General features: G+C 38.2%; 4 protein-coding genes, 1 long non-coding RNA gene and 2 pseudogenes across 5 annotated transcripts; 4 read left to right on the top strand and 3 right to left on the bottom strand.

Annotated features, from left to right (window-relative positions):
- The first annotated feature begins 9,617 nt into the window (after positions 1-9,617).
- Positions 9,618-11,322, top strand: LOC126618088 (uncharacterized). The gene is made up of 2 exons (XM_050286187.1): positions 9,618-9,703; positions 10,580-11,322. The coding sequence occupies exon 2, from the start codon at positions 10,588-10,590 to the stop codon at positions 11,320-11,322; it is 735 nt and encodes a 244-aa protein (XP_050142144.1). The 5' UTR covers positions 9,618-9,703; positions 10,580-10,587.
- A 5,065-nt stretch (positions 11,323-16,387) lies between these two features.
- LOC126617593 (protein arginine N-methyltransferase 1.6-like) lies at positions 16,388-21,455 on the bottom strand. The gene is made up of 14 exons (XM_050285607.1): positions 21,034-21,455; positions 20,688-20,901; positions 20,456-20,581; positions 20,185-20,349; positions 19,983-20,101; positions 19,810-19,889; positions 19,223-19,494; positions 18,846-19,082; positions 18,581-18,654; positions 18,001-18,094; positions 17,725-17,874; positions 17,540-17,614; positions 16,873-16,969; positions 16,388-16,725 (listed from the first exon to the last, which is right to left on the bottom strand). The coding sequence occupies exons 1-14, from the start codon at positions 21,342-21,344 to the stop codon at positions 16,571-16,573; spliced, it is 2,169 nt and encodes a 722-aa protein (XP_050141564.1). The 5' UTR covers positions 21,345-21,455; the 3' UTR covers positions 16,388-16,570.
- Positions 21,456-36,528: 15,073 nt separating this feature from the next.
- On the top strand, positions 36,529-51,830 carry LOC126619656 (uncharacterized). Its single transcript, XR_007622124.1, has 3 exons — positions 36,529-36,771; positions 37,386-37,976; positions 51,657-51,830. It is a non-coding gene; the product is annotated as an uncharacterized LOC126619656 (long non-coding RNA).
- Positions 37,971-52,890, bottom strand: LOC126619654 (uncharacterized). Its single transcript, XM_050288069.1, has 2 exons — positions 52,743-52,890; positions 37,971-39,976 (listed from the first exon to the last, which is right to left on the bottom strand). Exons 1-2 carry the CDS (start codon positions 52,879-52,881, stop codon positions 39,288-39,290), a joined length of 828 nt encoding a protein of 275 aa, XP_050144026.1. The 5' UTR covers positions 52,882-52,890; the 3' UTR covers positions 37,971-39,287.
- Positions 42,065-43,898, top strand: LOC126619655 (bifunctional adenosine 5'-phosphosulfate phosphorylase/adenylylsulfatase HINT4-like). Its single transcript, XM_050288070.1, has 6 exons — positions 42,065-42,271; positions 42,476-42,522; positions 42,614-42,690; positions 42,841-42,907; positions 43,347-43,424; positions 43,533-43,898. The coding sequence occupies exons 1-6, from the start codon at positions 42,188-42,190 to the stop codon at positions 43,636-43,638; spliced, it is 459 nt and encodes a 152-aa protein (XP_050144027.1). The 5' UTR covers positions 42,065-42,187; the 3' UTR covers positions 43,639-43,898.
- Positions 52,891-77,430: 24,540 nt separating the features above from the next.
- Positions 77,431-135,491, top strand: LOC126617705 (thaumatin-like protein; annotated as a pseudogene).
- Positions 83,596-84,465, bottom strand: LOC126617706 (uncharacterized; annotated as a pseudogene).
- Positions 135,492-144,179: the final 8,688 nt, after the last annotated feature.

The raw sequence follows: 144,179 nt of genomic DNA, 5'->3' as shown, positions 1-144,179 counted from the left end.
CCGTTTCATGCACCTGACACCGTCATCAATCAATCACTTACCTTAACCCTACATGGTGCTGATCCCACTACTGTCTCCTCACAGTTTGACACTCCCACTCCAAATATCCCACATATTTCCCTTATCACCGACATCTATCCCCAACCCGTGCCCACCTCTCCTCCATTACTACATGTCCTCATCCTTCCTAAACCCCCCCCCCCCACACCTTCTCCTAACCATCTCAATGTCTCCCATCCCGACCCTGATATTCCCATCTCTTCACCACCCATTCTCCTTTCTCTCAGGCAGTCCACTCGTCCCAAACAGCCACCGATATGAACTAAAGACTACCACATGTCTAACCAAGTCACTCACTCTTCTTTGGCACCACATTATGTAAAAGGTACCCATTATACCATATCTAATTTTCTTTCCAATTCTCATTTCTCTTCTGCCCATTGCTCTTTTTTAGCTAACATCACATGTCCATATGAGCCCACCACATATTCTGAAGCTATCCTTGATATGAACTAGCAAAAAGTTATGCAAACAGAATTAGATACGTTACACCATAATCACATTTGGGACTTGGTTCCTCTTCCCGTTGGTCATAAGCCTATCGGCTTCAAATGGGTTTTCAAAAAGAAGTACAAGTCTGACTGTTTTCTTGATCATTACAAGGCTCGTGTTGTTGTAAAATGATACACACAGGTTAAGGGAGTTGATTACCAGGAAACTTTTTCACCCACTGCCAAACTCACCACTCTGCGTTGTCCATTACCATTCATGCTGCCCGCACTTAGTTCACTTACCAATTAGACATTCAGAATGCTTTTCTTCATGGCACTCTCCCTGAAGAGTTCTACATGGATCCCCCTCCGAGTCTTCACTAAAAGGGGGATAATCTTGTATGTCGGCTCAAAAAGTCTCTTTATGAACTTAAACAGGCATCTAGAACTTGGTTCACCACCTTCTCGGACAATATTCAGAAAGCCGGATATCATCAATTGAAAGCGGATTATTCTTTGTTCACCAAGGTCCGAGGTACTTCAATCTTTGTCTTTCTTATTTATGTTGATGATATACTTATCACAAGAAATAATATCCAAGAGATGGAACAACTCAAAGCATTTCTTCTCAAACGCTTATGCACAAAAGACCTTGGTGATCTAAAGTATTTTCTGGGTATTGAGTTTGCACGCTCAGAAAAGGGAATTTTTATGCCACAAAGAAAATATGCACTTGATATTCTAGAAGACTTAGGGTTACTCGGTGCATGGCCAAATCATTTTCCAATGGAACAAAACTTGGCACTTACATCCACAAATGGAGCATTGTTGAACGACCCAACTAAATACAGAAGGTTAATTGGCAGATTGATATATCTCACTGTTACTAGACCGAACATCGTTTATCCCGTTAGTACTTTGAGGCAATTTATGCACGAGCCATATAAACCGCATTGGGATGCAACTATGCGAATCCTTAGATATGTCAAGGTCTACTATTTTCTGCCAACAATAATCTAGACTTGAAAGCTTTTTGTGATTCTGACTGAGAAATATGTCGTTGTCACGCCCCGATCCCTACATACGTCCAGGATTGACATGTGACATCACCAAGTATCTGTATATCTAACAGTCCCCGCCTTCGGAATATGTACAAAGCATAATTCAAGATTTGAATTGCATAGTAGTTTTCGTATACTTTATGGCTGCATCTAACCTCCTCGTTAGACTACCTACGTATCCTAAAAAGGGATCAAGCCATTCGTAGTTCATCATTCACTACACTCCGACGTTTATCACAGAACGTTCAAGCAGAAAAGCATAGCATTCCTCAATCATTTATTAGAACTTGACAAGCATGAAATTACTAGATCCAGAGCTACATAACAAACCCACACAACATTTAAGATTTCCATTCCATCCATCATATAAATCACTATGTTTCAACATGATACCTCAATCTACAACATGTAACATATCAAAGAACCAAAGAAGCACAGTATTATTCTCAAGCCACATTGACCTACTAATTTATTCATAATAATAACAATCATATCCAACGACACTCCACAATCACACCAATTAATCAATTCCATGAATCAAAGATGCACGATATTAACTTCTAACTACGTTAATCAATCAATGAAATAACATATCATTTCATGAATTTACTTAAAGAACTCTACATAAATCCCTACTTGGATTCTAAGTAATAACATGGTAAATTTCATTTATATTCACAAGATCTATTGTGGTTAATCCTCATTCACTCAAATCTAGGGTTCCATACTAACTTATGAAAATGAGCAAAAACAAGGATTCCGAACCACTCAACGGAATCCAACTAAAATATGGCACCTACCGAAATGTTCCAAGTACCACTAATCCTCATCACCCCTGGTATGCGTATGGTCCCCTATTGTGAATATACCAAGCAGAACCATAGGCATAATCTCATCGTGCAAGCAGTGATCACTCATCGCATATATACCAAACATGATCACCCCTGAATACGTATGGTCCCCCATCATGGATATACCAAGCATGATCCCTCCTAGAATGCGTATAGTCCCTCATTGCGAATATACCAAGCAGAACCATATGCATAGTCTAATAACTTAGGCAGTGATCAACCATTGCGGATATACTAAGCATAATCACCCCTAACAATGTCATCACGGATATACCAAGCATGATCACTCCTAGAATGCGTATGGTCCCTCATCGCGAATATACCAAGCAAAACCATAAGCATAGTCTATTCGTGCAAGCGGTGATCATCCATCGCGGATATACCAAGCATGATCACCCCTAAATACATATGGTCTCCCATCGCGAATATACCAAGCATGACCATCCATGTACCTCTGCTACATGGTGTAGTTAGATCAACACACAATCCACTTACCTTTATCTCAACCTCTATGATTTACATCGTAATCACTTGCACTATCAATTCCTCATAATCACTAACTACCATGTCACACAAGCATATATGTTCTACATAACACTTCTAATAGGATTTTAGGCTCACAATGTCATAACGATTAACATACATATCATTCATATTATCAAGAACATAAATAAACACATATATAACACAATATGACGTCCCACACACGTAATCCGATGTATATACTATCTGGGATAACTCACTAACCAATATAGGCCCACTAAGCCCTACGTAGTCTCCAGTAATACAAATTTTAATATTTAAGATCAATTCGTAGCATATTGATCAAAAGTCGAGTCTCTATCAACGGTAAGGTCTGCAACCCTATACAAGTCAATCTAGAACATCCACCCATGGATTTTTGATCCGTAACTTCCCAAGGATCTCATTTATCTTCTAGAACAATATTCTAAAATTTCGGAACAATCCAACGGTCGGATCTCCACCAATTGCTAGAATTAGGTTGCTATCAACGTTTGGTTTTACAAACTTAGAAATTCAATTCGGGAAGATCCCCACTTCGGGTTCCCGATCCGTAAGTTCCTATGGTCCTCAAATATTACATACTATCACATATCAAAGCTTGGCAACAATCTAACAGTTGGATCGTCAATTGTTATAATGATCAAGTGGCGGCCTCTAGCAAAACTATATTCACAAGACGGAATTTTGTCAATCGAATGTCACTGATGAATTCGAGGTATCAAATCTAACCTAGAAAGATAGAGTTGGCCCACTGGCCATGCTCTGCCACATGTGGCAATTTCCGGCAAACGGAAACCCAATTTTTCGACGAACTCCAAAAATTACCAAAATTTATAGAATTGTAAATCTCAATAAGGGGACCAAATTTCATACCTGGGCCGAAGTTCAATTTGGCAAGTAAGTGGCCTGAATTCACCTTGATCCATCGGAAACCCTAGAAATGGATGTTCTTGATTCGACTTCTCTAGTGCTCCACCGCCTTCAAGGTTGTTTAGGGTTTGTTCCTAGCCTCTAGAGAAGTGGTTTAGTGGTGGTGGTCGGGACCTTCGGAATCGGTGTATCTCGCCAAGGCACCCACATAACCAATGGGTTTCGTTCCTCCCAAAATCGGGGCTAATCGAAGTGGGTTTTGCATGGAAATCAAAGAGGGAAGGCTAGGGAGTTGTTTCCAGGTGAGGTTCTGACCAGATTCACCAGAAAAAAGGCCTAGGAGACGTCGGGATTGCCTTGCAGGAACCGAGTCAGGTCGTGGTGTACGGGTCAAGGGAAATGGGTCTACGTTTGGTGCTTCTCACCTCTCTCATTTCCCTCCCTATTCTTTCCTACCCATTGGTCCACCTCATCCCGCCTTCTTCTCTCCCACATCCCTCCTTTTCCCGCTCTCTCCCGCTGCCATCTAGTAGCTTCCAGTATTTTCTCTTTTCTTTTTCTTTTTTTTTAACAACTAAAACGTCTATAATTTCTTCGTTTCAACTCCGATTCGCGAACAGTTTTCGCCTACGTGCTCGTAAGGTCGAGCTCTATCCAATTATACTTAGTGTGACCCCATAAGTCCACTTTTTTTAATGATTACTGACCAAAATTTGAACTTCGTAATAGTTTAATTAAAATCTAAATTTAATATAAATTCTCCTTATTACAAATACGTAGTTTGCAATAGTGAAATCAAGGAGTGGGATTTCACAGTCGTGCCATAAGAAGATCAGTTACGGGATATTGTGTTTTTCTTGGCAATTCACTCATTTCGTGGAAGTCCAAGAAGCAAGATAATGTGTCCAAGTCATCAGCTAAGGCGGGAAATACCGTGCTATGGCAAATACTTGCCTGGAAATAACTTGGATGCGTTACGTATTACAAGATTTATGAGTTCCTCATAAAACTCCCGCTTCATTGTTTTGTGTACATCTTGTCAAATCCTATTTTCACAAACATACCAAGCATATTGAGATATATTGTCATATAGTTCAAGAAAAATTACAAGCTGGTATAATTCGCACTGCGTATGTGCCTACGTTTTTCAGTTAGCTGATATATTCACAAAGGCTTTAGGGAATGATCAATTAGTGAAGCTATGAGACAAGTTGGGTGTTCGTAATCTTCACTCTCCAACTTGAGGGGGAATATTAAGAATATATTGTAATTAATGTATAATATCGTATTTGTCTAAACTAGAAAAGGCTATTCCATGTATTGCGGATCACGGCTTTATAGGATTAGAATTAGGATTTGATTTTACTATTTGTATTTTTATATATATGGGCTACATAGCCTATGTTCAATACACATAAAGTATTCAACCATATTATTCCTCCATATATTCTTCCATGTATCAATCCCACGAACTACCTAGCTCTTTCTTAATTGTAGGGGAATGTCAAAGCTTTGAAGAAAAGCGATGCACCAATAGAATCAAATGATTCATAGGTCATTGATGTTATCAGCGAATCGGGGGAACTGAAGGTTTGTTGTCTTACGAATAGTTTTTTTCTTTTAGCATCTTGAGATAATCATCAGTTTTAAGTGCTCATGAGATCTTCATCCTAGGAATGTATTTGAGATGGATGCATCGGTGAACTGAATAATTTCATCTAAAATATATACGCATTTCCAAAACTAACTCTGAAAATGAATTTTACAAAACTTAAAGGGAGGGAACCTTAGATTTGGAAACTCTGCTTTTCTTGTCGACTGTCAACCTAATGGGAAAGGAAGGGTTACGTTCTAGCTCACGAAAACAACGGAAACTCATCCTTGAGCAGCCAAAGTGCGTCTGCTTGGCATGCCATGTTTGCAGGGTCTATTGTAACCAGAAGAAATCTCGACTCTATATACTATTGTTCCTTAAAACTGCAGTAGTTTTTCGAACACTAGTGGTTGATCAATTTAATCTGGCAGCTTTATAAGAGTAGCTCCAACGAGGCTTGTAGCTCGATGGACTGCCTATCAAACAAGGCCAAAACGCCCTAGCAAGGAGGTCTAGCGTTTGGTGGCGATTGAGCCTGAGCGGGCCCAAGGGAGAGGCCATGCACGAGTAGCCGACCCGAGAGCCTGAGGTGGAGATGATGCAAGGCTGATGTCAGGGCAACGTCAGCCATGATTTAAAACATGGGTCACCGGACCCTCGAGGGAGAACACCGGAATATTTGGCAGGGATTCATCTCGACTTATAACTCCATTAAAAATTGTAATTTAAGGACAAAAATGATGCTAAAATGAAAAGGAACAAGATTCTACCACTGTGAGTAACAACCGTGGTCAAGATTGGCTGGGTTTGGTCACGAAGCTCGCCGGATTCTGGAAAAATGAAACAAAAAGCATGTACAACGAAAAGAACAAAATTTAACCATTAAGTCTTCACCCGGAATCACAACACCAACAAGAAAATCCCAAATATTCAAAGGAACAAGGAAATCTCACTTGAAACTACAAGCTAGAGCTTGAAGCTCTCGGGTCTAGGATCACTGCACTTCCCAGTGCACCGATGGTGCATGCAAGGACCCAGTTATGTTCCTAAAACATTGAAAAATAAACAAAATTCGAAAACTTGAATTTTGAGCATATCTGGTTTTTGGCGACGAAAATCCAAATTGGAGGAGACCCAGATCCAATCTAACGTAGATAAATTACAGAAAAAATTAAATCCTTGTTCATTTTCCGGAAAATTGATAAAGTGAGTGAGGGATGAAGAAAAATGAAAAAACACAAAAGTTGAGAGGAAAGAAAGCAAAGTGTGGAGGCTGCAGAAAAGAGAAGAAGAAGAAAAAATGGAAATTGTAGAGAGAGAGAGAGAGAGAGAGAGAGAGAGAGAGAGAGGTTGGAGGGAACGATGAGCTGCCAGGCGTCCAAATATACAAGTTCAAATATGAGCAGGATCACTGCACTTCCCAGTGCGCCAAGACCCAGTTATGTTGCCAGGAGTCCAAATGTACAAATTCCAAGTTCACAATATGAAGAAATGGTAGGGAATTATTGTGATGCTCTCGATGCTTTATTCGAAATTACAAATAAAATTATTTTGTATTATTTTATAAAATAAAAAATACTAATATTTTATTGTCTTTTGTTAGGGCTATTTAGTTTAGAGGTGGAGATGCAAAAAGCAGTTACGGTTTATTAAAAGGAAATACTATTTACTGGATGGATTAAATTGTGAATAGCCCTAGAAGGCCTTTGCAACTGTGGAGTTGCTCTAAATGAATAAATAAGTCTGGCATTATGGGATTTTGTAATCCCTGCCCTGGAGCATGGTCTAAAATATTCACAATATCCTGATATTTCCATCGAAATTTCCTTGTTTTTGGACTACCGATATTTCTGATATCATCGATATTTTAGACCTTGCTAAGTCACTCATGTATATTACCATGCAATGTATAAAGTGTAAAATATTGTACTAATTCATTATATATAAATGATTATGGTGTTAAACTTCTTTCATTAATTACTACATATTTTCTACACTCACAATGTTTGTCAGTTCGCTATATAATCAACTTAAATCAGTTATATCTATCATGCAATGCATTTCCTTCCAATTTTTTGTGATAAACTAATAGATAATTGACTAAATAAACATCCTGCAAAGTTTCAATAAAAATTTCGAGGTTTTTCTTACAATTTCCGTGGTTTTTATTTAATTTTTATTGATATCGATAATATCCCGATATTTCCATCGAAATTTCCGTATTTTTGAACTACCGATATTTCCGATATCATCGATATTTTATACCTTACCCTGAAGAACCTAAACGCTTTTGGCGGCGGGCGATACGAGGTATTACTACTACACGTGTGTTTGCTTTGTTTTGTTTTTAGGTCGGAATCCTCAACTACTGTTGTTGTAGGCTAAATACGAAACTATTGAACCAGGTTACGGTTCACGATCTTGACGAGCTGCAAATACCGTAGGAAGAAAAAAAATGACAAACAAGAGAACACAAAAACAACACTCGAGGAACCGTCAAACAACTCATTCGTATAAATAAATAAAATTAGATCTTGGTCTAGTGGCGTTTCTCTGCAAGAAAGCTTATTGGCTAGAATTTTTTCTGTCGTTTATCAATGAAAAATGGGACATTGAACCCCCAAACATAACAAGCACAATATGAGCAAATTAAGCATCAGTAGATCCTGTTTCATTTATTTAAATTCTATTATATTTGCGACTTTTAAACCATCTCCAAACCTGGGCTAAAAGCCAAATTACGCCCCCCCCAAACACTCTCCAACCCATGCTAAAATTTTGAGGCTAAATGCCAAATGTTATTTCTGGGCCAAATTCCCCCCAGCTTTCCCCCCGGGCTAAATGCCAAATGTTTATCGGAATTTAAATTTTTTTAGATTAAAATGTTCATAAAATTAATTTACAATAATCTACATTTTTTTTTTAAATTGATTTAAGAAAAAAATTAGCCTAAGTTCATTCTTTAATAATTCCGGGCTAAAATTTTAGGGCAGAAGGGTTGGAGCAGAAAAGATGTTTCTTGGGTAAAAGCCAAATTTTCTGGGCTAAAAATTTTGGCCTTTAGCCTAAGGATTGGAGATGGTCTTAGGATCTATCTGGAAATACAAGCGAGAAGGGAGATGAAAGTTGCAAGGGAAAAGAAAATTTATGCCTTTATATTATCAATGACTAGCATTTACCTACACGTTTTGCATATGAACACATTTTTTTAGAAAATGAGGAGAGAGAGAGAGAGAGAGAACGTGGGGGAGTGGGAGGTTTTTTTTTAAAAAAAAAAAAATTGGAGGTATTTTAACATCACTTGTAGGTGAGGCTTCAATAAAAAACAGTAAAATTTGGACCTGTAAAATTACATCATTGCTCATCATTTTTTTTGTGTGATAGAAGACCAAGTAGTATTTTCACCCTCTTTTGGTTGACAAAGAGGGTTTCATTAATTAATAGAGATACATAGTAGGGGTGGGCGCATGTTGGTTTGGGTTGATTTTGGGCCAAAACCGAAACCAAACCGACTATGTCAATTTGGCCAAAATTGTAAAGCGAAACTGACCAAGTTGGGTCTATAAAACCGATCAAGTCGGTTAACCGAATGTGGCGGGTTGGTTTGGATTGGTTCTCAGTTTGTGTGAAGACAAAAATACATAATAAATTTCTCTTCCAAAAGTTACAAAGCCTAACACCAATATGAGTGATTACTTAAAAGAAAGCACAAATGAAGCAGCCCAAGGAGAGCACCAAAGTTGCAACTGTTGCGTTCTCCAAATGATGCCCCTATTATTCTCCAAGGGAACTCTTAAACTAATCAGGTTTTGTTTCATGTGGTGGAAACACGGTAACTCATAAATAACTAACCATTTATATTACTACACATATTAGTTATGATTTAAAATTATAAAATTAAATATATGCAAGTTGATTCGGTTAACCGCACCCTCAGAATTTTGGGAACCAATTATGATTGGTGCGGTTCGGTTTATTCACCCAAAATTAGAAAACAAAAAAAAACAATAAAATAAAATAAAACCCAAACTGTTGTAAATAATGGGTATGATTGCCCACATGTGTATAGTAATGTGTATAGTAAAGTATCACATGTGTATACTATATACTCATAAGCTAAATAGTAATGTTTTGTAATTTTCCATTGAAGTAGCTCTATAAATAGAGCACTTCAATTGTGCAAAGATGAGTGAATGAGAATAAGAAAGAAAAGAGAAATATATCTAATAGCCATAATATACATTACTTCCTCTGCAACAGCTTGTGTCGGTATATTACTCTGCAACTGCTTCGTTCCTTCACCGAGTAAAGGTTATCTCTCTATAAATTTTGCCTATTTATAACACGTTATCAGCACGACTCTCTAATCATTTTCTCATTTCCTTTCACCGAAAGAAAAAAAAATGTTTCCTCTAAGGTTTTTACTGTTCTTCTTCTTCCTCTCCCTCAATTGCTGGGTATACCCTCGCGAAGAATTGTTTGCACCATGTTTACTTCTAGTTCTCCAACTAACAGTCACTTATATCTTTGATTTCTTGTTTGGTGTAGATATTGACTACTAACCCACTGATTATTTATGCAATCCAAGATTGTGCGGTTCTATCGCCTATCTTGGACTGCAGATCTAATTTTACTGCAAATTTTAAGTGGAGCGGTATAATCGCCCGCTCTATCCTGCATATTTAAATTTTCCCGTTATTTAATTTTATCGCAAATTTAGGTGGTGTGAAATAATCACCCACCCTGCTTTACATATTTAAATTTTATTGCAATTTAAATTTTATTGCAATTTTAGGTGGTGCGGTATAATCGTCCACCCTGCTTTGCATATTTAATTTTATCGCAATTTTAGGTGGTGCGGTATAATCGTCCACCCTGCTTTGCATATTTAAATTTTATCGCAATTTTAGGTGGTGCGGTATAATCATCCACCTTGCTCTACATATTTAAATTTTCCTGCTGTTTAAAGTAGTGTGGAATAATCACCCATCCTATACTTATTTCGATGAGAATGGTGCGGTACAATTGCCCTTCTCATTAATTGTGTAAATCTCGAGCCTGAAGTTTCGAGTACTTATCATTTTGGCCTGAAGATCAAAAAAATTTGTAAGAACCAGAAGTTCTAACAATATATTTCTCCAGTACACATATTACTGCAAGTTCTTACACACCTCATTTTTCTTTCAGAAAAGAAAATGGCAAACTTGGCAAAGCTTGATTTTGCTGCCCTGGACATTACTGGAAAGAATTACCTTACATGGGTACTGGATACCAAGATCCATCTGGAAGCAGCAAATCTTGGAGATACCATCAAGGAAGAGAGCAGATCATCCTCTCAAGATCGGGCAAAGGCCATGATTTTTATTCGTCGTCGTCTTGATGAGGCACTAAAGAGCGAGTACTTAACGGTTGAAGATCCGTTAGCCCTTTGGAATGCCTTGAGAAGCAGATACAATCACCAGACAACGGTGATTCTTCCAAAAGCTCGCTATGACTGGACTCACCTAAGGATCCAGGATTTCAAATCAGTGGCTGAGTACAATTCGGCGTTGTTCAGAATTACCTCTCAGATGAAACTCTGTGGGGATACTATCACTGAGGAGATATTATTGGAAAAGACTTTCAGCACATTCCACGCCTCTAACATGGTACTGCAACAACAGTATAGAGCGCGAGGCTTCACTGAAAACAACCAGCTGATATCTGTGCTCCCGGTAGCTGAACAGAACAATGAGCTTCTCATGAAAAACCATAATTCCCGACCTACTGGATCAGCACCGTTCCCAGAAGTGAATGTTGCTTCCCTTGAAAGGAATACCATATCCTCCCGTGGCAATAATTACAAACGAGGACGTGGCCACAAGCAAGGTCGGTGGAAAGGGAAAAGCAAGAACCATGGTGTCCAGTCACAACCAGGTTCCAAGGTATAATCCAGGCCCGAGTTTTAAAAATACCAATCGCCAGAAAGGAAAAGCTCATGTGAACACTCCTAGAAGTCATGAAGGAGGTTGCCATAGGTGTGATGGCAACGGACATTGGGCGCGTACTTGTCGCACCCCAAAGCATCTGGTGGAACTATATCAAGCCTCCTTCAAGGAGAAGGGTGTCGAGATCAATTTCCTTGACCAGGCTAAACCAATGGAAACCCCTGATCCAGTGACCAATTTATCAGGACAGTTAAACACAACCCACCTGGATGCTACAGACTTTATTAATGAAAGAGGGAATGAAGTTTATGGGTCCGATTGAATTATTTATGTTTAATGTACTCATGTTATTTGTACCTGTGGTTTAATGCTCGCATTTTCAATTCAATAAAAGTAGTATTCCAGTATGAATAAACTGCTTTTTCTTTACTCAGAGATCATGGATAAAAATTATGGTTATTCTCAAAACAAGATCAATGGCGGAGACTTTTGTCTTGCAGATAGCGCAACCACGCATTCAATACTTCGAGACCGAAAGTATTTCTCGAATTTGGTACTTGCAAAAGTAAAGGTAACAACAATATCAGGACCATCAGATGTAATTGAAGGCTCAGGAAAAGCCCAGATTATGTTACCAAATGGAACAATATTGTCTATAAAGAATGCATTATATGCTACTCGGTCCATTCGAAATTTGTTGAGTTTTAAAGACATACGTCTAAATGGATACCACCTTGAAACGAAAAAGTGTAGAAAATGTGGAATATTTATGCATTACCTCCAACGATACCCAGAAGCGTATATTGGAGAAGTTGCATGGTTTATCGAGTGGATTGTATTGTACATACATAAAGACAGTTGAGGCATATACTGTCATGAACCAGAAGTTCATTGATTCAAAGGTTTACATGCTTTGGCATGACCGTCTAGGTCATCCAGGATCTACCATGATGCGTAGAATCATTACCAACTCTAATGGACATCCATTACTGAGCAGACACATTAATGTCTCGAATGATAATCCTTGCAAGGCTTGTTCCCAAGGGAAGTTGGTAATTAGACCATCACAACTAAAGGTTGATGATCAATCCCCATCATTTTTGCAAAGAATTCAAGGGGATATTTGTGGACCTATTCAACCACCTTGTGGACCATTTCGATATTTTATGGTTTTGGTTAATGCATCTACCCGATGGTCACATGTTTGCCTATTGTCTACTCGAAATGTAGCTTTTGCGAGACTTCTTGCTCAGATAATTAAGTTGCGAGCACAGTTCCCAGATCATCCCATTAAGTCCATTCGACTTGATAACGCTGGTGAATTTACGTCTCAAACCTTTGATGATTATTGTATGGCACTGGGCATTAATGTTGAACACCCTGTTCCTCATGTCCATACTCAAAATGGTTTAGCAGAGGCATTTATCAAGCGGCTTCAATTAATAGCCCGCACTCTGCTCATGAAAACGAAATTGCCAGTTTCTACATGGGGACATGCCATATTACATGCTGCATCATTGGTTAGATTGAGACTCATAGCCAACCACCAATACTCATCAATACAACTCGTGTTTGGACATCAACCAAATATTTCACATTTACGAGTTTTTGGTTGTGCTGTTTATGTGCCTATTGCACCACCACAACGAACTAAAATAGGGCCTCAGCGCAGATTGGGAATTTATGTGGGTTTTGATTCACCATCTATCATTAGATATTTGGAACCTTTGACTAGTGATGTGTTTACAGCTCGTTTTGCTGATTGTCATTTTGATGAGACAGTTTTCCCGTCGTTAGGGGGAGAAAAGACCGTTCCAGAAGAACGACAAGAGCTAACATGGGTTGTTCCCACCTTATCTCATTTTGATCCAAGAAGCACTCAATGTGAAAACGAAGTGAAAAGGATCGTTCATCTTCAAGGTATTGCTAATCAAATGCCAGATGCATTTAATGATGCTTCGAAAGTGACACAGTCATATATACCGGCTGTAAACGCACCTGCAAGAATTGATGTCCCTGTTGGACAAAATAAAGTGGCAGCGAATGATTCATCCAGTGCACGCCTGAAGCGTGGTAGACCCCCAGGTTCAAAAGATTCAGCCCCTCGAAAGAGAAAGATGAGGGCCCAATTGAACCCAAATGATATCATTCAAGAAAAGGAATTGAATGATAAATCCACAATTCGTGACTCTGTACTTCCAGAAAAAGAAAATGTCTTTGATGAGACACATGTCCCTGAAGAGACAGAAGTACATGAAAGCAAAGAAATATCCATAAATTATGCATGTACTAATGAATTGTGGGATCGAAATGAAATAATCATCGATGATATGTTTGCATTTGCAATAGCCACTGAAATTATATTAAGTGATGATATTGAGCCCCGCTCTGTTGATGAATGCAAACAGAGACAAGATTGGCCTAAGTGGAAAGATGCAATCCATGCAGAATTAAAATCCTTGGAAAGACGAAGTGTTTTTGGACCAGTAGTCCAAACCCCGCCTGGTGTGAACCCCGTAGGTTATAAATGGGTATTCACAAGGAAACACAACGAGAAAAACGAGATTGCAAGATATAAAGCACGACTCGTTGCACAAGGTTTTTCACAAAGACCTGGAGTTGATTATGAAGAGACATACTCTCCTGTAATGGACACAATTACGTTCCGTTACTTAATAAGTTTGGTGATTTCAGAAAAACTTGACATGCGACTTATGGATGTCATCACCGCGTATCTATATGGAGAATTAGATACTGACATATATATGAAAGTCCCAGAAGGACTTAAGTTGCCTAAAGCAAATAACAAACCACGGGGTATGTTCTCAATCAAATTAAGGCGATCACTATATGGGCTGAAACAATCTGGGCGAATGTGGTATAATCGTCTTAGTGAGTATTTGATTAAAGAAGGATATGCCAACAATGTCATCTGCCCTTGTGTGTTCATTAAGAAATCAAATACTGGATTTGCTATAGTGGCAGTATATGTCGATGATATGAACCTAGTTGGAACCCCTGAAGAGCTCAACAAAACTGCTGAATATCTGAAAAGCGAATTTGAAATGAAAGACCTTGGGAAAACCAAATATTGTCTAGGCCTGCAGATCGAGCATTGTGTTAGTGGAATTTTGGTCCATCAATTAGCTTACATTGAAAAAATACTGAAGCGATTTGGCATGGACAAGGCTTATCCACTTAGCACCCCAATGGTCGTTCGTTCTTTGGACATTAAGAAAGATCAATTTCGTCCAAAAGAAGATGATGAACTGGTCCTTGGTCCAAAAGTACCATATTTGAGCGCAATAGGTGCTTTATTGTATTTAGCACAATGTACTAGACCAGATATAGCTTTTTCAGTTAACTTGTTAGCCAGGTACAGCTCTGCTCCAACAATTCGTCATTGGAAGGGAGTCAAAGATGTTCTACGATACCTTCGTGGGACAACAGATATGGGTCTCTTCTACTCAGACAAGCCCACAAATGAACAAATCATTGTTGGATACGCAGATGCTGGTTTTCTCTCCGATCCGCATAAAGCCCGCTCACACAATGGATATGTGTTCACTAATGGAGATACTGCAATTTCATGGCGATCAACAAAGCAAACGCTAGTTGCAACATCTTCCAATCATCGGAAATAATTGCTTTACATGAAGCAAGTCGTGAATGTTCTTGGTTAAGATCAATGATCCATCACATCCGGAATTCATGTGGTCTACCTTCAAAGACAGACACTCCAACTGTCATCCATGAAGATAATGCAGCCTGTGTCGCCCAGATGAAGGAAGGATTTATCAAAGGTGATAAGACTAAACACATATCTCCAAGATTTTTCAGCGCACATGAGCTTCAGAAGGCTAAAGTTATTGAAGTCAGACAAATTCGTTCCAATGAAAATTTAGCAGACTTGTTCACCAAATCTCTACCAAAGTGCACATTTCAGAAGTTGGTACAGGGAATCGGATTACGTCGGCTTACAGATTTGAAGAATGCGGAATCAGGGGGAGATACAATTCAGGGGGAGCATCCATGATACATGCATGTTGTACTCTTTTTCCTTCGCTTAGGATTTTTCCCACTGGGTTTTTCCTATCAAGGTTTTAACGAGGCAACCTAAGCATGCTCAACACCATCCGGGTAAAGTTGTACTCTTTTTCCTTCGCTATGGTTTTTTCCCACAGGGTTTTTCCAATGAAGGTTTTAATGAGGCAACTGATGCTGATATGTGGGCATCCAAGGGGGAGTGTTGTAAATAATGGGTATGTTTGCCCACATGTGTATAGTAATGTGTATAGTAAAGTATCACATGTGTATACTATATACTCATAAGCTAAATAGTAATGTTTTGTAATTTTCCATTGAAGTAGCTCTATAAATAGAGCACTTCAATTGTGCAAAGATGAGTGAATGAGAAGAAGAAAGAAGAGAAATATATCTAATAGCCATAATATACATTACTTCATCTGCAACAGCTTGTGTCGGTATATTACTCTGCAACTGCTTCGTTCCTTCACCGAGTAAAGGTTATCTCTCTATAAATTTTGCCTATTTATAACACAAACCAAACCATCGGTACAGTTCGAGCAGTTCTATTGGTTTTTTTATAGAATGCCCAGCCTTAGTACATACATAACACTGAGTGGTACAAAAATGAATGGTTAAAATTGAAGATAGAAGACCTAACAGATGTGAAAATTAAATCTAGTGGGTAAAACACTTGTACATGATTTTACACTAGATTCATAAGGATATCCAAACTTCAGTGTTCTATCCCCTCATATTTCCCCTTTTGTTTAGAAACCTCTGGTATACTAATCAAATTTAGGATCTTCTGATTTTATATTTAGAAAACACCCTTCAATTTTTTTTTTTTTTATTTTTTTGGAGCAATTGAATTAAAACAAAGCAAAGGAGAACCAAGAGCCAAAATTAAGAAGGTAAGCATATAAGGTGAAACTGGGGAGGGGGAAAGGGGATACAGCGAAATTTCGTCGATCTTAGTAACAGCCAGCGAAATTATAAAAATAAAAAATAAAAAGAAAGTACCACTGAACCACTCATCAGGGTGCAAAACCCTTACAAAAACTAGGATTTACACCCTCAGTCATAGAGCATGAACTCTAACAAAATCCTAAACACATTGGCAACATTGATAGCACATGAGAACACAGTACGAGAGACTGAGAGGGAGAGAACACTTATCCCGTTGATGGTTCAAATGATGTTGAGGCAGGTACCACATGACCGCCTATAAGAAATCATGTCTGATGTTGAGGTCACCGTTTGATGGATCAAACGACGCTTGAATTATTGCAGACCGACTTTCTCCCATACTCGATTCATTATTTCTAACTGCTACAGGCTTGGCCAGAAGCTTTACTCCTTGCTTCCAATATCTCTTTTCTGAATCCACATTTAACACAACATATGAGCAAAAAGTAACAAAGGCTGAAGTCATAAGTAAGCGAAGGTTGTTCAACAATGTGCAAAAAAGCAATTATAAGTAGCAAATTTCCCATTGAACCGCTTCGACAAGGAACCCAACCAGACCTGGCCCTGTAGAGAACACAAGGGAGTTCTCCGAATCCATCACCCAATCAATCCAGAGTGCAAATCCATGGCATATCCCAGGCTCCGTAAATTCAACCTGACAAGAATGCATTCCAACCACCGATTAAGCAAGACCATAGTGCGTTTTATATGTATTAATTCTCTGTCCCAATTTATCGTTACAATAAGTGATTATTATAGTGATAGATAATAAAAATACAGTCATGTAATATGCATTTATTCATTCACAATCAGAACGTCACTTCACAGAAAAGGAGGGAGGAGGCTACTGTAGTTTTTGTATCTGATGTGAATGGATTGTAAATTAATTTGTTACCAAAACTTAGGGGAAATGGTTATTTACATTATACTTTCAATAAAATATCTTTTTCTGATGTTAGAAGATAAATGTGATATTTGCCTATTAGATGGTAAAGAACACATTAACAAAGTATAGTGCAAGACTATTGTTTCTTGATCTACCAACGTCCTAGAATCAACGTTGGTGAGGCCGCTAATGTGATACATGGTTTGTGATAAATGGAGAGCGTATGTTCATTTATCATTAACAAATAGACCACCACTACTGTACTTTGCAATAAACCAACTGTAACAAAATTTCAACATGGATGACCAGAGAAAAGATTTCAAAGTGCTATTATGGTACCTGGGTTTCTCCATAAGATGGCGTTATTGGTTTTGAACAATCAAACTCCATGAGCGTAAATTCTTCACTGAGTTTCTGAAATATTTTTTAAACAGTTACCACAACATAAGTCAAAAAAGGAACTTAAATCTTACTTTCACAAAATAAAACTCCTCCACAGAAAATATACTATTCTGATTGATTACCCTAACATTTCCACACTGCCAGATGAAATAAGGCAGACAAGGAGACTCTTGCCCTGCAGGTAATTCACCACATGCTCCTAAGGTGGAATTTACAACTGAATGGTCAAAACCTTCAATCTTACTCAAGCAGCGACGACTATTCCAAAGATCCTGTCCAGAAGGCGGCATACCATAACTTATAATCATAGTGAACAGCCACGTATATGGTCAAAACAAATAAGATATAGGCCTTTTCAATTGGGAAAAGGGTGAGTAGTGGTTAAGAATAAAACTTACAGGGATAGACAAGGCACAAGTCTTTAATATCGCTTTACATGGCAGTACCAATGCATCTTCAGATAGGACAGAGTCAAGCATTGTCCGCTCATTCCTTCAAACCCAATCATAACAAGAATTATATATATTGGTTTACCAACTTCTATATATCTAAAATCAATCAACGTAGCATAACCATGGCCACCGCATATAACCTATGATAAAAAAGACAACGGTTCTCTAGACAATTATCTAATGAATATAGTATGTATGCATATACATAGTTATTGCTATCATAGACAGAAGAGTCTAAAACCAACTCCTACTTGAGTCTACATATAGTAAAAAGGTCGTACCCAGTGCACAAGGCTCCCGCTTTACGCAGGGTCTGGGAGAGGTGAATGTCGGCTAGCCTTACCCCCATTTATGGAGAGGCTGCTCCCAAGTCTCGAACCCGAGACCTACAGCTCATGGGCGAAGGCACTTGCCATCGCACCAAGTGCACCTACTTGAGTCTACATATAGTATTTCCGTAAAAAGCATAAAAATCTCATAAAGCACATAATTTGAATTACTGCAGGAACAGAAAAGAATAGTATACCAAAACCGTAGGTTTTGCCATGGAAGCATGCCATCCGTTCCATAGTAGAAAGGTTCTCCAATCAACAGATCAACCTACAAATAGGACAAAAGCCCCAAACTGCCAATTCAGTTTCTAAATTGTCAACAGAAATAAAAAATGTCATAGTACCACTAGAGGGATGAGGATGAAAAAGAATTATTATTATTGTTTGTTTTTCATTCGATCAACATATCATCACTGTACCCTGTCATACTAGTATACAAACTCACTGGGAAGAAAGTACCTTTTTCTGGTGTGCGTCATGCATGGTCAACTTTGTTTTCCTCTTATTAATAAATTCTACACGATCCATTGAAAAACCATTTGAACTAGCAACAGCTTGCAAATATCCAATACCCTTGCCTTGCAACCCCGGAAAAAATGACATCACATGTGCTGTTTTAGAAATATGTGCAACGATGAGTGTTAAGAAGATGCTATCATCTGCAACAATGCATAACGGATCAACTCTTCCCTGTAACTGTGAAGAATACCATCCATGTCAAGAATGTGAAGGGTTTTTCTTATTTATTATTATTACTTATCTTCTTTCTTCTGGGGTGGGAGGTACACGGTGGCAGACAGACAGAGAGATATAAAGAGATAGTATTTGAATCTTACAGGTTTAGTTATGGCACTAAACATGGAATGCCTCCATTCACTGTCTCCGTAAATTGCAGTTCTTTCTGGGGGTAGTGTGAGTTTGAATTCCCCATTCTTGAGGCCATACTGTAGAGTCTCATTTCTTGGCACTTGGTTCTTGAGATTATAAGAGATGCTAGTTTCTGTATGAGCAGCATGTAAACAAACCTCTTCATCCTTTGTTATGGACATACCTTCACCAGGAACAAACCAAACACACTGTTTCCAGTGGTCACACCAATCCCCATGACCTGGCCAAAAACAACAAAACCACTTTCTTCATCGCGTGACTATGAAAGAAAACAGATAGCTATCATTTCGTTTGCAGTCAAATTCTGAATAGAAGAGTAAGTTTGTCCTATATGACCTAATGTGGGTTGGTGGATAATTCGTCACTGAGAAAGGCAAAACAATCATACTATGCTATCATAATATCATATGATAAGACTTGTAGGGTGAACATACCAAGAAAACTGCATAACTTACTTTAAAGAACACTAAAGGCACTAATTATAGCACTAATATGGCATGGGTTCTTGCTCACAAAGGAATTGTCTATAACTTACTTGTGTTGGCTGGCAAACTTATCCACCTAGGGGCAGTGGAATAAAAGATTGTCCCTTCATGATCAAGCTGAAGTATCCACCTGAAATAACACACACAAACAGATACCAAAATTTTCATGACCGCCTCTTCAAGAGGAACAAAAATGCATTAACAAACCACTCAGTCCAATTACCATGAAATTACAGCATGAACTCGACCATCTTTAGTTGCCTTCACAAATAGCTCAGTCTCCCCACAACTGTCGGGCCGTTTCCAAAAATCAAATTCAAAAATTTTGAAGGGTTCGGACAGCTGGATGAATCCAAAATTTAATACGAATTAAACCATAAGTGTTTTCCCTATAAGTCTGTCCAAGAGTAATACAATGTCATTACCAGTTTCACTTCATTCTCTATCGCATTGCAGTGAAAGGCATACTGTTGCGGCTTAACACCTAGAATATCACCCAACCCAGTTGGAACTAGACAAATCCCATCAGATGCTTTCGCCTCATTGCCATGTAAATCATGAAGCTTCCACAAAAATGTGCTCTCAACAAGCTGAGGGAGGTTTCCAAAAATGGGTTATTCAAAACATTTGGTACATAAGAAACATATGGTAATCCCATCCCATCCATCATTGTAAAATCTTTGTATCTTCACATACCTGGCCGTAGGTGGTCGCCTTATACGGCACGGTTTTGGGATTTTTCACCAACAATATGTCATGAGCATGCTGTAAACTTGGAATGAGCCCTTCTCCCAACAACTCAGAATCCAGAATCTCACTAACCTACCCATTAAAAACACAGTCACAATGGTGCATACACTCTGTTCTGGAAATCAAACCACACCATTTTTCGCACAATCACAAAGTTTTGTTCCTTTTGTAAACTTACCAGTACGTCAGCACGAGAAGCGATGTCAACTCCGACTTCGAGCTCATCGGAGCGTTTGTTGATGACCTTTATTTGGTTTTCCATGTCGTTTAAGCGCACCACTTTCCTCATTAGCTTCACCATTGGAAGGTAAGACTCGCAGGCAGTCACCATACGACATGTCGTTGGGCCCATTGCCCGCGCTGCCATCATCGACAGCAACCCAGTTCCAGCACTTCGCAAACATTCAAAATTTGAACAACCAAATCAATCAAAATGCACAAAATTCAAAATTTGATTAATTAAATCAATCAAAATGTAAACTTAATTGATTAAATCAAATTTAATTGGTAATTGTGATGTTAACCCGATATCGAGAACATGGCAGGGAGCGGTGATGGTCTTGTCAATGGCTGCACGGAATGCTCTGTTTCGAGGGGAGTCGTTGAGCATGTCCAGATACGACGTTGTGGCCAGAAGGCCATTTTGGGGATTGTTGAAAGTTTGTTCCTCTGGTTCGTCTTCCTCAATGACGATCCACTCGGAGTTTCCGGTGAGCGGGTTGACTCGAAGCTGGAAGGCGCGCTGAGTCGGCTGGGAGCTCATGGGTCGGGCAAGTCGGGGTGTAGAGTGAAGGGGCAGTTTGGGAAATAAGGTTTTGGCGATTCGAGAGAGCATTAGGAAGAGGAGGAGGAGGAGGAGGAGGAGTTGAGAAACATGGCGGTGGTGAGTTCGGCGAGCGAGTCAGTGACGATGAGAGACTGAGAATAGGCTTTACTTGACAAACGTTAGAAACGTTTCAATCGCCATGTTTTAATTATTATTTTCTTCCTCACGAATCACTTGTAACTAAGACCCACTCCATCTTTGGGCTAGAACTTATATTTCTCCTTCCCCCCAACCCAACCCAACCCAACCCAACCCAAGTCCTAAAACTAACCTTAAACCTAAAACTCAACCTAGGGCCAAATACCGGTCCGTTTTTAGGCCAGAAATTGAGTGGACCTTAGCTTGCGCGAGTGCACTACGGGTTGTGAAGCCCAGATGCCAATCGAACTCGCCCAACGTGCTAGACACCAGCCCAGCGGGACCCCACCCACGTGGGCGTGTCCCTTGGCTGTCCAATCATGTCGGTAGCCATTGGGCTACTGTTCTCGATCCAACGCTGATTTTAAAAGGGTCGTTGGTTAATCCAACGGTTCACGTTCAAATTTTTTTTTTATTTATATAATTATTGAATCCAACGGTTTAGATCGAATATAATCAAATCTAACAGTAAAAAAAAGATCTAGCATTCCAAATTTAAATCCAACGGCTAAAATAATTTTAAAAAAAAAAATATTTAACTCAAAATTCACTCAAAAACTCTATAAATTCCTATGTATTTGTTCAAACATCCACATAAAACTCACTTTTCTCCTACAATTCTTCCAATTTTTCTTTCTACCATTTCTTCTCATTTCCAAATTTTTCAAGATGGCAAAAGAGCATGTTAGAGGTCATAATTGGACCTTTGAGGAAGATATTGCTTTATGTTTGGCATGGGATTTCATTAGCGAAGATGGTGTCGTCGGCACGAATCAAAATAAAAAGGTTTTGTGGGGTAAAATCGTTGATGAATTCCATGAAAACTCCAATGTCGGTCGAAGGGAAGGTGGTGGTGTTTATGATCGGTGGAAGGTTATCAACAAAGCGTGCACTTTGTGGAAGGGAAGCTTGGAGAGAGCCACGGTTGACATGCCTAGTGGAAGGAGCTTCTCAGAAATTATGAGTTTCTTTGTTGATATTTTATTTGTCATGTACATAATAGTATTTTTCAACTAATTGTTTTTACGTAGTTGATGCATAGGGTGACAAAGCAGTGGCAATTTACAAGACAAGAACTACACCAAAAAATCAAGCTTTTAAGTTGCATCATGCTTGGAACGTCCTCAAGGATTGTCTGAAGTGGGGAACCGATGCGGACCAACAATGGGGAAGATTATTTCATAATGAAGCTCCGGCCCCAAATGATTTCAATGAAGGTGTCAATGAAGGTGTCAAACAAATGACCCCAACTTCTTCTTTTGCAAGGCCCCCGAGAAGAGATAGGCAAAACGAAGCAAAGAGAAAAGGGAAGTCCCAAGATCCCATTAGTGAACAAATTGCTACCGGATTTTCAAGATTAACCGAAAGTCATAGCTCTCGGGAGGAGGAAGCAGCCCGAATGCATGTGGCTATGACGCAGCTAGGGGATAGGGAGCAAGAGAGGTTCAAAATAAATTTGATGATGGAGGACCTCAACAAATACACTCCAGAGAGGAAGAAATACTTACGTGGTAAGCAAAGGAAAATTTTGAAAATGGATGCCCGAAGAAGTATATTTCAAGATGATAATTCATCTCAAGGCTATATCCCAAGGCCACCACTAAGTCCATCACCAAATCAAGATGGTGGATATCATTATTAAGTTTATGTAGTTTATGAATTTTCGATTGTATTAAGTTTATGTAGTTTATTAATTATCGTTTTTTTTAAGTTTATGTGGTTTATTAATTGTCCTTTGTATTAAGTTTATGTGGTTTATTAAATGTCGTTTGTATTAAGTTTATGACTTATTAATTATTGTTTCATTAATCTAGATGTCTTCAATAATTATTGTACTTATTGTCAGTTGAGTCTACAGAGCACTCATTAATTATTGTACAATAGATGCCTTCAATAATTCAAATGACCTTTAATAATTTTGACAACGTACAAGTGAAAAGACTTGTCACAACAAGACAATTCAATTTATTACTAGAAAATACCAACATAGTACATGCAAAATTATTACATAACATAACACATTATTACACTTAGGATTATCCATCATCAACATTCTCCTTCTCGGCACCATATATGCTCAACCAAATCCTTGCGGAGTGTGTCATAACATTGAGAAGATTGAATTCTATTTAAACATCTCATATACTCACTGAGTGTGACCCTATCATGTTGGGTCTAGTATGTGGTTGCAGCAAGATATTCAACATCTCTTACCATAGCTCTAGCATATGTTGGTTGGTCATCATCCATCTTCGTCAAAATCTTCCTCAATTTCGACATATTCATCTTCCACAATCATGTTGTGCAAAATTATGCACGTCATCATGATTGAATGGAGGTCTTCGGTATGCCAAAGTCGTGCATGCCCTCTAACAATGGCCCATCGAGCTTGTAAGATCCCAAACATTCTCTCCACATCCTTCCTGTAAAACTCTTGTCTCTGCGAAAATAATTTATTCTTTGCATTATCGACATGAGAATAACTTTTCACAAAGGTAGATCAGCTAGGATAAATACCAGCAGTTAAGTAGTAACATAGTTCATGCCTATTACCATTTACTTTGTACCTTCATTCTGGTGCACATCCATTGACAACATCATCGAACAGAGGAGAAGACCAAAGAACGTTGATATCATTGTTTGATCCAGGAGCGTCGAAGAATGCATGTCAAATCCATGTGTCATAAGACGCCACAACCTCGAGCACAATGGTTGGCTTGTTGTGACGGCCCTTGAATTGGCCGGCCCAAGTAGTAGGACAATTCTTCCCCTCCCAATGCATACAATTGAGACTTCCTATCATGCCAGTAAAGCCTCTTTTGTCTGCCTTGCGTAGAAACCGATTCAAGTCTTCACGATTTGGCTTGCTGAGGTATGTGGCTCCATATATGGCTTTAATTGTCTTACATAAACGCTTCAGGTTCTCAATAGCAGTACTTTTCGCAAGTCGGCAATACTCTTCAATTGAGTTTGCAGAGCACCCATTAGCTAGCATCTGAAATGCATATGTGAGCTTCTGATAAAGTGATAGGCTTTGTCGGCCTACGACATCTATCTTCCTTGCAAAGTAGTGGTCATGATGGACAACTGCGTTCAAGATGCTTTCAAAAAGCTATATTCTCATCTGAAACCACCTCCGAAAATCATAAGAAGAATATCTCAAACATTCGATGAAATAATCTTTCATCATCCGGTCACGACATTCTTCTCTATCACGCTGCATAAATGAACGCCCCATGACAAAACCATGATGGCTAGATTCGGCATGGTGCTGATATTGAATAAGCGAGTTTGCAAATTCAGCTTCTTTTGCATTCATTTTTGCATCGACAGTTGCATGGTTTGCTTGGTATTGTGTCATCTGCATTGCCAAGCTACGCCTTCTTCTATCACCCATTGATGAGATATTGATGATTTTTAGGAAAGAAAAACACTTTGAAAGTTGGAAGATTGGTGAATATAGAGGATTATTGAAGGTTTGAATGTTGTGTGATGGTGTGATATTCAACTTGTGTTTATATATAGAGGATGATTGAAGGTTTTAGTTTCATATGTGTAGGTTTGTGTTTCATGTGTTTCATGTGTTTTGTATGTATGTTGGTATGTTTTTCGTGTGTGTCATGTGTTTCACATGTGTTCTATGTGTGCTTCATCTCTATCATATGTTTTGTATGTCCTTCACATGTGTATGAGCTTCACATGTGTTTAGTATGTCCTTCACATGTGTTTTGTATGTGCTTTACATGTGTTATGTGTGTCTTGTGTGTTTCATGTATTTTGTGTTTATACATCTCTATCATGATTTTCATATTTTTTTTCCATAGTGTTTCGTGAGTTTCATGTATCGATTTAGTGATTTTTCAATATTTATCGGAATTTAAATATTTTTAGATTAAAATGTTCATAAAATTAATTTACGATAGTTTACATAATTTTTTTTAAAACAAAAAAGTTAATTTAAGAAAACAATTAGGCCAAATTCATTCTTTAATAATCTGGGGTTAAAATTTTAGGTCAGAAGGGTTGGGGCAGAAAAGTTGTTTCTAGGCTAAAACCTAAATTTTATGGGCTAAAAATTTTAGGTTTTAGGCCAAGGGTTGGAGATGGTCTAAGGGGTTGTTAAAAAAAAAAATTATTATTTTCTTGACAAATAATTAATAGATATATTTAAATTTAGGGAATTATTATCAACACTCCAAAATTCTCATTATGTACTTCAAATTTTTATTTTTTTTAGTACAACTATATATTCTACACTAAGAGCACTTACACCCCTAACAAATGTGCTAGCCCAAAGTCTATTTTTCAGGCCACCACCCCCCCTCCCCCCAAAAACTCACTCCACCCCACCCAATAGGCTAACCCAAAGTGGAGGCTAGCTTTGAGCCCATCACATAATGGATTGAGTCCTACATGACTCCAGGCTGATGTCAGCTATGTAATTTTTTTTTTCTTTTCTTTTTTTTGCCGCTGGCGCGTGGGCGCGCGTTGCAGCATTAAAAAAATTGTCAAAATCTTACCGTGGGCCACGTGCCCACTTTTGGGCTGTTGGATTTAATCCTTTTTGAAATCCAATGGTCCAAATTAATTAACGTAAAATAAAAAATTAGAAAAATTGTTTAAAAGTACATAAAAAAATTAAAGGGTAAATTACATTTTACCTCTTCAGGTTTGGGGTCGATTTCAATTCCTTACAACATCTTTAAAACATTTCAATTTCATACATTTACGTATCATTTTATTTCAATTTCATACATCCGTTAGAAAATCTGTTAAGTAAATCGTTAAATGATGATGTGGCAAATATGAGATCCACATTTGTGCTGACATGGCTGCCAAATTTGTGCCACGTGGCAAAAAAAAATTTATGCATTAAAAATATTAATCATATTTATTAAAAAAAAAACCCCAATCAAGCCTATAAACCATTCCCCCCAGCTCATTGGCTTCGGATTCCTTAGGAACTCCGAAGTTAAGCGAGATTGCAGCGATAGCAATCCCAGGATGGATGACCTACTGGGAAATTCTCGTGTGAGTTCCTAGAAACAAAACCGTGAAAGCGTGGTCAGGGCCTAAAGCAGACAATATCGTGCTACGGCGGAGTCGAGATCGGGATGTGGTGGACCTCGGGTCGAGATGTGACAATTTGGTATCAAAGCCAATCCATGGCCGGAAGTGTGCCGACGAGGACATCGGACCATTAAGGAGGTGGATTGTAACATCCCACATCAACTAACGGAGAGGGAGTGGATCCTTTATACCTTATATGTACATGCCCACCTCCATTATCACTAGGCCTTTTGGGAGCTTACTGACTTCAGATTCCTTAGGAACTTCAAAGTTAAGCGAGATCGCAGCAAGAGCAATCCCAGGATAGGTGACCCATTTGGAAGTTCTCGTGTGAATTCCTAGAAACAAAACTATGAGGGCGTAGTCAGGGCCCAAGGCAGACAATATCGTGCTACAGTGGATCGAGCTCGGGATATGGTGGACCCCGGGTCGAGATGTGACATCCCCCGCAATCCCCCCCCACCACCTCCTCTTTTTCACCTCAACCCAGCAACAAGAGGCTTTGTTCCCCCACTCTATCTCTCTCCTCCTGTAATCGGATCTGATTCACAACCCTAAACCCGCACACCTCCACACCCATAAACAATGAGCAGAGCCGGAGAGAAGGAAGACTAAGACAGCAAGTGTTTCTACGAGTCCCTAGATCGCATTGTCTTGTTCAACATCGAACTCCGACAAACGAGGATGGTTTCTGGGTTGGTGGGGGAAGGAAGGTGACGGACAAACGATGATGGATGGGTTGGTGGGTCTCTAGGGAGAGAGAAGGGAGGGGAGGTGAACAGAGTGGATGAGAGGGATAAGGTGGGATAGGGTGGGGCGGAAGAGAGAGAGTGGGTCAGGGTGGGCTATGGTTTCTAGGTTTGATTGGGGTTTAATTTTAAAAAAAATTATAAATAGTTAGCATATTTTAATATTTTAAATGCATAAAAAATTATTTTTTTTGTCACGTGGCACAAATTTAGTAGTTACGTCAGCACAAATGTGGATCTCATATTTACCACGTCATCACTTAACGGTTTACTTAAGAGATTTTCTAACGGATGTATGAAATTGAAATAAAATGATAAGTAAATGATTGAAATTGAAATGTTTTTAAGATATTGTAAGGAATTGAAATCGACTCCAAACCTGAGGGGGTAAAATGTAATTTATCCAAAATTAAATGATTATATATATATATATATATATATATATATATATAAATTTTAACCAATCTTGTCACGCCACTTGTCATTTTCCGAAAGTACAATTTTTGTGAAAGATGGTTAGGTGTGTATGACAAGTGGCATGACAAGATTAGTTAAAAATTCTATTCAAAATTAAAAATAATATAAGTTTTTATTATTTTATTAAAAAAAACAAATAATATTTTAATACGAATTAACTAGATTCTTGCCCAGCTCATTTTTTAGAGGTGGAGATGCACTTGTGTGAAATCCCGTCCCCGGAATTTCACTATTCATTATGTATCTTGTAATTTAAGTTCGTATTCCACGTTTACGTTATTTTTATTACTTAATTTTAATTCCGTAAATTTTGGGAATTAAATCGAATAGTTATCGGGTTTGAATTTTTGAAATCAATCTTTATCTTTCGTTGACTTTTCGAAGTTTTAACTAGTGTTTTTAAATAGATCTCAAACCCACGAACACAGAGGCGAAAGCTGTTTGCGAGTCCGAGTTATAACGGTACAGTTACGGATGTTTGAAGTTGTGAACTATAGATTGTGGGAATTATTTAATTCCCATATGTGGGTTAAAAGTTAAGTTAGTTTAAAAAGAGGACCAAATCAGATTTTTAGAGGGGGAAAAAGGACCAATAAGGGAAGAAACAAAAAAAAGGGGGATTTTTCCCCTTCCATTTTCGTCATCCCGTGCACCCACAAACCCGACTTCAACCCGGCTGAATTTCGACCAATCTCCACCATTTTTTCAGGTCATTCTCAACCCTCCACCATCTGCAACTTATTCCACAACCTCTCATCTACCTTATTTGCTCAAATTGAAGGGTTTTTAAGGCCAAATTCGGGTAGAACTCCATCGGAGAATCCGGGGGTTCTCGACGGCGATTCGTCGTTCCGGTGAGTATCACCATTCACCATCACCCTTGATCAACTTCTCTTGGACCCAAGAACAAGACCCAATCAGTTGTAGGGACGTTGGAACACCAAGGAAGCCGAATTGAAGAACACCCACCTTAGGGTTTTCGACGGGTGCGAGCCAATCTGAGGGCCTTTCTGGCCAAATTGGACTTAGCCACATGTATAAAGTTTACACTACTTGTTGAGATCTTTATTCCTGTAAAATTTGAGAATTTTTGGAAAAAGTCGAATTTCCCAGTGTGTGACATCCGATTTATAAAATGCTGATGGTTAACATTATGTATGTATAGTCTTATTTGAAAATTATCCATTTATCATGTTGAATTTGTTGCCTTAAAGTTAGCTCGCATTAATGTAATGTTGATGATGGGGAATCGACAATTATATTGTCCCATAATATGAAATTGTTTCTCTTCATATTTGGTACAATTTTGCTAGAGTTGTTAGTATACATTTAGTCAGACGTGGTCCAGATTTTATCCTTGTGATGACAATGAATAGCCATTGTTGATGAGCATATTGATTCCATCTCATTGGTTTAGCATTATCAGACCTTTCTGCTTATATCTGAAGTTGAACGAATCCTTATATGTATGTATAAAATAATGAAGGGATGAAAATGTTTCCTTATTTACCCTATACATATATCTATGTATGCATATTCAAAGGAACTTACGTATATCCCTAGATATATATATATGCACCAACTGCCAAGGCTTTTATATACAGGTACATCTATATTTGTAAGTAGCATCTTCACTTACTTTCTCTAAGTGTTTTCATTCAAATGTTACATTTATTTTGATCATGTTAATTCAAGTTAACCAAAATAGTACTTGGATCTCATAGTGTGAATTAGTAGTTCCAAGTAATCTAATTAAGACTAGAGTCGGAAGTGATGCATTTAGTAATTGCATATACTTGAGAATAGGAGTTGATCGAGGTGATGGATGCTTGTAGTAATAATTCGAAACAATGCTTTGGAACCTAGATGGGAAATACATAAATGGATGGTGTATGTGCTCATGTTGTAAATCATAAGTGTGGAGGTAGAAGGTAAGTTATGTGTTGGTTTCATATCACCATGTAGCATTGGTACATCGATGACCCTGCTTGGTTAATCCGCGTTGGGGGGTCACTACCTACTTGGTTATCTTGACCATGCTTGACTAATCCGCGTTGGGGGTCACTAATGGTCCTGCTTGGTTAATCCGCTTTGGGGGACCATACTATATATGGATCGTGCTTGGTTAATTCGCATTGGGCGATCCTTATGGCCATGTATGCTTAGGAGTGATCATGCTTGGTTAATCCGCATTGGGTGATCACTTCCTAACAGCTGTAGGAGCGACTCTGCTTGGTTAATCCGCATTGGGGGTCACTGCCTACTTGGTTACTTTCTCATGGGTGGCTCTGCTTGGTTGATCCGCTTTGGGGGGGCCACTTGCTATTTGGTTACTTGCGTAGGCTTCGGCCGAACGACGTCTCTCTAGCTCTATTTTGAGTGTATCCGTGAATTTTGGCTTCGAGAACTTTGAGTTGATTTAGAAAAGTCGTTGGATGTCTATATGACTCCTTCGGAGTTTGCAAAGGTTTGGTATTAATTTCTTATGAATGATTTATATTCAAAGTTTATAAACTGTGATTGATGGTTGGTTTCATCATTATTATTACATACTTTGTATTATTGTCGCTCACACGAGCTTCGCAGCTTATCCGGGTTATTGGTTGCTCGATGCACCATTTCCATGATGTAGGCACTTATTTCACATGCGACAGGTCTGGGTAAATTATGAGAAACCGTTTGATATTTTGATTCCGTTAAGTAGTCAAAAATCCTTGCTCTTGCTCATTTCCATAAGGTTATCTTAGAATCCTAGATTCGAGTAAATGGGAATTACCCACGATGGATCTTGTGAATACAAATTAGAATTACCATGTTATTATCCATAACCCAAGTAGGGAATTATGTAGAGTTCTTTAATTAAATTCATGAAATGATATGTTATCTCACTGATTGATTAACGTGATTAAATATTAATATTGTGCTTCGTAATTCCTTGATATGTTACAAGTTATGGATTGAGATATAATGTTCGAAGCATAGTGATTGGTATGATGTAGTGAAATGTGATTTGACTTGTGTATTGGAAATGGTTGTGGCATGTGATTGAAATGCATATTGAATTGCTTGGGAGATGTGAGGTCTAGTAATGGACCGATAAACCATTGTGATGGGGATTTGTTACTCAATATTGTTTCGTTGAGTTGAGTCTTTCTGAATTGAGTAACTTGAATCATGTCTTGTTCTTTCGAGCCGTTGTTATGCTTCCTGGACTTCCGTTCAGTTCTGTTGAGTGGTCCGGAATTGAGTTCTGATTGGATTCCGTTGAGTGATGGTCTGGAATCCCTTCTACTCCACGATTCCGTTGAGTGACGTTCCGGAATCATATCCTGATTGGATTCCGTTGAGTGATGGTTCAGAATCCCTTTTGGTGCCTTGGTTCCGTTGGGTGGTCCAAAATTTCCTTTTTCAGAGATGTAGTCTTCGGCCGAACTGTGGCGCTCTAGCCCGCATTTCGACGTGTTGTATGTATTATTGATGATGTGATGGTTGGCATTATTGATGGATGTGTGATTATGGAATGATGTTGGTTATGGTTATGGTAATTATGATTAGACTCGTTGAACTTTATGACTAGTGAATATGATTGTGCTCCGTCGTTTGTCCCTTGTAATATTGTGCATTGTGATATATTGTTGAGACATAGCGATTTAATTGATGAATATTCGAGTGTAATGAAATGACGAACTACGAATGGCTTGATTCTTAATGAGGGTACGTAGGCAGTCTAATGAGGAGGTTAGATGCAGCCATAAAGTATACGAAAAACTACTATGCGATTCGATTCTCGAGTTGTGCTTTGTACATATCCTAGAGGCGAGGTATGTTAGATATACAAGTATTGGTGTCATCACGTGTCGATCCTGGACATATGTTGGGATGGGGCGTGACAACTTGGCCAATTACTATTCATTTGGGTGGATTAAATGGACTTTGGGCCAACTCATCATTTTTTAGGTGTGGAGTTGCTCTAAGGGGAGGGGGAGTTCGATTAAGCAACACAATGGGCAACTTAATTTGGTATTGAATTTATCATCCACGAGATTCGAACCTAAGACCTCTCACTTACAAGTGAAGAAAAATACAAGTGTGAGAATTGCAAATTAAGATTTTTGGAGTGCTGATAACAGTTCCTAAATTTATTATAGAAATTAAAAAATAAGATACAGCAATGCGCCTACACACAGACATTGGATAGATGTTAAAGACACCATACGTTAGCTTCAAGGAAAATTAATATGGGCTTACTCTATCCCTACTCATCGTTGAGCGAATACAATCCCTAATCCTCGGAATGATGTTTGCCTTGTTGGTTATGCTGACGAGGGTTATTAATCTCACCCGCACAAGGCATGTTTTCAAGAGGGTTATGTCATTACGGTTGGAGATGCTGTAATATCTTGGAGATCAACCAAATAGGACTTGGTTACTATGTCTTCCAATCACGTAGAGATTCTAGCCAAACACGAAGCATCGCGTGAATGCTTTTGGTTGAGGGGTGTGATTGATCATATAAGAACCTCATGTGCTTTATCTTCTATCATTGACATTCCAATAATGATTCAAGAAGCCAAAGTTGCATGTATCAGCCAGTTAAAGACAGTGTTGGAACCAAAGTCGTGCACATCTACAAACGAAGTTGAATTCCAATCAAGATAGCCCATGATCTCTGGCGTGGAGAGAATGGGTTTGATTGGGGTGTGATTGAATCTGAAAAGGGTTGTCTACATATGTCCGAAAAGGAGAATCAAACAACGGGTATAGGTTTAAGAAGAAATCATATGAACCATCCTTGACGAATAGCCTATGGTGGAACATTAAGGAGATGAGTTCTCCATGGACGTGTCTTCGAGCAGACAATGACGTATGGGCCTATGTTAGGCATAAAGAAAATATTTGTAGTAGTCTTGAGAGAGTCAAAGAGAAAGAGATGTGGATGTCCCCCTTGATAAATACCCAAGTTAGAGTATTTATAGGGATCTTGAAAGTCTTTATAGGGAAAGTAATCGTCACCAAATTGAGAGACTATCTATGAGAAAATCTAGGATAATTCATCAAATTGAGAGGGAATCTAGGATAAGATACCCAATCCTCTTAGAATCTTGCTTATGTTGTCTAATCCCCAAGATATCCTAATTTGACTTGAATTAGGGTTTCTTTACTTAAGAGACAAGTAATATCTTTTATAGTTAAACAGAGCCGATCCCATGACAATCTTGCCGACCTATTCATGAAGTCGATGTTGAAGCCTACCTTCAGAAGCTTTGTCATAAAATTGGTTTGTGTAAACGTTCATATTTGTATCACTCGTAGTTCTCTTGGATAGTTTTATCGAACTCAAGCGAGTATTTTGTAGTATACTCACATGACCTTACTGTACTATGTTTTCTACGACTAGTAGCATTTTTTCTTCTGGGTTTTTGCTAACCTGACGAGGTTTCGATGAGGCACATACTCTGGGCTGGTCATACCCTTGTGTATGTTAATGATCATCCTGAAGATGTGAAACATTGAAATGCGCCCCTACTATGAGACTCGTGTTAGAAATTATTTATATATGATGAGAACTTACGACAACAACCATCTTACAATTATGAAGACTGGATGCGACTACTTCTAAGTTGTGAATAGAATTATTAATTGGGAATATGATTGCATAAACTTAAAGTAGAATCCCAATAGGATTGGAGATCAAATTCTCATAGGATTTGTACTACTTGTAAGGCCAGGAGGTAAACATACAATTCGCATAACATGAGCCCTTCTTTCTCCCTCTACTGTCCCCTCTCTCTCACCCATTAATTAAATTCACAACAGGTTACAAATTTTAATTAAAATGTTTAAAAACGTTACTGTAGAATTAAATTATAATTCCTTCCAAATTTATGCTCTTTTTTTTTTTACTTTATTTATCATCATCAATGCGTTTAATTTCCCATATTAAATTGTACAATGGTCTTGAACTATACAACTAGTTTAATTTTGGTTCGTGAATTTTAATAATAGTTGCTTGAGACCTCAAATTATGTCATGTGTTGCACCTATGACCTTTTTCGTTGACGCCGCCAAATTTTTTGCTAAGTTGAGAGATAAATAAGGAATTTCAATAAAAAAAATTGAGATAAAATTGAATAAATTAGAATTCCCCACACAATTGTCAAATTGTAGGAAAATATTTGATCAAATTTAAGGCACAACAATGAATAAAAGAAAATTTGAGAAGTCTATCTCTCATCTGACATCTTGGTGTAGTCCTACATCTCATACCCTATCTTACCACAACAAGAAAAAGATTGTAGGTAGACCTTCATATTTGAAGCGCTTTCAGAATGCATTGCTTCTTTCACCAGCGCGGATCTACAGCTCTTGTTTAATTTGGATTGGGAACCTAAGAGATGAGACATAAGAGAATTTGAGTTATCATTCCTATGTTATGGGGGGCTAGATACAGGAGATGTAAAGGCTTCCCAACTAAAGCTTCATTCGCTTCTCCAGCAAAAGAGTACTATCCCTCATCCAACAACAACAACAACAACAACAACAACAAAGCCTTTTCCCACTAAGTGGGGTCGGCTATATGAATCCTAGAACGCCATTGCGCTCGGTTTTGTGTCATGTCCTCCGTTAGATCCAAGTACTCTAAGTCTTTTCTTAGAGTCTCTTCCAAAGTTTTCCTAGGTCTTCCTCTACCCCTTCGGCCCTGGACCTCTGTCCCGTAGTCACATCTTCGAACCGGAGCGTCAGTCGGCCTTCTTTGCACATGTCCAAATCACCGGAGCCGATTTTCTCTCATCTTTCCTACAATTTCGGCTACTCCTACTTTACCTCGGATATCCTCATTCCCAATCTTATCCTTTCTCGTGTGCCCACACCTCCCACGGAGCATCCTCATCTCCGCTACACCCATTTTGTGTACGTGTTGATGCTTCACCACCCAACATTCTGTGCCATACAACATCGCTGGCCTTATTGTCGTCCTATAAAATTTTCCATTGAGCTTCAGTGGCCTACGACGGTCACACAACACGCCGGATGCACTCTTTCCATCCAGCTCGTATTCTATGGTTGAGATCTCCATCTAATTCTCCGTTCTCTTGCAAGATAGATCCTAGGTAGCGAAAACGGTCGCTTTTTGTGATCTTCGCTAGATTGCTCCGGTCATTAGTGTGGATAAGTATATAAATGGATAGAGATAGGAAAGCAAACACAAGATGTACGTGGTTCACCCAGATTGGCTACGTCCACGGAATAGAAGAGTTCTCATTAATTGTGAAGGGTTTACACAAGTACATAGGTTTAAGCTCTCCTTTAGTGAGTACAAGAGAATGATTTAGTACAAATGACATTAGGAAATATTGTGGGAGACTGATCTCGTAATCACGAAACTTCTAAGTATCGGAGTGTGGTGTCGTCTTGACTTGCCTTATCTGTCTCATAGGTAGATGTGGCATCTTCTCTGGAAGTACTCTTCCTCCATCCAGGGGTGGTATCTTTAACTGGTGGAGATGCACAAGGTAATGTATCAATTTCACTTGAAGCTTACTTGTAGTTTCAGGCTTAGTCAAGCGCGATACAAACCATGTAGTAGGAGTCCCCCAAGTCGCCGAGCTAGGGGGTCTGCTGAAAGAGGTGACAGACAAGGTAAGCAATCAGAGCTCCGACTAATTGTTCACCTTCTCCCCATCTTGTAGCAGCATGAAGGATAAAGAGAAGAAAAATGAGAAGAGATGATATGAGATACTTTTGCTTTTGAAGAAGTAACTTTCCACAGGCTTATTCTTGAACTGGGTTGGAGGGTTTTCTGGTTTCCTCCAGAGTATTAAGGCCGACTGAAGAATTTGAGGGTCAAAACAAGTCCATCAAATCTAGAGTACGTTCCACCCTGCTGATATGGGATACTTTTGCTTTTGACAGAGTAATGGATGTATCGGCACGTGTGCTGTTACGCTTGTCTCCACATGCTTCCTTGTATCCTTCGCACTTGCCCTATCTGTTCCTCAAGCAAATGCGGAATCTTCCCTGGAAACATAAGATGTTGAAGATGAGTACTCGAGAGCAATGCCAGGTAAGTAATCAGGTAAGGGGTTCTAAGCAGTCAGTTCCTAGCTGGAAGCTTGATTCCAAGTGCTGACTGATTGCTCTCTTTCTCCTTGTCTTGCAGGTAAAAACAAGGCCAAAAGAAAAGACAGGGAAAAAGCATGATATGGGATACTCTTGCTTTTAACCCTAATGATATGAGATATTCTTGCTCTAGTATAGCTTGTTTGCAGAGGTATTATCGGGGGGAAAGAAAGCTGAATATTTCGAAAGGCTTCGTTGGGAGTGCCCTCTTAGATATGATGAAGGGTTGAGCATTTTTGCAGGTCTGCCTGTCCGTTGGGGATGGAGGTCGACATATATAGGAGTCTCCCTAACAACAAGTAGTAATGTTATTCCTTTACCCTGCTTGGTCATAGCACGGTAGTGGGAGCTGCCAGTTTCACATGTTTTAACTCTGTCAGAGCACTTTGAAAAGGTGGTCTGTGGTATCTGGCTCTCGAGATTCGGAGAACGATGCCTCTTCGATTTTTGAGAAAGCAATCATGCTGGGGGTCTGACTCTCGAGATTCGGAGAGCAATGTCTCTTCGATTTTTGAGGAAGTAATCATGTTGGGAGTCTGGCTCTCGAGATTCGGAGGGCGGTGCCTCTTCGATTTTGGAGCAAGCAATCTTGTTGGGAGTGTTGTCTCGAATGTGAGTAAAGGTTGGGCATGTTTGCTAGTCTACCTTGCCACGAAGCACAAAGGTTGACACACAGGGACTTTCCAATTATCCAGCAATGGTACTGTTCCTTTACCCTCTCTTCGATTTTGAGAAAGTAGTCATGTTGGGAGTCTGGCTCTCGAGATTCGGATGACGGTGCCTCTTCGATTTTGGAGCAAGCAATCTTGTTGGGAGTGTTTTCTCGAATGTGAGTAAAGGTTTGGCATGTTTGCTAGTCTACCTTGCCACGAAGCACAGAGGTTGACACACAGGGACTTTCCAATTATCCGGCAGTGGTACTGTTCCTTTACCCTTGTGGGTAATAATATGGTAGCTAGACCTTCAAAATTTATGTGTCTAAACTTTTGTTAGTGCTGTTTCTTTGCTATTCTTTTACCTTTCTTAGTCAGAGCGATGTAGTGGGAGCTGCAAGCTTCACGTGCTCAACTTTGGCAGAGAACTTTGGCAAAGTTATCTGTGGTACCCATGAGCTATTGTTGCGTGTGGGAAGTGGGTGATTGAACAATAAGATTCATGTGCTTTCTACTTCACCAGAAGTCTTCGACAGAATGCCCATAATTTCTGCAAAGCTGAGTGTGCGTGTGACAGGTGCTGACAAGGCTAGAAAAGTAGGTGCCTCTTCGATTTCTGAGATCGGCCCTCGTGGTCTCTAAGCAGCCCAGCTTTTGAGAAAGCGAGCGCCTCTTCGATGGATTCGGAGAACGATGCCTCATCGATTTTTGAGAAAGCAATCATGTTGGGGGTGTAGCGTGCCTCTTCGATTTTGGAGCAAGCAATCTTGTTGGGAGTGTTTTCTCGAATGTGAGTAAAGGTTGGACATGTTTGCTAGTCTACCTTGCCACGAAGCACAGAGGTTGACACACAGGGACTTTCCAATTATCCAGCAATGGTACTGTTCCTTTACCCTCTCTTCGATTTTTAAGAAAGTAGTCATGTTGGGAGTCTGGCTCTCGAGATTCGGAGAACGGTGCCTCTTCGATTTTTGGAGCAAGCAATCTTATTGGGAGTGTTTTCTCGAATGTGAGTAAAGGTTGGGCATGTTTGCTAGTCTACCTTGCCACGAAGCACAGAGGTTGACACACAGGGACTTTCCAATTATCCAGCAGTGGTACTGTTCCTTTACCCTTATGGGTAATAATATGGTAGCTAGACCTTCAAAATTTATGGGTCTAAACTTTGTTAGTGCTGTTTCTTTGCTATTCTTTTACCCTTCTTGGTCAGAGCGATGTAGTGGGAGCTGCAAGCTTCATGTGCTCAACTTTGGCAGAGAATTTTGGCAAAGTTATCTGTGGTACCCATGAGCTATTGTTGCATGTGGGAAGTGGGTGATTGAACAGTAAGATTCATGTGTTTTCTACTTCCCCAGAAGTCTTTGACAGAATGCCCATAATTTCTGCAAAGCTGAGTGTGCGTGTGACAGGTGCTGACAAGGCTGGAAAAGTAGGTGCCTCTTCGATTTCTGAGAGCGGCCCTCGTGGTTTCTGGGGAGCCCAGCTTTTGAGAAAGCGAGCGCATCTTCGATTTCTGAGATCGGCATTCGTGGTCTTTGAGCAGCCCAACTTTTGAGAAAGCAAACGCCTCTTCGATTTCTGAGATCAACCCTCGTGATCTCTAAGCAGCCCAGCTTTTGAGAAAGCAAACGCCTCTTCGATTTCTGAGCAAGCGCCTCTTCGATTTCTAAAGCTCCGTCGAGTGCAGATTTTTATAGGGACTGGCATTAAGTTCCAAAGCACACTTGAATCTCCACCAGTAGAAGCTTCATTCTTGCACTTCTAAGATCTTGATTTGTCCGACCTCTTCTCTCTTCAACACCTTTGAAAATGTCTGGCCCCTCCGACCGTCGTTTTGACTTGAACCTTGTTGAAGAGGCAGCCCCGCCTTCTCCAGACAACATATGGCGCCCATCCTTCTTCTCCCCTACTGGTCCTCTTACCGTTGGGGATTCCGTGATGAAGAATGATATGACTGCTGCGGTGGTGGCCAGGAACCTTCTCACTCCCAAAGATAACAGACTACTTTCCAAACGGTCTGATGAGTTAGCTGTTACGGATTCGCTGGCTCTCAGTGTTCAGTGTGCAGGTTCTGTGTCTAATATGGCCCAACGCCTATTTGCTCGAACCCGCCAAGTTGAATCATTGGCGGCTGAAGTTATGAGTCTCAAACAGGAGATTAGAGGGCTCAAGCATGAGAATAAACAGTTGCACCGGCTCGCACATGACTATGCTACAAACATGAAGAGGAAGCTTGACCAGATGAAGGAAACTGATGGTCAGGTTTTACTTGATCATCAGAGATTTGTGGGTTTGTTCCAAAGGCATTTATTGCCTTCGTCTTCTGGGGCTGTACCGCGTAATGAAGCTCCAAATGATCAACCTCTGATGCCTCCTCCTTCTAGGGTTCTGTCCAGTACTGAGGCTCCAAATGATCCCCCTCCGGTGCCTTCTCTTTCTGGGGCTCTACCGACTGCTGAGACTTCTCCTAAGCAACCTTTGTGAAGGCTCCATCTTGTGTGTTTATTTTGACTCATGTATATGTACATATTTGTAGCTTATCGGGGATATCAATAATTAAGCTTTCCTTCATTTCAACGTATTGTGTTAAATACACCAAAGCCTTCTTCGCTAAGTTCTTTGAATTTTCTTTTGTTGAAGCTTGTATGTTGAAGCTTTCAGAGTGGGGCATGTAGGTTGGGGTAGTGTTCCCTTAATTTCCCGAGTGAGGAAAACTTCTCGGTTGGAGACTAGAAAAATCCGAGTCACTGAGTGGGATCGGCTATATGAATCTTAGAACGCCATTGTGCTCGATCCTGTGTCATGTCCTTCGTTAGATCCAAGTACTCTAAGTCTTTTCTTAGAGTCTCTTCCAAAGTTTTCCTAGGTCTTCCTCTACCCCTTCGGCCCTGAACCTCTGTCCCATAGTCGCTTCTTCTAATCGGAGCGTCAGTAGGCCTTCTTTGCACATGTCCAAACCACCGTAACCGATTTTCTCTCATCTTTCCTTCAATTTCGGCTACTCCTACTTTACCCCGGATATCCTCATTCCTAATCTTATCCTTTCTCGTGTGCCCACACATCCAACGAAGCATCCTCATCTCCGCTACACCCATTTTGTGTACGTGTTGATGTTTCACCGCCCAACATTCTGTGCCATACAGCATCGCCGGCCTTATTGCCGTCCTATAAAATTTTCCCTTGAGCTTCAGTGGCATACGGCGGTCACACAACACGCCGGATGCACTCTTCCACTTCATCCATCCAGCTTGTATTCTATGGTTGAGATCTCCATCTAATTCTCCGTTCTTTTGCAAGATAGATCCTAGGTAACGAAAACGGTCGCTTTTTGGTATTTCTTGATCTCCGATCCTCACCCCTAACTCGTTTTGGCCTCCATTTGCACTGAACTTGCACTCCATATATTCTGTCTTTGATCGGCTTAGGCGAAGACCTTTGGATTCCAACACTTCTCTCCAAAGGTTAAGCTTTGCATTTACCCCTTCCTGAGTTTCATCTATCAACACTATATCGTCTGCGAAAAGCATACACCAAGGAATATCATCTTGAATATGTCCTGTTAACTCATCCATTACCAACGCAAAAAGGTAAGGACTTAAGGATGAGCCTTGATGTAATCCTACAGATATGGGAAAGCTTTCGGTTTGTCCTTCATGAGTTCTTACGGCAGTCTTTGCTCTTTCATACATATCCTTTATAGCTTGGATATATGCTACTTGTACTCCTTTCTTCTCTAAAATCCTTCAAAGAATGTCTCTTGGGACCCTATCATACGTTTTTTTCCAAATCTATAAAGACCATGTGTAAATCCTTTTTCCCATCTCTATATCTTTCCATCAATCTTCGTAAGAGATAGATTACCTCCATGGTTGAGCGCCCTGGCATGAACCCGAATTGGTTGTCCGAAACCCGTGTCTCTTGCCTCAATCTATGCTCAATGACTCTCTCCTAGAGCTTCATTGTATGACTCATTAGCTTAATACCCCTATAGTTCATGCAATTTTGTACGTCGCCCTTATTCTTGTAGATAGGCACCAAAGTGCTCGTTCGCCACTCATTTGGCATCTTCTTCGTTTTCAAAATCCTATTGAAAAGGTCAGTGAGCCATGTTATACCTGTCTCTCCCAAAAGTTTCCACACTTCGATTGGTATATCGTCTGGGCCTATTGCTTTTTTATGCTTCATCTTCTTCAAAGCTACAATCACTTCTTCCTTCCGGATTCGACGATAAAAAGAGTAGTTTCTACACTCTTCTGAGTTACTCAACTCCCCTAAAGAAGCACTCATTTCATGTCCTTCATTGAAAAGATTATGAAAATAACCTCTCCATCTGTCTTTAACCGCGTTCTCTGTAGCAAGAACCTTTCCATCCTCATCCCGAAGAATAAAAATAGAGGTCTGCCTTGGCATTTGACTTCCCAAAGTAAGTAGGCGAACAACTTTATGCTTTCTATTTAGAAGAAATTCCAATGGCTCCCCCAGAGCTTTAAACAGTAATTCAAATTGTGATAGTGATCGTTGTAGTGCTGGTGTTGGTGATGGTGATGGTGATGATGATGTTGGTGAGGGGTTGGTGATGGTGGGGAAGATGGTGGTTGCAATGGTGGTCGTAGTGGTGAAGAAGTTGGTGGTGCAATAGGTGGCAGTGGCAATTATGATGGGGGACACTATTGGTGGTGGCATTGACTTCGTAGGTGGTGGTGGAGGAGTCGGAAAAGGTAGATGATGTCATTTAGAAAAAATCAATGAGTTTATCATATGAAATAAAAATATTTATTAAAGTTTATATTATGCTTCTACTCAAACAGCTTTAAAAAGCAATTTAAATGCTGTTTTTAAACATGTGGTCAAATATCTTAATGGATAGGGTAATGTGTTTTCACTCATGTATCCTGATTCAAAACTCTCCATCCTCTAAATTATTGTAATAATTTCAAATCCTCTCATCTCCTTTTAATAATAAAAGTTACTATCTTATTAAGCATCATACGTGAGATATTAGGGATGACAAAGCAAACCGTTAAACCCAATAACTGTGGATAACTGTTCGAATGAGACGGATTTGGAGATGAAAATTATGGTATATTTTGGATAGGGGAAAACCCAAAAATATTATTCGGTTATGGTATTAACTATGGTTATATGAGTCTCCAATTTATATCTGTTCCCGAATCCGATATATAACAACTCATATATAATATAATATAATATAATATAGTATTGTGTTATAATATATATATATATATATATATATATTCTCTGAACTCATTACCTAGAGAATTACAAAAGTTGCATTTTGTGGAAAGTTCACAAGTTTTGAATCAAAACCAATGTGAATTCAATGGTGCTTATAGGAGAGATCAAAAAGATCATCCAACATCATCAGTGTCTTAAATTCAATGGTTCTTTTCGTAATTTTAAAGATGATTATATCATTTTCGTTTTTAAACTGAACCGTCGCTATGAGATACCATCTCAAATACCACAGATACCTTCGAAAAAAAGGTTTATCGGGCAGAACAGAGAAAGCGTCATCCTTATACAAAAATAATAGTTAAGAAAATGCTGGCAACAAAACAAATCACGGATAGAGCTCCAAACGCGTCTGACTCCCATCAACTCTGCTCGCGGCTTAGGGTCGCCGATGGCGGCAGTAGCAGCCGCAGCTTCACCGTGCATCTTCTGCCAGATCGCCGGAAAATCCACCTCGACCACTCTCCTCCACACTGTCTGCTCTCTGTCTCTCTCTCTCTCTCTCCCTCTCTCTCTCTCCACCCATTTATTTTTCCTTTCCACTTTAGTTTGGTTGCTCAGAATGTTGACCTTTCAATTGGGTTTTATCCCCTTCCCATTTTCTCAGCAACCAAACGCTGCTTGTCGTAATTATCTTGATGCTGTAGTTCAGTAATTGGTCAACTGGTTTTTCCTGCAGGATGAAAAGGTCGTTGCTTTTCAAGACATCAACCCTGCCGCTGTAAGGTACTGATAGAATGTAATTTCCCAATTTTTATGCATGAATTTTACCATGTTAATTGAATTTTAAGTCGAATTCCAATCTAATCCTGTGTAGGCATTACTTGGTTATTCCTGTGGATCACATTCCAACTGTTAAGGATCTTCAGAGGAGACCTGAAGACTACTCTTTGGGTAATCTAATCTGAATTTGTTGGTATCTTTAGATCAAAATCATATCTGATTGAACCAATGTGTGACTTTTCTTGCTATTTCTTAATTTTTCGCCTTTTGTTGTTGATATGTTTCGTGCTTATGTTCTCCATTTTTTTCATTGTTATACAGTAAGTCACATGTTAGAAGTGGGGAAAACGCTAATACAACGAGATGCACCGCAATGCCATCAGTACAGGTATTGCCTTGCGATTTAAGTTTTTTCTTAGTATTATTTTCGGGTTTGTATTTGCGTGCACAAACAGATTGATCTTGAGAAGCTACTTCATGTAAATCTGTGCTAAGATTTGTATCACGTCATTATGCTATCCCCAAAGAATTCAGAACAATCGGTTGGTTTAATAAAATCCTTATATGCTGTCTAAACAGATTGCTTAATGCAGAAATGAGCTGGTGAAGAATGTGACTTTTAATTAATTCTCTAATTTGGTGTATCCCTGACCAACTAGGCCGCTTTACACCATCTTTGGAAGAGGGTCTTTCTGTAAATGAGTTTGTGAGATTGCTTATGAATCCTTAAATGAAAATGATTGGATCAAAATAATAGGATTTCATGATTCAAACGATTTCAAATATGAAAGAGTTTTGATTATGATTTTAGACTTTCCTTTTGACAGATTTGGATTTCATCAGCCTCCATTCAACTCCGTTAACCATCTTCACCTACATTGTTTTGCACTACCCTACACACCCAGGCAAGCTATTTGGGGTTTTCATACTTGTTTTGTACCTCGGAGATTTCTCTTACATGATTATATCCTGCTTGTTCATTGAACTGACATACCTAATAATACTTGGAACAGATGGAAGTGTATAAAGTATTTGTCTGTGGGATCAATTGGATTTGTTGAAGCTGAAAAGCTGTTGGGCAAGATCATGCCTTTGCCACCAGTTATTTCAAAAGTTTGATGCTTGTTGTGATTAGTAGTTGAAACTTGAACACGACTGCATTGGCTTTCCGTAATAAGCGAGTCAACTTTGTAACACAACTGAGAAAAGGTATAGATTATCTTTCAGCATTCTGATGAATTATGTATTGTCGGTTCTTGTTATTCTTATAGTCTGCATTTCCTCAGTGATGCTTTTGTTTCAATTTTTGGGTGCTTTGTACAAATTACTCTACATGCTCATAAGAAATACTAAGATTTAGAAAGATCCAGCAGCAGCAATTTCTGGTGTATAAGCTTAGTTGGTAGTCTCCTTAGCAAACATCATACTGCATTTGCTTATCGGTTTTTAAGAGATAGGTCTTTTGAGCGATAAGATCTCTACTTGGTGGGATAAACGAGCTCGTGAAGTTGAACATGGGCAGGGTTTGCCTGCATTTTTAGCGTAAAAACGCCTTTTTCGAAGCATTTCGTCAGACGCATTTCTTCAAACAGAACGTGTGAAGGCATAAGAGGAAAATTAAGACGTACAAGTTACAACCCTTCTCATACATTAACTAATAATTAAGAGAATAATTTGCAACTAATACTCTCAAAGAAGAAGGCTACTTGAATGGATGAAAAACCTCTGTGTTGATTTGTAAATCTCAATTTTCTTTTTAGAGTTACAATGTGTGTTCTTCACAATTTGAAAATTTTAAGACTTATACTACTTTTAATTTCAATGGAAATTATTTGGAAATTAAATTCAGTAAGTATGGAACTACCCACCCTTTTGGTGTAATTTTATATTGGTCCTAATAACCCATTAAAACTTTTGAAATAATTAGCTAACGTTTTGAAAAAAGGAAATTTGCTAATTTACCAATGTTAAGTGATGGCGTTAGCATTAAGTGACGATTTCACTGACATTAAATTATGATGTGGACAAATAATGAAATTGGTTATCACTAACATGTCATTTATGGAGCTCTGTATTCTCAAATGGACCCTTTTATCCAAGTTAAACTCTAAATTTGCTTAGTTGAAAGCGGTTGGTTTAGGGATTAGAGCTTGAGATATGATCTGAGAGTGAAAACCCATCGATCCTACTTCATGTCGTAACTGACACTTAGTGACTAATCTAATTTATAAAAAGTAGGTAATTGTTTGGAATTTGAAAGGTTGAAGCGATCGTTTAGAATCATCCCTTTCCAAAGAAGGCAATTCCCTTAGCTTTCGACTCACTCATAAGTCTTGCTTATGATACCATGCTTTAAATTGCAGCTGTTTGCACTCAAAATATACCTATTTTTATTTCTTTGGGCAATTTGGGTAAAATATGGCATTTGGAGGATTAATGAGCAAGAAGACTAACTTGGAAGATATTTAGCTATCAAGTGGGATAGGTTGGCACTACAATATTGTTTCTCCAATATGTTTGGGTGGTGGAGATTTGCACGCCTTCAAGTAGATTGGAAAAGCATGCAAATATTCTTGCAGGAGGCATGTGAAAGAAGACAGCTTGCTTCTTTTTATTATTAATTTATTATATGTGGTGGAGATATGTGGCGGAGATTCAAACTTGCTTATTCTAAATATTTCACAATACAAGTTGCCCAAGCTTCTTTCGGGCAAGTACAAAAACCTCAGTAGGGGGTTTCCTCCAGACCTCTATAAAAAGGAGCAGATGCACAAGGTTTATGGAGACTCAAACAAACAAACAAAAGCACAAACTCTGCTCAAAACCAGATTTGCCAAAAGCCTTCTTTTATCTAGTTTATTAGCTCTGCTGCTCACTTGCGGTATCGATCTCATTTGTAGCTTTTATGTACTCATTTCCAGTCATATAAATTACAAGCAATCTGCAATATTAGTCACTTTCCTCTGTCATTTATATTTCCAAGCAACCTTGTCATTTACATATTTCCAAGCAACCTTATTCTTCAAAAAAATAAGTAAAGTCCTTATTTTTAAGGTAAACAAAGAACCTCAATTTGAGTAACTCCCACTCAATGGCACAATCTCTTGATTTGAAGTCGAAATGCGCAACCTCAATCATTCAAATCCCGTCTACTAGCGGCATATAGTAGTGGCACGCCCGCACCCACCAATCTCATATGTGAAGTAAATCCCCGGCTTGCCCGCAAGGCTCCATGGCGGATTTAGGGAGCGAACAGCAGCACACCTAGAATCAATATCGGATCATCACCATGGCGTTGGCACTCTTAAAACTTCTTTTTTCTCCTCGTTGCCCTCTTTATTTTATGGTACTTCTCTTGGGCATCATGACTACTGATTGTGGAGACATTACTCGACCACAGGCCGTTAGATTAGGGCACACAAATTCATCTTTTAGCTTGTCATATACTCATCTTAAGTTTTAGATTTCAAATTAAATAAATCAAGCGCAATCGACAAACAAGATTTAACAGTGTGTGTCAGAAGTTAAAAATGGTGTGTATTTGTCATTTATCATTTTCCACCTTGAACTTGAACATAATTTAAAAGTCGACCTTCGTTTCCTCCTTTTACAGTTTAACATATTTTAAATTTAGTGAGTTATCTAATCTAATTCAATACCAGGCATCAAACGTGGAGTTCACATCTTCTGCATGTGGTCTTTTTGCGTATTTATCTCATTTGTTGACACCTGACCATTCGTTTAATCCTCACTTAATAGTGTTAACTCTTCAACTTATCTTATCAATAAAATAAAATAAAAACTAAAAATGAATTAAGCTAAAAAGACACGTATCACTCAAATAAATAAAACACATAGAAATCACACAAGGTTTTTAGTGCAGAAAATTTAATCTCTCAAACGTGACCAAAATGTAGTCTTCATATAAGATAGGAACTCACAAGTCACAATTCAGTTTGGTAATGGTAATGTTAATATTTGTATTCTAAGCATGAGTTTCTGTGCATTGACCATGACTTAGCATTGAATAACTAGTAGAAGCTTAATTAGCTGCCCTACTGGTTTGAAAGCAAAAAAGTTTAATTAATTAATTAATAAAGATGTTAAAGCAAAGTAAGGAGGATGGATGGATGGATGGATGGATGGAAGGAAGGAAAGTAAAACCGGCAGCCATGAACCAGCCTCTTCTCCTGAGAATTAGGGTCAAAGCCAATGCACAAAAATAAGGGCCGCCTAGAGCCACATGACAAATGTTGCCGACATTGTTCTATCTTTTTCTCACTATAGTACTCATTATTTGTAAGTGATCATTTACTACAGTAATAGAAATGTACTGAGATTTTGCATAACGGTGTAGGTTCAAACCTCTTGACTAATCTAATCTTACAAAATTTATCGTTTAAAAAAAAAAACCCCACTATTTATTTCTTTTGGTCACATTTTCCTTTCCATTGTATGGGAGAGTTTTCACCTTCTCTTCCTAAATATATTTTTGTTTGACAATGAAAATTGGTTTCTACACATTTATTTTTTCAATCAAAAAGCAAATAATAAATACATGTGCAGAAAGATTTACATAACTCATAATTTCCTATGTATTTATTATTATTCAAAATTCCATCAAACTTCAAAGTTCAAAATTTAATACACTTACCCCAACATCAATAGCTTCAAATTCCATAAAATTAAATTCAACATTCTTATCTTAGTTATTAGCCAATAAGAATATTAAACATTTAACATAAAACAATACAAAAATGAATATATAATTGGTCAAAGTGGTGAATCTAGAAATCCTACAATTATTTTGATATGTCAGAACGCCGAAATCCTCATACCCAACAACAGCAAGCTTACCTAAAACTTGGAGGGGCGCAAAACAGAAAACGTGAGTAGGCAAAAACAAATGTTTTACAAAATCATTTCATTTATCTAACATTTCTAACCCCTCGCTGTAAAACATGTATAATTTTTCCCAGAATTAGAATATAAGCATATACATAAATATATATGTAAATATATCAATTCAAATCTTCTCATATTCGTAATCATAAGTATGCCATGCCAAGATATAACAGAGTAAATAATTCAGGTGAAAATAACTTAATAGAAATATAACATATTAGCCGGAACCCCTGTGGTAGTCTGTACGGCTGAATTCATAGCTCAAAGTCAATCTAACCGAAATCACTACAATGACCGATACGACACTATATTGCACATGAGTCGGAACCAAATGAAAAGGTCTATATGACAATACTAGGTGTAATATAATTATGCTCAATACTACTCTCACATAATAGAGAGGATCCCTTTCCACCTAATCCACCTAGTCTGGAATCCGGGCCGTTCAAATTTGATCCAACGGCTACAAACAAAGAACCCCTTTAAAATGATCATAACTGTAGCTGTTTGATCAAATTTGAACACCCCGGATCTCAGACTAGATATATTAAGTGAAAAGGAATCCGGAGAGAATCCTTTTCCCCCCACACAAACCCTAATTTTGCTAAGAACTAAAGAGGGGTACGTGTAAACCAACACAAATCCTATCTTCCTTTAATTATGTGACGATAAAAAACACTATCATTGCACGAGTCTAATTTCTGAGTGAGAGCTACTCTTACTAGGGGTAGACAAACGGGTATAGGAACCGCAAGTCAAGATGGGTAATCAAGGTTCAGGATGGGTACGGATCGGTTTCAATTTTTTGTAAGAGAAACGAGGCGGGGCGGGCCGGTTCCAGATGTATAGAAAAACGAGGCCCCAAACTGACCCGTTTGTAATTGCTCGACTCTATCACTTGAGTCCTCGAACTCTATTCTCTCCCGTTGTCTCGTGTGCGTCATCCCCTCCTTCAGTCATCTCGTCCACCAACCCGACATCACCGTCATCGCAAGTCTGGGCCCTGGCGACCACAACGACGACTCAGCAACCTCGATCGTCCTCCTCGAGTCCTCGACGACATCCCAGACTTCAAATCCAGAAAAGCAGAAAAGTAGAAAACGAAAAAAAAAAGAAAAAAAAGCAGAAAACGATCCAAATCGATCCAACAGAAAAGCAAAAAACGATCCAACAGAAAAGCAGAAAAAAAAAACACCGGTCTTTATCATTCATTCTTCAAATCCAAAAAACCCAATTGAAAATAAAACCCAAATAGATCCAGTTCTCCCATAAGATCTTAGAAATTAGACAACAACAACAACAAAGCCTTTTCCCACTAAGTGGGGTCGGCTATATGAATCCTAGAACGCCATTGCGCTCGGTTTTGTGTCATGTCCTCCGTTAGATCCAAGTACTCTAAGTCTTTTCTTAGAGTCTCTTCCAAAGTTTTCCTAGGTCTTCCTCTACCCCTTCGGCCCTGAACCTCTGTCCAGTAGTCACATCTTCGAACCGGAGCGTCAGTAGGCCTTCTTTGCACATGTCCAAATCACCGGAACCGATTTTCTCTCATCTTTCCTTCAATTTCAGCTACTCCTACTTTACCTCGGATATCCTCATTCCCAATCTTATCCTTTCTCGTGTGCCCACACATCCCATGAAGCATCCTCATTTCCGCCACACCCATTTTGTGTACGTGTTGATGCTTCACCGCCTAACATTCTGTGACATACAACATCGCTGGCCTTATTGCCGTCCTATAAAATTTTCCCTTCAGCTTCAGTGACCTACGACGGTCACACAACACGCCGGATGCACTCTTACACTTCATCCATCCAGCTTGTATTCTATGGTTGAGATCTTCATCTAATTCTCCGTTCTCTTGCACGATAGATCCTAGGTAGCGAAAACGGTCGTTTTTTGTGATCTTCGCTAGATTGCTTCGGTCATTAGTGTGGATAAGTATATAAATGGATAGAGATAGGAAAGCAAACACCAGATTGGCTACGTCCACGGAATAGAGGAGTTCTCATTAATTGTGAAGGGTTTACACAAGTACATAGGTTCAAGCTCTCATTTAGTGAGTACAAGTGAATGATTTAGTACAAATGACATTAGGAAATATTGTGGTAGAATGATCTCGTAATCACGAAACTTCTAAGTATCGGAGTGTGGTATCGTCTTGACGTGCCTTATCTGTCTCATAGGTAGATGTGGCATCTTCTCTGGAAGTACTCTTCCTCCATCCAGGGGTGGTATCTTTAACTGGTGGAGATGCACAGGGTAATGTATCAATTTCACTTGAAGCTTACTTGTAGTTTCAGGCTTGGTCAAGCGCGATACAAACCATGTAGTAGGAGTCCCCCAAGTCGCTGAGCTAGGGGATCTGTTGAAAGAGGTGACAGACAAGGTAAGCAATCAGAGCTCCGGCTGATTGTTCACATTCTCCCTATCTTGCAGGCAACATGAAGGATAAAGAGAAGAAAATGAGAAGAGATGATATGGGATACTTTTGCTTTTGAAGAAGTAACTTTCCACAGGCTTATTCTTGAACTGAGCTGGAGGGTTTTCTGGTTTCCTCCAGAGTATAAGGCCGACTGAAGAATTTGAGGGTCAAAACAAGTCCATCAAATCTAGAGTACGTTCGACCCTGCTGATATGGGATACTTTTTCTTTGACAGAGTAATGGATGTATCGGCATGTGTGCTGTTACGCTTGTCTCCACATGCTTCCTTGTATCCTTCTCCCTTGCCTTATTTGTTCCTCAGGCAGATGCGGTATCTTCCCTGGAAGCATAAGATGTTGAAGATGAGTACTCGAGAGCAATGTCAGGTAAGTAATCAGGTAAGGGGTTCCAGGCAGTCAGTTCCTGGCTGGAAGCTTGATTCCAAGTGCTGACTGATTGCTCTTTTTCTCCTTGTCTTGCAGGTAAGAACATGCCAAAAGAAAAGACAGGGAAAAAGCATGATATGGGATACTCTTGCTTTTAACCCTGATGATATGAGATATTCTTGCTCTAGTATAGCTTGTTTGCAGAGGTATTATCGGGGGGAAAGAAAGCTGAATATTTCGAAAGGCTTCGTTGGGAGTGCCCTCTCAGATATGAGGAAGGGTTGAGCATTTTTGCAGGTCTGCCTGTCCGTTGGGGATGGAGGTCGACATATATAGGAGTCTCCTTAACAACAAGTAGTAATGTTATTCCTTTACCCTACTTGGTCATAGCACGGTAGTGGGAGCTGCCAGCTTCACATGTTTTAACTATGTCAGAGCACTTTGAAAAAGTGGTCTGTGGTATCTGGAAAGCTGATGTTGCGTGTGAAGATTACAGACAGCTTTATCAAGGAGATCCGGCTCTTGAAGTTGGGAAAATGTTGCCTTTTCGGTTTTCAAACAAGCAATCCTATCGGGGATCTGGTTTTCGAAATTCGGAGAACGATGCCTCTTCGATTTTTGAGAAAGCAATCATGCTGGGGGTCTGGCTCTCGAGATTCGGAGAGCGGTGTCTCTTCGATTTTTGAGAAAGTAATCATGTTGGGAGTCTGGCTCTCGAGATTCGGAGGGCGGTGCCTCTTCGATTTTGGAGCAAGCAATCTTGTTGGGAGTGTTTTCTTGAATGTGAGTAAAGGTTGGGCATGTTTGCTAGTCTACCTTGCCACGAAGCACAGAGGTTGACACACAGGGACTTTCCAATTATCCAGCAATGGTACTATTCCTTTACCCTCTCTTCGATTTTTGAGAAAGTAGTCATGTTGGGAGTCTGGCTCTCGAGATTCGGAGGACAGTGCCTCTTCGATTTTGGAGCAAGCAATCTTGTTGGGAGTGTTTTCTCGAATGTGAGTAAAGGTTGGGCATGTTTGCTAGTCTACCTTGCCACGAAGCACAGAGGTTGACACACAGGGACTTTCCAATTATCCAGAGTGGTACTATTCCTTTACCCTTATGGGTAATAATATGGTAGCTAGACCTTCAAAATTTATGTGTCTAAACTTTGTTAGTGCTGCTTCTTTGCTATTCTTTTACCCTTCTTGGTCAGAGCGATGTAGTGGGAGCTGCAAGCTTCACGTGCTCAACTTTGGCAGAGAACTTTGGCAAAGTTATCTGTGGTACCCATGAGCTACTGTTGCGTGTGGGAAGTGGGTGATTGAACAGTAAGACTCATGTGCTTTCTACTTCACCAGAAGTCTTCGACAGAATGCCCATAATTTCTGCAAAGCTGAGTGTGCGTGTGACAGGTGCTGACAAGGCTGGAAAAGTAGGTGCCTCTTCGATTTCTGAGATCGGCCCTCGTGGTCTCTGAGCAGCCCACCTTTTGAGAAAGCAAGCGCCTCTTTGATTTTTGAGATCGGCCTTCGTGGTCTTTGAGCAGCCCAGCTTTTGAGAAAGCAAACGCCTCTTCGATTTCTGAGATCGACCCTCGTGGTCTCTGAGCAGCCCAGCTTTTAAGAAAACAAACGCCTATTCGATTTCTGAGCAGGCGCCTCTTCGATTTCTGAAGCTCCGTCGAGTGCAGATTTTTATAAGGGCTGGCATTAAGTTCCAAAGCATACTTGATTCTCCAACAGTAGAAGCTCCATTTTTGCACTTCTAAGATCTTGATTTGTCCGACCTCTTCTCTCTTCAACACCTTTGAAAATGTCTGGCCCCTCCGACCGTCGTTTTGATTTGAACCTTGTTGAAGAGGCAGCCACGCCATTGTGCTCAGTCCTGTGTCATGTCTTTCGTTAGAACCAAGTACTCTAAGTCTTTTCTTAGAGTCTTCTCCAAAGTTTTCCTAGGTCTTACTCTACCCCTTCGGCCCTGAACCTCTGTCCCATAGTCGCATCTTCTAATCGGAGCGTCAGTAGGCCTTCTTTGCACATGTCCCAACCACCGTAACCGATTTTCTCTCATATTTCCTTCAATTTCGGCTACTCCTACTTTACCCCGGATATCCTCATTCCTAATCTTATCCTTTCTCATGCGCCTACACATCCAACGAAGCATCCTCATCTCCGCTACACCCATTTTGTGTACGTGTTGATGCTTCACCGCCCAACATTCCGTGCCATACAGCATCGCCGGCCTTATTGCCATCCTATAAAATTTTCCCTTGAGCTTCAGTGGCATACGTCGGTCACACAACACGCCGGATGCACTCTTCCACTTCATCCATCCATCTTGTATTCTATGGTTGAGATCTCCATCTAATTCTCCGTTCTTTTGCAAGATAGATCCTAGGTAACGAAAACGGTCGCTCTTTGGTATTTCTTGATCTCCGATCCTCACCCCTAACTCGTTTTGGCCTTCATTTGCACTTAACTTGCACTCCATATATTATGTCTTTGATCGGCTTAGGCGAAGACCTTTAGATTCCAACACTTCTCTCCAAAGGTTAAGCTTTGCATTTACCCCTTCCTGAGTTTCATCTATCAACACTATATCGTCTGCGAAAAGCATACACCAAGGAATATCATCTTGAATATGTCCTGTTAACTCATCCATTACCAACACAAAAAGGGGTAAGGACTTAAGGATGAGCCTTGATGTAATCCTACAGTTATGGGAAAGCTTTCAGTTTGTCCTTCATGAGTTCTTACGGCAGTCTTTGCTCCTTCATACATATCCTTTATAGCTTGGATATATGCTACTCGTACTCCTTTCTTCTCTAAAATCCTCCAAAGAATGTCTCTTGGGACCCTATCATACGCTTTCTCCAAATCTATAAAGACCATGTGTAAATCATTTTCCCCATCTCTATATCTTTCCATCAATCTTCGTAAGAGATAGATTGCCTCCATGGTTGAGCGCCCTGGCATGAACCCGAATTGGTTGTCCGAAACCCGTGTCTCTTGCCTCAATCTATGCTCAATGACTCTCTCCCAGAGCTTCATTGTATGACTCATTAGCTTAATACCCCTATAGTTCATGCAATTTTGTACGTCGCCCTTATTCTTGTAGATAGGCACCAAAGTGCTCGTTCGCCACTCATTTGGCATCTTCTTCGTTTTCAAAATCCTATTGAAAAGGTCAGTGAGCCATGTTATACCCGTCTCTCCCAAAACTTTCCACACTTTGATTGGTATATCGTCTGGGCCTATTGTTTTTCTATGCTTCATCTTCTTCAAAGCTACAACCACTTCTTCCTTCCGGATTCGACGATAAAAAGAGTAGTTTCTACACTCTTCTGAGTTACTCAACTCCCCTAAAGAAGCACTCCTTTCATGTCCTTCATTGAAAAGATTATGAAAATAACCTCTCAATCTGTCTTTAACCGCGTTCTCTGTAGCAAGAACCTTTCCATCCTCATCCTTGATGCACCTCACTTGGTTTAGGTCCATTTTCTTCTTTTCCCTTGCTCTAGGTAGTTTATAGATATCCAACTCTCCTTCTTTGGTATCTAGTCGTTTATACATATCGTCGTAAGGCGCTAACTTAGCTTCTCTCACAGCTTGCTTCGCTTTTCTATACCTTTCACCATTTTCATCAGTCCTATCCTTGTATAAGGCTTTACAACATTCCTTCTTAGCCTTCACCTTTGTTTGTACCTCCTCATTCCACCACCAAGATTCCCTTTTGTGTGGGGCAAAGCCCTTGGACTCTCCTAATACCTCTTTTGCTACTTTTCGGATACAACTAGCCATGGAATCCCACATTTGGCTAGCTTCCCCCTCTCTATCCCACACACACTGGGTGATTACTTTCTCTTTGAAAATGGCTTGTTTTTCTTCTTTTAGATTCCACCATCTAGTCCTTGGGCACTTCTAAGTCTTGTTCTTTTGTCTCACTCTTTTGATATGTACATCCATCACCAACAAGCGATGTTGATTAGCCACGTTCTCTCCTGGTATAACTTTGCAATCCTTACAAGTTATACGATCCCCTTTCCTCATTAGAAGAAAATCTATTTGTGTTTTTGACGACCCACTCTTGTAGGTGATCACATGTTCTTCTCTCTTCTTAAAGAAGGTGTTGGCTAAGAAGAGATCATATGCCATTGCAAAATCCAAGATAGCTTCCCCATCCTCGTTTCTCTCCCCAAAACCATGGCCACCATGAAAACCTCCATAGTTGCCTGTCTCCCTGCCCACGTGTCCATTTAAATCTCCTCCTATAAATAACTTCTCCGTCTGAGCAATTCCTTGCACCAAGTCTCCAAGGTCTTCCCAAAATTTCTCCTTCGAACTCGTATCCAACCCTACTTGAGGTGCGTACGCACTAATCACATTGATAAGTTCTTGTCCTATTACAATCTTGATTGCCATGATTCTATCTCCTACCCTCTTGACATCTACAACATCTTGTGTCAAGGTCTTGTCCACGATGATGCCAACACCGTTTCTCGTTCTATTTGTGCCCGAATACCAAAGTTTAAACCCTGAGTTTTCTAGATCCTTTGCCTTACTACCAACCCACTTAGTTTCTTGTAGGCACATAATATTTATCCTTCTCCTCACCATAACTTCCACTACTTCCATAGATTTTCCCGTTAAGGTTCCTATATTCCACGTTCCTAAACGCATTTTGCTCTCTTGAACTCTACCCTTCTGTCCTAGCTTCTTCACCCTCCCTCGTCTAATAGGATCAAAGTACTTCTTTTGTGTGTCCCGTGTAAATTTGATAGGAGCATATGCTCCCAAACAATTTTGAGTGGAGTCGTTCGAAAAGAAGTTTCTATGGCCCCCTTGCTCATTTAACACTGCATCCGGGTGCCGATGGAGATACAGCGACCCTTGCTCACTTATCACTGTGCTCGGGCCACACAACGCGCCACTTACGGGTGACGCCCTAGCTTTAGCGCGATTTTGTTCTGGGTTAATTTTCATAAGGATTGACGTGATCATGGAGTGCCGGCTGTCGACTACCTGACGCCCTCCCCCTCCTTTATCCGGGCTTGGGACCGGCAATGTAAGATAAACTTACATAGGCAGAGTTATCTTAGAAATTAGACAAATTGAAAAAACCCTAGCAAATTGAAAATACCCATTCTTCAAATCCGGCAGGTCTCGATCTCATTGGCGACAAGGAGGATCTGAGCTTGAAGGTGAGAGCGAATGGGATGACCTTTTTGTCGAAGGCCCTCCGTGGAAAAGGTGGTGGTCCAGTTCCTGGAACGATCGAGAGAGTTAATTCTCACAAAAGAAAAACCCCAAAATCCAATTTTCCCAGAAAATCAAAGAGTAACACAATGAAGCATGAAAAATGAAACTACATCATTCTCCAAAAAAGAACAAAATTTCACAACATTACCTCACCACAGAAAAACCCAAATCCTAGAAATTAGATTTGCATGCAACTGAAATCAGTGTTTTTTTAATTAAAAGAAAAAAAATCACTGACCCAATTTCATTCCCAAATGCATGAATATCTTTCCTCAGAAAATAAAACAAAGTTCCAACAATTTTCTTTTAAAGAAGAAGAATGACTGAGAGGTCTGCCTGAATTAAGAGCATCAGATACATACATACATAGAGAGAGAGAGAGAGAGAGAGAGAGAGAGAGAGAGAGATATCACTCACTTTAGAGAGAGAGGGAGAGAGTCCGATCTGAATCACATGGAGAGTTTTGGGTTGAAGAGATTGTTGTTTACTTAAGTGTTGAGGTTGGAATCATCAGCAGCAGTACTCACACATACCAATTGTATCTATTGTTGAATGTATCCAATTTACAGAAAAACAAAACTCAAAGAGCGCAATTGTAAGAGACAGAGAAGAGAGACAAAGAGAGAACTGGAATGATCGAGAGAGTTAAAGAAGAAGAGAAAAACAAAACAAGAAGACCCGAGGACCTGACCTGAACCTGTCCATTTCAAACGGGCCGGGTTAGGCCTTGTTCCTGTATTAAAATTTGTTGTACCAGTTCCGGCCCGGCCCGTTTCTTTTAAATATGGATCTGATCTGGTCCCTTCAAAATTGGGCCCGGCCTGGCCCATTCCCAACCCAAAATTGGGCCCGTTTCTTCTGTGTGTGTGAGTGCTTCCAATTCCACCTTCTAGTCTACCCGTCGACCTTAACTTCAGCCAAGGTTAGTGGTAGCCCCATTCCTTTTGCTTTTTCTATTTTTCCCCTTTGTTTCCCAGTTTCCCAGTCCTTATGCTTCCATTTTAACCGTTCATTGCCCAGATGAGAAATTTCCTTTTCCGATCTCCCTTTTATTCTTCTCCCCACAGCCTTTCCCCTCCATGTGTCCACTTTAGTCATCTTCTTTCCCTCCCACATAGGTTCGGCCTTTCTCAATTTCACTTTCGATTTGCTTTGACCTTGTTCCGCTATATTCAACAGTTTTATTGGAAGGTGCGTACAACTTCAACTTGGGTGTTCGCACCATCACCTTCCACCTGTGTGTCGGTCTCCGCACTATTGTCAGTGGTTCCACTTGGATTGAGCTGTGCGAAAGCCGTTGCGTGGTAGCTCATCTCTTACTCGTTAGCGTTTACTAATAACATAGAAAAGGCTTTGGAACAACTATTAGATCCACTTGCAGTTTGTCTACGCCTTGATCAAAAATACCTTTTAAGTAAGTTTCACTTACATCCTCCCTGGTTTTCTACCACTGATGGCGGTGGATCGGTTCTTTGAGGAGGACAACTTCTCTTTTTTTTTTTTTTTTTTTTTTTTCTGTTGGGACTTGGTTGGGTTTCACCTCTGGCGTATAATGGGAAGTTGGTTCGTGGTCGTCAGGGCGTGCTTTGGTGGCAACAAGGGAGCCCAGCGACTAGGGTTTGGTCTATGCTATGTTTTACACTTTTTTTCGGGCTCAACCCTCGTGTTGGGTTGTTTGGTTATTGTCTTTGAGGCCCATCCTTTTGTTTGATTTGTTGTGTTGTGTTAGTAAGGAAAGTTCCCTTTTATCAAAAAAAAAAAAAAGAAAAAAAAAATACTATTGTTCATCGTTCATCTTGTTCTGCTATCCTTCATCTTAATTCTCCAATAAAAATAATTTCTATTTGAATTTGTCTCATGGAATTATACCACTTGATTAGGCCATATTGCCAAAGTTCTACCGACAAACTATTTTCTATGGCATTTATACGTTAGTTTGGACCTACCGGGAAGACTTGACTTGGTAATCCCATAAGACCTGGCAATAAAGGAAGACTTGACTTGGTAGTCTTACGATACCTAGACTTAAGGGGGGTTTTAACGAAAAGTTCATGATACTGTTCACTTTAACGAAAAATCACATTTTTATACTAAAAAGTAAAACTTGGTACTATTCACTTTATTCTTTATTTTGTCCTTGTCATTAAAACACAAAGTTTTCAAACATTTTTCATTAGTTTTCTTTAGACTTAATAGTTGAGACTTCTTTTTTTTTTTTTTTGGACGAAGTTAAGACTATTCTTAATCATACGTTTTCTTGGTGCATTTTGTTCACGGTGAGCATTACAATCCCATTAATTATAGTTCAATATATTTTAATATTGTAATTTGTATAAAGATAAACTAGGTTTCAATACCTCATTTTTCTATTTCATTGGACTTTATTCTTTTTTAATTTTTAATCTAGATCTTTTGATTTTTATCCACGTCATTGTTTTAATATTCAAATATTTACACGTCAGTATATTAAATCATATAATTCAAAAGAATTTAAATATATCTATTTAGTGATATAAATGTAATATTTAGTGTATATACTTATGGTTAAATATTGTATCAAATCAGAAAACGTACAAATTGAGGATAGTGTGCACAATGAACCTCGATAAAACCTTGCCGGGGCTTTCAACCCGGTCGAAGGGAAAAGAGTGTCTTGCACAACAAAGACCTATCTTCAAATGACAATACATAGGCAAATTGCGAAATATCTTCAAACAAAATATCCCTAAGCAAATCAGGGGGTTTTTCAAACTACATAAGCTGTTGATTACTACCAATTCCCACTCGAACAAGGTGATGTGTTGCTGAGTTACTTTCCTGCTAAATGTGGTTTAACACCGACTGAGGCAAGGATTTGAGTAAATAGCAAAGGTCATTGATAATAGGACCAAAAAGTGAACAATCTTCATCCTGACCCTTCATGGCAGCCAATACCATAACCGAGTCTCCTTCAAATACTACATTCTTACCAATTGGGTAGAAGGCCTTGGCCAACAAAATAGCTTGACGGGCAGCAAAAAGCTCATGGTGGAAAGTAGAGCTTGTCTTTCCAATGGTACCAGCAACAGCAATGAACTCCCCCCCTGTGATCCTGAAGAACAACACCAAAGCCACCCCGTAAACCTTGTTAGATCCACGCCCCATCAAAGTTACATTTAACCCAATCTACATATGGTTTTCTCCACTTCTATGGGGAACGGTTGTACTTCCTCGCACTAGATTTATGCCATTTCTGATACTCCTGTAGCCAGCCCTCTGTTCGAACCACCACCTCCTGCGGCGACAAACAAGACCCATTCCAAAGAGCATCATTTCTATTCTTCCACAACATCCATAAGGTCATCATACAAAGGTAAAAAACCGAGGATGGAAAGTGCATAGCAAGTTGTTGAGTGTTGCCATTCTCAAGCCTGAGTTCCAAACCCCCAAACCAAACTGGCTTCACCATACTGCAATCCCTTAGTACATGTTCTGTCGAATCGCCCTGAGAACCACAAAAACCACATAAATTATCCACAGCCACTCATCTTTTTGTAAGGTTCGATCTTATGGGAAGAGAGTTCAAACATGCACCCCAAACACAAATCTTAACCTTCCCAGGAACACATGCATTCCAAAATTTCTTCCATAACTTTTCCCTTCGATCATCAGACGAAGAAGAAGAAGAAGTATATGCGCCATCCCTAGCCAAAGGAATGACTCCATGTGCCATATGGTAGGCACTTCTGACTGAGAACTTCCCATTGCGTTCCTAATGCCAAATTCGATGATTCACAACTGACCGCATACTGAGGGGAAGCTGACAATTAGCTCCATTTCCCCCTGGGAATATAAGTCATGTAGCAGCTCAAAATTCCATTATCTAGAGTCAGCAAGGAAGAGATTATCCACCGTGGCCTCAACATCCCAATATTCCGGCGGTGGACTCAAAATTCGAAAGTAGGAGTCTCTTGGCAACCAATTATCTTGCCAAATTATGATATTCTTGTTAACCAATCAAATGTTACTTATATAATATATATATAAAATTTACACAATTTATTTCAAATAGCAACTTCAACAAAAGATGTAATCTATCAAAATGTTAACACTTAACGAAATTGCATGTAAATCACAAATAACTGACTTGATCTTAGCAGATAGAGGCTTGCAGAAGCAATCTCCTAAGACAAAAATTCGTCCCTACACTCGTGCAGTAGTTCAATGGACGTCTATCTTGCATGATACAACTATCTAATCCAAGTTCTTGCACACGAACTTGGATTCTTGACGAATTGGTAGTGTTGTTCTCTGTAAGGAATAAAAAGCAGCGATTGAATTGATGTGTTTTTCGTTTCTAAGCGGACTGCCATATATATAATGGCTTAACTTGAACAAACGCAACCGTTCGTCCTTATCAGTTACAAAACAGACGTAACTGTTCACTTAGTTTTATCCTTTCGGAAAAACTGAATCCATAAATTAAAAACGAAAAAAATTAAACTTATGTTTTTGTCAATCCGAGCCCATAATATATACACCCAAACCTCCATTTGTAAGACCTAATGTCCATAGCTTTGGCCCAATTCATTTTAAACCAAAAGTGAGTTAAACCACTTATAAAGAGGACTTTAAAAATCTGTTTGGGTGATGTGGGACTGAGTCCCACTCACAAGTTCCAACAATTCTTCCCATCACCCAGCGGCCACCGGTGCCCTTTATGTATCACCGGCCGCGCAGCTGCAATACTCTTCCAAACATACAATCCATTGGTGTTGACCCGAGCACTTAGAAAGTCGGTTGTTGGAAAGTAGTGGGCTTTGAACACATGATGGGCAAGAGAATCAGGTTGTTGAAGGAAGCGCCATGTTTGTTTCGACAATAAAGCGAGGTTAAAGGCATATAGATCCCTGAAGCCAAGACCTCCCTTGTGTTTAGGCTTGCACAAGTGACGCCAATTGAGCCAATGGATTTCCCGCTTACTTGGATCACCACTCCACCAAAATTTTGCAATCATCATGTTTGATTCTTCACAGAAGGATTTGGGAAGAAGAAAACATTGCATAGAATACATAGGCAATTAAACCATTTTGTTATATGTAATATGTACAATTTTTTTTTCTTTGTAAAATGTACCCATTTATGTACAATTTATTCACCCTTTATATCTATAATGTACCATTTCTAAAAATAAAATTTCTAATCAGATTTCACAAAATTTAAATTTGAGGAAAAATAAAACATTTCTATTTTTTTTTAACAAACGAAATTATCTACACTGAGGGGGAGGGGGTTGAGCTTAGCCTCACAATGGGCTAGCAATAACGTGGTCCAAACTTGTCTTTCGTGAGAATCGAACCTAAGACCTTTCACTTACAAGTGAAAAGGAATACCACTAGACCGTAGTACTAAGTGGCAAATATCCCTATTTAATCTTTGCATAAATTTGGGAACGATTATTAATTTTTGTAATGAAAAGGGTGCATTACATGGAGATGGAGGGACAAAAACAAAACTTGTATTCCTAAAAATCCTTAACTTTTCAACTCTTACATTGAAAGACAATATATAGACCTCACAAACAATATTATCTACACTAAGGAGTGAGGGAGTGGGCTAAGCTCATAATAGGCTAGCCATAATAATGTGGTTCAAATTCACCTTGGGCGAGAGTCGAACCTAAAACCTCTTACTTACAAGTGACTACTAAACTGTAGTACTAAGTAGCAGACCTCACACAAATTTTTAACACGATAAATAACCATAACTGACACAAAAGATAAAGGCTCTACCACCTTGCCAAGGATCGAAACAGAGCTGTATGGCTCCACAACAACCTCTTAGCAACCAAAGTAAATCATATATGTTATAAACCTTGTATTTAAGTGTGATTGTGTAAATCCTAGATTAGATTTGATACTAGTTATTCTTTCCTATTAGGACTTGTATTCCTCGAAGGAGAATGATTCTTCCCTTCCTTATTACTATAAATAAAGGCACTGTGTTGGGGGAATAACACATCCTCTACACAACCCTACAAACACATCTCTCTCTATTTTCTCTCTGTGACGCCGACCCCCTCTCTCCGCCGCCGACCCCCTCTCTCCGCCGCCGACCCCCTCTCTCCGTGTTAGTTAAAATACGCCACAACACGCTCCTACCGTTGCGCTTAGGAATCTGACGTGGAAGTATTCTACATCAAACCAGTTCATCGATATCATCACACAATCAGTTCTTTCAAAACAACAACTTTTATCTCGATATTTTTGCAGGCCAGATAGCATGAACATTCACCATAATGCACAACCCAACTTCACGTTTTTCAAATTTTAGATTCTACATAAATTTTGTATGCATTATATCCATAATTGTTGAATTATGTGAATTTGATATTGCCATGAGTTGCATCATATATCTATCCAGGCATTGAATTATATATTGAATATACATGAAATTACATTGAATTATAATCTGGATATAAAGAGAAAAATTGAAAAATTTTCTAGGGTTGTCGAACCCAAACCTGAGCTTACACGAGCCTTTTGAGTCACAATGCAATGGAGCAAAACCCCCATGCTCCATCTAAGAAGACGATGTCATTTTTTGCATTGAACCCATGACCCAGTAATGCCTGTAGTCGGCACTGTTCTAAAAATCCTCGCCTAGCACTGCCTAGGCGTTAGGCGGTTGGCCACTGCCTCGATTAATGCCTAAGCGTTTGAAAATTTATATAGGATGCCTAGAAAATCTGAGGTACCCGCCTAGACCGCCTAGGCACCCGCTTAGCCCACCCAGACACTCGCCTAGGTTGCGACTCACTTAAACAAAAAATAGATAACTATTATTTTGCATTATTTTTTTTAATAAATTGTAAGAAACTTGTTGAATACTAAAATGAACACAAATTATATGCTTGTTCCCCATGTTTTCATTATGTTTTAATACTTCATAATATATATGTCATTCTATTTTGTAATTTATGATGTAATTATATATATTTTAAGTATAAATAGACACTTATTTACACGAAATATAACAGATTTACTTAAAATTCGCCTAGGTGCCCCTCTAAGCCCTGCCTAGCCGCCTAAGCGCTAAGTCCCAGCCCACCGCCCGACTAGTACCTAGTGTTTTTTACAATATTGGTAGTCGGCCACGGCCTCACCACCGTCTTCCTTGGAAAATCACGACCTGCAGTCGTGTTTTTGGGACCCAACCATTGTTGGTGATGATGGGTTTCTTGAAAAATCCGATGAACATCGTTGTATTTTTTAAGGATTCGTCGAATCCTCATGGTTCCTTAGACCCCCTGACGTCGAAACTTAGTTTTTCATCCAAAATTAGGGTTCCAGTCAAACCCTCGTGCATCATTGTGCCGCGACGCCCGAGGGAAGTCGCTTAAAGCGGCGTCAGAGATTTTTCTGGTTTGAATCCCATACCCAGCACGACTAGGGTGTTCTGGGTTTCTTGACCCGAGCCTTAATGGGTCTCGAACCTTCTGGCCTGCATCGCACACCAATCTTTTGGGCATGTTGGTTACCATTGTTGCCACGACCTAAACTCAAATAGCGTATTAGGTTGAACTGGACTCCCGACCTGTGAACGACACCAGCCCGTGGGGCTATGGCGTCTTTGCACCTGTGTTACACAGGATCCTAGCCCATGCGCTGGTGCATCCATGTCCTCGCCAGCACTCGATCCCAGCCTCCAACTGGAGTATCGGTGCACCGCATCGTGTAGCACCAGATCAGAGCCCATATAGGCCTCTGTTTTTGGGTCTGCTTCTGCAGCCCATCTTTTTTTCTTAGGCCTGCTACCCGAGCTTATCCCAGCCCATTTTTGGGCTTAGACCTCACAGCTAAAATTTTTTTAGCCCACCCATGGGCTTCGGCCTATTATTTTGGGCCCCGAGTTTAAATGCCTATTTTTTTAAGGCCTTATGGGCTTTTATAATTTTTCACCCACACTTTAATTATGGCTCGAAGTTCAAATAATTAATTCAATTATAATTCTAGACTTGAAGATCTATCTGAATATTTTCTTGTTGTGTATATATATATATATATATATATATATATATATATATATATTTGTGTTTGTCTGCAAGGACATATGAACCTGAAGTTCATATTTTTTTTCGGACCCTGAAGTTTCTAAGAAACATACCTTGTTTGAAAACCTGAAGTTTTCCTTAAAAACATCACCCATGAAAAACCGAAACTTTTTCATGTAAATTTAAACCAATAAATGTTTATTAGAACCTGAATGTTCTACTCATATGTGAATGGATTGATTTTTTTTCTCCATTACACTAACCACATTCTTATCCATTTATTTTGTGATAGGGACATGTAGAATTTGAACAAACTCGACTTCATCGCTTTAGAGGTCTCTGGAAGGAACTACCTCAGGTGGGTCCAAGATGTGAAGATCCACCTCACCGCAAAGAATTTGCGTCCCGCCATTGAAGATGAGATAGACAACCCAGTTGGCGAAGCTGAGAAAGCCATTGCAATGATCTTTATCCGAAGACACATTCATGATGCACTGCAAACCGAGTACCTTGCTGAGGAAGATCCACAAGCACTTTGGGTCGCTTTGATCACCAAAAGGACATCTTCTCGCCTAAAGCAAGACATGTCTGTCACTTCTTAAGTTTTGTAACGAGAACTTGACCGAAGAGGATCTCCTTGAGAAGACCTATTTGACCTTCTCTGCTACCAATATTGTCCTACAGCAACAATATGGGCTCGTTTCGATGTGCTTTTAAAATGACTGAAAGCGCTTTTGAAGAAAATGTTTTTGGATTTCAAAAGCAGTTTAAGTGCTTTTCCAGGATTTACTTGCATTTTTACTAAGGATTGGTTCTAAAATCATTTTCACCAAAAATGCTTTCAGTTATTTTAAAAGCATATCCAAACGAGCTCTATAAGGCTCAGAAGTTCACTAAGTTTTCAGATTTGATCTCTGTTTTACTTCTTGCTGAAATGAAGAATTAGATGTTGATGAAAAATCATCAAGCTCGACCTACTGGGGCGACTGTTATGCCTGAAGCACATTATAGCACAAATCAACGCCCAAGAAGCCATCATAGATGTGGTAGGGGCAACTAGAAGCCACCCCGTCAAGGTCAACAGAGCCAAGGCCCATCTAAGGGAGGAAACTGAGCCCAGAAGCGCCCTAACATTGCTCCTAAGGCCCCAAACTTCAAGAATAAAGGCAAAACACCTGAAACCATGGATGCAGACATGTGCTACCACTGTGGTTCAAAAGACCATTGGTCTCGTGTTTGCCATGCTCTCTAGAAGGTTGTAGCTGAATATCATTCTTGTTGTAAGAAGTTTGAATCAAACTTTTATGCAAGTGGATGAACATGAGAGTACCAAGATGGAGGTTTTTAACTTTCAGGAGGCTATTACCCCTATGGAAGATTAGAATCTTAGACCTAAACTATTCTTAGTTGCATTTTAGAATAATGGGGCTAAATTCCACCTAGTGGCCGAACCCCCTCTCTTATTTTTTGGTTTAAGTTTGAACAACTTCCCTTTATGTTTAGATTATTTGTTGGTGATTTGTTTTTGGATATTAAGTTTTTTTAATTACCATCCTTGAATACTTAAATTATTTTGATTGGAAATTTATTATTAGAACTTTTATGCATGTGACCGATTCAAATTAATTTTTATTTCTTGGTATGACTAGTGGGAAAGTTAGTTGTATGGCAGATAGTGCAACCACACACACCATTTTGCGTAAACGCATTTATTTCACTGACTTCATACCTAAAAATGCACCTCTGACAACCCTCTCAAGCCCGTCCAACTTGATCGAAGGATACAGTAAGGCACGTATAATGTTGTCTAATGGTGCAATCTTGACCATTACGGAGGCACTTTATTCTCCATGTTCCGGAAGAACATTGTTGAATTTCAAGGACATTAAAGATAATAATTACCACACTAAAACCTATGTAGAAAACGGAGTTGAATTTCTGTGCTTAACTTTCTATGAATATGGCCATAAGCATATTCTAGAGAAGATGAAGCGTATCCCGAATGGTCTGTATACTACAACCATACGCCCTATAAATAGCCACTATATGGCTAGCCCTACCTCTGGACCACACATGAAATTGCACTTTGGCATGATCGTTTAAGACACCCTGGGCAAACAGCAATGCGCCGTATCCTTAAATCATCACATGCGCATCCACTAACCTGAAGTTTAGGTTCGATTCAAGGAATTGCATGTCAAACCTGCTTCACGGGAAAGCTTATTATAAAGCCTTCTTATGACAATATTTGTTAGAATCCTCATATTTTTCTACAAAGGATTCAGGGGGACATTTATGGACCGATTCATCCTTCCTACAAACAATTTAGATATTTTATTGTTTTGGTTGACGATTCCACAAGTTGGTCACACGTTTGCTGGTTGTCCACAAGGAACGATGCATTCTCCAAATTGTTGGGTCAGGTTATCAAGCTCAGGGCTCACCACTCTGATTATCCGATCAAATATATTCGATTGGATTATGTTGAAGAACTCACATCTAAAACTTTTGATAACTATTGCATGTTGGTTGGGGTTGAAGTTGAACATCCAATACCCTATGTTTACACCCAGAATGACATGGTAGAGGCAATCATTAAGCGCTTACAAATGATTGCTTGATCGTTGGTCATACGTACCAAGCTCCTGATCGCTACTTGGGGCCATGCAATATTGCACGCAGCCATGTTGGTTCGCTTGAGGCCTGTTGTGACCTAACCATATAGCGCCCTTCAGTTGGTTACCGTATATAAACCGGACATATCGCATCTGCGCGTTTTTGGTTGTGTGGTCTATGTATCAATTTCGCCACCCTTGCGTACATAAATGAGGCTTCAGCGAAGGATGAGAATCTATGTCAGATATGATTCTCCTTTAATCATTCGTTACTTAGAACCTCACTTTAATGAGAGAGTCTTCCAGTCGTTAGGGAGAGATAAGAACGTGGATGTTCCTGAAGAACGTGGATGTTCCTGAAGAACGATGTGAGTATAAATCAGAGCATGCCAGATGTTTTCACCAATCTAGCACAAGTGACAAGATCACATAATTTAGTTGCGAATGTGCTTGCAAAGATGGATGTACCGAATGTACGACTGACTTCGCTCCTGGAGGCCAGGGACGCCACTTTGGCAGATCCACGTACATTAGCTGCTAGCCAATTGTTTGCCCCTACATTATAGTGTGGCAAATTTTTTGGTTTAAAGGATTCACACCCCCAGAAGAGGAATCCCACAACACAGGTTCATGCTGAGCCTACCGTGAATCCCATTATCGCCTACTTATTCTATCTAACTCATGAGGAAATTCTAGATTACGAAAGCGTCATTGAAGAGATGAATTCACCTCTTGAGAGTTGAGAGATTTCGGTCCATTATGCTAGCTTGGATGATGTTTAGTGTAGAAATGAGAATCATCGACGATACATTAGCATATGCAGTAGCTACTGAAATCATGTTGAGCGATGACATTGAACCCCATTCCATTGATGAATGTTGACACATAACTGATTAGTCAAATTAGAAATAAGCAATCCAAGTCGAACTTGATTCCCTTGCAAAACGTAAGGTGTTTGGACCTGTTGCTCCTACTCCTCCACATGTGAAGCCTATTGGCTACAAATGGATTTTCATTTGGAAGCGTAATGAGAAGAACAAATATGTGCGTTACAAAGCTCACCTTGTTGCACAATGCTTCTCACAACACCTAAAGATTAATTATGACGAAACTTATTCACCTGTTATGAATGTGATTACTTTTTGCTATCTTATCGGTTTGGTAGTTTCTGAAAAACTGAGTATGCAGCTAATGGACGTAGTAACTGCATATCTCTATGGGGATCTTGATATGAATATTTATATGAAAGTTCCAGAATGACTTACATTGACTGGATCAAATATTTCTAAACCCCGGAACACACTCTCAATTCGGCTGAGGTGTTCACTCTAAGCTCTCAATCCGAAAGAATGTGGTATAACTGTCTGAGTGAGTATTTGACTAGTAAGGGATATGTGAACAATGAACTATGCCCTTGCGTGTTCATTAAGGAGTTACATTCTGGTTTTGCGATTGTTGTAGTTTATGTCGACGACAAGAACCTCATCGGAACTCCTGAAGAGCTCGCGAGAATTGCCGCGCACTTGAAGTAGGAATTTGAGATGAAAGATCTAGGAAAGACTTGGTATTGTCTCGGTTTCAAGATAGAGCATCGTTTGGATGGAATCATAGTACATCAATCGAACTACACCCAGAAGGTGTTGTGTCGCTTTAACGAGGATAAAGCGAAGCTTTCGAGTACTCTTATGGTTGTTCGATCGCTAGATGCAAAGCGAGATCTTCCATCCAAAGGAGGATGATGAAGGATTTTGGAGCCTGAAGTTCCTTATCTAAGTGCAATAGGCGCTTTATTGTACTTAGCTCAATGCACTAGACCCGACATTCCTTCGTTGTTAATTTTTTGGCAAGATACAGTAATGCACCAACACGCAAACACTGGACTAGTGTTAAAGACATCTTTCACTACCTTAAGGGTATTACAGATCTGGGCTTGTTCTATCCTTACGGATCCTTGAGTGATGTCGCACCCTCTTTATCTTGAGTCTATGCTTTCCTTGTTGGTTATGCCGACGCATGATACCTATCTGATCCGCACAAGGCATGTTCTCAACGGGTTATGTCTTTACCATTAGAGGCACTGTAATCTCGGAGGCCAACTAAGCAGACCTTCGTTGCCATTTTGTCTAACCATGCTGAAATTCTCGCCCTACATGAAGCAACTCGGGAATGCTTCTGGTTGAGAGTAGTTGTGGGCCATATTCGAAGCTTCTGCGCTCTTTACCCCGTCGTTGATGTCCCAACAACTTAGCCCATAAGTAAGTATTATGACGAAGCGGCTGTTGCTCACCCGACATGATCGTGCGAGGTCATAATTCACCCAACATGATTATTGGGGATGAACAATAATTGGGGATCATATGTATCAACAACAAGAGCATCAAAAGATTGAAGTCATACAAATCCTTTCACAAGACAATCTGGCTGACCTCTTCACCAAATCACTACCGAAGGCAATGTTTCAAAAGCTTGTTCAAGGAATAGGTATGCGTAAACTTTTTGAGTTGTAACGGTTCTCTTTGGAATTATGTCGAGCTCAGGGGGAGTACCTGAAGTATACTTGCTTGATCTTAATGTACTATTTTTCCCTACGAGCATTTTTCCCATTGGGTTTTTGCTACCTAACGAGGTTTTGACGAGGCACCCACCTTGGGTTAATCATATCCCTGATGACATCCTGTAGACGTTTCATTTGACTTTGCATTTCTCATGTATTTTTCCTTAGACTATAGATTTTGTCCCTACTCGGGTTTTTACCATAGCCATAGGGTTTTTTGTGAGACTTAGTTCCATATGCAAGTTTCTACCTTATTTGAGACTAGCGTGTTCCTAGAATTAGTGCCGACGAGTCAACATCCTCAACTCTACATGATGCCGAATCTACTTGAGTATTTACACACTCAAGGGGGAGTGTTATAAACTTTGTATTTAAGTGTGATTGTGTAAATCCTAGATTAGATTTGATATTAGTTATTCTTTCCTATTAAGACTTGTATTCCTTGGAGGAGAAGGATTCTTCCCTCCCTTATTAATATAAATAAAGGCACTGCATAGGGGGAATAACAGATCCTCTACACAACCCTACAAACACATCTCTCTCTATTTTCTCTCTGTGTCGTTGACCCCCTCTCTCCCTGTCACTTAAAATAAGCCACAACAATATACTTTGTAAAATCTTGGTTCTTATATTATTTTTTTACAATTGTTTTTTTTCGAAATTGGGCTTGAATAACTAATTTCTTAAAAATTATAGAAAACAATTTATACAAGTCAATCGCCTATGGGGGTTTGAAAAGAAAAGAAAAACACCTTTCGAATTACTCATTTACATCAACATTTGAATAATATGTAAACAAAGACTTACATAGTTGTAGAACTTCGTATTAAAATTGAAAAATCACTTGAGTAAAAATTTGAATAAATAAATATGAAAAAAACAACAAATTATTTATGCAAAAAGTACTTAATTATTTCTAAAACATATATTAATTGTTTATACAAAAATATTAAACTATTTTTGCAAAAAAGTACTGAATTGGTTATGCAAAAAATACCGAGCCGGTTCTGCAAAAAATAGTGAACTATTTCTGTAAAAAGCACTAAATAGTTACACTAAAAGTACTGAACTGGTAATGCAAAAAGTGCTAAACTGGTCCAGCAAAAGGTCCGAACTATTTCTGCAGAAAGTACTAAATAATTTCGCAAAAAATGCTAAATTGGTTATGCAAAAAGTACTAAATTGGTTATGCATAAAGTCCTAAATTGGTTTTGCAAAAAGTACTAAACTATTTCTACAAAAAGTAACAAATAGTTTCGCAAATAATACTAATCTGTTTCACAAAAAGTACTAAACTAGTTTTGAAAAATGTACCGAGTGTTGTGGTTTATATTTAACTAATAAGGGAAGGGGGTCAGCGGCACAAAGAGAGAATAGAAAGAGATAAGTGTTTGTAAGGTTGTGTAGAGAAATGTGTGTTATTCTCCCTACGCAGTGCCTATATTTATAGTAATAAGGTAGAGAAGAAATCCTTCATCTCCATGGAATACAAGTCCATATAGAAAAGAATAACTAGAATCAAATCTGATCTAGGATTTACACAATCACACTTAAACTAGAAGTTTACAACACTCACCCTTGAGTGTGTAAATGCTCAAGTAGATTCGGCATCATGTAGAGGTTGAGGAAGTCAACTTGTTGGCACTAATTTTGGGAACACGCTATTCTCAATAAGTTAAGAACTTGCATAAGGAAGTAAGTCTCACAAAAAACCCTATGGCTATGGCAAAAACCTGAGTAGGGACAAAACTCATAGTCTAAGGAAAAATGAGTGAGTAATGCAAAGTTAAACGAAACGTCTACAGGACGTCATCAGGGATATGATCGACGCAAAGTGGGTGCCTCGTTAAAGCGGCATAACATCTTCTGGGTATAGTTTGATTGATGTACTAAGATTCCATCTGAACGGTGCTCTATCTCGAGACCAAGACAGTATCGAGTCTTTCCTAGATCTTTCATCTCAAATTCCAACTTTAGGTGCGCGGTAGTTCTCACGAGCTCTTCAGGGGTTCCGATAAGGTTCATATCATCGACATATACTGCAACAATCGCAAAACTGGAATGTAACTTCTTAATGAACACATAAGGGTAGAGTTCGTTGTTCACATATCCCTGACTAGTCAAATACTCACTCCGACGGTTATACCACGTTCTTCTGGATTGCTTCAAACCGTAGAGTAAACACCTCATCTAAATTGAGAGCGTGTTCCGGGGTTTGGAAATATTTGATCCAGTCAATGTAAGTTTTTAGGGAACTTTCAAATAAATTTCCGTATCAAGATCCCTATTGAGATACGCAGTTATCAGCTGCATATTCAGTTTTTTGAAAACTACCAAACTGATAAGGTAACAAAAAGTAATCACATCCATAATGGGTGAATAAGTTTGGTCATAGTCAATCCCGGGTCGTTGTGAGAACCCTTGTGCAACAAGACGAGCTTTGTAACACACAATTTCGTTCTTTCCGAACGAAAAAACTCCTTATAGCCAACGCGCTTCACATGTGGAGGAGTAGGAGCTACAAGTCCAAACACCTTATGTTTCGCAAGCGAATCGAGTTCGACTTGGATTTCTTGTTTCTAGTTTAACCAATCGGTTCTACTTCGAAATTCATCAATGGAACATGGTTCATTGTCATCACTCAACATGATCTCAGTAGCTACTGCATATGCTAATGCATCATCGACGATCATCTCATTTCTACACCAAGCATCATCTAAGTTAGCATAATAGACCGAAATCTTAGGATTATCGGTAGGTGGATTCGTCTCTTCAAGGATGCTTTCGTAATATGGAATTTCCTTATGAGTTCCATAGAATGAGTAAGCGACAGTCAGATTCACGGTAGGCTCTTCAGGTGCCTATGCTGTGGGTTTCCTTTTTCGAGGGTGTGAATCCTTTGAACCAAGAGGTTTGCCATGCTTATGTGTTGGGATAGACGATTGGCTAGCCACTAATGTACGTGGATCACCAAAGTTGGAGTCCCGGGCCTTCAGGAGGGAAGTCCATCATACATTTGGTACATCCATCTTTGTAGGCACATTCATAGTTGGAATATGTGATCTTGTCACTCGCGCTAGATTGGTGAAAGAATCTGGCTTACTCTTTGCTACACTATGAAGATCTAATATGTGATGCACTTCAGTCTCAGACTGAGCGGTGTGGGGATCTATCTGAGACAAAGCGAGAGTTGTCCATGATAATTCGCGTCATTCATCAAGAATATTGACATTATTATCTCCTCTAACAACGGGAAGACTGTTTCATAGAAGTGAGAATTCAAGAAATGAGCGGTAAACAACTTGCCTGTCAAAGGTTTTAAGTAAAGAATAATCGAAGGAGAATCATATCCGACATATATTCCCATCCTTCATTGAGGCCCTATTTTTGTACGTAAGGGCAGCGAAATCGGCACATAGACCGCACAACAAAATATGTGCATATGCGATATGTTAGGTTCGTATTTGGTAACCAACTGAAAGACGTTATGTGGTTGGGTCGCAACAACCCTCAAGCGGACCAACATGCCTGCATGCAATATTGCATGGCCCCAAGCAGTAATCGAGAGCTTGGTATGTATGACCAACGATTGAGCAATCATTTGTTATCACTTAATGAATCATTTGCCAGGCCGTTCTGGGTGTGAACATGAGGTACATGATGTTCAACTTCAACCCCAACCGACATGCAATAGTCATCAAAGTTTTAGATGTGAATTCTCCAGCATTATCCAATCAAATATATTTGATCTGATAATCAGGGTGGTGGGCCCTGAGCTTGATAACCTGAGCCAACATTTTGGAGAATGCAACATTCCTTGTGGACAACAAGCATATGTGTGACCAACGTGTGGAAGCGTAAACCAAAACCATAAAATATCTAAATGGTCTGCATTGAGGGTGAATTGGTCCACAAATGTCCCCCTGAATCCTTTGTAGAAAAATAGGATGGTTCGAACGAATCTTGTCATAAGAAGGCTTAGTAATAAGCTTTCCCATAAAACAAGTTTGACACGCGATTCCTTCTATCGAACCTAAGCTTCGGGTTAATGGATGCACATGTGATGATTTGAGGATATGGCGCATTGATGTTCGTCCAGGGTGTCCTAAATGATCATGCCAAAGTGTAATTTCATGCACGGTCCCAGAGGTAGGGTCGGCCACATAGTGGCTTTCTATGAGGCGTATAGTCGTAGTATACAGACCATCGGGATATGCTCCATCTTCTTTAGAATACACTTTTGGCCATATTCGTAGGAAGTTATACACAGTAATTCCACTCTGTTTTCTACATAGGTTTCAGCATGGTAATTATTATCTCTAATGTCTTTAAAACTCAGCAACGTTCTTTCGGAATGTGCAGAATAAAGTGCCTTATCAATGGTCAAAATTGTACCATTGGACAACATTATGCGTGCCTTACCGTATCCTTTCGATCAGGTTGGATGGGCCTGAGAAGGTTGTCAGAGGTGCATTCTTAGGTATAAAGTTAGTGAAATAGATGCATGCAAGCAAAATTTCTAAATTTCAACTAAAAAAATAGTTTATGTCTAAGATTCTAATCTTCCATAGGGGTAACGGCCTCTTGAAAGTCAGAAACCTCCATCTTGGTACTCTCCAGTTCATCCACTTGCATAAAGTTTGATTCAAACTTCTTATGACGAGAATGATATTCAGCTACAACCTTTTGGGTAGCTCGACAAACATAGGACCAATGGTCATTTGAACTACAGTGATAACACATATCTAGGTGGAATTCGGCCCCAATGTCTAAATTTCAACTAAAAAAATAGTTTATGTCTAAGATTCTAATCTTCCATAGGGGTAACAACCTCTTGAAAGTCAGAAACCTCCATCTTGGTACTCTCCGGTTCATCCACTTGCATAAAGTTTGATTCAAACTTCTTATGACAAGAATGATATTCAGCTACAACCTTTTGGGTAGCTCGGCAAACATAGGACCAATGGTCATTTGAACTACAGTGATAACACATATCTACATCCATGGTTTCAGGTGCTTTGCACTTATTCTTGAAGTTTGGGGCCTTGGGAGTGAGGTTAGGGTGCTTCTGGGCTCTATTTCTTCCCTTAGATGGACCTGGGCTCTGTTAACCTTGACGGGTGGCTTCTAGCCCCCTTACCATGCCTATTTTGCTGTTTTGGGCGCTTGTTTGTGCTGTAGTGTGATTCAAGCAAAATGGTGTGCGTGGTTGCACTATCTGCTAGACAACTAACTTTCCCACTAGTCATACCTAGAAATAAAAATTTATTTGAATCGGTCATATGCATAAAAGTTCTAATAACAAATATCCATTCAAAATAATTTAAGTATTCAAGGATGGTAATTAAAAAAAAAAACTTAATATCCAAAAACAAATCACCAACAAATAATCCAAACATAAAGGGAAATTGTTCAAACTTAAACCAAAAAACAAGAGAGGGGTTCGGCCACTAGGTGGAATTCAGCCCCATTATTCTAAAATGCAACTAAAAATAGTTTATGTCTAAGATTCTAATCTTCCATAGGGGTAATAGCCTCCTAAAAGTTAGAAACCTCCATCTTGGTACTCTCTAGTTCATCCACTTGCATAAAGTTTGATTCAAACTTCTTACAACGAGAATGATATTCAGCTACAACCTTCTGGGGAGCACGGCAAACATGGGACCAATGGCCTTTTGAACCACAACTTTAGCACATGTTCACATCCATGGTTTCAAGTGCTTTGCCTTTATTGTTGAAGTTTGGGGCCTTGAGAGCAAGGTTAAGGTGCTTCTGGGCTTGGTTTCCTCCCTTAGATGGGCCTTGGCTTTGTTGACGTTGACGAGGTTGCTTTTAGCCCCCCAACCACGCCTATGTTGGAGTCTTGGGCGTTGATTTGTGCTATAATGTGCTTCAGGCACATCAGTTGCCCCAGTAGGTCGAGCTTGATGATTTTTCATCAACAACTAATTTTGCTTTTCAGCGAGAAGTAAAACATAGATCAAATCTGAAAAGTTAGTGAACTTCTGAGCTCTATATTGTTGCTGCTGGTCAATATTAGTAGTAGAGAAGGTCGAATAGGTCTTCTCTGTGGGATCATTTTCGGTCAAAGTCTCGTTACAAAACTTGAGAAGTGATCAGATTCGACAAACTTCATAATTATATTCATTCACAGACTAAAGTCTTGGAAGCGCCAATGTTGCCAGTTATGTCTTGCTTCAGGCAAGAAGATGTTTTTTGGTGTTCAAAACGATAGCCAAAGCGACCCAGTGCTCGTGGATCTTCCTCAACACGATACTCAGTTTGTAGTGCATCATGAATATGTCTTCAGATGAAGATCATGGCAGCTTCGCCAACTAGGATGTTCGTCTCATCTTTAATAGTGGGATACAAATTCTTTGTAGTGAGGTGGAGCTTCACATCTTGGACCCACTTGAGGTAATTCCTTCTAGAGATCTCCAATGTGGTAAAGTCGAGTTTGTTCAAATTCGACATGTTCGTATCACAAAATAAATGGACAATATGTGGTTAGTGTAATGCAGAAAAATATCAATCCATTCACATAGGAGTAGAACATTCAAGTTCTAATAGACGGTCGAGTTTGGCTCCACAAACTATATCAACAAATAATAAATAATGGATAGTTCTACACAACTATTTTTACTTCTTACACACCTCTCGTAATTTTCAGACGTCAGATCAAATGATTTAAAGCAGATCAATGAACAAATAAACAGAGATGTGTTAAATGTAGAAATGGACGTGTCAATAGCACTATCCTAAATAATTTATACGGTATCCATAGCACATCTGGATATCTACTGGAGTTGGTTTGCTTCCTAGGCTACTGTCAGAGGGTATGGTTCCGAAACTTTTTTTTTTTTGAACAATGATATTATCTACACTAAAGGGGAAAGGAGGTGGACTTAGCCACATAATAGGGTAGTAATAATGTGGTTCAAATTCATTTTGCGCGACAACCGAACCTAAGATCTCTCACTTCCGAAACTTCTTCTTGTTGTGCACTGCATTTTTTTTTTTCAATCATCGTGGGCTTGCACGTGGTCCTTCTAGAGGTTATGAGCTGAGCGTGTGTTTTACACAAATTTTGTGAATTTATTTAGCTGATGTGAATATGTGGACAAATTTTGTCCCTCTATAAAATAAAATTGTTTATGTATTTCTTTATGAAATAATTAGTTGAGTTATTTTAAATTAAAATTCTTAATTAATACCGAAATTTAATATTTCTCTTTTAATCAAGGTATTCGAATTAATAAGATTTTAATCTAAGATTTTGGTGAGAGCGTCAAAAGTTTCCCCCAACTAGCAAAAGTTGATCCCAAACACCATCAAATAAGAACAGTGAAACTGAAACTAATGATTTGAACTTAGAACCCTATAATTAAAATTTAATTAAATTCTCTTTAATCTGTAAAGAATAGGCGTATGTATTCCAACAGGTAATGCTAGGTATTAACAGTGGCGGAGCCAGAATTCTGAATGAGGAGGGGCCAGTGTGTAAAAAGTTGAATTCATAACATGTTGACATATGCAATTTATATAATCCTCACAAAACTGAAAAAATTCTCTTCAATTCAATACTAAGAAGAAAAAAATGTAAAAACCCAGACAACCAAGTAAGAGGTAGGTTGTGGAAGGCTAAAGAAAGTACAAAGAAGTAGAAAAAGAAGGAAAAGGGGGAGAGGTCTGCAAATAAAGAAGGTGGGTTGTTTTAGAAAATTATAGGGTGTATATTACTGTTAGGTGAGAGAATCGAACCAGAAGTGGGGTTGCTTTTTCCATTTAAAATTGCACATCTCTTTTAAAACTCCCCTGCCAAACTTATCGTTTTATTAGACAGCCAAAAAGATTTAAAATCAAAACATCTTAACGACTTCGTTTGCTTCATCTTCTTCCATGAGGTTCACACCTCAGATGAAGTCAGGATGGGCTGGGACTACCCTAGTCCCTTGGTGGCTCCGCCCCTGGGTATTAAACCAAACTTTGTAAATCGAATGATGTGGTTGTTGATGATTAGATTAGTATTGATTAATGTGCTTATTTTTTATTGGACACATCATTTAGTTTGCAAATTTGGTCTACCTTATTACCCTATTCCAACTGTTTACGAACTGGATAGGTTTAGCAACATTTTACGTGTTAATTTTTGAAATATCTGTGTCTAGTCATTACTCATTAATGTGGTAGCATTTTCATTTAAGAAACTATTGCACATTTACGTACTCATATGTCATTGATTTATTTTACCAAAACAAAGGAAATATTTTTGCTCAGAACCATCAAGTGACTGTGATGTTCACTAATCTATTTATTATTGTTGGATGAATTTAAATTTCTAGATCTGTGTAGTTGATAGGACAAATCTAAAAATTTAAACTCATCCAAAAGTAATAAAGAATTGTTAGTAAAAATACACTCTTTTTTCTACACATTTCTTTTAATTCTTATACATAACTTCTTCTTTGATTTATTCAATAAAATTTATTCAATAAAAAAGTAAGTAATACTAAAAAGATATTGTGTAGAAGAGAAAACAGGAGATATTTTGTCAATTCTCTGAAAAGTCTATCTTACTTTTTTTCTTGTGGAAACTAGAAGCATTGGGCGCCTATAATTTAGGCGGAAATGTTGAATTTGGTGACGAACATAAGTACTGCCAATGCTCTATATAACTTCATGACCCACCTTAGAATTTAAAACACAACAACACTAAAACCAATCTACAAATTTTGGTATCGCTTATAGCTCCCACAATGAGCCTCCTTAAAAGCCTCTTAGTTTTCTCCATCCTATGTGCCATTCTCTTCTTTGCATCAACCAATGCAGCTCGATTTGACATCCAAAACAACTGTGACTACACTGTATGGGCAGCTGCTGTGCCAGGCGGTGGCCGCCAGCTCGGCAAAGGCCAATCCTGGTCCTTAAATGTGAGTAACAATACCAAAGGGGCTCGCATTTGGGGCCGGACGAGATGCAACTTCGATAGAGCAGGACGTGGCAAATGCCAAACGGGTGATTGTGGGGGTGTCCTCCAATGCCAAGGCTATGGTCAACCACCAAACACCCTAGCTGAATATGCCCTTAATCAATATAACAACTTGGATTTCTTTGACATCTCTCTTGTTGATGGGTTTAATGTACCTATGGGCTTTAGTCCCACGTCTGATGGGTGCACTAGGGGGATTAGGTGCGCGGTTGATATTAATGGGCAGTGCCCTAACCAACTGAGGGCTCCAGGAGGGTGCAACAACCCTTGCACTGTGTTCAAGACTGATCAATATTGTTGCAATTCTGGAAATTGTGGCCCTACTAACTTCTCTAAGTTTTTTAAGAGTTTCTGCCCGGATGCTTATAGTTACCCTATGGATGACGCAACGAGTACATTTACATGTCCTACTGGAACTAACTACAAGGTTGTCTTCTGCCCGGAATACTATACAATATTCACAATTATTAAAAGCAGTTTTATTTGCATCAATTAACTATTATTAGGTGCAATTATTGTAAATTTCTGCCTCTAAAACCAAGGAGTGGCGGATAAAAGATGTGCCCCTAAAACTGCCGTTGCTATTACTCCATCCGCACCTAATAACATCACTTTCCGTCCCTATTACTTTTCCTGCGATGCTGGCAGTTAAAGCAGGAATACAATTCTGCCCCTATTGTAGAATTTATTTAATTTTAGTTATTTAATTTTACTTTCCTCGTAAATTAGATTAATATGTACTCACATTTTTGGTCAAATACATACATACATACATACATACATACATATATATATATTCTAAATATTCTTCTTGAATGCATTGAAACATTGTTCTACTCAAATCAAAACTTTAGTATCAGTTAAAGAAATAAATTTCTTTACTAATGTTAAATCTTTGATTTACAATGTTTATAAGGAAAATATGAAAGAGGAAGTACAAATCTCGCCCAGAATGTAGTACATATAAATTTATAACAAAACATATATATAATCAAATACTCAATCTTCAGCCTCCAAAAGCCCAAATGCATACGTCTTTTATCATTCCTTCATCCCTGCAGATACAGTAGAGGGAGATGAAAGAAAAGTTAATAGATTTCCACAAAATAAAACTTCAATTGAAAATCCCAGATAAAAGTGCAATATAAGATAAAGTAATGTTTAAATATAAACAGAGCTCACAAAAATAAGAAGAAACCTGTATTGTCACCCTTCTCAAAAGATTTGTACATTAAATTTGCAAAAGCAAAACAAACAAAAATAACAAAGAAAGCCCAACCTCAAATCGAGCCGGTTCATAAGGTAATCTTCTAAAAATAAAACCTAGAAATCTTACACCAAGTTAAAAGTATAAGAAAATCCTTAAGTGAAGATTAGCACAAGGCCTTTACCTTAAAATTTCTTGAAAATTTACAATCAGTTCTACTTCGAATTCTTCAAATCCGGGCACTTTCCCCATTCTTAAATTTTGTCACTCAGTTTTTTGATCTCTGGAATATAACAATGAAGAAAGATAAAGAAGAAATAGGGAAGAAAAGATCATGAAAAATGAAGAAATGAGAAAGAACACGATTTCAAAAGGAAGGAGTAGATGGAGGGTCTGTGTGCGTGGAAGGTTGGAAATAAGAGAAATAAGGGATGTGAGTGCATAGGTATCGGAGAATTAGGGTTTTGGGAGTTAATTTCTTTTGATTTATCCATTAAACACATCCAAAATAAATGGAAAAATATGTAAATACCTAACTAAAATTATTATATTTCATTAAATATATTAGAGGCCCATTTATTAGCCTCTAATATCTGAAATTAATAGCAACGATTTTTATTCCGCCCCTAATGCAAATTAATAGAGATGAATCCATATTTTCGCCCCTAAGCTACTGCCCCTAATAATCAATATTCTTGTACAAGGTTGTCTTTGTTGGATATTCAGAAAATAAACAAAATAACAGAAATACTGATTCTTTATTAATGAAAAATACTTGCAATACAGAATGAAAAAAAAGAAATAATACAAGAATTAAAATGATATTAACTTGATTGAGTCACATATAAAGGCTAGAGCAAAAGTTATGTCATTCGAACAATATTTCCGTCCCACTCTTATGCATGTGGTTTGATGATAACTATCTAATCCTACAATCCGCACCGGATTATAGAATTCCGGCGAATTGCTTTGTGTGTTTACTCTCTATAAGGTTTGTATGGAAGAGATAGGAAAAGAAAAAGATGAGATACGATGGAACTAAGTCTTTAGTTATAAGGCTATTTCATACATTTTCAAATACCTTTTGGATGTATCTGAAGCCACACAACTCTTTCCAAAGAGTTGTGTCTATTAATCAAAACGGTTCATAATTAATATATAAATTAAACACTTAATTCGAATCTAAAATTAGTGAACTTTGATTAATTTTAACTTCCTAGGGCCCAAGTGGCGCCCTTGTCTTGATCAATTAATATTAATATAATTATGGTACAATTGTCACAAACTTAATCTACACAATTAGTGACCCAAACCTCAATCCTCATTCCAAATGGTCCAATCACTAATAAAGGTGACTAACCTAATATAAAGACTTATAGAGAACTTGAGTTCCTCAATGTGGGACAAAAGGAGGCTCAAAACTCCAACAGTGTGATTAAAGCATATATATGTTTCCTTCGCTACTAGTTTTTATCATAAAGTATACGAACAATAGGTTTGTGATGCAATAATGTCGTGGCACATCTGTTGGCCAGCTACCGGATATCATCCGGGCAATTTTATATTGTGTTGCTTAATCATCAATATAAAGCTATCGTTTTGTCTTGAATTTCAAGTATAGGTTTCTTTCTTCTATTTCAATTGTCATGAAGTTACAAAAGGAAGAGGAGATATTTCAGGGTTTGGAATCAGTGCACATACTGTGCACACTGTCATCCAAAAAACCCCATTAACCACTACACAAAAGCTAGTCTGGGAGACTTACACCAAATCTCCTTAAATCAAGGAGTTGACAACAAGAGAAAAGACTTACACCAAATCTCCTTAAATTAAGGAGTAGCTAACAAGAAAAAGGTTACATACAAGTTGACAAGCTAACCCATAAAGTAGCACCTAGTCCCTAGAGCCCGATACATTATTGCAACCCTAATAACCACCATCACGATTCTTCCAATACTCCCCATCAAGTTGGATCCAGCAAATTGATGGAACCAAGCTTACCCAAGAGACGTTGAAACTGATGTATGGGCAAAGATTTGGTGAATAGGTCAGCAAGTTGATCAGTACTTCAGACGTAGTGAGTTTGAATGACCTGTGTTTGCACTTGTTCACGTACATAATGACAATCCACTTTGATGTGCTTAGTTCTTTCGTGAAACACTGGATTGGAGGCAATGTGCATGGCTACCTAATTGTCACAATAAAGAGACATGGGCTGAAAATTGAAGATGCCTAAATCACAAAGGAGACCTCGCAACCAGATTAGCTCACAAGCAGTGGAAGCCTTCGATCTATACTCAGCCTTAGCACTTGATTTGGCAACTATTACTTGTTTTTTGCTTTTCCATGTGACTAAGTTTCCTCCCACAAAGATCCAATATCTAGTAGTTGATTTGCGATCGATTGAATTTCCAGCCTAGTCAACATCACAATATCCCATTATTTGAGTGCTTCCATTGTTCCTCATGACTATGCCACGACCCACATATCTTTTCAAGTAACGAAGGATTCTTTTGGCAAGATTAAAATGCTCACAAGTAGGTGCATGCATGAACTGACTCGCAATACTCAAAGAATATGAGATGTCAGGTCTTGTTATAGTGAGGTATATCAACTTACCAACAAGTCTTTGATAATAACCAGCGTTGGAAAAGGTTCACCTTCCAAACTGAGTTTAAGTTTCCTATCAAGAGGTGACTTGACTGGTTTGACATCATTCATCTTGGCTTCCTTGAATAGATCAAGCACATACTTTCGTTGGTTTAGAAATAGGGCCTTATGAGAATAAGCCATTTCTATACCTAGAAAATACTTCAGTACTCCTAGATCTTTGATGTCAAACTGTTGTTGGAGAGCTCGTTTGAGATTAGCAATTTCTTCATCACTATCACTAGTGATAATTAAGTCATCAACATAGATTAGGACCACCAATTTCCCCACATGTCTTGTACGCACAAACATGGAAGAATCTGCATTGCTTCTATCAAAACCAGCATTGATGAGAACCGAGCTGAGTTTGGCATACCAAGCTCGAGGTGATTGCTTAAGTCCATAGATAGCTTTATTCAACTTGCACATCATCTGTGAATTATCACTTTGAGAATGTCCAGGAGGCAATTTCATGGACTTCTTATTCGAGATCCCCATGCAAGAATGCATTTTTAACATCCATTTGATACATTTTCCATCCCTTATTCACAACAACTGAGAGAAGTACCCTTATTAAGTTCATCTTTGCAACAGGAGGAAAGGTTTCCTTGTAGTCAACATCAAGAGTTTGTGTGAATCCATGGGCTACTAACCTCGCCTTATTCAATCAATCCATCCGAGTTGAACTTAATCTGATATAACCATCTGCATCCCACAACCTTTTTTCCTTTTGGTAACTTTACAATGCTCCAAGTGTTGTGTTGATTGAGTGCATGTAGCTCATCATGCATAGCTTTCCTCCACACTTCAAATTCATTTGCATTATGAAAATTTTGAGGTTCTGTGAGCTCAGAAACCTTGTTGAGGAATGCATTGTGAGTAGGTGCCAGCTTGTGATAGGAAACATAATTGGAAGTTGGATGTTGTGGCTTATAAGTCACACATTCTTGCAATCTAGCAGGCAGCTATCTTTCTCTTGTAGGATTACGTCGTGGTGCAACAAGTGTTGGTTCATGTTTTATGGCTTCTGAGGTCACACTTTGCAAGTTTTCACACCCTTCATCGGCTGGATTGCTAGGAGACTGACCCTCATTGATATATTCACTTGAAGGAAAAGTTCCTTGAACAGGTAGGATAAGACTTGAATTTAAATCTTCAGTGATCAAGACATCTGTGGTGGGCAAAGGAAACAAATCCAAGTAGTTCTCCCTCTGAGTGTTAACTTCAAGATTCTTACAGTAAAAATGGTTAGTTTCATGGAACCTAACATCCTTAGACACAATAAGTTTCTTAATTTGAGGGTTGTAACATTTATATCCTTTTTGAGTTGAAGAATACCCAAGAAAGATGCACTTTGTTGCTCGAGGATCAAGTTTGTCTCAATATAGAGATTGAATGTGCACAAAACATATACATCCATAGACTCTAAGATAATAGAAATTCCCTTTTCTTCCTTTTATTATCTCCATTGGAGACTTGAACTTCAACACCCTACTAGGCAATTTGTTAATTAAATGAGCAACTGCCATAACACCATGTGACCAGAATTTGTTAGGCACATTTATTTGCAATATCAGTGCCCTAGTTTTCTCCAATAAGTCACGATTTTTTGTCTTAGCAATGCCATTTTGCTGAGGGGTTCCAACACAGCTAGTTTGATGCATAATGCCATTGTTGCTCAAGTATTGTGTCATGATTTAAGACGTATTCTGAGCCATTATCAGACCTTAGAGTTTGAATATTTAAAGATAAATGATTTTTGACAAGGTTATGAAAGTCTTTAAACATATCCATTACTTGACTTTTTGATTGCAAAAGATACAACCAAGTGGCCCTTGAATAATCATCAACAAAAGTTACAAAATACTTGTAACCATCAAAAGATTCACTAAAAAATTTTGCCAGCCCTAGATACAGACTCTCCCAAGGGTAATTTAGTAGCTTTGGACATATGACAAATTTCACATTCAATTGCTTATTTGCTTGAATTGGGAAACAAAGTGGACAAAACATGTTGGGAAGGATGAGCTAGACATTGATGCCATAACAAAATTGTCTTGGTTGGGAATTAACTTGACTTGAAATCCACTAGGATTGCTTTTCGAGATGTAATACAGTCCATCTAGGTAAAAACCCTCACCAATCGTCTTCTTGGTGATACAATCCTGAAAAATGACACTTTGTGGTGAAAAAAAATGACCAAACAGTTCAAAGTATTTGTGATTTTCCCCACAGATAAGAGCTGGAAAGGAAATGAAGGTACATACAAAGCCATTGACTCGATTTTATCTGAAATCAGATGAACTATTCCCTTTCCTACAACCTTAGCCCCTTCACCATTTGTAACTGACACTTGTGAGGGTTCATTCAATTTTTCAAACTCTTTTAGTTTTGAGACCTTGTTAGTTATGTGGTATGTGGCTCCAGAATCAACAATCCAAAAATCATGCAACAAATTAAGATTTAGAGCAGTTTTGAAAGAATTTAAGATACCTTGATGGTCTTGTTTTGGTATGTGATCAACATCTGCCAAAAAACCAGCGAACTTGCCCAACAAGGCAGTGGTATTTCCATCTTCAGGATCAATAGCTTGATTGGCTACTTCTCTTCCTCCTTCCTTTTGTAAGAAGCTGGCAAACTTGTTTATAAGATCTACAAGATTAGCTGTGAACTGCTTGTAATGATCATGACTGTTGATAGTTGAAGATGAAGCCATGTTGGCTTGGTGTGAAAGTTATGGTGGTTGATATCTTCGAGGTGGAACCTTGTTCTTTAGAAAATCAGGTTTCAACTCTGGATGCAAAATCCAGCAAGTCTCCTTATTATGGCCATTGTAGTGACAATGCTGACACTTTAAGTTAGGGTTTTTACCCTTGTATCTCTTCTCATTGGTCATATAGGCTCAAGCTTCAATAACATTCACTTTGGTTCATGCATTCATAACCTTCATTCTCACTTCCTCTCGTTGAATGGTAGCATAAATGCTTGTGAAGGTTAGCAGTTTGGGATTCATAAGGATATGACTTCTTAGATCTTCATAGTCTGAGCTCAGGCTAGACAAGAGCTGAAATATTTTATCCTCCTCAGCCCTTTTTAGGAGAACTGTGGAGTCAGTGGTATGTGGCCGGTAGACATCCAGTTCATTCCACATACCTTTTAGAGATCCAAGATGCTGAGTAAAGCTCTTACCTTTTTGCTGGATACATGAGATGTCTCTTTAAAGTTGGAACACGCGAGCGGAGTTGTTTTGGTTCCCATATATCTCCTTTAGATTTGTCTATAGCAAGATAGAAGACTCAAAATAACTGAAGATCTCAACTACTTTTCTTTCCATGGAGTTGAGTAACCATGACATAACAAGTTGATCTTTACATAGCCAAGCTTCATAGCATAAGAATGGAGCTTATGGAGCAGGAACATTACCATTGATGAACCCGAGTTTGTCTCTTCCATCAAGAGCAAGAGCAATCGCCCTTGACCACGGGAGATAATTGAACTCATTTAGTAGTACTAAGCTGAGCCTTTGGTTGGGATTAGTATCCACTTCAGACGGATTCTCAGGTCGAGAAGTGATGGTGTTTTCGACTTCCTGATTGACTGAATTTTCTTCAGCCATTTGTTTGAAGATTGGAGATGTTAACAATGTTATACACATAGAGACATGCTCAAAGGAAGGCCTGCTCTGATACCATCTTGAATTTCAAGTATAGATTTCTTTCTTCTATTTGAATTGTCATGAAGTTACAAAAGGAAGATGAGATATTTAAGGGTTAGGAATCAATGCACATACCATGCATACTGTCATCCGGAAAACCCCATTAACCACTACACAAAAGCTAATCTAGGAGACTTACACCAAATCTCCTTAAATCAAGGAGTTGACAACAAGAGAAAAGACTTACACCAAATCTCCTTAAATTAAGGAGTAGCTAACAAGAAAAAGACTACATACAAGTTGACAAGGTAACTCATAAAGCAGCACCAAGTCCCTAGAGCCCGATACATTATTGCAGCCCTAATAACTACCATCACCATTCTTCCAATACGGCTTTGTTAGTACATATAATGGTGTGCATTATGTAACAAAAAGTACTCGTAACAGGTTAATAAGCAACTATAGCTTCATAAAATATTGTTAATTATATTTTTACATACTTTTCTTTTATATATAGTGTTGGAGTAAATATGTTTTTATTTAAAATATATTTATACTTTGGTTTATTACAAACATTAAGTATAAAACGTAAACCGTTATTAAAGATAGGATTCCAAGATCAAGTCTATATACATAACTTTGTCCGTTGTGATTTGTACGGTTTGGTCTCGTCCGTTTTTGAATCTTCCTTTTAATTTCCTACGGTTTTGCATCCTCATAATATTTCCCTTGATTTCTGACCATTTAGCACCCCCAATGTCTATTTTCTTATATATTATATATAGAAAAATTGATATGGAAGTAATGCGATTTTGCAAAAAGAAAATAAGGAAAAATTAGAAGTTTTACATTGATTGATAGCAACATATTGAAAGGGTGCAAGTTTGAAGGTTCTTCCGTTGTGCAAGGAAGAACCTTATTAGAAGAAGGTTCTGGGCTGTTTTATCCTGGGGACGGCGTAGTGTTTGTGAATTGCTTGCACACTTTGAGCATAGCCGCGAAACGTCTTAAAGAGAACGACTTAGTCCACAACTCATTCCAAGAATCATTCATCACTCAAGGCTTCTACATTTTTCGGGTAACTTCATTCCTTTCTATTTCAGTTTACAACAATTTTAAGACGTATTCAATCTGCCATGCATTATAAGGAAAACTTTGCTTCTCAGGAAAATCTTGTTGAAGAGCAATTGATTGCCATGATACCAGAATCAACCTAGTTGATGGATCCGAAGGGTGGTGGGTGGACACTGGCACTTTTCGCCATGTTTGCTACGATCGTTCTCTTTTCAAGACCTATTATGTGGATGAGGGAAGAAAGGTGTTGTTGGGTGATTCGCACTCAACTGATGTTGCTGGTACTGGAGAGGTGGAGTTGAAGTTCACCTCTGGAAAAACCATGATACTGAAAGATGTGATGCATGATTTAGTGATAAGAAAGAATCCTGTCTCGGGCTTTCTTCTCAACAAGGCTAGATTCACTCAAACGTTTGGAGCAGATACGTATACTCTTACTAAAAATGGGGTTTTTGTGGGAAAAGGGATATGATGAAATGTTTAAATTGAATGTTAATAAAATGTCTACTTCTGCTTACATGTTGTCTAGACTTTGTCATGTTAACAAACGCTTGGTTAAGAACATGAGTAACTTAGGCTTTTTACCTAACTTATCATTGAATGATTTTAAAAAATGTGAATATTGTAGTCAAGCTAAAATCACTAGAACTTCACATAAATCTGTCAATAGAGAATCTGAACCACTAAGTCGCTTTCTTTAAGACGTTTCGTGGCTATGCCCAAAGTGTGCAAGCAGCTCACAAACACCACATCGTCCCCAGGATAGAACAGCCCAGAACCTTCTTCTAATAAGGTTCTTCCTTGCACAATGGAAGAACCTTCAAACTTGCACCCTTTCGATATGTTGCTATCAATCTATGTAAAACTTCTAATTTTTCCTTATTTTCTTTTTGCAAAATCGCATTAATTCCATATCAATGTTTCTATATATAATATATAAGAAAATAGGCGTTGGGGGTGCTAAATGGTCAGAAATCAAGGGAAATATTATGAGGATGCAAAACCGTAGGAAATTAAAAGGAAGATTAAAAATCGGACAAGACCAAACAGTACAAATCACAATGGACAAAGTTAGGTATATAGACTTGATCTTGGAATCCCATCTCTACTAGCCAATTTCGATTTTTTGGATCAGGTTTACGAACATAAGCTAAACAACCCAAGTTCTGAAATACAACACATTTGGTTTCTTATTTGTCCAAATTTCATAAGGAGAGATATTCATTTTTGAGTTAGGAATTCTATTTAATACATAACATACCATCAACACAATTTCACCCCACCAATAAGAAGCATCTCTAGAACTAAGTAAAGTAGCAATAGTCACTACTACAATATTAGCTTTAGGTGGCGGATGATGGTGGCGGATTTAGAAAAATACTGTCGAATAAATTATATCCGACACATTATTTAATTAGTGGCGGATATTAGAAAAATCCTATCGGTTATATCCGACATAAATTACTGGCAGATATTATAAACCTCCTGTCGGTTATAACCGACAGTATTTTTGAATTTTTAAAAAAAAATATTTTTGACAGATTCTGGCGGTTTTTAAGTTACTGGTGGCGGTTTTTAAGTTAAAGGTGGCGATTATAACCGATAGAAATTGATTATTTTTTTATTTTAGTATTCTGGCGGTTATTATTTTAGTATTGTGTCGGTTATAACCGACATAAATTCACTTTACACCAACAACTTTTCAATTTGTTGTTCTTTCAGATTTCGTTTTCTTCCTTATCTTCATTTTACTCGCTTTCTCTTCATCTTCAATCTTTCTCTTCTCTTCCCCTCAATTTGTAAGTTTTTCAATTCTTTTCCTTCATATTTTAAAATGTTATATTGATTAAAAATAAATAAATAAATAAACAAATGGTTTAAATATTTTTTTTTCACTCACGGTCCCGTTACCTAATCTCTGAATGTTTTTTTTTTTTTTTGTGATTTTTTACACATGTTATCTCGGAGTATATACAAACATATTTGACGGTTAGATCCTTGAAACTAGTTTCGTAGAATGCATATCCTATCAAATTGATAGATTTAACAAACATTTAAGAGTTCATGTTATACTTCCATTAAGTATAAAAAATTATCCACTAGTGTAAATATTTTAAATTGAAGATCGAATTCGTTTAATACATTCTTATAGGGTCGAGGAGTGTAGCTGTAAAAAATCATCAAAATCGGAGCTAAAATAACCGTTAAATTGTAATTTTTTGTTTTTAACCGTCGAAATTTTTTGTTCTGTTGCCTAATCTCTAAATGTTTATTTTTTGTGATTTTTTAGGTATGCGATCTCGGAGTGTGTACAAACAAGTTTGACGGTTAGATCATTGAAAAAAGTTTATTAGAATGTGTATCGCGTCAAAACGGTAGATTAAATAAACACTTAAGAGTTAATGTTATACTTCCATTAAGTATAAAATAAGATATCCACTAGTGTAAATATTTTAAATTGAAGATGAAATTTATTCATTGCATTCTTATAGGGTCGAGGAGTGTAGCTGTAAAAAATCATCAAAATCGGAGCTAAAATAACCGTTAAATTATGATTTGTCGTTTATAACCATCGAAAACTTTTGTTCCGTTACCTAATCTCTGAATGTTTGTTTTTTGCGATTTTTTATGTATGCGATCTCAGAGTGTGTACAAACAAGTTTGTCGGTTGGATCGTTAAAAAACGTTTCGTAGAATGCGTATCGCATCAAAACGGTAGATTAACCAAACACTTAGAGTTAATGTTATACTTCCCCATCAAGTATAAAATAAGATTTTGTGGTATCCACTAGTGTAAATATTTTAAATTGAAGATCAAATTCGTTCAATGCATTATTATAGGGTTGAGGAGTGTAGCTGTAAAAAAATCATCAAAATCAGAGCTAAATATAACCGTTAAATTGTGATTTTTCGTTTATAATTGTCGAAAACTTTTGTTCCGTTACCTAATATCTGAATGTTTTTCTTTTTGCGATTTTTTACGTATGCGATCTTGTAGCATCTACAAATAAGTATGACGGTTAGATCATTGAAACTAGTTTCGTAGAATGCATATCTCCGTTAAATTTGCCTAAATTTTGAAGTGTGAAAAGTAATTTGTGCTAAATTTTTATTTATGTTTTTTTAAGTATTGATTAGACAATATTTAGTTTGTGTGATGACATTTTCATTGTACAATTATCTTTTTGTTTATTGCATATTTTACATGTGTTATTATCTATTAAATCAAACAATTATTTATTTTATTTTTAAAAACGTATTCTATTTAAATACATATTATTTATTTATTTATTCAATGAAACAATTATTATTTTATTTTTTAAAATCGAACAAAATTTTGGGGGGAATTTAAAATTTTGGGAGGAATTTAAAATTTTGAGAGGGAATTTTGGTTATAACCGACAGGAATGAAATTTTTTTGTCGGTTTATATTTTAAAAAATTATTTCTGTCAGTTTTAAGCGACAGTAATGAATATTTTCTAACATAATACCCCTCCATCTCTTCTTCCTCCGAAAGCTTCTTACGTTTATGGGAGGCCAATTTCGCATTGGCGAAGAAGAATCGGTGCCAGTAACTTTTCCTCATTGTTATTTCATATATTAATTGTTTGCTTTCAATGATGTGGGTTTCACTTTGTTTTTCCAAGTTTGAATCCTAAATTTTGAATTTGTGATTAGAGAGAGATGGATTTCCATGCGATGAAGAGGAGGCAACTTCAATCACTTTGTAAACAGCATGGGATTCCTGCAAATTTGACGAACACTGAAATGGCCAGTAGGTTCACTTTGCTTCTCCAGGTAATCCCGTCTTAAAGAGCAAAATTCCATCTTTATTATATACATATCGTATGTTTTCGTCTTTCTGATTATTTTTTTCAGTCTTGTTTTGTGTTTGGATGCTGAGAAAATTGTTGAGAAGAAAATTCTGGGTTTCATGTTATATTTTCAAGAAGCGCTCGACTCAATTGGGGAAAATGCGCTCGTGTGTGTATGGGGGTGATGAAGAACCCATTGAGCCAGTCTGTAAAGATATAGAAGAAAATGAAGGGGAAATTGATTCTGACCTTTGCCCGAAGAACCCATTGTAATTCTGCTTCTTCTTTTTCTACTCTTCCTTCTGCTATTCTCTTCGATTGCGATGGTGTGCTTGTCGACACGGAGAAGGACGGCCACCGTATTTCTTTCAACAACACTTTCAAAGAGGTAATTTTTCACACTGGGTTTTCTTGGGTTTGGTGGATTGCCGTAAATTTTTTTATTGGTAAGCTCATAAAGTGATGAACTTTCAAGAGAAGTTGGAATTTTCGATCTGGGTTTTGTTGCTTTTGGAGAAATTAAGTAGCTTTTGGTACAGCCTTTTACTTTGATAGGAATTATTTGCATAAGTCGAGGTTAATTAGTTTTACGACACTGCATAATTTGATTGCACAGAAAGAAATGGGTGTTACTTGGGATGTTGATTTATTCGCGAATTGCTCAAGATTGCAGGTGGAAAAGAAAGGCAATTACAATCCAAAGAAGAAACATCCGCAGAAGAGGAAGACAATGGCTGTCAAGCAGGTATCAGAGAAGAATAAGCATGTTGAGGTTTTTGAAGATTCTGAAGTACTTGAATTATCGGTTGATATAAATATTTTTTTTATTATTAATATATTTTTTGTCGGTTTTATCCGACAATAATGCTTTTATTTATTTTTATTAATAAATTTTTTGTCGGTTATATCCGATAGAAGTCCTGCCGGTTTTAGTGTTTTCTGTCGAATAAAACCGACATAAATGCTCTTATTTATTAATTTTCTCTGTCGGTTATATCCAACACAATTTCTATCGGTTTTAGAGTATTTTCTGTTGGAAAATTCATTTCCTAACGCTAGCAATTCTGTCGCTTATTATACCTGTCACTGCATCCATTTTCTGTCGGATTTTGCTTAACATTCGACAGTAATATATGTTTTTTGTCGGTTTTTGGATCACCAGTTATAGGTAATTTTGTAGTAGTGAGTCAATTCACAAAGAGTTTGATTTTTTTTTTTCCGCTTTACCATTCACTTCAAGAGAATAAGGAGCAGTAGTTTCATGAATAATTCCATAAGACTTAAACAAATTAACAAATTCAGTGGATTCATATTCTTGTCCTCTATCACTACGAAATCTTTTAATCTTACGATTAAATTGATTTTCAACTTCAGTCAAGAAAGTTTTGAACATGTCAATAGCTTCAGTTTTATTTTTCATAATATAGACAAAACAGTAATTTGAACAATCACCAATAAAGGTAATAAAATAATGTTTTCCATTTCTAGTTAACACTCTATCAAATTCACATATATCGGAATGAACTCATTCCAAGAATCATTCATCACTCAAGGCCTCTACATTTTTCGGGTAACTTCATTCCTTCCTATTTCAATTTACAACAGATAGTTAAGTGGAAAAGTAGACGTTTAATAACTAATCATCTAAGCGACTATAGCTACATAGTTTTTCTAACTAAGAAACTCCAATGGAGGATATATATCAGCAAGTCATGATTTGACCTACTACTCGTCTTGAAAATATATAAAAAAATAAAATAAAAATAACAGATGTGTTTATATAAACGATCTTTATCTTCTAGATCATCATCGCAGTAAACACTTGGATATCACATCGTTTTTCATTCATGATGAATATGACTTTCCAATTAATATCGTATAAGTTCATCTTCATGCTCGTTTTTTTATATGCTGATTCAAGTATATGATCATCGTTCATCTTATAGTTTGAATCAACTGCACGCGTTCTAGAACAAATCATGCTTAGCGAATCAGTGATTAGCTAGGTATACTATCTTTTTGATTAATTGCAAGTGTATGCATACTTAATTAGTTGTTGCTAGAATCGGCAAGTTCAATTCGTAGTATGTATAGTGGTTTGCAAGTTCAAGTCATTCCGACAAATTAATATTCTTATTTAATATGAAAATTGACAACCTAAATTAAAAATTACTCAAGAAAACACGCTTTAGACTCATCCTAACTAATGACTCAATGAAATTTGTGGAGAGTTGGTCACGAAAATCTTTTAAGCGAAAAAAGCAAAACATAAACTTAAACAAGAAGTAAGAGATGAAAAGGTTGGAATGTGGTTGGACAAACGATGAAAGTCTAGGGTTTCAAAATGAACCATATATAAGCAATCTAGTTTAGGTTTCAACGTTTTCAACATATTCATTCGATTCTAAGTCATTGCCTGCAGGCACATTAGAGGATAGTTTTTCTTTTATTTGCATCATTTTTTAAATTTGTATACCTTATCATGCAGTCTAATAACTTAACTTTTGTATTCAAAATGTTAGCCTTATAAGGTTATACAATTAAAACACAAACGAATGAGTGATTGACCTAATTCCAACAGCAGCCATAGATGTTGAACACAAAAGGTAGCGCACGGCAACACCAAGATCTTCTATATAAACACCTAGCCAGATACAACTACTCTATGGGAAGCATTATGTTGTGTGTTCTAGGGCTTATAGGGACCGGTGTATTATATAGACTAAAAGCTAGGGTTTCCATCCATAAAGGAAACCTAAACTTTACTTTCTTAGCCTCCAAGTCAAATATCATAATCATATTCAATTAAGGATTACATCAATCCTATTTCCAATATAAGACACGTTATATAGGATTGATATCTTTAAGAGATCAAATCGCAATTAACATTATTCTCCAATATTACATTCCTATTACATGTAGTAGACCACTTAAAGGTTGATTTATATTGGATAAATCCAACATTCTCCCACTTGGCCTACAAACTGTAATATTCACGTTTATACTTGAGATTGGAGACCAATGTCACTTTAGTGGCCATGTAACAGTGATTACATCTCGTCCTTAATGCAATTTCTGTCAAATGCATTACTTAACATGGAACTAACAAGGTTGTAGGGTTGACACAACCCAGAACCTTCGTAATCACACATGCTAAGATCCTCATTTACATGAAACACAAATTATGATCAAGAGATGAAACTTTAAATTAAACTTTAAATTAACCAAAATGTCTTACTTTATATCATCTCAGGTCCACCTTATTGTAACTCACAAGTTGCACTTTATGCTTCTTTGAAGCCTTAAGTCTGCCAATGCAGATATCCTTCATCTAATGAAACCACCATAACTTGCAGGTGTGAATACATCTCCAAAACAATCATGCATCACTTTCATTAGACCAATAACAAGACAAACAATAGTTGTAGCCAACGGACACAACTGAAAATACCAAATAGGCACATGTCCAAGTAAAACAAATTAATTCAACACTTGTGAGCAAGATGAATTAATATGTTTTTGACACTGATCTATGCATCATACCAGTTACTTACATAGTGATTTCCAACACCTGCGGGCAAGATGGAAATCCTCACAACTGAGGCGGTGCACAAACCATGCCATGCCATTTAATATGCAATTTGATAACAACTTGATATCCGATATATATTTCATCAGATAATTGACTAGCACACGAAAAATGTGACTTAATGAATCCAACTAGATATTAAATTGAATACATGGATCTATACATACCTTATAGGTCATCTGCAAATATAAGGCATTACTAATACGAAACTCAAGCTCTCATTGATCTGTAACATCGTTACTTACTTTGCAAATCAATACTTAAATCATACTTTTGAAAATGTGCCTTTGGGAATAGCCTTACTTAGTCAATGAATGCATATTACCTCAATGAAAGGTACAACTAAGCACGGAAGCATTCACCACTGTTACACAAAACATGCATTCAACAACCATCTTATATGTATTAATAATTCCACATTTATGCTAAGTCCTTATGAGCCCCAAAACAAATGGATCAATCGAGAAATCTAAATGATAGCAAGTAACATAAATATGTACACATGTACCAAGTAGCCATTTGTGCAACTTAAACATATTATTGTTATTCGAGTAACACAAATTCATGGAAGATAGAATAACGCTTTGACATTAAATTAATCTCAAGAAACCTGACAGCATACTTGAAAGAGATTAATCACATATAGAACAAGTTTTATTCCACCACAAGAATGTCAATACTAATCATTATGGAGTCAATTACTTAATAGAAATACCTTAAGTAATGGGAAAGAAGAATACATTCCTTTAATTTAAAAGCTAAATGGCTCAAATATATATCAAACGGGTTCCTTTCCTTTTATATATTTCTTTCCGTGGACCGTAGTACAAAACTACTAAACATAGCATTAAAATCATGCATTAGCTTTGTAAATACCAAATTAAATAAAAGGAACAACCAAAATTATTTTCTTCCATAGAAAACATCTCCAATATATGCCCTACGTTTTTCTTTTCTTCTCCCCTTATGGCACATAAAAATTTACTAATCAAAATACTGTTTAAATTCTTTAGGCATAGGAATAACCACAAATGAGTCACATATTTTGAATAGATTACATACCTCATGCCTTCATATGTTCACCACTTCTTTGTAAACATATATATAATCACATGATCAACCATAATTCTTATATAAGAATAGATAAAAATACAAATGAGAATTGTCACATTACTACAAACCTTATTCATTTGTATAATACCTTTGTTCTTGTCACTGGATGTTTTTTGTCATTCTCAGTCAATCCATAAGTTATGCATCAATTTCATGGTGAACTAGTCATGTACAATTAAATGACTATACTGAGATAGGAAAGCAAAATTGTAGACAAACCTGATTGATTAGTCACGCATATTTCTTGTGCTATTAATGGCATAAAAGTTCATTCAAATCTTGTGAATATTAGTGGAAACAAAACTACAATTCATTATAGTCCAAAACCCACGGCAATATTAAAAATATGTCATCTCATGCTTGAACCAAATTAGCCATACAAGCAACACCATACACGTCATTTGCTTAACAAATGTTGCCAAAATATGTATGACTTACTTTCATGTATAGGAATTTTATTAAAATTCATTAACAGACATGTATATAGTTGACATGCATAAAACTTAGCATATGCTTCTCTGCAACACAACTGTAATATATGCTATTACAATCATAGACACAACATATCCCAATAGTATTGATAAATTATAAGATATGACTAATTCCATCTCCTACAATCAGAAAGACGTCACAACATGGTTGAATTTTGCGGGATCAATTTAACACTTCATGAATCCAACACAACCATTCCTTATATAATTTATCATGAAGACCAAAAGAAAAGATCATACCAGAATTTCATATATTGATTATATATACGAACCTCTTCATTGGGCTTGTTCGACTGAGGGATCTCAAGAAATTCTCCAATGCAAGGTTAGAACAAATGTAAATTTGTACATATGCTTACACAACTTGAGAACACATCGGCACTATATGGTAAAACATTCTATCAAACTTTTCTTTACATCCCTTTATCAGAACCGAATACGATAAGAGCTTTAACAATAGCAGGCTTGCCACATTTAAAATCCAAATCTAATTATTGATTAAGCAGTTTGCATTCAGTCTCTAAGTAAATTAATTAGGCCACAGTTGTATTATGACTTCAAGCAATTGACATGAATATTCATGTAAAATAGTTAAAAAGTGATATGGCAATCAAACCAACATGTAATCACAGGTTCACGATACAGGCTCAGATTTTATAAACTTTATGCCCCATATGGAGAAAGACCAACTTTTGCAATAAATTCATTGCATACTTGCAATGGGCTCCAAACCTCTTTTAGTGCACAAGCATTATGCATGAGCATAACCTACTTTCCTTCTTTAAAATTGAATGACTCAACATTGCATAATTTCTAGGAATAACCCGCTAGGAATTGTTGCATGCAAAAGAGATCCCAATTCCGTACAATACATTACTAAATTAAACAGTTTGTGCGACGAGGAAGATTTTGTCGCGCAAAGGTCGTGAAAAAAGACGTTGCGCGACGAACAATTTCAAACTCGTCGCCGAAAAAAAATGGCCCGACGCTTTACTACTCGTCGTGCTAAAGTTATACAGACGAAGGTTTTCGTCGTACAATATAAAAGGGTACAAGTGCGCTTTGTGACTAGTTCGTCTTGAAAAGTTTGCACGACGAAAAATGTTAGAGGCGCGTGGTAATGCGAGACAAAGTTATAAGACGCGCTTAATTTTGCACGACAACTGGTCGGCGTCGCGCAAGTGTAATTTTTATCAATAAATAAATAAATAGAATAAAAGAAAAAAAAAGATTTCATACTAATGACAAAAAAAGAAGCAAATTAATGAATACAAAAAGAAATTTTATTTATAATATAAATAAAAATGTACATGCAAATATAAAGTTTTAAAAGAAAGCAGGAACCAAACTATGAAAAAAAAGCGGAAAAATCTATAGGAATGTCGTTCGAAGGATCTTGCTGCTGGATGGGGATAGGGTCGAAGGTCGACGGGCCTGACTGCTGTGCTTGTTCGGTGTGGAAGGGATGTGAGGGCGATGGTGCAGAAAAACCGGGGAGATGTATTCCAGAGGAACTGAGGGCTTGTACAAGCATCAACATTTGAGACTTGTACGATGCCAGCTCACTCCTTAGGCCAGCGACTTCTTGTGTCAAAGTCATAACCTGGCCCTTTGACTATGAGGATGACAAAGCTCTACTCTCCCGCCGCCTGGCATTTCGCATCCCCCGACAATAAGTCCCTGGCCTCCTACCGAAAGTTTGGTCCAACGTCTCTGTCACGATGTGAAACCCTGCATTTTCAGGGGGATCCACAAACTCAATCGGCGTGTCCAATGGAAGCTGGGAGGTGGACTCTTGAAGCATCGACTGACCTTTTTCCACCACAGTCGCCTGTTGAAAAAAAAACATGGATTATTAATAGAAAACAATTTGAAATAATTAGTATAAATGTTGAATGCATAAGAAATTACTTACATGAAGTGACTCGGTCAACTCATTCCCAGGCCGAACATAAACATCAACAAAGACGTCGATCTCTAGAAATTTTGAACCCTCCTGAAATCGAAAAAGATAAGGAAAATGTTAGTAAGAAAAAAAAAATTATTAGCAGCATTTTAAAATTGGAAATGAAAGATGTAATATATACCTTCTGTCGCGCCTACATCCTATAAAAGAAAGGCCTTAAACCCGAATGGTGGAGAAGAGTTTCTTCTCCCGATTGATCTTGTTCGCCTTCACCTTCTTCTGTTATAAAAAAATAAAAGTATTAGTTGTATTACTTAAAGAAAAAAATAATAATAAACATTAGTAAAAATTAAAAAAAGTAAAATGAAAGAAGTGGTAATTAAAAATGCACCACATAGCCTGGCTCCTGAAAATGACTGCAAAGCCAAACCCAACTATCTTATCGATCCTCCAACTCCTTCAGACAACCCTCCTCGAGAGCGACCTGCGGATCATCAAATTGCTGGAAACATTGGTGCAGGTCACTATTCCATTGCTTGTAGCGCTCGGAGAAGAGCCGATTGAGGTACGCGAACATGTCCTCGTCCATGTCCTCCAAATTGTAGTTTGTCTGCAATGTAACAAATATTTTGAAAGTATTAGTAATGAAAGATAGTAATAAATATAAATATATAAATTTTACATGAAAAGCATTAAAAAGGCAACGCTACTTACGGACAATTGGTTGCGCACTGTGTTCTTAGTCTCCTCCGGTATCGCCTTCCAAGACTTCCATTGCATAGGGCAAAACTTCCGCACGACATGCCTAATGTCATAGGCCAATGCACTATGCTGCTTTGCCGTTGGTGCTGCCTGATGTCACTCATCGTATCCGATTGGGATACGACCGTTGGTCACCCGGGTGACCTTGGCCGTCTTCAATCAAGGTCCCCAGGTGTTTTTCCTGGCTGCAAAGAGATGAAAAATAAATCATTAACCCAAAACTAATAACAAATCCTACTAAAATTTCGGCATAACCTCCCCTATAATTAAAACATTTCCCAAAACCCTGAAAATAACATAAACAATATACGCATCCAACACAATGATCACAACAGTTTAATAAAAGGTTTGGAACGATGACAACTTTTTAATCCATACATGACATAACTTAACAAATTGAACCTAAAATAACAAAATTAGTTAACATGAGAACAAGGGAGTGAATTAAGATTGTATACCTGGTCGTGTACTCGAGGCATCGGTTGTGGATCTCGATGGCGACATCTGGTTCGTAGTGCGGGGGCGCCGGTGAGTATGTCGGGCGCTAACAGGCAACACCACCGAAGAAGTCGATGATGCCTGCGCTTGTGGGACTGAAGGACCAACTGGGTCAACCAGATTGACCGGCCTATGGTCCATCTTTACAGGAGCAGTGGCTATAGTAGTAGGTGTAGTCGTCGAACTAGGTGTAGCCGTCGGACTAGGTGTAGAAGTCATCGCCCTCCGGGTTCTAATGAGGTTTAACATCTACAAAATTGGAAATCAATTTGTTTCGTACACAAAGATTTAACGTACTGTACACATGCTAATAATTTCAACTTAAATTTAAAACGAAATTTAAAAACCCTAATTCTAAACCCAAGTCAAGTTTGGCAGAAACAAAACTTAAAACTGATATACTATACACAAACTAATCAATTCAGATAGGATATAGACCCATCAATTATAACTTATAAGAAGAAACTAGCATAAAGGAGTAGTTGGAGGCAAAATCTAGTATATACGTGCTCTGTGTGTGTTAGGGAATTCAAGTGACAAATAAGCCACATGCTAGCAATTTGGCTCCTCAAGGGTAGGTAGAAACCAAGAACATGCACCCAAGTTAATGGATGGAAACAAAAAAGTATGGCACATATTCAACAATAACCAAGGATACAAGCATCATAGCCAGAAAAAGAAAGCATGAGGCATCTTAGGAGTTACAAAGTCCAATATATCATGCCAATACACACAACAGGTGCTATAACACAATTAAAACAAAGGGAAGCAGAGGATAACTGATAACCTTCTTTGCATCTCCCTAGAAGCAGAGATGATAACCTTCTATTTTCAAAAATCGAAGCACAGTATTGGTCAATGAATACAATTAGAAAACCCATGAAAAGAGAGTAACCAAAACATCTAATTCTGATATGTAAGCTCTCATCAAATGAACCTTAAAAAAGCAAGTCAACCACAACAATATCAAAATCCATGGGACTACTTTCGAGCAGACCACTTGAACTTGAAGTCAAACAACAATACTAGAAAGCATTGGAAGGTAACAAAATTATGGAAATAGTAATTAAAATTACCATAAAGTAATTAAGGTTACCAAAGTGTACATCCAAAAGCTAGTGGATTTTTCTCTAGAAAATTGAAAAAATCAAGAATAACAATCTTATCATATGAAAGTATTTTCGTTAAAGAATGACATTATTAGCAATGAAAGTATTCGTTGACAAAAAACCTCACCCGGTATCCAAAAAAGATAAACAAATTTCTTCAAGAGAGCAAATAAATACCCATCTAGAATATAAGAACTTACAACACAATATCCTTCTCTAGGAAACACAAATTTGGATGAAAAAAAATCCCAAATTGCTGAACCCTTTCTCCAGAAAACGAAATTTTGACATATGAAAAATGCCAACTCGCTAAACCCATGTTCTAGATGTGTTCATGTCTGCATATTTTATGAAGAGAGCAATGTGCAATCACAGAGAAAACAAAAACAAAGGGAAGCACATGGAAGTTTACAGAACTAATCTTCGCATGTACACTTTCCATCCTCAAACCTATGAAACCTATTGTTATCCCTCACTATGATAACCTTTCCTGAGCACTTGGATATAAACTTGATTACAGTATGACAATCGCCACCAATTTAAGAACCCTAAATCTAACCCCCAATTTAAGAAAACCTAATCTAACCTCACTGCCCAAAATCGTTCCCCTAATTTAAGACCTAAATCTAACCCCAATTAAGAACCTAAAAACTCTAATTTAAGAACCTAACTGTAACCCCCAATCTACTAACCCTAAATCTAACCCGACTGCCCTAATTCTAACCCCCAATTTGAAAAAGAAAAAAAACCAAAAAAACCCTAATTCTAACCCCCATTTTGTCAATAAAGAAAATTGAAAATAAAAACTAAAGAGGAAATTACCTCTTGGAGACGAAGTAGTGACGGCCGGAGAGAGGGACGGAGAGAAAGATGGAGATACAGAGGAATGACAGAGAGGGTATCGCGTAGGGAAAAAGGAAGAAGAGGGAAGTAAGGGGAAGAAGGAAAGGGGGGGTTAAAATATAGAATCTTGCGCGACAGAGTCTTTGTCTCGCAAGGGTAAACAATCGTCACGCAAATTTTTTAAAATTTCCCTGAAAATAAAACGCCTTAATTGAAATTTCAGACACTTGCGCAACGAATAAATATACTTCATCGCGCAAATATACTTTGTGTGATGAAATATATGTATTCGTCGCGCAATATTCCCGCATAAATTTAAAATACCTGTTAAATCGTGATTTTTTTTATCTCTGAATGTTTGTTTTTTGAGATTTTTGGCGTATGCAATCTTGAACCATATACAAACAAGTTTGATGGTTGGATCGTTGAAATTAGTTTCGTACAATGCGTATCCCATAAAAAAGATAGATTCACTAACACTTAGAGTTTATTTATACTATCATCAAGTATAACATAAGATTTTGTGGTATCCACTAGTGTAAATAGTTGAAATTGAAGATTGAATTTATTCATTGTATTCATATAGGGTCAAGGAGTGTAGCTGTAAAAAATAATCAAAATCGGAGTTAAAATAACCGTTAAATCGTGATTTTTCATTTCTAACCATCGAAAAGTTTTGTATCGTTACTTGATCTCTAAATGTTTGTTTTCTGCGATTTTTGGCGTATGCGATCTCGAACCATATACAAACAAGTTCGACGATTGGATCGTTAAAATTAGTTTCGTACAATGCGTATCCCATCAAAAAGATGGATTCACTAACACTTAGAGTTTATTTATACTTTCATTAAGTATAACATAAGATTTTGTGGTATCCACTAGTGTAAATAGTTGAAATTGAAAATTGAATTTATTCATTGTATTCATATAGGGTCAAGGAGTGTAGCTGTAAAAAATAATCAAAATCGGAGTTAAAATAACCGTTAAATAGTGATTTTTCATTTTTAACCGTCGAAAAGTTTTGTACTGTTACTTGATCTCTAAATGTTTGTTTTCTGCGATTTTTGGCGTATGCAATCTCGAACCATATACAAACAAGTTCGATGGTTGGATCGTTGAAATTAGTTTCGTACAATGCGTATCCCATCAAAAAGATGGATTCACTAACACTTAGAGTTTATTTATACTTTCATTAAGTATAACATTAGATTTTTTGGTATCCATTAGTTTAGTAGATTTAAATTTATTTATTTTGTACGTATAACACTTAAGAAGTTGAATGGTATGTATATTTAAGCCGATCCAATGGTCACCAATTTTTTAAATTAAATTTAATATATATATATATATATAGTTTTTATAGTTTTTAGGGGTATAAAATTGTTAAATTAATATATATATATATATAATTATTATAGTAATTTCTTTTAGGCTTATAAAATTATAAAATTAATATTTTGCTTGTCGTGTCAGGAATTGCCAGGCCTAGCTTGCACGACCAAAAATTGTTATGCGTCAAGCAATTATGTTTTAAAATGGTTTTTTAAAATTTTTTTATTTTGTTTACAATTTATTATAAAATATAAACATACCAAATTTATTTACAAAGTAATTCACATATAAAATGGGAATCATTCGTACCATTTTTTCCATCACTATATATAATGCATTAACCATTTCATGTGTTTTACAAAAAAAGTTACAAATATATTGCCTTAATCTTGATCCGAACTATAATAACTTTCACTTTCGTCGCTATCATCATTTCCAATGTCCCATTCCTCATCATCAATATGTATTTCACCATCGTCGTTTGTGTGCACTGGACCATCGTATCATGGAATATTACCGAGGTCAATTGTGATCGACTGAATCGGTATTTCGATTGAAGATACTTCTTCTATCTGAAATGGTTCTTGGATAAAATTAGTATCTCGGAGTGTTTTCGCACCACTTTCCATCGAAGATTCAAGACGTTGGTCAGCAACATTGTCGATGTCATCGTCAGTACAGTCTTGTTCTGGTATAGCATACACGTTCCTATGATCCATCTTTTAAACAACTTTCCAACCCCTCCTAGCTTTAGGGTCATCTAGATACACAATTTGTTTTGCCATGGTTGCTAAGATGTAAGGGTCGTCATCGTACCAAGTTTTGGTAGTGTTCACTGATAGTAATCCATGATCTCTTTTCACACTTCCATGCCCATTTGGGTTTGTATCAAACCATCGACACTTAAATAGGATAACTTGTATCAAACCAACCTCTCCCGGCCAATCTATTTTGCCATGTTTACCAAAATGTAAGGGTTGTCATTGTACCAAGTTCTGTTAAGGTTCACAGATAGTAAGCCATGGTCGATTTTAACACTTCCATGCCCATTTGGGTTTGTATCAAACCATCGATACTTGGCACCGGTCTTTGTAAAGCAATTGCACGACACTTGTTAGTTTACCCTAGAATTCAATGTCTGTACTTTCGCCTTCCCCGGGGACATGAACACTGCTATTTTGTGTACACAACTTGTCATCTTGTGCACCCGTTAAGAACTTCATGCTGTTGACATGGCAACCCGAGTACAATTCAACGCGAATTGGTCCGAACGCCAAGTTATATAACTTTTCAGTGTACGCGGGGGAATTTGATGATTTCAGTTGATTCACCTAATATTAGACAAACATTTAAATTTGTTAGTTCGAGCAACTTAATTGGTACAATATATATGTCCAATACAAAACGCTTCAGACTTACATATTCGACAAACCACTGTGGAAACAATTCATGGTGTTTCTTGGCATACAAATGTGAAGGATGTGCCTGCTTCATCATATTTTCATGCCCGTCTAGGTATGATAGTGTCTCGTCATAATTGTTAAGTAGGAACCAATGTGCTACCTCCATGTCCTTCTTGGAAAACAACTCACCACAAATTGGATCTCCGAATGGTCGAGCGATTTGGGCAAAAACTGAAAGTTTCTCCTTTCTCACACCCCCCGTCATTATTGCAAGGAGGACGATTGAAAGTTGTCTCAACATCCTTTAAATACATTCCACAAAATGTAAGCGCCTCATATGCCACCCAAGCTTGTATAATGGATCATTCGGGCTTCGCTTTGTTTCGTACACTTTTCTTCAAGTCTCCGAGAAGTCTACCAAAAGAAAACGATACGATTCACATATTACTAATTGTAATATATTTAATAATGATTAATAAAAAAACGAGGAATATATACCTTTCTATTGGATACATCCATCAAAAGTTGAATGGTCCAGCAAGCAATGCCTCATCTGATAAGTGAACCATCACATGTATCGTACTTGTGAAGAAAGTTGGAGGAAATAGCATCTCAAACTTACATAGAACTTGCACAATGTCATGGCTCAACTGATTAACGTCCGTTTTTCGCAACGTTCCTGACGTTAATTGCGAAAAAAAATTGGACAACAACATGATTGGTTTCACTACATCAGCTAGCAAGAGATGTCGAATACCCATATGAAGTAGACGTTGCAGAACCACATGGCAGTCATGACTCTTTAGGCCAGCTAATTTACCCCCGTCAATTCACGCAACGCGCGATATTTGAAGCATACCCATCGGGAAACTTTACAAACGATAAAAACTTTAAAAATTCTTTCTTGTCCTTCAGTTTCATTGAAAAAAATGCAAGATCCCTTCTGGCTTTATCATTGTCCCCATTCATCCATAACCCCGTCGTATTCCCATTCGTTCCAAATCAATACGAGTTTTGATCGTGTTTTTTGTCTTGACCTCAATATCTAGAATTATGCCGACCAATGTTAAGTATATTGTTGATGGATCAATAATTTAAGTTCGTGAAATTTTTATTTATATGTTGGAATTAATTATTTGCATATATGTGTAACAATGTAAGTATACTCTTGATGATGATACGAACAAACAGTCGATGAAGTTGATGGATGTTGTGTTGGAGGGAGGTTACAATCGGTCACGTTATGAAGTCTTGTGGAATGGACCAAGACCATCCAAATAGTAGTTTTAAATTTATGTTTTGTATGACAATATTTAAATTTAAGGTTTATTTTTATAAGTTATGTATTTGGACTTAATTAGGTTTCAATTCCTGTTGGGTTTTTTTATTGAGACCTAATGTAAGCACCCTATCCTCTGTTTATATGTGTTTTCAATCTTCAATGAATATCGTACTTATGCTGAAAATAATTGTATCGATTAAGGCATTAATTATTTATAGAATAATATTTAAGGTATTAATTATTTATAGAATAAATATTTAAGGTATTAAATATTTTCTGAATATTTGTTTGTAATTATAAAGTTTACGTAAAGATAGATATCTATATTTACTTAAACTTTATAATTACAATTATTTCATTCGTCACACAATATATTGCGCGAAGCTACGCTCGTTGCGTAAGACAACTTTGCGTGACGAAAACTTTTGTTTGTCTCGAAAAAGCACGGTCAGACTGCGTTCAAACCTTCCCATTTATTGTGCATTTATGACGCATGTTGCGCAACGAACATGAAGATTTGCGTGATGAACCCTTTTGTCGGGCAAAGGTGTCCTAGTGCTAAATAACACAGTTTCAGAGCCCTAGTTTTCAATTTTTTATTTTTTTTAAAAAGAATGGCCGATTCTTGAGAAGGTTCTAGCAAAAAGAAACTTGTAGTGCGATCAGAGAGGTATCAACGAAAGCAAGTGCCGTACTTTGAAGGTAAAAATATAGCCGAGGTGTACGCCGAATTTATGACACACCCCGTCCCGAAAGAGGGTATGCTGGCCGTCACGTAAGAGTGACGTAACCATTTACACAGTTCGGAAGCTTTAAACAAAATACAATTACTAAGATATAACACCCAAGGATGAGTCCTACTTTTGTGAATTCTGTCAGAACACCGTTGGATTTCCTCGTGGCCACCCAAGCTCTGCTATCTTGAACCTGGAGGGGCGCAAAACAAAGTTGAGTGGGTCAGTAAAACAAAGTTTTTCAAAAACCTTTCGCCAAAACAATTCTAACCCCTCACTGTAAAACCTGTATACTTTTCCCAGAAATTTATTATAAAAACGTAAATATATATATATCATCAAAACTCAGCTCACCATCTTTCAACGCTTTCAGAAAGAATATGCCATGCCATGCCAAAATATAATATGAATGCATCAATATAAATCAGGTGAAATAATAAATCAACCGGAGACCCTATAGTGGTCCTGTACGGCTGATTCTATAGCTCAATATCTCATCCAGCCGGAGTCACCAATTGTGACCTGTACGGCCCTGCCGGAGTCACCAACTGTGACCTGTACGGCACTACACTGCACATAAGTCGGAACTACCTATAGTAGTCTGTACGACTAATATGGTGAAATAATACGCTCTAGTACTTCTCTCATCAATCATCTGCGCGTATAATCTAAAGTCACCCACCAGTCGGAACCCCTCTAATGGTCTGTACGACTGGCATGTCGGAACCATCTCTAATGGTCTGTAGGACATCCACCTACTTGGATCCAAGGCGAGCGTGCGGTGTGGTGAATAATATAAGCACTAACACCTAGGGTGCAGGTTATGAGCTTTCAATGCAATTCACATAAATAAATCGTCTAAATAATATAAAACTCACATGTGCATCCACCGCGTCAATTCACATATATATGCATCAATTATCAATTCAAATATCTCAACAATTGCATGCATGGCAATTTAAAATATATTTTCATATAAACGCATTTTCTGGGAAAAACAGTAGTATATAGGTAATACGAAAGCAAAATTGCCCACTCACCTGGAGTTTGCCCAACAACTCCCTAGCACAACACATCAAGGCCTCAATACGATCGGCGCCTAGAACAATAATCAAATCCAACCTCAGAATTCATATCGATAGAATATAACTTATATAAAACACGTCACTACGCAGTTCGATCTGGAACATCTACAACTCAGATTTCAAATCCATAACTTCCAGAGATCCACAATATACCTCTAGGACAACATCCTAAAATTTCATTACCATCCAACGGTCGGATTCCCGTCAATTATCAAAACCAAGTGATGGTTAACATTCTATATTATGGACTTACAGCTCCAATTCCGGAATATCCGTAAATCGGATTCCCAATCCGTAAGTTCCTATAATCCTCAAATATTACGTATTTCAACGCATCAAAGTTTGGTGACGATCCAACGGTCGGATTGTCAATTCACATTTTCACCTATATGCGAAATAATTATAAACGTTATTTAAAGCACCTAACCAACAATTCTTAATAACTTCTCATACGGTGCTCAATTTGGGTATATGAATATACCACATCGACCTACTCGACGTCACAGACGTCGAGAAATTTTTAGATTAATTTTTTGGTGTCGCACGCGCCCCCACGCGCCAGGGAACGCACGGACACATGCGCCTCCCACGCGCATCATCTTCCCCAGCCAGTCGCCGGACTGGTTTTTCCGGTGGCCGGATTCCGGCGAATTTTGTAATTGCTTGTTCTCCTTCATTTCTCAACCGTTTTCTTCGAATTTTATATCAATTTGAAGCCCTCAACATGTAGAATCACGATGGACAAGTTTCAAGGTCTAAAATTCACTATATTTTACCTAGGGAAGCACGATAGTTCGGGAAATTTGAGAACCTTCGTTCTCGGTCCTCCGACGTCCAAATATCACCAACGAAGCACCCCGAAGCTCGTGAGGATGTCCTTAAGCTCATTGTGAGCTTGAAATTCCCTGAAATGCAAGATTTCACGTGTGCATGAACAATGCACATTTTCGGGGTTAGGGTTTCACGACGATTCCGAGGGTTTCACTTCCTAAAACTAGTACCAATCGACTCAGAACATCACAAGGGTGAAGAATCATACCTTATTTGCTTCGATCCACAAAGTTTTGGAGGGTTTTGGTGTTGTCCGTACTATTTCGAAGGTGAGAGAGAGTGAGAGAATCGTGAGGGAGGAGAGAGAGAGAGGTACGGGAAAGAGGGAGAGAGCAGGGAGTGCGTTAGTGTGTGTTGTGTGGTCCAACACCAAACCACATCATCAATTTTTCATCTAATTCCCTAACCACACAACAATCCCACATAAGCAAATTCCAAAGTTATAAAGTTTAAGTCTCAATAATGTCACATACACACATACCTCAATTTGGTGCGGAGGGATTGTTCTACTGAGTTTGAGTCTTAGAAAAAGGTCCCTGAGGAGTTGGAGAAGTCCATGCTGGGAGAGTTATCGGTAAGTTTGTGGTAAATAATGAAAAATTATTTTTGTTAAAACGTAATATTTTTTAAATTACTAATTTATTGTTATTGGCATTAATGTAGGTTCAATGGGATGTTGATGAAACCAATGAGAAGCAACAGATTTATGTGGATGGGCTTTTCAACCAGAGTTTCCGGCAGTGGAAGTTTGATGTGTTGCGGGCGAAGGATGATTGAAGTTGATGAGGGTTATTTTTTTTTTTTTAAATAAGATTTTGTGGACTTTATATTTAATTTAATGAATAAATATATGTTATGTGGATAAGTATTAATATTTACATTAATTATAATTTCTATTTGGGATAGTAAATTATTTTTGTTAATTAATTTAATGTTTAATTAGGTTTGAGTTTTTGATTTATAATAAAATAAAAATTTATACCTACAAATAAAACAGAAAAACATTAAAAAAATATGCATTGCGAAATGATACATGGTTTTGTTGTGCAATTTGTTGAAAAGAATAAATTGTAAAGTAAAGGAAATAAAATTAAAAAAAATGGTAAAATTGCGTGACAAATGATTATTTTTTTATCGCGCAAATGACATTTACTGGACGAAGACCATCTTAGTCGCTCAAAGGGTATTTGCACAAAGAAAACCTTGTTTGTCGCCAAATCATTTGTCCAGAGGCAAACTGCAAAAAAAATTGCAGATTGTGCCTCTGCACTCATCCCTTCAATTTTTCTCAATTTGGCATCTGTCATTTCCATTTTCTCTCAATTTCATCATCTAATACTCCCTCCATCTTCTTCTCTAGGTTGATTGAGCTATCTCGATATGTCTGGTAAGCGTTTTTTGTCGTTAGGGTAAAAGTATTAATGTAAATTCATGCTAACGCCATTAATTTCGTTGTCTATAGGGATATTGTGTGTGATTAGCGATTGGTGGAGAACGATTGAGAATGTATTTTCTTCATTTTATTTTTAAAAAATATAAAATGAATTAAATTATTTTGAACGTAGTTTGTTATGTGTATATTGTGTTGTGAAATTATATTTATATTATGTTGTTAAATTTGTACGTGACGTACAAATATGTGTTGTGATATACGGAGTTAATTGAAATTAACTTCGTACTTGTTTTTTATTTTTAGTAAAACTTAGTTTCCCGTTCGAGGATTAGTTAGATTTCGCGCATGGATGCAGTCCAATTAATTCTTGAATTGTCCCATTATTTGGATAGTTTAGGAATGCACAGTTATGACGAGTAATTTATGGTTGAAGGATTAGGTTTCGATTGTGGATATTTCGGTGTCATCTCTGTTCTTCGAGTGGTACATAGGTATTTTATATCTACGTTGTACACCTGAAGAACTGTATGAAGATGCTGCCGAAATTCATCCACATCGAAATCTAATCTGATGTAGCTTTAAATTACATGACATGACTATGCATTCCCGAATAGGATAGGGCCTTTACAAGAGGCATAAGGTGACATTATCATTTTGTGTGAAGTTGTTGTTATTGTTGTATTGTTATTGTGGTTCCAAGAATTATGGACAAGACGTGGATATAGAACCCGAATAGATGTGTGGACGAATACTTGGATGAAATCGAGGATTTTATTGACTTTGCACGTACACACAACCCGGGTGCAACTAGAATTCGGTGTCCTTGTAGGAGGTGTAACAACACGTTAAGGGAGACAATTGAAAATGTTCAATTTCATTTAGTAAGGAATGGAATGATTGAGACATATAATATTTGGAACCGTCATGGGGAACAATTAGACAATGTTTCATCTTCAAACGCCACAAGAGTGGACAATGTTGATTATAAATGATATTTTTCCATTTGCATCGACAAACACCAATCAGGAAAGGGAAGATGATGTGCCTACACCAATGGACAATGCAGAGTTTGAACGATATGAAAAACTATGAAATAATGCCAACCAAGAGTTATACCCGAGGTGTGAGAGCTTTTACGTTCTCACGGTCATTGTGGAACTAATGCACGGAAAAATAAAGTATCGTAAGTCGAACCAGTGTTTCGATTACTTTTTGGGGGTTTTCAAGAGAATGCTTCCGAAGGACAATTGTTTGCCGAAAGACCATCGATATGCATAAAAGGTGTCGAATGGTCTTGGATTGGGTTATGAAAAAATTCACGCTTGCAAAAACAATTGTATTTTATTCTACAAAGAGAATAAAGCATTGGATAAATGCCCTGTATGCAATGAGTCGAAGTTCAAAATGACACTCAGAATAGAATGACTAAGATCCCACAAAAAGTCATGCGTTATCTGCCCCTGAAACCTAGGTTGCAACGATTGTACATGTCAACACATACTGCCACCAACATGAGATGACATAAGGAAAAATGGGTAAACGATAATGTGATGAGGCATCCTGCTGATGGGGAGGTATGGAAAGAGTTCGATCGAATGTTCTCTGAGTTTGCTGCTAATCCCCGGAATGTTAGATTCGGACTTGCCACTAACGGATTCAATCTGTTTGGGGTTCTAAACCAACACCACCGCACTTGGCCAATTTTCGTATTCCCATATAATTTGCCGCCTTGGAAATGCATGAAAAAAGAATACATGATGATGACTCTTTTAATAACTGAGGATCCTGGCAGGTTAATCGATGTTTACTTAAGGCCGTTGGTTGATGAGCTAAAAGATTTATGGATAAACGGTGTGCACACGTACGATAAGTCCATTAGGAAGATGTTCACTTTGTGGGCAACAATTATGTGGACTATGAATGATTTTCCCGCATGTGCAATGGTTTCTGGGTGAAGCACTAAGGGTTATATGGCATGCCCTGTATGCAAAGATGATGTAACATCTGGTTGGCATGCCAAAAAAGTTTGTTACCTTGGTCATCGGAGATGGTTGTCATGAGACCACGAGTGGCGATAAAAGGATAAAGAGTTCGACGGGAACACAGAGCATCGTCTCAAACCTAGAGAATGGTCCGGTGATCAGATTTTGGAACAACTTAACTGTTTGGATTTTGCTCCGTTAGGGAAAATAGTGAGTCGGACCAGACTTTCTACACATATGAACTGGATGCATAAGCCTATGTTTTTTGAGCTCCCGTATTGGTTGAAACTAAAATTGAGACACAACCTCGACGTTATGCATGTTGAGAAAAATGTCTTTGACACGTTGGTGGGCACCATTCAAGATATCGAGGGCAAGACAAAGGACACGATCAAAGCTCATCTTGATTTGGAAAGAATGGGCATACGGAGGGGTTTATGGATGAATAGGGACAGTGATAAAGCCAGAAGGGATCTTGCATTTTTTTCATGAAACCGAATGACAAAAAAAGTTTTTAAAGTTTGTATCGTCTGTAAAGTTTCCCAATGGGTATGCTTCTAATATCGTGCATTGCGTGAATGTTGACGGGGGTAAATTTGCTAGACTAAAGAGCCATGACTGCCATGTGTTCATGCAACGCCTACTTCTTGTGGGTATTCGACACCTATTACTGGAAGATGTAGTGAAGCCAATCATGTTGTTGTCTAGATTTTTTTCCCAACGGATGGCAAGAACGTTGCGAATGACGGACATTAATCAGTTACGCCATACCATTGTCCAAGTCCTACGCAAGTTTGAGATGATATTCCCTCCAACTTTCTTCACAAGTATGATCCGCGTGAAGGTTCACTTGTTCGAAAAGGCATTACTTGCTAGTCCTGTCAACTATCGTTGGATGTATCCAATAGAAAGGTATATAATCCTCATCATTTGTTTATGCATCATTAGCCCACGCTTACTAATTTGTATCATATCATTTTATTTTGGCAGGCATCCCGGGGAGCTGAAAAAAAGTGTACGTAACAGGGTGAGATAAAGGTTTGGGTTCAATATGAGTCGCTTACTTTCTGTGGAATGTATATAAAAGATGTGGAGACGACTATCAATCGTCCTCAGCGCAATAATGACGGGGGTGTGAGAAAGGAGAAACTTTCTGTTTTTGCCCAAAGCGCACGACCCTTTGGATGTCCTGTACGAGGAAAGTCGTTTTCTAGAAATGACATAGAGGTAGCGCATTGGTTCTTACTAAACAATTGTGATGAGATAATGACATACTTAGATGAGCATGAAGAGATGATGAAGCGAAAACATCCATCACATTTGTATGCCAAGAAACACCAAGAATTGTTTCCATAGTGGTTTCTCGAATATGTAAGTTATTAGTGTTTTGTATTTGAAATATATATTGTAGTGTTTAATTTTCTCAAACTAACATGTGTAACGTTTTTGTATAATATTAGGTCAATAAATTGAAAGCATCGAATTCCCCCACTTACAGTGAATAGTTATATAACTTGGCGTCCGGCTCGATTCGTGTTGAATTGTTCTCGGGTTGCCATGTTAATGGTGTCAAGTTTTTGGGGACTGCAAGAGATGACAAGTTGTGTATGCAAAACAGCGGTGTCCATGTCCCAGGTGGAGGCGAAAGTATGGACATTGATTTGTATGGCAAACTCACAACTGTCGTGCAATTGCTTTACAAAGATCGATACCAAGTGATCATGTTTAAGTGTCGATGGTTTGTTACAAACCCAAATAGGCAAGGAAGTGTTAAAATCGACCATGGCTTACTATCTGTGAACCTTACCAGAACTTGGTACAATGACAACCCTTACATTTTGGTAAACATGGCAAAATAGATTGGCCGGGAAAGGTTGGAAAGTTGTTCAGAAGATGGATCAGAGGAGCGTGTATGCTATACTAGAACAAGACCCAATTGAGTACGACGTCGACAACATCACTGAACAACATTTAGAATCTTCAATGGAAAATGATGCAGAAACACTTCGAGATACAAATCTTATCCAAGAACCGTTTCAGATACAATGAGTGTTTTCAATCGAAATACCGATTCAGTCAATTACAATTGACCTCGGTGATATTCTGTGATACAATGTTGCAGTGGGCCCAAACAACGATGATGACGTAGTTATGGAGGAGGAGGATTGGGAGACTGAAAGTGATGATAGTGACGATAGCAAAAGTTATTATAGTTCAGATGAAAAATAATGCAATTTATTTGCGACTTCCCATGTAAAACATAGTAAATGAATTTTTTTGTAATTTAATTATCTTATGTCATAAATAAATTGGTTTTATTTGAATAAATATAAATTTTAAAAAATTTACCTGAGAAATAAATTTAAGCTCATTGCTCGACGAACAAAATACTATTCATCGCACAAATGGAATTTGCATGACAATTAATTACTATTCGTCACGCAATGAGTTGAAAATTAGGCACGCACGAAAATAAATTTCGTGAAAATTTGAATTTATTACGCGACGAATATCTTCTGTTCGTCGCGCAATAACCTTAGGATTAAACTGAAATCACAAACACTTTCCCACTTTCCCTTCACCTCTCTTCTCTATAAACTCTCCCTCTTATGGCCATCTCCCTTAGCTCTCCCTTGCACTGTCTCTTCCTCCTCCGGCAACCCCCTCTCTTCCTTCTCCAGCACCCCCTCTCTCTTCCTCCATCGACATCCCTTTCTCTTCCTCCTCTGACAACCCTATCTCTTCCTCCTCTGACAACACTCTCCCTCTGAGGTAAATTTCAATTTACTTAACTCTAGTCAAATTAGGAATTAGGGTTCTACAATTAGGGTTCTAATGTTTTGAATAATTGCTTTGATTTGATAATTGCTTTGAATTAGGGTTCTAATCTGCTTTGGGACTAAATGGTTGGAATTTGCTGATTTTAAGATCCTTTTCTCTTATTCCCAATCTGTTGTTTGAGGCCTTGGTTGTGATTGTGGGTGTTTGGTTAATTGAGACTGTTTAGGACTGGGAAATGTGTGATGAGAGAGGCTTGGGTTCAAGCTGGTTAGTGATTGAATGACTTGAATTGTACTGTGTTTTTTTGCGGGTGGGAAAAAAATATCAAATTTAACCGATACAATCACATTTTTTGGGTGTTTGGCTGAATAAAAAGTAAAAAGTAGCTTTTTAAGAACAAAGAAGCGACTTTTCCAACAATTTAGGGAATCTATGGCTTTAACAGACTAATTACTTGTGCTATGAGTGTAATACATTTGTGGGACAAGTAGAATTTGTCCACTAACTTGAAGTTTTCGTGGAAGCCACTGTGAGAACGATAACATATTAACATGTTAGTTTGTTTTGATCACTCAAAACCTTTTTCTATGAATTGTAACTTTAGTGTATGAGATTTGCTTAGTACTAGTGTTGGTTGGAGTTGTGAGGGTCTGAGGTTATTTTCCACTGAGAGAAAAAGATGACTTTGGTGGTGGGATTTATACTTTAACGGGGTGACAGTCTGTTCTTGTAATGAGGGTTCCTGATGAAAAGTGGTACACATATATACGTATATTCATGCATTTCCATATAAAGGTTTTACAGTTATATTTAAGCAATGGCCTTTACATGGACTGCTGGACCATTTTTTGAACAACTGTTTGCAGAAGGCTTCATGGGCTTGGTTTATATTGTGGATTCATTATGTGAGCATCTATTATGTGTATGAGGTCAGAAAGTTTTGGTCATAATTTTATATATTTTTGGTCGGTTGGAGGCAACAAAGTTCAGAAATGTATTGGATGTTTGTATCATGATCTTTCTTTCTATTGTGTAATGTTTACTTTGTCATATGCAAGGGTTTGTATTGTTTATTCATTTTCAAATTGGGTCGTGTGGTATGGTTGCTCATATATTTTATGAAGTGTAACATAACCTAAACTGTCCTACACAAGTAGTGTTACCATGATATAACAGATGGATACCACAAATTGAACAAAAAATTCTTAATAGCATACATAAATTGTTTAAAGTCACACATGCAAGAGTCTTGATTATAGAAAAATATGAAGTACGTATTTGCATAAAACCAGAATGAGAGATTATGTAACTAAGTCAATTGAATGGGGAAATGCATATAGGTAAGTGGATTGGTTTTTGGTTTCTCCTTGAATGAAATGCATATAGGAAAGTGGATTGGTTTTTTGTTCCTCCTTTAATGAAATGCATATAGGTCTAGATGCTTTTATGGTTTAATTGTCTGTTTTATGTTTAACGGTACATATATGGTTCAAATGCTTGATTTAGTTATGCTTGGGGTTGGTGTGAGTGATATGCCACATAATTTGGCATGTGATGGGATTTATGTATACTTACTAATTTTTTTTTTCTTTTCTAATTGTGCAGATGTCAAACCTTATTAGAAGTCGTAAGGCAGTGACAACTGCACCCCGTTCGCCTCCCCCAACTCATTCGTCAGCTGCCACTACTCTTGCACAAATGGACCACTTGCCGGTTGGTCTTGGGGTCTCCCAGGCGCCAGCGTCATCAACCTCATCCATGGTGCTACCTGTTAGCACCAGGCATGGTCATCACCGCCCCCGCACGCCCGACACACCATCAGCATCCACTACTAATGCCTCGAGGTCACAACAAGGTAAAGTTTAATAACGCCCCGCACGTTGATAACAATTTTTTCCTATAATGCCTTGGTGATTTCTCCATATAGATTGTTGTACGTGATATTAGATTGCCTAATGATGCTAGGAGGGTGGTCATTATTTCTTTGTAGAGAACAACGTGTCTCTAAAAAATTTTGTTCAATTTTTCTACTTAATTTTGAGTTTTACTAATTTAATTTTGTTCAAAAATTTGAGCTCCAGCTGCTCTAAGTTCGATCCTTAGTTATTTAGGTAAGTTGAAAGAAAATGTGTAAATCGAACTTATCATTGTGCTTTTCAAATGCATATGCTTCCTTGAACAAAAATTAATTGTTGTTTACTTATGCAAATCGCGGAGTTGGATTGTGTTTACAATTTGTAATAGTGCATACAATGTTGGTAAAAGTACAAACCTTATAAGGAATACCAAATATGAAATATGATAAGAATTTGGTTAACTTAGTTTTGTTATTTTAGGTTCAGTTTGTTAAGTTATGTCATTTAAGGATTAAACAGTTATTATATATATATTGTTTATTGTTGTCATTGTTCTAAACCTATTATTAAACAGTTGTGATCATTCTGTTGGATACATATATTGTTTATGTTATTTTCAGGTTTTTGGGAAATGTTTTCATTATAGGGAGGTTATGCCGAAATTTTAGTAGGATTTGTTATTAGTTTTGGGTTAATGTTAATTTTATATTTCTTTGCAGCCAAGAAAAACACCCGGGTGGCCAACGAACATATCACTATCAGATACAACGAGCGGCATTAGGCTGCACCAACGGTGGAGCAGCATAGCACATTGGCCCACGTCAATGGTCACGTCGTTCGGACCTATTGCCCTATGCAATGGAAGTCTTGGAAGGTGATGCCATACGAAGTGAGGACGAAGGTGCGTGCACAATTGTCGGTAAGTATCCTACCTTTTAATTGTTTTTCCTTTAAATTTTATATATTTATGTTACTTAATGTATGTAATTAATTTGTTACATTGCAGACGAACTACAATTTCGAGGACATCAACGACGATATGTTAGCGTACATCAACATGCTCTTCTCTGAACGGTACAAGTAGTGGAAGAGTGACCTGCACCAATATTTTGAGACATTTGATGATCCACATGTCACTCTTGAGGCAGGTTGCCCGAAGGAGTTTGAGGGTCGGGAGGATAATTGGGCGTGGCTCTGCAGTGATTTTCAGGAGCCTGACTATGTGGTATTTTTTTATATTAAGTTTAAAATTATTATACGTTTCTTATTAATGTTTATTGATTTTTTTTATATTTAATTTAAATTTGAACTAATACGTTTATTTTTTGTATAACAAAAGAAGGTGAAAGCCAACAAGAGCAATAGGGACAAGAAGACTTTTCTCCACCATTCCGGTTCGAGGCTCTTCTCATATATAGGATGGAGGCACGGCGGCGGGTAATAATAAAGTTTTTCATATTCAATTTTTAATATGTCATTAATATTAAAAAAAATTTGTACTAACATTTTTTTTTTCTTGTTCTATTCAGGGTGGTTCAAAATTCCAGAAAATCGATGTCTTTAGCGACATTTATGTTCGAACAGATGATGAGTTGGCCGAGTCCCTTCATGTAAGTATTCTTCAATTTGAATTATTATCGTATGCATTCAAGTTTCATGGTTATTAAATGAATGTTATAATTAATATTTGATGTTATATTACACAGGCGATGATGATGGATAAGAGGCAATTGGTTATTCAGGAGTCCACCTCCCAGCTTCCTCCTGAGACTCCGCTTGAGTCTGTGGATCCCCCAGAGGATGTGGGGTTTCAGATCCTTATGGAGACCTTGGATTAGACTCTCGAGCAGAGGCTGGGGACATATTGTAGGGGGATGGGGAATGCCTAGCGGCAGGAACCTAGAGCCCCTTCATCATCACAGTCAAAGAGTCAGGTGACAGCTTTGACATAAGAGGTGGCCGACCTTAGGACTGAGCTCGCCTCGTATAGGAGCCAGATGTCACTGATTGTACAGGCCATCAGTCAGTATGGCATTTGTCTCCCGGATCTTCGTCCCCGTCGACCTCCAAGCCCTTCCAAACCAAGCATGGCCACACCTATGCCCCTTCGACATCTAAGCCTGTCAACAACCTCGAGACCTTCCAGCCGCCTCTGCAAGACGACCACGTAGTTACGCCGCATTATTTTCTTAGTTTTTTACTTCCTTACTTTTTAAACATTTTTCTTGTACATAGTACATACATTTATATTAATTTTCTCTTCATTAATTTTTTTAATTGCAATTTAATTTTATTACAAAAAAAAATTCAATTTATTTTTATTACAAAATTTAAAAAAACAGAACATAAATTAAATTTAAATTTGTTATTTTTATTTTTGCTCGACGAAAACCTTTGTCTTGCAAAACTCAAGCGACAAACTAGGTTTCGTTGCACAATAATAAATTGTCGTGCAAAGTTTAGAGAGACAAATAATAGTTGTCCCACGTATGTATCCTGGTATTTTGTGCGACGAAAACATGCGTTCCTAAAAATTTTGTGCGACGAAGGGTAATCTGTCGCGCAGTGTTTTTGGGCCCAATGATTTTTTTCGTCACGCAAAGTCTTTCTCGACGATCTTTGCGCGACGGATTCTGAGCGACGAAGTTTCTGTTGTGTTGAAGTTTGTGCGACGGAAATACACTTTGCGCAACCAACTTTGGTTCGTCGCGCAAATAGTAAAACGTAGTAGTTAGCGTTTACTTGGCAAGTTTTTATCAATCAATCTCCTTGATCCAGCTTGAAGGGGAGCATTGGAAGTAACAAGTCAATGTGAAAGGAAGTAAAATTAGCGTGAAAGTTAGCCCCTTAATTCCAGCCAAGTCAACGTGAATCTTGGGAAGTAAAATCATCATGAAAGTCATCCCCTTAATTCCAGCTTAACCTGTTTTGTTTAGCCCTAGAAGCTAGGGCTTTTTCTTTTCCTTGTTTCTGTTATAATCTTCCTTCATTTCAGAAAAAAATGTTTTTTTTTTTTTGAATAAATGATATTATCTACACCAAAGGGTGGGGGGTAGGCTAAACCTCATAATGAGCTAGCAATAATATGGTTTAAATTCGCATTTGGCGAGAATCAAACTTAAGATCTCTCACTTACAAGTGAAAAGGAATATCACTAGACTTTAGTACTAAGTGGCTAGAAAGAGTGTTTTTGGCTAAAGTAATCTCCTTTAGTTCAGTCTTAATTCAAGGGTCAAGGGTGGCGTGTGTGCTTACCTTCCCTTAAGCTGCTATATGTACCGGTTCCTTGTATGTTGCAAATACAAAGTTTAATTCACATTTTTCACAATATTTTGAAAAGATCGGTGTAGGGATGCTTATAGTTATCTTAAGGATGATCCAACAAGTACGTTTACTTGTCCTAGTAGGACTGACTACAACGTTGTGTTCTACCCTTGAAATTATTTCTTTCCTCGATCTCATGAAACATGGAATTGGCTAATATGTACTAATTAAAGGTTTTATGTATGCAATAGTTTTGAGTGTAATGAAAATATGAGGGCTTTGTGTACAATGCAGTGTTGTGCGTATGTTGTGTGAGTTTGGTCTTTATGTTGGTAGTTCTTTTTTTTTTCATTTTAGTTTTCCATATGATGAAATGACTTGATGACTATTTGTCGAAAGCTCATGGGGCAAAGAGCAATATTACCCTAGTATATCCACGAAATGAGTTTGTTTATATATAACACACTAAAGAAAAAGAATTTTGTCACTTAATACTACAGTTTAATGGTTGTTTCTTTATAAGTGAAAAGTCTTAAATTCGAATCTCGTGGACGACAAGTTCGATACTAATTAAAAGGGATTTTTTTTTAAATGTCATATGAACTTGTTCATATTTTTCAATTTGTCATATAAACTAAAATTTTAAGCAATTTGTCACACCAACTTTACAAAATTATTAATTTGTTATCTCACCCTAACTCCGTTAAGTTTTCCATCCAATAAAAGTCATGTGCCTCTCATATGACTTGTGTTCGGGGTTATTTAGGTCATTTTAACATCTTTTCACAAGGTTTTTACTTTTCTTTACTACAAACATTTAAATTTTTTAATTTTCTTTAGCGCATATGCGTTTACAACTCAATTTATGGCACAAAACGTCAACTTATTTCTCATTTATAGAGCCTGTATGAAATTATGTCTTCGTGACATGCTAAAATGCAAACTCTCACTTGTGTATCAATCACTACATATTTGGAATATTCATAAGTAACTTAACAAAAAGGAAGTAAAGTATTAAAATGACCGAAATAACCCTAAACACAAGTCATGTGCTAGGCACATGACTTATATTAGGGAAAGTTTGAAAAATAACCAATTTTAAAACCACGAATTGAATTTTAGCCAAAATTTTAATTTCTTATAATTCTAACTAAAAACCAATGCACATGACTTATATTAGGGAAAGTTTGAAAAATAACCAATTTTAAAACCACGAATTGAATTTTAGCCAAAATTTTAATTTCTTATAATTCTAACTAAAAACCAATGTAAAAAGTCCTACTTGCCCTCTAGTAATACTAATCTTCTCTTCCCCTTTCCTTTGTCATAAGCTTCGGGTCGCTAGAATTCTTGCGATAGTTGGGCAGTAAATATTGATCGTAGTCCGGCAGCAGCCTTTTTCAATTTTTTTCTGGGATCATTCTGCAATTAACTCACGACGGTTTATTCATGCAAATAACTCAATTATTAAAATAAAATAAAATAAAATAAAAGAAACCAAGGGTTGAATTGGACTTGTATATGGTATTCACAATCTTTGATTCTTTACACTCGACATCAGCTCGTCCTTTCACTTGGTGATGTTAAAATTCACATTTCACTTTTTGGGACCATTCTGCAATGCCATTACTGCCTTGATTTCCGTCGTTCTTTGCGCTAGTAGACAAAGACTAGTTTGAGAGGACGCTTGCCCAATCTGCACCGCCACTGCACCGTTGCTGCTCTGCCATACCCGCACCACGACCTCGACATGTAGTCACATTACTGCTCACGAAGCCTGAGAATCCGCCACACTGTTGAAGCCATGAAACGCGCCACGGAGCCCAAGATTCGTTGACCCGTGAAGCCCCCAAAAGAAAATAGAGAAAAAAAATGAAAAGGAAGTTTAGCTTAAAATTTTGGCTTGACAAATTAAGGAGAGATGACAAATTAATAATTTCAAAATGTTGGCATGACAAATTGCTTAAAATTTTAGCTTATACGAAAAATTAAAAAATGCGTACAAGTTCATATGACATTTCAAAAAACATTCCTAATTAAAATTATCTAGACCTGCTCAAACCATAATTTTGGTAAGAACTAAAGAGGGGTATGTGTACACCCACACAAACCCTATCTTCCTCTTCCATTTTAATTTTGAATTATGTGAAAAAACAAAAAAAAAATAGAAATATCTCCACCCACACAAATCTTAATCTTTGCTAAAAACCAAAAACTGTTGTGGTCTATTTTATCTGACAGAGGGACTAGGGCCGGCGGCAGAGAGAGAGAGGAGAGAGATGTGTGTTTGTGGAATTGTAGGGGAATGTGTGTGTTGTTATCCCTCCTACATTGTGCCTTTATTTATAGTAGTAAAGGGGGAGAAGATATTCCTTCTCCTCCAAGTAATACAAGTTGTAATAGGAAAGGATAACTAGAATCAAATCTTATCTAGGATTTACACAATCATACTTAAACTAGGAATGTTTACAACACTCCCCCTTGAGTGGGTAAATACTCAAGGTAGATTCAGCATCATGCAGAAGTTGAGGAAGTCGACTCGTCGGCATTGATTCCAAGGAACAACGCTTATTCTCAATAAGGTAGGAACTTGCATAAGTAGTAAGTCTCACTAAAAACCCTAAGGCTATGGCAAAAACCCAAATAGGGACAAAATCCATAGTCTAAGGAAAAATGCGTGAGAAATGCAAAGTCAAAACAAACGTCTACAGGACGTCATCAGGGATATGACCAGCCCAAGGTGGGTGCCTCGTTAAAACCTAGTTAGGTAGCAAAAACCCAGTGGGAAAAATGCTCCTAATCGTAGGGAAAAAGAGTACATTAAGATCAAGCAAGTATCCAGAAGATACTCCCCCTGAGTTTGACATAATTCCAAAGAGAAATAGCAAAGTTACAACTCAGAAAGTTTACGCATACCAATTCCATGAACAAGCTTCTGAAACGTCGCCTTCGGTAGTGATTTGGTGAAGAGGTCGGCCAGATTGTCTTGTGATCGGATTTGCGTGACTTCAATCTTCTGATGCTCTTGTTGTTGATGTGTAAAGAAGAACTTCGGCGCAATATGCTTGGTGTTGTCTCCTTTGATGTAACCCTTCTTGAGCTGTTCGATGCAAGCTGCGTTGTCTTCAAAAATCGTCGTCAGGGCATTAACGGCGGGATGAAGATCACAGGAGCTTCGAATATGGCCCACTACTGCTCTCAACCAAAAGCATTCCCGAGTTGCTTCATGTAAGGCGAGAATTTCAGCATGGTTAGACGAAGTGGCAACTAAGGTCTGTTTAGTTAACCTCCAAGATATTGCGGTGCCTCCAACGGTAAAGACATAACCCGTTTGAGAACGCGCCTTGTGCGGATCAGATAAGTATCCAGCGTCGGCATAACCAACAAGGCGAGAATCAACCCGATGAGCATAGGGTGCGGCATCACTCGAGGATTCGTAGGGATAGAATAAGCCCAAATCCGTAGTACCCTTAAGGTAACGGAAGATGTCTTTCACGCCAGTCCAATGTCTGCGTGTTGGTGCATTGCTGTATCTTGCCAAAAGATTAACAGCGAAGGAGATGTCGGGTCTAGTGCATTGAGCTAAGTACAATAAAGCGCCTATCGCACTTACATAAGGAACTTCAGGCTCCAAAATCTCTTCATCATCCTCCTTCGGACGGAAGGGATCTCGCTTTGCATCTAGCGTACGAACGACCATAGGAGTACTCGAAGACTTCGCTTTATCCTTATTAAAACGGCGCAACACCTTCTGGGTGTAGTTCGATTGATGTACTAGGATTCCATCCGAACAATGCTCTATCTCGAGACCGAGACAGTATTGAGTCTTACCTAGATATTTCATCTCAAATTCCGACTTCAGGTGTGAAGCAGTTCTCGCGAGCTCTTCAGGAGTTCCGATGAGATTCATGTCATCGACATATACTGCAACAATCGCAAATCCGGAATGTGACTTCTTAATGAACACACAAGGGCATAGTTCGTTATTCACATATCCCTGACTAGTCAAATACTCACTTAAACGGTTATACCACATTCTTCCGGATTGTTTCAAACCGTATAGTGAACGCCTCAGCCGAATTGAGAGCGTGTTCCGGGGTTTGGAAATATTTGAACCAGTCAATGTAAGTCCTTCGGGAACTTTCATATAAATTTCCGTATCAAGATCCCCATAGAGATACGCGGTTACTACGTCCATCAGCTGCATATCCAGTTTTTTGGAAACTACCAAACTGATAAGGTATCGAAAAGTAATCACATCCATAACGGGTGAGTAAGTTTCGTCATAGTCAATCCCGGGGCGTTGTGAGAAACCTTGTGCTACAAGACGAGCTTTGAAACGCACAATTTCGTTCTTCTCATTATGCTTCCGAACGAAAACCCACTTGTAGCCAACGGGCTTCACATGTGGAGGAGTAGGAACTACAGGTCCAAACACCTTACGTTTCGCAAGTGAATCAAGTTCGACTTAGATTGCTTGTTTCCAGTTTGACCAATCAGCTCTACGTCGACATTCATCAACGGAACGCGGTTCAATGTCATCGCTCAACATGATCTCAGTAGCTACTTGCAAATGCTAATGCATCGTCGACAATCATCTCATTTCTACGCCACACATCATCTAAGCTAGCATAATAGACCGAAATCTCACGATTCTCGGGAGGAGGATTCGTCTCTTCAAGGACGCTTCCATAATCTAGAATTTCCTCATGAGTTGGGTAAAATGAGTAAGCGATAGTCGGATTCACGGTAGGCTCTTCAGGACCTTGTGTCGTGGTTTTCCTCTTCCGGGGGTGTGAATCCTTTGAACCAAGGGGTCTGCCACGCTTTTGTGTAGGGGCAGATGATTGGCTAGCCGCTAATGTACGTGGATCACCAGAATTGGCGTCCCGGGCTTCCAGGAGGGTAGTCCGTCGTACATTTGGTACATCCATCTTTGCAGGCGTATTCGCAGCTGGAATATGTGATCTTGTCACGCGCGCTAGATAGGTGAAAGCATCTGGCATGCTCTGAGCTATGCTCTGGAGATCTAATATACGCTGCACTTCAGCTTCAGACTGAGCGGTGCGGGGATCTAAATGAGACAAAGTGGGAGTCGTCCACGATAATTCGCGTCGTTCATTAGGAACGTTGACGTTCTTATCTCCCCCTAACGACGGGAAGACTGTCTCATAGAAGTGACAATCCGCGAAACGAGCGGTAAACAGATCGCCTGTCAAAGGTTCTAAGTAACGAATAATCGAAGGAGAATCATATCCGACATAGATTCCCATCCTTCGCTGAGGCCCCATTTTTGTACGTAAGGGCGGCGAGATCGGCACATAGACCGCACAACCAAAAACGCGCAGATGCGATATGTCGGGTTCGCATCCGGTGACCAACTGAAGGGCACTAAATGGTTGTGTCGCAACAGGCCTCAGGCGGACCAACTTTGCTGCGTGCAATATTGCATGGCCCTAAGCAGCGATCGGGAGCTTGGTACGTATGACCAACGATCGAGCAATCATTTGTAAACGCTTAATGAAAGCCTCTGCCAGGCCGTTCTGGGTGTGAACATGGGGTACAGGATGTTCAACTTCAACCCCAACCGACATGCAATAGTCATCAAAAGTTTTAGATGTGAATTCTCCAGCATTATCCAATCGAATAGATTTGATCGGATAATCAGGGTGGTGAGCCCTGAGCTTGATAACCTGAGCCAACAGTTTGGAGAATGCAGCGTTCCTTGTGGACAACAAGCACACGTGTGACCAACGTGTAGAAGCGTCAACCAAAACCATAAAATATCTAAATGGTCCGCAGGGAGGTTGAATCGGTCCACAAATGTCCCCCTGAATCCGTTGTAGAAAAATGGGAGGATTCGAACGAATCTTGTCATAAGAAGGCTTAGTAATAAGCTTTCCCATAGAACATGTTTGACATGCAATTTCATGGATCGAACCTAAGCTTCGGGTTAGTGGATGCCCGTGTGAAGTTTTGAGGATACGGCGCATCGCTATTCGTCCAGGATGTTCGAAACGATCATGCCAAAGTGTAATTTCGTGCGCGGTCCCTGTGGTAGGGCCGACCACATAGTGGCATTCTATGGGGCGTATGGTCGTAGTATACAGACCACTCGGGTTACGCTCCATCTTCTCTAGAATACGCTTCTGGCCATATTCGTAGGAAGTTACGCACAGAAATTCAACTCCGTTTTCTACGTGGGTTTCAGCGTGGTAATTGTTATCTCTAATGTCCTTGAAACTTAGTAACGTTCTTCCGGAACGTGGAGAATAGAGTGCCTCAGCAATGATCAAGATTGTACCATTGGACAACATTATACGTGCCTTACCGTATCCTTCGATCAGGTTGGATGGGCCTGAGAGGGTTGTCAGAGGTGCATTCTTAGGTACGAAGTTAGTGAAATAGTTTCGTTCACGCAAAACAGTATGCGTGGTTGCACTATCTGCCAGACAACTAACTTTCCCACTAGTCATACCTAGAATGAAAATTAATTTGAATCGGTCACATGCATAAAAGTTTATAAAAACAAGTATCAATTCAAAATAATTTCATTTATTCAAGGATTAAAAACTTAATATCCAAAATAAATCGCCAACTAATAATCCAAAACATAAAGGAAAATTGTTTAAAATCAACCAAAAACAAGGTGGGGTTCGGCCACTAGGTGGAATTCGGCCCCAATTGTATTTTTTCAACTGAAAAATAAGTCTATGTCTAAGATTCTAATCTTCCATAGGAGTGGTATCCTCCTGAAAGTCAGAAACCTCCATCTTTGTAGTCTCCGGTTCGTCCACTTGCAGGAAGTTTGATTCAAACTTCGTACGACGAGAATGATATGCATCCACAACCTTCTTGGGAGCACGGAAAATACGGGACCAATGGTCCTTGGAACCACAACTATAGCACATATCGTCATTCATTGTGGCAGGTGCTTTGCCATTATTCTTGAAGTTCGGGGCCTTGGGAGCGAGGTTTGGGCGCTTCTGGGTTTTGTTTCCTCCCTTGGATGGGCCTTGGCTCTGTTGACCTTGGTGGGATGGCTTCTGGCCGCCCTTACCACGCCTCTTTTGGCGTTTTGGGTGCTGATTAGTGCTATAATGTGCTTCAGGCACAGTAGTAGCCCCAGTAGGTCGAGCTTGATGATTCTTCATCAACAGCTGGTTCTGCTTTTCAGCAAGAAGTAAAACAGAGATCAAATCCGAGAACTTAGTGAACTTCTGAGCTCTATATTGTTGCTGCAGGACAATATTATAAGCAGAGAAGGTCGAGTAGGTCTTCTCCAGGAGATCCTCTTCAGTCAAAGTTTCATTGCAAAACTTGAGAAGTGATCGGATTCGACAAACTTCAGAATTATATTCATTCACAGACTTAAAGTCTTGGAAGCGCAAGTGCTGCCAGTCGTGTCTTGCTTCAGGCAAGAATATGTCCTTTTGGTGATCGAAACGATCAGCCAAAGCGACCCATAATGCACGTGGATCCTCCTCAGCAAGGTACTCAGTTTGTAGAGCGTCATGGATATGTCTTCGGATGAAGATCATAGCAGTGGCTTTTTCAGCTTCGCCAACAGGTTTATCTGTTGCTTCTTCAATAGCAGGACGCAAGTTCTTTGCAGTGAGGTGGAGCTTCACATCTTGAACCCACTTGAGGTAGTTCCTTCCAGAAACCTCCAAAGCGGTGAAGTCGAGTTTGTTCAAATTCGACATGGTCCTATCAAAATAGATGGACAAGATGTGGTTAGTGTAATGGAGAAAAATCAATCCATTCACATAGGAGTAGAACATACAGGTTCTAATAGACATGTATTGGTTTAATTTTGCATGAAAAACTTCGGGTTTTCATGGGTGATATATTTAAATGAAAACTTCGGGTTTTCAAACAAGGCATGTTTAGAAGAAACTTCGGGTTTCAAAGTAATTATGAACTTCAGGTTCATATATTCCTGCAGGCAAACACAAATATATATGCAAACAAATATGCAAAGAATATATGCAGAAATATTGTATAATGATAAGTGAATTAATTTATTTTTGGTCTTCGGGGCCAAATTAAAGTGTGGGTGAAAATATAAAAACCCATATTATTTAAAAAAAAATTAAATAATAAAATCTCGGGGCCTAAAAATATAGGCCAAGAACCCTCGGGTGGGATTACAGGCCCACGGGGTGAGAAGAGGGGAATGGGCTGCTGTGTGCAGCCCTAAATTTTTTTTATTTTTTCTTTTTTATTTTTTTAATTCAATTATATTATATGCATGTATAATTTTAATGAATCACATATTTACGTTGATGCATATGCAAATAATAGTTTCAATGCATGTACATATGTAGGATTCAATTCATGACAAATATCAAATTCACATAATTGTAGCAATTTTGATTATGAAGCATACACAATTTATGTAGAATCTAAAATACGTTAAACGTAAAGTTGGGTCATGCATCATGGTGAATGTTCATGCTATCAGGGCTTGCAAAATATCGAGTTAAAAGCCGTTGTTTGGAAAGAACCTGATTGCGTGATGATATGGATGAACTGGTTTGATGCAGAAAAAATCTCCAACGTCAGATTCCTAAGCGCAGCGGTAGGAGCGTGCTGATAACGTGTTGTGGTCTATTTTATCTGACAGAGGGACTAGGGCCGGCGGCAGAGAGAGAGAGGAGAGAGATGTGTGTTTGTAGAATTGTAGGGGAATGTGTGTGTTGTTATCCCTCCTACATTGTGCCTTTATTTATAGTAGTAAAGGGGGAGAAGATATTCCTTCTCCTCCAAGTAATACAAGTTGTAATAGGAAAGGATAACTAGAATCAAATCTTATCTAGGATTTACACAATCATACTTAAACTAGGAATGTTTACAACAAAAACACTATTGTGGATACAAATTTCTTCCTCATTGTTCTTGGACAAAAGTGCACCTACAAAACAAATAACACCTTAGGTCAAGGCCAAGAGCCTCACGCACCCACGATGAATTTGGGGGGGGGTGCGCTTTGGTCGAAGAACCTCTGATGCCAAAGTTAGAATTTTGAGGGGAAAATGTTTGGAGAATTTAGCAAGAGAATTGGAATTGAGTTTTGGAAAGAATGAGGGTGTTTATATAGGGGTGTGGTCGGCCACCTTGGGAGGAGATGGACCAGCCACTTGGATGGATTTATGGGTCAAGTTCGTGATTTGTGTTTAATTAGCAAATTGATTGAATAATTAATCAATTAATTAGCTAATTAATATAATAAAAAAGGAATGATATAGGGGTTGCCTTGTGGAGAATATATGATGAGGGATTGACATGACTTATTCAAATGGGAAGAAAAATGAGGCTCCTAGATCTAAGCATGTGGCGCTTGCCATGTCGAGAATGGCTAGTACGATTGCTGATAGGATTGCTCATCGTAAAGGTCCTATTATGCCCCCAGTGACGAAGTCTGTACCAAGACGTCCATTGGGAGCTAAGTCCAATTCACATTTGGAGATGCTTGCTATTATGAAAAGCAATAAGGCGGACTTTGTTGCTAAAATGGCGCCAAGATCCACTTCCTTTGCTGTTGAGACTGATTGGCCTACTAGGAAGGAGGTGATTGCTCGCGTGGGCAGTTGTGAGAAATCCACTAAGCCTACTTCTGGGGAAGCTGTTGAGATCTGTGCACTTTTGAAACCAGATCTGCTTGAAGACATTGACACTTATGCCAATTTTATCGATGGTGTTAGAAGGATTGTTTTCCTAAGTTCCTTTGCGAAGCATACGATTGAGTATAGGAATACTACTTTAATTGCAATGATGCAGAAAATGGCAATTCTGACAGCCGAGTCTATGCTTCTTGACCAAGAAGATACCAAGGCTGCCAAGAAGGTGGCAAAGGTTGTGGCAGCCCAAGCTTATTCTTCTCAAATTCAAGATCTTGAGTTTGTAGTTTTTGAGCTTCGTTTCATTGTTTATGCAAATGATGAAGAGTTGATTGTTGCTTATAATCAAGTGAGCCACTTCAAGAGATTCGTCGATAGGCTTGAACCCTAAGTGTTGGAACTTTAAGGTGTATTGAAGATCAACGAAAGACTGAAGAAGAAAGTGGATGAGCTGCAGCACGTCTGTGTTGGTTTGCTCAAGGAGAACGAGTAGTTGAAGGGTGGGAAGGTTGGGCTCGAGGTTTCGAGACCTTCTCTATTTCTCAGGAAGACTTACTTACCTTTACTTTTGAGGCCTCTATTAGTAAAGTAGTCGGAGAGGTTGATGCCCAAGCTGGAGCAGCTGGTGGTGAAGCGCCGGATGATGCCACTATTGGGAGCGTTGCGGCTGCTGAAGGTGTAGCGGCCGAGTAGTCGTGGGATGTCCAAGCTGTTGAAAGGTAGTCTTCTAGGTAGCCTTTAGGATTTTCTTTGTTTTCCCTGTTACTCTTGTTTTGCTTGAACTTTTTTGGCCTTTGCTAGTCGTTTATCAATTTTGCTAGAAAATTTAATAAACTTGCTTCTTTCGCTTTTCTTCATCGTCGCTTCTTTAGTTCATGCCTTAACCTTAGACTTTATAGACCAGTGGCAGGCGTGCTGCTTTTCTATAAGTAGATAGTCGCGTAGCCTATGCAGCCGTATGTGTTAGTGTAGAACTTTTGCAAAGTTGTTAGCCATAGGGTCGGCAGCCGGACCCCATACTTACAGAAATAGACAAGTCCACGTGACCATTAGGCTGTTAACCTTGGCCTCCAATTTCGTAAGTTGCGTAGTAAGTATCACAACACTTTAGGACTTGGTATAGGTCGTTTCGCGCTTAGCAGAAATGAAGCTTATCGACTATGTAGCATGTTGACATTGGATAAAGCTTCGTATATGCACACTAGCTTTTTTAACCTTTCACAATAATGTGCGGTTGTATAAGTCTAGCGCGGCTTTACTGCTCAAAGGGCAAGTCGTGGGCGGTCTTTCGGAATCCGTAGGCTACCTTAGTGTACTCAGTAGCAGCTTTAGGGTTATAGGGCAGCCGTCCATAGGGTGTTCTGTGTAATGTGCCTCCTCTGTCTTTAATACCCGGTTCCCCATGGATTAGGCCAAGAAACCCAAAATCCTTCAGCTAGCTAAGCCTTGAAAAATACCATTATGGCTACTTCTAGGAATCCCGGTGCAAGCTATCATGCACCTAATTATACTAGGGCAGCCCGACTCATCCATGTTTGGATATTCAGAGTGTAAGTTTATCATCTTGCCTTGGAGAGAGGCCCATGTGGGTGTCGGGCCCTCTCGCACTAGAGAGCAATTAGTTTATCTTCTCGCACTGGAGAGCAGACCCAGATGGGGGTAGGGTAATTGGTTTACCCTATCGCACTGGAGAGCATGATTGGTCACTCGGGGAGCATAATTCCTGCGATAAGTCTCTAAGAAGGGCATGGTCTTCTTTTGAAGTGCAGGAGTGATCAGTTGTTGTAAGCATGCAACCGAGCCAATTGTAAACCGCTTCTAAATTCCTCATTGAAAAACAAGTGAAACGAAATAGAACTTAGCTGTAAGGTAGGAACTGCATAATAACTGGATAGTCATCGATTTGCGAGGTAGTGCCCATCGAGCTGCTTGAGTCTTCCGGCTTTGATGTAGTGGGAGGTCACGTATGGTACTTCTTCAGATTGTAGGCGTTCCACTACTTTTGATCTTTTTGCCGTTCATGGTGGCAGAGATGTAGCTACTATTGCTGCATATTATGCTGATCTTGTATGGACCTTCCCAAATGTGATCTATCTTTTTGGAGCCTTCTCTGTTGGCAATGATGTAGGCTTTTCTTAGGACTAGATGTCCGGGCTGGAACTGCCAGATCTTGGCCTTTTGTTGTGGTTGGAGATGAACTGCTGCTGGTAGGCTGCGATGCCGGTGATAGTCTGCTCGCGCTTCTCCTCTGCCAGATCTGAGCTTGTGGCCATCTCCTTATTGTTCTGCTTAATGCTTGGCAGTAGAGTGTTGATACTTGGCACAATGACATTGGGATGAATGATTACTTCTAAGCCAAATGCTAAAAAGAAAAGAGTCTCACTAGTTGGTTGTCTTTTGGTGGTGCGATATGCCCATAGACATCCGAGGAGTTTGTCTGGCCATTTTCCCTTCTTATTGGTGAGGCAGTCGAGAATCATCTTGTTGGATGCTTCTGTCCACCTATTGCCTTGAGGATATCTTGGTGTGGACATGTGCTGCTTAATGCCATATTTTTGGAAGAACTTCACTAAATCTTTGCCCACAAATTGCTAGGTGTTGTCTGTGATGATGAATTGAGGGATGGAAAATCGAAAAATGATGTTCCTTCATATGAAATTCTCTACGTCCGTCTATGTCATGGTAGTCATATGTTCTGCTTCTACCCATTTGGTGAAGTAATCGGTTGTCACTATCGTCATGCCTTTGCCCCCAGTAGCAGGTGGCATTGGCTATACCAAGTCGATTGCCCACTGCATGCATGGCCAAAGACTCGTCTGCTGGTATAATTTACTGGCAGACAGTGCTGGTACAGACTTGTAGCATTGGCAGCGGTCGTATTTTTGTACTAACTCCTTAGCGTCTTGGTGCATGGCAGGCCAGTAGTAGCTTACGTTTAGGGCCTTCTGTGCTAATGATTGGCCTTTGGAGTAATTTCCACAAACTTGAGTTTAGAGCCTTTAGGTCGTCGGGAGGCGCTAGGCACCGGAGATGTGGTCCAACGTAGGATCTTCGGATGAGAATGTCGTTCCACATGTAGTAGCGTGCTGCCTTTATTTGAAGCTATCTAGACTCCAATCTTTCCATGGGGAGTATGCCATTGACCAAGTAGTCTATAATGGAATCTTGCCAGTTTGGAGTTATACTAACCTGTGACACCTCGGCTGTTGGCTCCACTTCTATGCTCGGCGGCAGAGAGAGAGAGGAGAGAGATGTGTGTTTGTAGAATTGTAGGGGAATGTGTGTGTTGTTATCCCTCCTACATTGTGCCTTTATTTATAGTAGTAAAGGGGGAGAAGATATTCCTTCTCCTCCAAGTAATACAAGTTGTAATAGGAAAGGATAACTAGAATCAAATCTTATCTAGGATTTACACAATCATACTTAAACTAGGAATGTTTACAACAAAAACACTATTGTGGATACAAATTTCTTCCTCATTGTTCTTGGACAAAAGTGCACCTACAAAACAAATAACACCTTAGGTCAAGGCCAAGAGCCTCACGCACCCACGATGAATTTGGGGGGGGGGTGCGCTTTGGTCGAAGAACCTCTGATGCCAAAGTTAGAATTTTGAGGGGAAAATGTTTGGAGAATTTAGCAAGAGAATTGGAATTGAGTTTTGGAGAGAATGAGGGAGTTTATATAGGGGTGTGGCTGGCGACCTTGGGAGGAGATGGACCGGCCACTTGGATGGATTTATGGGTCAAGTTCATGATTTGTGTTTAATTAGCAAATTAATTGAATAATTAATCAATTAATTAGCTAATTAATATAATAAAAAATGAATGATTTAGGGGTTACCTTGTGGAGAAGATAGGATGAGAGATGGATGAAATAGGTTATAAATAAATACCTATTTGAACACTTTTGACTTGATCAAGAGATTATTGTCCACTGCTCGTGCGTAAGAATTTTGGTGTGCATCGAGGGTAATTTTAACCTTTTAACCAAAAAATCCACTTGTCGTCTATTAATTATTTTTGACTCCACAACTATCAATCATCTTCTTCTACCATAGATTTTACCCTTTGATTAGGCTAATGCCAAAGCATCTACCATAGAATTATACCATTTGATTAGGCTATTTGCCAAACTTCTGTTGACAAACTTTTTCCTATGGCATTGATATATCACTTTGGACCAAATTAGGCTTGACTTGGTAGTATTATAAGGTCTGGCAATAATGGTAGAGTAGATCAAATCTGTATCCACGTGAAGTGAAATAATATTGTGTGGCTAGCCTGATGCTTAGAGTTAATTTCTGCTCGTTGAGACTTTTATGTGGCTATCCATCGTGGTACGTGGTAGTAACCATCACCAATGTTGTCTGCCTAGGTGGAAGTAGATCCACTCCAGACCTCTATCGCCGGAGCTCGCTAATCGAGAGATCCGCACCACTTAATGTTGTATGCCTAGTAATTTATAACTAAACCCCATTACTCCAAGTCTATGACTAATTAAGAAGAGGGTGATTGGATTCTCAGCGATGGCTGAAAGTTAAGAAACCACCAATTCTAATCAGTACCAAGGTATTAAATATCGGTAATATCGGAAATATCGGTAATCCGAAATCACAGAAATATCGATGGAAATATCGGGATAATATCGATATCGATAAAAATTACATGGAAACTACGGAAATTGTAAGAAAAACTTGGAAATTTTTATTGAAACTTTGCAGGATGTTTATTTAGTCAATTATCTATTAGTTTATCACAAAAAATTGAAAGGAAATGCATTGCATGATGGATTTAACATTATCAAGTTAATTATATAGCGAGCTGGCAAACATTGTGAGTGTAGAAAATATGTAGTAATTAATAAAAGAAATTTAAACACACCATAATCATTTATATATAATGAATTAATACAATATGTAGACAACAAAATCCTTTTATATAGTAAAAAATTTAAGTGTCGTTCGTAATGTATTAATACAAACAAGTTACAACGTTCATAATGTATTAATAAAAACAAGTCTACACGTGATGTCACACCCCACTCCTAATTAAAAATAGTTTTTGGGTCTTAATTCTTGAGCCTAAGGACCCACGCCCCCTTTCTCCCGTACTCCCTCTCTCATCTCTCTTCCTTTCTCCTTTCACTCCCTCTTCTGCTCTTCGAAGCTCCCCGAGCTCTCTCTCCCTCAAGTCGCCCTCACCCTCTCCCTCTCTACCTGTGAGCAACATCCATACCCTCTCCCTCTCCGACGACACACGCAGACCACACAGACCACACACACACACGAAGACACGAAGCCCTCGCCGGAGCCACCGGCATCGATCCCCTCCATCTGATCCGACCTCCAGGGCTACACCGAACAGATCCAGGCCTCCGACGAGGACGATCTGTACAGCCGCCTCAAGAATCTAAAGCCGACGTTCTGCCTCCGAAAGCCCTCGTCGACGTTCTGCCTCCGGAAGCCGACTTCTCCTTGTTTCTTCTTCGGTTCTCCCCCCCCCATTTCTTCTTCGGCTGTCGTTGCGACGACGACGACGGAGGATCCTCGACGATATTATGGCTAATATCGCGATAATATCGCTAATATCGCGATATTATCGATATTAGCGATATTATCGCGATATTTGGCCGAAAACCACCCGGATACCACTTAGAATATCCATACCCCGAAAAACCGATAATATCGGCGATATTTCGCCGATATTATCGGCATTTTCTTCCATGATCAGTACCATCTTCAACAACTCGGAAAAGCTGATTCCCAATCACCTTCATATAAAAATATTGTAATTCAAACTAATAATTTGAACTTAGAACCCTATAAATAATAATTTAATTAAATTCTCTGTAATCTGTAAAGAATAGGCGTATATATTCCAACTGTTTACAAACTGGGTAGGTTTGGCTACATTTTACGCTATGATTTTAGAAAAATCTGTTTCTAGTGATTCCTCATTACTGTAGTAGCATTTTCATCTAAGCAACTATTGCACAATCAAGTACTCGTGTTTCACTGATTTAGTTTACCAAAACAAAAGAAATATTTTTTGCACTGCCCTCAAGTGATGGTGATAATCACAATTCTACGATTATATGAATTTAAATTTCGAAATTTATGTAATAGATAAATATAAATCTAAATATTAAAATTCATCTAATAATAATAAGTATGATAGAAACGATTACCATCATTAGTGAGAAAATTTTCACTTTTTTTTCCTACACATTTTTTATAAATTTTTATACATAACTTCTTCTTTGATTTATTCAATAAAAAGTAATACTGAAAAGATATAGTATAAAAAGAGAAAATTGGAGATATTTATCATCTGTTGGAAAAGTCTCTCACTTTTTTCTTGTGGAAACTTGAAGCGGTGGGCCTAGGCGGAAATGTTGAGCTAATAACGTCATTTGATGACGAACATAAGTACTACTAATAATCTATATAACTTCATGAGCCACCTTAGAATTCAAAACACAACAATACAAAAATCCAATCTACAAATTTTGGTATCGCTTAGCTCCCACAATGAACATCCTTAAAAGCCTCTTAGTTTTCTCCATCCTATGTGCCATTCTCTTCTTTGCATCAACCAATGCAGCTCGATTTGACATAAAAACAACTGTGCCTACACTGTATGGGCAGCTGCTGTGCCAGGCGGTGGCCGCCAGCTCGGCAAAGGCCAATCATGGGCCTTAGATGTGAGTGCCGGTACCAAAGGGGCTCGCATTTGGGGCCGGACGGGATGCAACTTCGATGGAGCAGGACGTGGCAAATGCCAAACGGGTGATTGTGGGGGTGTCCTCCAATGCCAAGGCTATGGTCAACCACCAAACACCCTAGCTGAATATGCCCTTAATCAATATAACAACTTGGATTTCTTTGACATCTCTCTTGTTGATGGGTTTAATGTACCTATGGACTTTAGTCCCACGTCTGGTGGGTGCACTAGGGGGATTAGGTGCACGGCTGATATTAATGGGCAGTGCCCTAACCAACTGAGGGCTCCGGGTGGGTGCAACAACCCTTGCACTGTGTTCAAGACGGATCAATATTGTTGCAATTCTGGAAATTGTGGCCCTACAGAATTCTCCAGGTTTTTTAAGACTCGGTGCCCAGATGCTTATAGTTATCCTAAGGATGACCAAACCAGTACATTTACATGTCCTGGTGGAACTAACTACAAGGTTGTCTTCTGCCCATGATTGAAGCATATATGTGCTTCCTTGCTACAAGGCATATATGTCTGCTAGTGTTTACAATAAGACATACGATGCAATAAGGTCGTGGTACATCACTTGACCAAGTTATCAGTTTATTTCAGTTCTTATTTTCTTCTTGTTTGATCAGCTACCGGATATCATCTGGGCTGTTTTGTATTGTATTGCTTGATCATCGATAAAAAGCTATAGTTTTGCTTTAAAAAAATCACGTCTTTGGCAGCACATGTAATGGTGTGCATTATGTAACAAAGTACTTGTAACAAGTTAATAACTAATCATCCAAGCAACTATAGCTTCACAATTTCCCTAATTAAGAAAGCTATAATTTTACATACTTTCCTTTTATGTAGTTATGCGGAAAAGTAGACGTTTAAGGACTAATCATCCAAGCAACACTAGCTACACAATTTCCCTAGTTAAGAAAGTCCAAAGGAGGATACTCAGCAAGTCATTTAACCTACGAAAAAGATCTGTTGAGATATATATAAACATTATCGCAGTTACCACTTGGATATCACATTATTTTTCAATTAGATTCTTCAACTAGAGTTTGTTTTATCATCTAAGCCTGATGAATCAACATCATTTCATCTTTAGGCTCGTTTTTATATGTTGATTCAAGTATATATTCATCGTTCATCTTATAGTTTAAATTATACTGCGCTCTAAAACAAAGCATGCACAATGAATCAGTGATTTAGGTATCTTATCTTTTTTGTTATATGTTTGAATATCAACTATCCTAGTTAATTAATAGGAAGTTTTAATAAAAAGAGTTTGGACCAACTTTTTCTTAACAAAAAACCATCATAAATTTTTATTTAATCAAAAGGGCTTGATATTTAATCATAAAAACAAAACTATTCATAAAATAGCCCTACAAACATTAAAACATGGGCCGAAGTGAAGCCCAATCCGCAATAAAATTGTTTTTTTCCATCATTACCCCTAGCAGAGCCTAAACCAATCCCTTAGCCAATTCACAAAGATGTACCATATAAATCTCACCGCCATTAAGGCGGAGCACCAACCTCTTTCATCAAACGGTAAAAACTTCGGAGTAGTACAATTTATTTAACTGCCATAAGGCAGAGCATTCAAGTCATACAACTGTTTTCATCACCACCATCAAGGCACAGAGCATGTAAGTCGTGCAATTTTTTATTTTTTATTTTTTATATTTTTTAAATTATGATTATTAAAGAAAGGTTGTGATTTACTATAATAATTTAGAAAAACGAAATTTTTGAATATATGCGTGAAAATTCAATACTTTATCAATTAGGATATTAGACCACTTGCAATCATATAATTCCACAATCACAAATCCCATTTCACAAAACTTAAAAGTTCAAATTAAATTCCATTTGAACTTGGATTCCCATTTTCAAACCATACATTGGCACAACAAGTTAGGAATTTCTCGAAGCAAAATTGCGATTTGCAGAAGAAACTCAGAAATTCTCAAAGAAAAACTAAAACATAGAGGTACGAATCTCATATCCTTGTTGATTTCTTACTTTCAAATTCAAACCATACATTGGCACAACAAATTAGGAATTTCTCGAAGCAAAATTGCCATTTGCAGAAGAAACTCAGAAATTCTCAAAGCAAAACTAAAACATAGAGGTACGAATCTCATATCCTTGTTGATTTCTTACTTTCAAATTACTGTTAGGCCAAGGGCAATTTTAAATCCTTTATGCGTAGAGTCTTAATTAATTAGATTTAAAAAAAAAATTGCACAAATGACACCTATATTTCTTTAGGGGTGTGCTATCCACACACCTCATTTTACTTCTTACACACCCCTTGATAATTTTTGTCCGTTGATCTTCTTCAATTCATCCGATCCGACGGCCGAAAATTAAAAATGTGTGTGAGAAGTAAAATAAAGTGTATGAATATCATACCCATTTCTTTAACTTATGTGATTTACCATCCTGGCTAATAAAGTAACAATAACCATCCAAACTAATATTTTAACAATATTTCTACCTACTAGCTCCTTTATTGATATGTGGCATCATTTAACTAGAGGGGAACTCAAGCTCAGTAAATGTACCCGTCACCTAGAAAAATTTCTCGAGGAGTGGATGGACCACTTCCGAGATAATTGGGCCTGATTTTACAAGGAAGATGGAATTCGACCCCCGACGCATTTTAGTGACCGGTCATAAGTAGTGTGAGTTATTTGCTGTGGTTTCAGAAATAGTATGAATTATTTTGGTTTAGTTTTAGAAAAAATGTGGGTTATTTTGCTTAAGTTTCAGAAATAGTGCGGTTATTTTGTTGTTTTTTCAAAAATAGTGTGGGTTATTTTGCTGTAGTTCTAGAAATAATGTGGATTATTTTGGTTAAGTTTAAAAAATAGTGTGGTTATTTTTCTATAATTCCAAAAATATTGTGGTTATTTTGCTATAATTCCAGTTTGAGTTATTTTGGTTAAGTTTAAGAAATAATGTGGATTATTTTTGTTAAGTTTCAGAAATAGTGTTCTTATTTTGTTGTAGTTCCAGAATTAGTGTGGATTATTTTGGTTAAGTTTCAGAAATAGTGTGGTTATTTTGCTATAGTTCCAAAAATAGTGTGGGTTATTTTGTTGTAGTTCCAAAAATAATGTGGATTATTTTGGTTAAGTTTTAAAAATAGTGTGAGTTATTTTGCTATAACTTCAGAAATAGTCTGTGGTTATTTTGTTGTAGTTCCAGAAATAGTGTGTGATATTTTAGTTCAATTTCAGAAATAGTGTGGGTTATTCTATGTAGTTCCAGAAATAATGTGTTGTATTTTGATTCAGTTTCACAAATAATGTCTAATTTTTGTTATAGATTCATAAATAGTGTTTATTTTTCACTTCAGAAATAATGTAAATTATTTTAGTTCAGTTCAAAAATAGTGTGAATTATTTTGTTATTGTCATGCTTGTTAAGCCCTTTTCTGATTTGGAATTAATTGATAAAGATCCAAAGGGGATCTCTTTTTCCTTCCTCCTCCCCCAATTTTCCTACTTCATGTCATCTTTTTTTTCTATGGTCAAAAGTCAAAATTGAGAGGCCCATCTTCCTTCTCCACCACAACCACCACAAAACCCATTATTTTCTCATCACCAAATCAAGCAAAATCATCAACTAGTAGCAGTAGTAATCTTTCTTCTCCAATACCAAAGCTATCTCTCTCCTCACTCAGTCACTCACTCACTTTCTCTTAAAGCTCTACAAAAGTATGAATCATAAATAAAGCCCCCAGATTAGGGAAAGAAGCAATTAAAGGTACAAAATTACTCATGCCACTCAACCCAAGTGACCCAAAAGAAAAAGCATAAGTCAATTTCCCAGAAAGAATTGAAATTTACAAGAAAAAAAATTCAGAAGCATACCATTGATAGCAAGTGAGGAAAAAAAAAATCTTTCTCTACCACTACTCCTCCTGGTCTTCTTATGGGGGCAAGTGGCGAAAACCCCCAAAAATTGTTTTTTTTATATTAATTTTTTTAAGGAAAATTATGGATTTGTATGTGACGGTTACCAAATATAGCTAGTGGTGACAAGTTCAGGTATGGGCGATTGTGCACAACATGTGCAGTCAAAGCTTCAATCACATAAATGTCTTTAAAGTAATTTTGCTCTCTTTAACTTTGCATGCGTGTGTACGAGTGTGGATGCGCCGAGTATGGAAGGATTTGAGGTTATGGAGGCAGAGAATAGCAGAGAGATCTAAAAAGAAAGAGAAACGTTAAACGGGGTTGGGCACGCCAAGTGTTGAAGGATTTAAGGGTAAAATTGGAAATTCAATGTTTGGGCCATTTTAATTGGACCAATTCAATATTGGGCTTTGTCCTAACCATTAAATAAAGTTATTACATAGTTTTTGGTTAGCATTCAAAGTTTTCAAGCCCTTATCATTAGTTTTCCCTAATTAATATTGCATTGCACGTGTGTCCTTTTAATTAGTTGTTGCTAGAATCGTCAAGTTCAAGCCTTAATATAGTGGTTTGCAAGTTCTAAGTCCTGATAAGACCTCAATCAAGCTTGACTCTAATTGCAAGGAAAACTTAGACTTGGCATTCGTGTCATGGTTTTTGTGTTTGTGTCGTTTTCGTGACATACCCGATATCTTAATGGATCGTGTCGTGTAACACCTATTAAAGTAAATGGATAATTTGACCCGACTCGAAATTGACCCGTTAATATTATCAGGTAATATGACCTAACCCGTTATCCGTTAAGGAAATCAATAAATAATAAAAATGAAAAACATAATTTGACCCCCAAAAATTTGAAAACATAATAGTTTGTCACATAAATATTACTTTAAAACATAAAAACAACATTTGTCCTTTAAGTATTACATACCCCAAAATAAGAGTATATAGAAAAAACGTTAGTACATTACTACAAAATACCAAATGTTTAAAGATATGCAAAATAATAAAAGGAGTTGCGTTTCAAGATTGAGGAAACCTTGCATGTTTTTGACAATAAAACCCTTCAATTTTCATTAATCACTAAGGAAAATGATATTGGTTTATTTTGAACTCCCTTAAAAATACTATTCATGAGGGTTTGCATATTTTTTCACATTTTTCGCACTTGTAAATTAATTATTATATTCTTTTTAATGTGTCTGATATTTTTAAATTGCTTGATATTTTTAATCTCACTCTTTGCCTATATTATACTATAAAAATAAATCAAAATTAAATTTTTTAGATTTATATAGAATAATAATACAATAATGTTGCAGTCCTATTAGATTAGGAATGTGATTGTGTAAATCCTAGTATATTTGGGATATCTTTAGAAGATTCTCTAGGGTTAGATATTATCCTATTAAAGTTGTAATCCTATTAGGGTAAGGAATTTACCTTCCTTACTACTATAAATAAATGCACAATGGGGCAAGATAATACACCTCACAATTACACACATCTCCTTCTTTCTCTCTACTGTGTTGCACCCCCTTTCTCTCTATCCTTATTATAGTTTAGTAAATTAGGCCTATAACACATTATCAGCACGCTCTTGCCAGAAGCTAAGGAACTGAAGGATCGTGGAAGAGGCTCTTCTACACAATCAAATGCTCCATTATTTTCTGTCAATAGAGTTGTTTTAAAATAAATTAAGATATTTGAAACGACCTTGAAGCATGAAAACATTCCGCATAATACATGAATCCCCTATATTTATATTTTCCTTTCAATTATATATATTGCATATGTGTTCATATATTTTGTCAATATATATATATATATATGCAAGGTTCTAAAAGACGATAGGTGCTAGTCGGGAGATGGGTTGGGGCCTAGCGCTTAGGCGACTAGGCGAGGTTTAGGTGGATTTAAGTAAATCTATTATATTTCGTGTAAATAAGTATCTGTTTATAATTAAAATATATATAATTTTATCATAAACTACAAAATAGAATGACATATGTATTATGAAGCAAGGTTCTAAAAACCGCTAGGCGCTAGTCGGGGGGCGGGCTAGCGTCTAGCGCCTAGGTGGCTAGGCGGGGTCTAGGTGGGCGCCTAGGCGGATTTAGGTAAATTTTTTGTATATCTTGTAAATAATACATATTGACACTTACACAAAATTATACTTATATGAAATCTATGGATAAAATGCAAAAAAAGTATCTAACAAGTCCAAAATTTAAAAACACATTAAGCATATATGCCATGTAACTTAATACATTTTGAATGATTATATCTAATTTAAAAAAAAAATAAAAGTAAAAATCCCACGTGAGTTAGGTGGTCTGATGTGAATATGGGTGGGTGGTTCATAGTAATTTAAAAAAAATATTTTTTATGCTTAATTTAAAGAGAAATAAAGGTGTTTGGATGTAGGGACTAACACCCCATCATTTTTTACAAGAAAAATCAATATGCAAGACTGATAGCCTATGGCTTTTGACAAAAAGCAAGCAACTTGATGCATGTTGTCAAAACTTGATTGGAGGGAAACTACAAAAAAAAATTAAATAAGAAAAGTATGTACAGTGTACGTGGTGTGAAACGAAGAGAGAAAGAGAGAGAGAGAGTCATCTTTCATCGTCTTCATCCTTTCGCAAAACTTTGAACCAGAAACCAGAAAGACAAGATTGCAGCTAATCTGCATTCTTGAAAAAATAGAACAAAACTGAAATTCCTGGACCGCCTAGGCCACTCAGTTGCCCGCCTAGGTGGCCCAAGGGCCGCCCAGGCCGTCTCGGTGGCCGCCTAATTCATGTCCCGATTTTTCTCCCGATTTTGAGTTAATCCCCCCGGCCGGCCAACGCCCAGCACCTAGGCGCCGCCTAGGCCGATTTTTAGAACACTGTTATGAAGTATTGGAATATAATGAAAACATGAGGAACAAGTATATAATGTGTGTTCATTTAACTATTCAGCAATTCTCTTACAATTTATTGAAAAAAATAAAATACAAAATGAAAGTTATCTATTTTCTGTCTAAGTGAATCGCAGCCTAAGCGGGTGCTTAGGCGGGTCTGGGCGGGCTAGGCGGGTGCCTTATCAGGTTTAGGCACCCTTTCTTAATTTTCAAATGCCTAGGCATTAATCGGGGCGGTGGCCAGCCGCCTAGTGCCTAGGTGGGGATTTAGAGACCCCTTTCTTGATTTTCAAATGCCTATGTATCCGTGTGTGTGTGTGCGCGCGTGCGCGCGTGTGTGTATTTGTTCATGCAATACGCAATTATACTATGTGGAATTTGTGAGTCAAAGCACCGAAATTAATTTAGAAGCAATTAGGGTTTTTAACACTAGAATTCAGAAAAAAAAGAAGGGAAATTTGGGATTTTTTGCGTTTATATATGTTTCAGCTCGCAGCCAGCCTGATGTTGGGTTGCTGTCCATCACAACCCAAAAATTATTATTGGGTTATTTCCTTGCCTCGGCCCGCAACCCAGCTTTATTTGAGTTTGTTATTCATTCAACTCGAGCCCAATTTGGGCCTTATTTTTCTTGTGTGGCCTATAGCCAACATTAAATCATATATAGGCCTAGACAAATTTTATTTTTGTTTCTATGATCGACGCCGAATGGTCTCGATCTATTGAATTAATTAAAAGTGACCAGTAATCCATTAATTTGACTAGACGTCCAAAATTATTAGCCTGAAGCTCACTTTTGGACATTAATGATTCAATATTTTATTTCTTTTCTTTGAACGCTGACGGCCTTTCGTAGTCCCAAAGCACTCACACTTAAGTTCCTGAAGCAGCCCACACTTAGTTGTATATTGCATTCTATGTTCTTACAGGTACCTCCTTTTTATGAATCGGAAGTTCATAACTAAACTCGAACCTGTAGTTTAGTGACTTTGAAACCCAAAGTTTTCATAAAAACAATGCACCCATGAAAACTTTAATTTTTCACGTAAACCATGTCTTAGAACCCGAATGTTCTAACTTTGATGCTTATGGATATCTTATTTTCGTAGCACCAATCACAATCTTGTTCCCTTCAATAAGTGGATTGTCGAACCATAACAAGTTTGATTTCACTGATTTGGACGTTTCTTGATGGAAACTGTATAAGATGTGAATCTCCACTTGACTATCAAGAAGCTAAGAAACCATTGAAGCCAACAATGGTATGGAAGAGTTAAATAAGCCTCCACCATGATCTTCTTTCAAAGACTTATGCCTGAAGCATGACCAATGGAAATACCTCCCAAAAGAGATTTCCATGACTCTTTGGCTTGCTCCTACGTATTGTTTAATCATGAAAGATATTGCCTGAAGCACACCATAATTATGTCCATGAATGAGTACGATTCTAAAGTTTATATTTTGACTGGAGAATACTTTGCTCGTCCTTCTATGATTCTAACTTGCTCTTGAAGCAGAAGTGTAGAAAGCAAAAGTTTACCAAATTCTCGAATCTGATTACTACCACACTTGTGAGAGAAAGGTACGCCCAGTAATTCGATTGAGAAATATCGAAAGGTATAAACCCAGTTTCGGCTAGAGTCCAACTAATGGTGGTGCCCTACTTTGACAAGGATAAAATAGAGGCAATGCTCTGCTTTGACATAGGTGCACCGAAAGGTATTCCTCTGCTTCTGCAAAGGCCTACCGAATAGGCTCCTCCATTTTCGGCTAGAGCCTACTGAACCCAAGTTTGGGTCTGTCTCTCTCACAATCTAATTTCAAGTTTGTTTTTACAACATATGGTAGAATTAGGGTCTGCCAAGTTGTGACATCATGCCCGAAGTGTAATCCTTGACACCTAAGACCTAAAACTTAAAAAATAAGGAATATTATTCCCCAACCTTAATCTTGCATAATCTACTTCCATCTTGATGGAATAGATCATTGGTTATGCACCTACTTGTGCCTTTGCCAATGCCTTTGAGGAGTACCATTCTCATAGTCAAATTGTGAGACTAATTTTGCTCCACCAAAAACCGTTGGAAGAGCAGAATCTTGACATCAATGGCCATGTTGGCCGAATCCCCTTAATAAACCATTTACTTTGTGAACATTTTTCTATGTTCTTGGATTCCAGTTTGGTATTTGTTTTAGTTATGGATAATCTTATCGATATTGTCTTCGAATATGAGTTAATTGAATCATGTTTCTTAATACATGTGACCAAATTCAATTAAAGATGTGATTAGGTATGAATGTGAGAAAATTAGTTGTCTGGATGAATGCAATACTACAAACACTAACTTTATACCTAAATCATATCTCTAGCAATGATTTTAGGTTTATCTAACCTGATTAAGAGCATTGGCATGCTCATTGTTGTATGAATGAGACTACATTACCATTTAAGATACTTTATATTCTCCTCGTTCTAGAAGAACGTTGTTGAGTTTTAAGGATATTTGAGATGACAATGATCATGAATGAAACCACTAAAGAAAATAGAGTGAAATATCTTTGCACCACCTCAAAAAATGAGCCTAAAGCTTCATTTTAGGGCCAATGGGCTACCTTCCGATTGGGATACACCACGTGTGGCCAGCCTAGATCCAGGTGATTCGAGTAGTTT

Source organism: Malus sylvestris, chromosome 4 (genome assembly GCF_916048215.2).
Source record: "Malus sylvestris chromosome 4, drMalSylv7.2, whole genome shotgun sequence".
NCBI lineage: Eukaryota > Viridiplantae > Streptophyta > Magnoliopsida > Rosales > Rosaceae > Malus > Malus sylvestris.
The sequence above is the reverse complement of the archived record's forward strand: the minus strand, read 5'-3'. Positions and strand labels throughout refer to the sequence as shown.

Excerpts from the sequence above, each read along its gene's own strand:
- LOC126618088 (XM_050286187.1), top strand. The coding sequence starts at position 10,588 with ATGGCAAACTTGGCAAAGCTTGATTTTGCTGCCCTGGACATTACTGGA.
- LOC126619654 (XM_050288069.1), bottom strand. The coding sequence starts at position 52,881 with ATGGATGAGTTAACAGGACATATTCAAGATGATATTCCTTGGTGTATG. Across the intron at positions 39,977-52,742 it reads AGAAGTGTTGGAATCTAAAG|GTCTTCGCCTAAGCCGATCA; the intron begins GTCTTCGCCTAA and ends TGGAATCCAAAG.
- LOC126619655 (XM_050288070.1), top strand. The coding sequence starts at position 42,188 with ATGGCGGCAGTAGCAGCCGCAGCTTCACCGTGCATCTTCTGCCAGATC. Across the intron at positions 42,908-43,346 it reads CCGCAATGCCATCAGTACAG|ATTTGGATTTCATCAGCCTC; the intron begins GTATTGCCTTGC and ends TCCTTTTGACAG. Across the intron at positions 43,425-43,532 it reads GCACTACCCTACACACCCAG|ATGGAAGTGTATAAAGTATT; the intron begins GCAAGCTATTTG and ends TACTTGGAACAG.
- LOC126617593 (XM_050285607.1), bottom strand. The coding sequence starts at position 21,344 with ATGCTCTCTCGAATCGCCAAAACCTTATTTCCCAAACTGCCCCTTCAC. Across the intron at positions 20,350-20,455 it reads AGGCGACCACCTACGGCCAG|CTTGTTGAGAGCACATTTTT; the intron begins GTATGTGAAGAT and ends AACCTCCCTCAG. Across the intron at positions 20,102-20,184 it reads TAGAGAATGAAGTGAAACTG|CTGTCCGAACCCTTCAAAAT; the intron begins GTAATGACATTG and ends GGATTCATCCAG.